This window comes from Thamnophis elegans, chromosome 1, assembly GCF_009769535.1.
Source record: "Thamnophis elegans isolate rThaEle1 chromosome 1, rThaEle1.pri, whole genome shotgun sequence".
Lineage (NCBI taxonomy): Eukaryota > Metazoa > Chordata > Lepidosauria > Squamata > Colubridae > Thamnophis > Thamnophis elegans.
This window is the reverse complement of record NC_045541.1, coordinates 159,319,210-159,463,388: the sequence shown is the minus strand read 5'-3', so window position 1 is coordinate 159,463,388 and position 144,179 is coordinate 159,319,210. Positions and strand designations below refer to the sequence as shown.

The 144,179-nt window shown below is 41.9% G+C and overlaps 3 protein-coding genes across 4 annotated transcripts in view; 1 reads left to right on the top strand and 2 right to left on the bottom strand.

Annotated features, from left to right (window-relative positions):
• Positions 1-13,592, top strand: part of ABHD12B (abhydrolase domain containing 12B) — a 30,991-nt gene extending 17,399 nt beyond the window's left edge. Inside the window, exons 9-13 of the mRNA XM_032236742.1 lie at positions 1,331-1,413; positions 3,278-3,360; positions 7,125-7,203; positions 10,934-11,058; positions 12,789-13,592. Of these exons, the coding sequence (XP_032092633.1) occupies positions 1,331-1,413; positions 3,278-3,360; positions 7,125-7,203; positions 10,934-11,058; positions 12,789-12,837 (419 nt within the window). The 3' untranslated portion in view covers positions 12,838-13,592. The remainder of the gene's footprint in view (positions 1-1,330; positions 1,414-3,277; positions 3,361-7,124; positions 7,204-10,933; positions 11,059-12,788) is intronic.
• Positions 12,900-60,258, bottom strand: PYGL (glycogen phosphorylase L). Its single transcript, XM_032236729.1, has 21 exons — positions 60,113-60,258; positions 55,812-56,072; positions 52,433-52,534; positions 48,855-48,933; positions 47,810-47,913; positions 45,677-45,808; positions 43,995-44,106; positions 41,615-41,697; positions 37,261-37,404; positions 35,501-35,593; positions 32,273-32,419; positions 31,789-31,952; positions 30,677-30,791; positions 28,358-28,459; positions 27,094-27,241; positions 26,268-26,326; positions 24,452-24,593; positions 20,207-20,414; positions 18,397-18,531; positions 17,552-17,618; positions 12,900-14,083 (listed from the first exon to the last, which is right to left on the bottom strand). The coding sequence occupies exons 2-21, from the start codon at positions 56,052-56,054 to the stop codon at positions 13,883-13,885; spliced, it is 2,580 nt and encodes an 859-aa protein (XP_032092620.1). The 5' UTR covers positions 56,055-56,072; positions 60,113-60,258; the 3' UTR covers positions 12,900-13,882.
• A 6,462-nt stretch (positions 60,259-66,720) lies between these two features.
• On the bottom strand, positions 66,721-138,365 carry TRIM9 (tripartite motif containing 9). 2 transcript variants are annotated; one of them, XM_032210248.1, is made up of 10 exons: positions 137,526-138,365; positions 116,026-116,121; positions 108,481-108,603; positions 96,781-96,891; positions 93,065-93,218; positions 90,362-90,519; positions 89,856-89,994; positions 75,195-75,498; positions 73,015-73,177; positions 66,721-70,682 (listed from the first exon to the last, which is right to left on the bottom strand). In XM_032210248.1, exons 1-10 carry the CDS (start codon positions 138,363-138,365, stop codon positions 70,620-70,622), a joined length of 2,151 nt encoding a protein of 716 aa, XP_032066139.1. In that variant the 3' UTR covers positions 66,721-70,619. The 2 variants fall into 2 exon arrangements, with proteins under 2 accessions (XP_032066139.1, XP_032066148.1); XM_032210257.1 differs by having other exon boundaries at positions 90,362-90,507; positions 93,059-93,218; positions 137,526-138,356.
• Positions 138,366-144,179: the final 5,814 nt, after the last annotated feature.

The window sequence follows — 144,179 nt, the reverse complement described above, 5'->3', positions numbered from 1 at the left end:
TGTGTTGCCCTAGCGGCCGATGTACCTTTTTGTTATCTGCATTATAGTTTGGGTCATTCACTTCAGCAATTTGTAAGTGCTTAGGGGGCAAGGTTTTTATTGTGTGATAATGGCTGCCTTCTTGACTTTTTTGACACTCCCAGCAGTCACCTCTGCCTGTGAGGAATGGGGACAACCAGTTCTTACCTGTATCACTTACTTCTGCTTTTTGAGCATATAAACACTGTTGCGATGCATTTTTCTCACTGGCTTTAACAATGTTGAATGGAAAAAAATGGGAAAGGGTACCAGGCATGTTTTCCATCGCCAAATTGTTTGCAAATTGCCCCAATGTTTCAAGCAAAAGTGTACAATATGTTTCTTTTGGGTAAACCCAATCCTCCTCTTGTTCTAGCATCTTGTAGCAATTTGAGTTTTATTCTTGCTTTTTTCCCTTGCCAAATAAACTTCAAAACTATTTTGTTTAGATCTTCAAAAAAGTCCTTGCCCAATCTAATTGGGAGTGTCTGGAACAGGTATAAGAGTCTGGGTAAAATGTTCATTTTAATTGTAGAGATTCTTCCTATCATTGATAGTTGTAGATTTTCCCATTTCATCAAGTCAGTCGCAATTTGTTGTTTTAATCTAGTATAATTGTCCTCCTTAAGAATGCTGCATCTAGCTGATATATCCCCAAGTATTTAACCATGTTTGTGGCTTGAATCTGCAAAGCTTCTGCCAACTCTTCCTTTTGTCTTAATTGTATGTTCTTTGTCAAAATATTTGTTTTGTCTTTGTTTATTTTCAAGCCTGCTACTTTTCCGTACTCCTCTATTCTTTCTAACAATTTGAGTGCTGTCTCTAGTGGATCTTCAAGGATAAAAACCAAATCATCTGTAAATGCTTGTAGCTTGTATTCTTCTTTTTTAATTTTCATTCCTTTTATTTCTTCTACTTCTCTAATCTTTCTGTTTAAAACTTCTAATGTTAAGACAAAAAGTAACGGTGATAGTGGGCAACCTTGTCTCGTACCTCTTTATTTCAATAGAGTCTGTCATGAACTGTCTGATTGACAAGCTCAGTGTCTTAGCCCTGTGAGAATAGCTTGCAATAAAAGTGCCTGATGGATTGTTTTGGATGGCTAATTGAGCCTTCTCCCTGAATCCTGTTAATTTAATCTGATGTTGGGAATTGTGGATTATATATTCAGCCTTGTCTCTGCTAGACCAGTGTATCTTGTTTCTCTGGTTTTTCAGGATGAGGGCCTTAGTCTCAGAAAACAACCTGCCTCTTTTTTGTCCCTTTCCATTGATTTTTGTTTTCATAATATAATCCTCTTTTTTCCCTCTAGAAGGTATCATAGTGGATGCAGTCATCCTGGAGGCTCCTTATACTACCATCCGGGATGCAGCTGCCACCATCCCAATAACACTAGTAAGTCTTGGCACTCTTAGTTTTAGTTCCACATGTACTTTTGCTATTCTTTATGTAGCATCCTGCCAAGCTGTTGTGAAAATATGTGCCTGGCTCATATGAAATCCTAGAACAACTGCAGTTGGATCCACCTAGGGGACAACCTGGACTTACGTGTTTATGTAGAAGAGAAAATAGATAGCAGAACACAACTAGAAGGAAAAAACATCGAGTCCTTCCAGATGTTGCTGAACGAAAACTCTGTCTTGCCATAAACTCATATAGCAGTGAAGAATGCTGGGAATTGTAGTTCAGCTGCAATTAGAAGGTCACATTTATATTCCAAGGATCTTCCATGTTGTATGAAACACAGTTAGCAAAAGAAAAAAAGATTCTGATAGGAAGAATAATGTACATTTCTCCGTTAATATTCTTACCTTTATTATTAAGAACAAAATAAGTACTAGGTTTTCAGCATATGTGATAACAACGTATCTTTGAATGAGGGATTATTGCATCTTGTCCTGAAGAAACCATTGCTCAATTGAGCCATTGCTTAACCAATGGCTCAATCCAGATTATTATCAATTAATATCCTAACTTTTATTGCTTTGGGGAAAATTGTTGAGAAAACACTGGAAGTTGCGACCACAGAGAGCCCTGGAAGAAACAGGTTATACAGACCTATTTCAGTCAGGTTTCAAATCTGGGTATATGGCACGGAGACCACATTGATCACACTTGGTAGTTGATTTCTGGAAAAACTGGCATGGGGGAAATCAGACTATTCCATGTTATTTCAGCTGGGTGAGGTCATCTACTGATATGATATCAACCTTATTTCTTTACTTCTCAAGTTGGCCAAGTGATGCTGTTGATGTGGCAGAGGTTATTAGGGTCTGGTTGAGGAAGAACAGGTGGAGGCTTAAATTTATCAAAATAGAATGATCCTGCATTCATAAACCAGTTCAATCTGTAGAGATTCCATCTTTAGTTGTGAATGAGACTGCGTTCCCTACGTAAACCTGGACCATAATTTGAAGATCCTCTTATACTCACAGCTGCTGATTGAGGAGGTAGCAGCACTGGCCAAGAAGCTGTTTACATAGCTCCACCTTCTGTTCCACTTATAGTGCCCCTTGGAGTGGTAGACTTTACAATATCCCTTGGGAGATTAAAACTTATGTCTTAATAACCTCTTGTTGAAATGCACTTTACATGGTCTTGCAATTGAAGGACATTGGGAAGATATAGCTACTCCAGAACACAGCAATTCAAGTAATTACGTGAATGCTTTGATATGCCCATATATGACAAAGCATCCTAGGGGTGGAAAGGACATCAGAGGTCTTCTAGCCCAACACCCTGCCTAAGGCAGTAAATCTTATACCATCCTGCTCAAAAGGTTGTCCAGTCAGTGGTGGGATTCAGCAGCTTGGTGAACTGGTTGTTGGAAGAAATCAATAGGGCAGAGAACTGGTTGGTAAATTATTTGAATCCTACCAATGGCCCCCATCCGTCCTGATATATATATATATATATAGAAAGTTCATTAAAATAGTCATTAGAGATACTCAGTCATCCACGTCCATTAAAACAAGCTTTTGATGAGGAATGATGGTTTAGTTGCTACTCCATTCAGCATGGTGCTTCCAAGTTTTACATTCCTTTTTTTTTTGTTCAATGATATTATGTTTAATTTTGCTTTTCATTTGAATCTATGAAGATGGGAATTGCATGCTGCTCAGAGTTAGTTTGACTGAAGTAGTACATACAGTAAGTAGCAATAATTGTAAATGAACAACTAAATTAAGATATTTCTTATAGCAGTTGACAAAGGAGTTTTCGGGAATGGAAAATATATTTTCTTTTTTTCTTTAACCAGATCTACCGCAAGTTTCCTGGCTTTGAATCTTTAATTTTGGACACCATGGCCCGAGCTGACATGTTCTTTCTGAATGATGAAAAGTAAGTTCAGAGTTACACAATCCCAAATTATATGGAAGATACCAGGTTCTGGTATAAGTTGTCCTTTACTGTTCTGAGAATTAACTTTATATTGCAATCAAATGATAGGCTTGGTTTACTTCTTTCAAAATGGTAGATTCAATGGCATTTGCATAGAGGGAGAGATTGACAAATGTTATTATGCAGTATGCCAGCCCTGCCCCTTTTCTATTTGTGCAGAGATATTACACACTTGTCAAAAAGAGGAAGACGTTGTGATAGGATGCCATCTCAGTGCTTTCATCAGTGTGACAAAAGCAACAAGGCTCTGCAGACATTCTTGGTTCAATATGGCAGCATCTGAAGCCTTGGATTCCACCATTTGTCTGCTGGCCCTGTTAATTCGATGTACGACATTTGTGATGTTCTGGCGAGGAGGAATAGAAAAGAATCAGATTTTGATGAACTCAGAGGAGAGATAGGTGACTATTGATTTCAAATCCACTGTCTGGAGAAGGAAAAGTATTCAGGAAAGATGGGAAATTCAGGGTAATGGGATACTGAAGGCACAACTGCAAATAAGTTACACTGTTGTTGAAAGAAAAACGAGTGACTTTTTAAACATTTCTGAAGTGTTTTCTTAAGATCTCCTCTTCCAAGGGTGAGCGAGGAATCCTTGGTACTCTCTGAGCTTGTTTTCTTCTTTCTTTATTGTATTTTTTTTCTGAGTAATATTTTTTATTTTTTCATTTTCATTTTCATACACTCACATGTATACTGTGCATATCCAACACCATACAGTATTAAACAATAATTGCATCAATTCCTCTTGTCAACAATACCCCAGAAAATAGAAATCCAATATACTTCTTCCACTCTCCATACACCTCTTTCTTCCACCACCCTCCAACTTTCTATCTCCTTCCATCATCCCCCTCTACCCTACTTCCCCTCCCCCTCTACCACTCCTCTCTCCAAATCCACTCCCCCCTTCCTTCTCCCCTTCCCTCCCACCCTCTCTCCCATCCCTCTCTGCCCATCTTTCTTCTTTCCCACTCCTCCTCCCCTTGGTGTATTTCCACTATATGTTAATGTACTTGGCTTATCCTATTTTTAAAGAGAGATTAAAGAAAAACAGTATACATATGAAGTCACATTACATTGAGATCTAACACATCGTGTCTAACCTAATATATATCCCTCCCCCCCTCCCCCCTGACCCCCACCTCCTCCGCCCGACTTCCCAGAGCCCGTACACGGTATAGATTTTTAACAAACACAGTCTAAAATCTACTGCGAAAAAAAAGAACTAAAAAAAGGGTTATTGACACTGTTCCCTCTAAGGTGCGCGGCCGCGCACGTGGAAAGAAACCCCCGCGCAGCAGTTTCTAACTGCCGCGCAGAGATTTCTGTAAAGTAAATGTGGGGAAGTCCTTTGCAGGCGGCTACAACTGGCTGCCTGCAAAGGACCTCCCCAGACTTGTTTTGAAGAGCACGGCTCTTCAAAGGGGGATTCCTTCCTGCGAGACCCCGTCCAGAAAATGCGGGGAGCGGCAGCAGAGCCCCGGGGCTGCTTCTGCTGCGTCCACTGGACTGTGGGGCTGGGAAGGGGGCGGGAAGAGGGGCGGGGCTGGCGGTGGCCGGTGGTGGCAGGCTGGTTCGCCTCCTCCTCCTCCAACAGCACTGCCGGATTTCCGCCCAGTGCTGCGGGGGCGCCAGCGGGAGCTTTGGCGGCTTCACCTCAGCCGCAGCGCTGGGCAGCAAATGTGTTGGTGCTGTTGGAGGAGGAGGAGGAGGAGGAGGCGGCAGCAATAGCACCATAGGACAAGAAGCAATGGAAACTTGTCAGAAGGAGACTCAAGCTGGAAATAAGGAGAAATCTGACAGTAAGAACAATTAAAATCAATGGAATCTTAATTCATTTGCTACAGGTTTTCAAAAGACTTGACGGCGATTTGTCTCAGATGATATAAAGACTCCTGCCTTGGACAAGGGGCTGGACTAGAAGACCTCCAGTATCCCTTCTGATTCTATGATTTTAAAAACCACAAGCTTTTTACAGCTCGCTTGCAACTTTACCAAATTTAATTCAGCCATTTCCTTTTGTTATTAAATGGGTATTGCTAGTTCAATGCACATGCACTCCACTTTTAAGATGCTGAAAAAATCCCCATGACCTGCAACAAAATTCATTTTTCCACTCTTATCTTGCCCTAACTTCTGATAGGTTCCTGAAATATAAATCTATAAAATTTAGTGAAAATGTTTCTATCTATTTTAATACAGACTCGTAAAACAGATTGGGACAAATGACATTAGTGCTCTGGGATAATAGCAGGTTTACTCTATTTGGATTTTCAGATAAAAGGTATCTTTTGTGCTAAGTTCTAACAATGTAGTTCTCTAATGTAACTATGAAACAGTCCAAATATATAATTCCCCTCAGGGAGGAATTCCACAAGTTGAAGTCCACAAGTCTTAAAGCTCTCACGTTTGAAGACCCCTGGGGTTTTTTCCCCCTAAAGGGTTAGGGGTGCAAGGGTCTTGTAACAACAGCTTTAAGACTTGCGTGCTTCAAATGCCAGACTTTCTGAGCCAACATTTTGGTTGCTAAGCAGGAGCGTTGTTAAGTGATACTGATATTAGATAACACTTTTAATTAAGCGGGTACCTTGAATAAACATAACTTTGAGTTTCAAATAATACTGATTTTGTTGTTGTCTTAGGTGACATCTGTGAAAAAAATTCAGGTGCTCAGGCATGAAAATATGCCGCTCAAACACTATACTTTTCTGCTCACACTGAAAAAAAATTAGAGGGAACATTGGTTATTGATCTTAGCTTCTTCTTGCTAAGCTAACTTTGAACAATTTAAATCATTCCTGATCTTAAGCATAAGAAAACAAGCATGAGCTTGTTTTCTTGAAGATGTTTCATTACGCAAACTAGGTAACTAGTAGCACTGATGATGCTACTTAGTTTGGATGATGAAATGTCAGCAAGAAAACAACCAAACTCAGAGAGCACCAAGGATCCCTCATTTCAACCCCGAGCTACAAATATTCTCCTTTATTGCTCCTAAAAAGGTGGATCTCTCCCCATCTTTGGAGTGGGAGAGCTACATATGTAGGTGTATGACTTATTTATTTATTTATTTTATTTGTACAATTTATTTTATTTTATTTTACATGTACTAGATAACAGGTGTAAGCATAAACATGGACAAGAACAAGAAATGAATGCAAGTAAATGGGGACAGTAGGACAGGGACGGTAGGCACGATGGTGCACTTATGCATGTCCCCTTTTATGGACCTCTTAGGAATGGAGTGATGTCCACAGTAGACAGTTTAAGGTTGAAGCTGTGAGGGTTTGAGGATGTAACAACAGAGTCAGGTAGAGCATCCCAGCCGTTGACCACTCTGTTGCTAAGTCGTATTCTCTGCAATCCAGTTTGGAGCGGTTTGCCTTGAGTTTGTATCTATTGTTTGCCCGTGTATTATTGAGATTGAAGCTCAAGAAGTCATTGACAGGAACGACATTGTAGCAGACAATTTTGTGTACTACACTTAGGTTAGACCGTAGGCGGCGTAGTTCTAGGTTGTCCAAACGTCATGGGATATTTTGTCAGGAATCAAAGGATGACAGCGCACAATGACTTAAGGTTTCATTAATGGTTAGAAATGTTACTCAACTACTTGAAAGACAATTTTTGTTTGAAAAACAGGGGTAAAGATATGAAAAATCAGTTAAATTGAACTAAAACATTGTGCTTCTTGTCCGTAGTGTCAAAGTGTTATCTAGTCCTATTTTGATCTTGCATTCAGAAGATGACGGGATGATACCTGTACAACATGGAAAAACGGTAACTAAACAGTAAATGTAGTCCATTACTCTTTTAAAAGGGTTCTTTGTACATATAAACAGATAATATACAAAAGCACAGAGATCACTCTTTCTATAGATATAAGCTATAGAAGTGGAAAGTCACTGCATATATTAACAGGTTTTGTTTTTCTGCTAATTGTGAATTGTACTTTTTACAACATACATCACCAATATAGTTTTATGTTTCCATAGCAGACCAAAAAACCAAAACAAAAGAAAAAGCAATGCCGCCACACAAAAAGCTGCGCTGCCACCAGCGCAGACGCCGGCCTTTCAATCAATAACCTCATCGCTCCTTGCCTGGGCATGTGATGGATGAGCACTGGGATGGCTTAGTAAGGTCTGGCTGGCGGTCTGGAGGAGGAAGGCGCTGAGCTCAAACTATGAAAGCCCTGCAGCGCAGAAGCTTTCGAACCGGCTTGTGGGTGCCTGAAAGTAGGGGTCATCTTATACGCCCAATCGCCTTATACAGCGGATTATACGGTATATACTGCCCCATAGTGCTTTCCAGCATTCTCTGGGTAGTTTACAGCATCAGCATATTGCCCCCCGCAATTAAGGTCCTCATTTTACTCACTTTGGAAGGATGGAAGGCTGAATCAATCTTGAGCCGGTCAGGATCGAACTCTTGGCTATGGGCAGAGTCAGTCTGCAATACTGTATTCTAACCAAGGTGCCGCCATGGCTTATCAGGGTTTTCTCTTAATATCTCCCTTTAAACCATTTTTCCTAAATCCTTGATAACATAGCCACATCCTGAACAAACAGCAACCCATCTTTTATTTCAAGAGACAATCCAGCTTCCAATGGGAGGGACTCCTGCAAACATTATTTATTTGGTCATTAAACTTATTGGCCATCCATCTCACCACAAGGTTACTCAGGGTGACTTACATTGTTATAATTATAAATTAGCCAGGAATAAGCAGTAGGATTTCAACAGTAGAAATGAGTCTATGGCCTCTGGTTATTTAAGTACTGTTGCCCCATAAGCCTTCAGGGGAATTGCCTAGAGAAAAAGTGCCTTCATTTAGTAATCTGTTCAGATTTGGGCGGCTCTGAGCTGGATAGCAGTTTGAGTTACACCCAGGTGTGAGCTTCAAAAATGTTAGCAAGAGGTTCTCTGCCTGTTGCACCACAGTGAGGGGGCATTTTTGCCTTCCCTGGGGTTTCCTTGAGCCTCCAGGAGGATGAAAACATCCTCCTCATGTTCTGGAGGCCCTCTGGAGGATGGAAATAGGTCCATTTCCAGCCTTCCCAAACAGGTAGGCCTGTTTTTCACCCTCCCTGAGCCTCCATGCATGCCCTGCACTTATCTGCATCCAAAATGGGCCATGTGGGAACCCCTGGGAGGGGTGGGTGGGGCCAGCCAGGAGTGGGATTTGGGGGTTCTCCGAACTGCACAGAATCTTAGCTAGAGGTTCTCCTGAACCCCTGGGAATCCCCAGCAGCCCAGCCCTGGCTTCACCATTGAACTACATCTACAGGTACTCCTTGACCTTCAGTCATGTGTTTAGCGACTGTTCAAAGTTACACGGGCACTGAAAAAAGTGGCAACTGGTCCTCAGACTTAAAACTGTCATAGCATCCTCCGTGTGATCAAAATTTGTCCACTTGGCCATCGGCATGTAGTTACAATAGTTGGAGCATCCTGGGGGATCATGTGATTGCTATTTGTGACTGTCCCAGCTGGCTTTCAACAAGCAAACCTAAGGGGGGGGAGTCAGATTCACTTAATGACTGTGATTCATTTAACAACTGCAGTGATTCACTTAACACCCATGGCAAAAAAAGCCCATAAAAATCAGCCACAATTTAATTACGAAGCGCCTTGTTAGCACTGGAAATTCTGGTCCCAGTTGTCCTTTGAAGACTACTTGTACATAGAGTCTAGATTTCTGAATGATATTGGCAAATCGCTCCCTCAAAGCTACCTCACTAAATAGGAGTAGGTCACAATTTCAGGTAGCAAGACCTCCACCAAGGAGAACTAAGATTTTGTGAGATTTCTGCCATTTATGATTTAAAATAAATATTTTGCTAGCCCATAACAGTAGTGGGTTGCAGGTGATCCGTCCCGGAGCCTGCCCGGAGCACCGGATACCGTTCTGGTACGGTGCTCTGGAAGGCCCACCCGCTTGCCCGAGCTCCTTCCGGTCTTTAAGTCTTTGGCACTTCCCCGCATGGGCACAGCGCGTATAGCGCCTGTGCGATGCTCCACTGAGCAGCTGGAATGTCACGGAGGCTCGCGGAAGAGGTAAGATGAATGCATGCGCTGCGCACGTCCATGTGGACGCCGCCGGGCCCGTTCCAACCTGTTTTGCTCAGGAAGCTTTTTGCAAAGATAAAATTTGAAGCAAGGGTGGGACAATCTTGTGAACCCTTCTCCCAGTTCATGGAACAAAAGTGGATGATGTAGTTTTAAATGTGACCATTTTCTTTGGAGGTAATTTCAGCTGTAATTTCAGCACTCAGGTTTTTTCTCTGAATGATGCTGTGTACTTGCCGTTGATGGTGTGAGATGGTAGAGTTATTATGTTGGGGGCTTATTGAGCCTACTAAACCACCATAATTAGTAGGTCCCAGAAACTTGGCTAAGGGTAAAAAAAGCTCGGAGTTTAGTAAGCAATGGAGCCCAATCATCATACAGGTCGTCTTTCATTTACAACTATTCATTTAGTGACTGTTCAATGTTACAATGCACGGAAAAATTGACTTATGACTGTTTTTTACACTTGTGATTGTTGACCACGATCAAGTGATCAAAATTTGGACGCTTGGCAACTGGCATCCCTTTATGACAGTTGCAATGTCCCAGGTCATGTAATCACATTTTTCAGCCTTCTGACACGCAAAGTAATGGGGATAAGTAAGATTCACTTAAAAATCGTCTTACTAAGTTAACTGCAGTGATTCACTTAACAACTGTGTCAGATAAGGTGGTAAAATGGATCAAAACTCACCAACTGTCTTGCTTAGCAACAGAAATTTCAATCTCAATTGTGGTCATAAATCAAGGATTACCTGTATTTAATTCCCATATTTTTTGGACTATAAGATACATCGGTGTATAAGACGCACCAAGATTTCAAAGAGGTAAGTAACAAAAAAAAAAAGTTTTTGCCTTCCCTCAGTCCCCAGTAGCACTCTGGAGGCTTCAGCAGGGCTGGGGGAAGGCAAAAACGGGGGCACTTTTGCCTTGCCCCAGCCCTGCTGAAGCCTGCAAAGGCCTACTGGGGGCTGAGGGAAGGCAAAAAAGTGTCCATTTTTGTGAAAAACGGGCCGGTTTTGGGGGGCATTTTTGCCCCAGCCCTGCTGAAGCCTGCAGAGGCCTACTGGGGGCTGAGGGAAGGCAAAAAAGTGTCAATTTTTGTGAAAAACTGGCCGTTTTGGGGCATTTTTGCCCCAGCCCTGCTGAAGTCTGCAGAGGGCTGCTGGGGGCTGGGAGAAGGCAAAAAAGTCTCTGTGTGAAAAATGGCCCGTTTTTCACAAAAATGGGATGCGGGGGCAGGGCTTCCGGAGGCCAAAAATGGCTGTATTCGGTGTATAAGATGCACCAACATTTCCACACTCTTTTAGAGGGGGGGGAGAAAGGTGTGTCTTATATGTCGAAAAATATGCTACATTCTTGAGGGGAAAAAAATAAGTTGTGTAGCAATACTTAACAGTCCACTTGGAGATTCACACTCACTCCTCTTTTTCTACAGCTTTTTGAGATCACATACGGTGCCTCTGAGAAGAAAGACAACATCAGGTTTCTTTCCTTCCCCTCTTCCATGGGTTTGGGGCACGATCACATCTCCTCTCATCCTGAGCTCGCTTCCATTGTCAGGTAAGCAGACTGAGCCAAGTTTATGCTACTGCTAAGACTTCTATGAAAATAGTTTTCTCTTTTGATGCTTCAGTGGCTTTAGATCGGGAAGGACACAGAATACAGTCCAATGCAACACACTACAAGTTTGATTGTATTTATATTACGCTATGATTTGCTTTACTGAATAAGCCCAAAGGAGAGAATTCATGGAATACATTAAGTGAAAAATCCAAGCAACCACATTTAGGATTTCATTATATGTTATATTTCAGGTTTATATTATATAAACTAGGCCATAGTACAGAAAATCCATTTTTACTGGCAAAATGTAGATTTCTTCTTACTTAAGAATAGCTTAATCAAGAAGGTGAAATGGTGCTTCTGAGATTTCAAGAAAGAGCTCACTTTGGAAGGCAATTCCAGCAGTAGTGGCTGAATATCTATAATGCAACACTTCTGTTCCATGCATTCTCAAATTGGCTGGTTGTTATTGCTACATATTGTATTGATGTGATGGGGTTGGGGATGAACCTCAATGAATGGGAAACTCCAGATGACCATCACTGAGTGGGCTATTTATTTTTCTAGCTCTCGTTTAAAAAACACGAGTGATAGCACCTATGTACTGCCCCATAATGCTTTACAGCGCTCTCTGTAACGATCTCCCCGTGGAGATTCGGACCCTCGCCACCCTTCAGGCTTTCCGTAAAGCCGTTAAGACCTGGCTGTTCCAGCAGGCCTGGGGCTATTGAGTTCCACCCCTACTCGAATTGGTTGTGCTTGTTGTGACTTTTGTTTTAAATTGTTTTGTATTGTTGTTTGTTTTTGTTTTATTCTTTCTGTATTGTGCCCCTTCCCTCTTGGTTTGTCAGCCGCCCTGAGTCCCTTTTGGAATAGGGCGGCATACAAGTCGAATAAACCACTAAACCACTCTATGCAATGTGGAAGCATTATTGGCTTATTGCCCCCAACAATCTGGGTCATTTTACTGACCTCGGAAGTCAACCTTGAGCCCCCTGTCAGGATCAAACTCCAGGATGTGGTCAGAGTTTGACTGCAGTGCTGCATTTTAACCACTGCTGTCCCAGGGCTTAAAATAGTACATTCAGATATATCAGAGGTAACAAAACTCGTGGCCCTCTGGCCCGATGCATCACACGCTGGCCATGCCCACCCTGTATAGCAAAGGGGTGGGAAAGTCACGATACATCATTTGATGACATGATGTCGTGAGTTTGACACCCCTGAGATCAGTGGTGAAATTCATTTTTTTTTACTACCGGTGCTGTGGGCGAGGCTTGGTGGGCATGGCAGGGGAAAGATACTGCAAAATCCCCATTCCCTCCCCACTTCTGGGGTAAGGACATTGCAAAATCTCCGTTCCCACCCCAATTTGGGACCAGCCAGAGGTGGTATTTGCCGATTCTCCAAACTACTCAAAATTTCCGCTACCGGTTCTCCAGAACCTGGCAGAACCAGCTGAATTTCGCCCATGCCTGAGATATATTGTTGTTTTTAGAGGTTCTAATTACTTAATATTTCATTCTTAACTTTTAGGCAGGATATTATGTTGAAGGATGTGTGTGTAAAGCTTCTTCTGCTACACTTTGTAGATAGTTTCATACTTTTTCTGCATAAAATAGCCTGCACAACCCTGGCCAAATGAATTAGACAATTTGAACAGGAGGTTGATTTTACATGGCACCAAATCCAAGGAACATAATTTTTTTCTGTGTATTCTGTAACAGAGACTTCCTCAAGAGCCTTACATGGGATGAGCAATCAAGTGGACAGTGACTTAACAGGAACCTCAAGGAGACATCGGTTCTTGCCATGGATATTAAAGCAACGAACAGTTGGAAGATAAAAAAGTGGATTTTAGTTTATTTTATCATGTGAATTTGCAGGTGTACATTACAGGACATTACAGGACAACATTACAGGGCAAAAATACAGGAGTTTTTGAGCCTACCAAAGGTTTCTTCTTTTCAATGCACCTCATCTTGGCTACTATAAGCCTTATTTCAGCAAAACATCCTTTCTGTGACAGCATGTCTTCTGGCTCACAGCTGAATCAATTTGATTTATAGTGCACTACAAAGGGCAACTTCCTCAAAGGCTCAGTGCTGTATTTAATACTTGCTGAAAAGTATAAGGTATTTCTTTAGAACACTTCAAACAATTATCATTATTTGAATTATCATTGCGAAGTAGGTGAGCACATGATCACCCCTTGAAGGAAGAACAGATACTCCAGATTCTATATAAAACTACGAATTCTGCGTCGACGCCTTCCTCTCTTTAAAATGTATTCTTTCTGCTAATAGTTCACTTTATGAATACACATCATGGACAAGCCCTTTCATTTTCATTAAAAGACAACAATTGAGTGAACAGATTATTTGGTTTGCTAATGGTATTTTTTATAACACCCACTATAAATTAGTAAAAAATGCGCCCTTTGAACCGTTTGGGTGGCCTTCCTCAAGCTGGTACTCTCTAGTGGTGCTGGGACTGGTACCTAGCATGTCCAGTGAGAATATCAGCTAGCATGAGAAATAAATGGTCTGGCACAACTTAGGATCCATTAGATGAAATAGAATGTACTAGAGCAAAAGCTTTGGGAACAATTCCCAGAGTTCCCTAAGAAGGGAAGGGAGAGAGCAGATAAATGTAGACAATGCCTAAGATTCCCCAACTGCTCCCAGTGCTTGTAAGCAAAAGAGAGAAGAAGAGGCCACTTGATTACCGTTGTTTTCTAAAGAAATCTACGCATGCTTTCCCCAGTGTAGGGTACTGTGCGTTATCCATGCGGAGTTAAGCCTTGCAGGACTTCTCAGATTCACACGCGCAACTTTTCAGCTGAATCATTGGCCAGCATCTCATCAGCAACATCGCGAGGTACATTGGGTGGTGGGATCTTGAGATCAGAAGGTTCCACATTCCAGATATCACGAGCATATTCTTTGATGGTCCTGTCACTGGAAAACTTCCCAGACGCTGCGATGTTCCTGATGACCATTTTGGTCCATTCTTTGGAGTTCTGTAACAAAGAGCTTATGTGAACCTGGCTCTTGATGACAATCAAATTCAGGATTACTACTGAACCTGGTACAGTCCCATATATCACACTATAATTCACCTCAAATTTCTAACAAGCAATACGTGTTACGGTTCACCGACAAATGCACGATAGACATATGTGCGATGACGAAACCATGATGACAAAACCGCGACATCAAAATCGCTAATTGATTTTCGACAATAGTGCGCCGACAAAATCGCGCATACATACGTTATAACCCTAACCCTAAAAATTTTTCGATATTATTGTGCTTGTCATCGTGCTTTTGTCGGCGCGATTTTGACATCGTGAATTTGTGGGCGCGATTTTGATGTCGCGGTTTTGTCAGCGCGCATATGTCTATCACGCAATTGTCGGGTCACACATGTTACATTAGGAGTAGGCAAATAGGCAAGTAACAGCCTGTATGTAGGTAATGCTATCCCATTTTTGCAGTCCTTCAAGAGGGGGCTACGGTGGCTCATGTGGTAAGACCCTGACCCTGTGCTCTGCCGAGGTCGGCAGCTCAGCAGCTCAATTCCCGTGAGCAAATAAACCGCGCATGGACAGGAAAGGAGCCTCCCCCGATTGCCTACTGGCTTTCAGGCATCCTAAGGTAACGCCGCCTGAAAAATTCCTTTCACAGACGCAGCCAGCCACCTTGGTGATGCCTGGCTAACACGTGCCATATGCTTAAAAAAAGAAAGTCCTTCAAGAACGCATTAAAAATATGGCCAGTTATTAGTTTTGGATGGAAAAAGAAGGTAAAATCAGTTTCCCCCAAGGCTCAATGGTGTCTATTCTGCATTACCAAAAATAACAGATAACTTATTTTTAACTTCCTCTGATGACACAGGTCATGATCCCAAGTCCCCTGCATCCTATAGTGGGGACAAGAAAGCAACTGTCCCTTTCTTCTTGCTGGTAAATACATGAATTGCCTTGGGGGGCTTGCAGAGTGCTCCTCGGGGGAGGGGGGGGGAAACGAGCAAAAAACGGCCTGTTTTCGCAAAAATGGTCTCAGTTTTTGCCCAAAAAATTGCATGCATAGCCTTATGGAGACATAGAGTGCTGTGGGGGCTGAGGGGTGGGGGGAAAGGGCCCATTTTTACTCATTTCTGCCCTCTTCAGCCTCCAGAAGCACTCTGGAAGCCTCCATAAGGGTATGCGTGGCCATTTTGGTGAAGGGGGTGGGGCTTCAGGGGGCAAAAATACGCTGTATTTGATGTATAAGACACACCCAGATTTTCAGCCTCTTTTGAGGAAAAAAGGTGCGTTTTATACTCTGAAAAATACGGTACTTGCAGTTAAGCAACTTGCTAGATAGCTACAGGTTTGGAATTCCAGCTGCCCTATTTATATTCCTGAATAGCCATGATCTTTTTGTAGCTTAGCTAGATATTTAAGTCACATAACTTTGAAGAGCCCAATCATTAGCATATTCCAATGTCCGTTCAAAAACTTGGGAGCTAAATACAAACCATCCCAGATCATACTCTCATGGAGAAGAAACTACCAAAACTATCAAATCCATAGCTCACGTCCTGCCAGGCCAAAGGAACCAAGAACAATAGGAGTACTTTATTGTTTGCTTATAGACAGACAACTTGCCAAACAGCGAAACACTTATCTGTATAACTGCTGGTATTCGATATACCCTGTGCACTGCTGGTGAGGGGAGCAGTGTCCACCTTCCTCCCTTTCCTGCAGACTAAAGATTTCAAGCTATGTTGTCTCTTTGCTTCCCAAGAAACAGCCCTTCCCTCCTGCAACTCGAGGCTACATTCCACGTATGTCTTGCTACACTGCACCTTCCTAAAAAGACTTAAAGGCCCATTTTGTAATTCCTATCTAGTGATAAGGAATTATATTAAGGGATGCAGTGGCTCAATGGCTAAGACGCTGAGCTTGTCGATCAGAAAGGTCAGCAGTTCAGTGGTTCGAATCCCTAGTGCCGCATAATGGAGTGAGCTCCCACTGCGTGTCCCAGCTTCTGCCAACCTAGCAGTTCGAAAGCATGTAAAAATGCAAGTAGAAAAATAGGAACCACCTTTGGTGGGAAGGTTAACAGCGTTCTGTGTGCCTTCGGCGATTAGTCATGCTGGCCACATGACCACGGAGACGTCTTCGGACGGTGCTGGCTCTTCGGCTTCAAAATGAAGATGACCAGCACCTCCTAGAGTTGGGAATGACTAGCACATATGTGCGGGGGAACCTTTACCTTTAGTGAGAGGAATTATAAAACGTCTTCAAAGAAAAAACAATGTCTTCAAAGAAAAAGCGAGCAAGTCCTGTTGCCTCCTGAAAAAAAAGCACCTTTGGGACAACCATGACCCGGATGACTGAGAATCTCTACAGACTTTTAACTATACAACTTGGGATGAACACCCTTTGAATGGTGTGGGAGTAGGAATGGATTTCCAGAGAGAAAAAACTGCAGAATACAGAAACCAGGAGCACCACTCAGGTGACCCTGAGGACACAGATAAACCTCCAAGTGCTTCAATGACCCTCTAAAAGGATGCAAATGACCAGATGTATGCAAGGAATACAAATCCTTCCATTCTCCACTATCCTGTCAGAGCTGAAGAAGCTTCTTGGATGAGAAGCGAAACATCTTCAAAGGAAAAAACAAGAAAGTCCTCTTGCCTCCTGAAAAAGCTCCTTTGGGACAACCATGACCTGGATGACTGGGAATCTCTACAGACTCCTATCTAGTGAAGTACCCAAACAATTCATTTATTTTATGCACAGTTGCTTTTATCAGATCAGTAATGCTTTCATTTTCTTGAATATGCTATGCTACTGTCCATAAAATTAGACATACTCTGATCATCTTAATGCCCTAGCTAAAATTCAAAGCTGCCTTATTTTAAGTAAAATAGCATTAGCATTTTAGGCTTATATACTCTTCTATAGCACTTCACAGCACTCTGTGTGCTGTAAAAGCTGCTTAATTATTTTACTTATTTGTTTGCTTGTAGAATCCGGGTCACTAATTATAGAGTAATAGAATTTGAGTTATAGAAAGACTTAAAAGCACACTCATTTAGTCACTGTAATGAATAAAATTGGTCAGCCAACTTCATGGCAACAAAGTGAATTATTTTCAAATCACGGATACTAAGCCAATGCATTGCATAAAGCATTCAAAAAAAATTAAGTTTGAATAGTTTGGCATGATTCATGAATCATTTCTACTCTAGTTTTTGTTAATCCATTAAATTTAGTTAGTGGTTAATCCAGTAAATCATGAAAACTCAAAAAATTTAGTCCAGTAAACATGGGTTAATTTAACTGAGTATATGTGTTGTACAAATTCATTGTAGAACAGATAGTTAATTTGTGTGGTTAGGGATACACAGGACAGAACACATGATGGATTAGCACTTTGACTATTCGTTTGAATACAATAAACATTGTAAATATTCTCCACACCCAGCTTACCATATAGAGTTGACTGACACTGTCTTGGCACTTGACGTAAGCTTCGTAGTCTGCAAAAACTTTAAATCTATCCAAAAGAAAGAAACCAAAAAGTGTGAAATGCTTTGAAGGCAATTTGGGTTTTAGATTGCTAGACCTTGGCCACTGGTTAGTCTTGAAATTCATTATTCCAGAACACTATCTCTTTGGAACACCACAAATTAATTTTTGTTCCGAGGATTGGCTTTTGGGAAACTGCCAGACCACGTAAGATTAGAATGGTTCAGAATAAAAACAAATACTGTGTTCCAGAAGTGTCCAGAACAATAAATTTTAACACCTTGTAAGAAGCATCCATGAAAGCAAGAGAGAATGGTGGGGAACAACCATGCCAGTCTGTTTCTGATAATTGGGCACTCTATGATAACAAATCACTCCCCCATATCATCTAATTTGTGAGTAAAGCAAAAGAATGTCCGCAAAATTTAGAATTAGTCCACTGGCCCATAAGAGCATTTCATTTTAATGCAGTCCAAAACCTTATCTAAGAATAGAGGATACTGCAAAAATCTCTTGACAAGTCACCACTTGGGTGGGGAGTAACACATTTTATTTAACAAGTGGTGATCCTAAGCATTAAAACTATGATTTTGTGCATATACCACTACCCTGCAAGTCTATCCTGAATTTCATTGGCATGACAAAACGAGTTAAGAGAAGAACTTCATACTGGATCTCTGTTTCTTGGTGCTTTTTAATTACATGCACCAAAGAAAACTGACCTTATTTGGACTCAAATGTCTCTCTGACAAATGATAATGACACAAATGGCCATTAAAAAAAATACATAAGGCATCTTTACTTACCGGTCATGGTAGAACAACATGTTGACCAAATCTTTGAACAGGTCAGGTTGTTGTGGTGAAAAGAAACCACTCTTGATCTGATCCATAGCTTGCTTCAATTCAGGAAGCTTGTCATAATATTCCTGAGCATTGTACCTGTGGAAGAAGGCGGAGCCATCAGAATATTCGTCTTGAGAGCAGTGCAGGAAAGGTACATACAGAGAACAGAGGAGAGACCCAGAATGGCATCATAGAAAAGGGTTTATTTTGGAGGCACTGAATCCAAAAGATGCTTTATGTTACAGATCGATCAAATTTGCATGGTTGCCCATCTCACAAAAAAAACAAAAAAACAGGCAACATTGGATGGCATGCAACATTTAATTAAAAATGATACACATATAAAAACATTCATTTCTAAAATATATTAAAAGCACAAGAATAAGAGAAGATAATGTTAACTGCAGTAAGAGAGCCACCACAAGCTCTCACAAGTCCCCTGTGTTAGGGTTCTGAAGGATGCCCTAATTAAATTATGAGCCTCGAGCCAAGCTTCAAAAGAAATCCAGTCATTTATTAAGAGCTTCATGTCGGCACATACCAAAGTGAAGCCACCTCTGACTCCACAAAATTTACGGCCCCAAGCATGACCCTGTTTCCCCCCTCCCCACCAGGGTGTGTCATCAATCACATTTGCCAATGGGGAAACTCTGCGGGTTGTAGAGAGCACTCCCCTCCAGTCACTGTAAGTAACCCTGGGATACAGCCTTGAGAGAGGCAAGTCTGGAATGTACATCTGTCTTGTGCTGCAGTGCGGTTTCATCGGTTTCCCATCCCCCCCTTTCCTATGACAACTCAAGAGCAGGCCAGGAATGCTTTGTGAATTGACACCCTGGCACTCAAGCAGATGACCAGTTCTTGTGGGACTAGTGGGATGTTAACTTCTTGTGGGACTAGTGGGATGCTAACTTCGCTCCCAAGGAGAGAAGATTCCAGAAGTTGGCCACTCAGGCAGAAAAGACCCACCTCTTGAAACCCCGCCAAGTATAGTACCCTAACAGCTGGGATCCACAGCATGAGGTTTTATTATCTGAAATGCTCAAATGTTTTTTTTTCATTCAAAGCAATTAATCCATGAAAACATAACCCAATAACTATTTCAGCATTTTGACTGATTCCACCCATTCCCTCTTTTTAATGTGGCATTGACACCTGAACAAAAAAAAAAACGACTGTAGGAAGACGGAAGTTCAAGAGAACATTCTATCTCCAGGCCTAAGTGTCTTATTAAGGCATAGAATAGAACCCCATGGGACGTGGTGGTTCAGTGGCTAAGATGCTGAGCTTTGTCGATCTCAAGGTTCGAATCCCTAGCGCCGCCTAATGGAGTGAGCGTCCGTTACTTGTCCTAGCTTCTGCCAACCTAGCAATTCGAAAGCATGTAAAAATGCAAGTAGACCACTTTGGTGGGAAGGTAACAGAGTTCCATGCGCCTTGGGTATTTAGTCATGACCTTGGAGATGTTTTCGGACAGCGCTCTTCGGCTTTGAAACGGAGATGACCACTGCCCCCTAGAGTCAGGAAAGACTAGTGCATACATGCGAGGGGAACCTTTACCTTTACCTTAGAACCCCATACATGTTTCATTCCAATAATATAAATTCCTAGTGCTAAATCTTTATGCCATTAAAATATGAGGTCACATAAACACCATTAGTCTACTCTGTGTCTCCCTCCTCCATTCAAGTTTTGGAAGTCCATTTCACTCCAGACAATTGAGAATTTTTCCTACAACCACTTGCGCCCCAGTTGAGCTGTTAACCAGACTTACCCTCTCTGGTCCAACTCTTCCACATCTGGCACTCTCATGCCAAATATGAAGAGATTCTCTTCTCCAGCTTCTTCTGCCATTTCTACATTGGCACCATCCATGGTCCCGATGGTCAGAGCCCCATTGAGCATGAATTTCATGTTGCCAGTGCCTGAGGCTTCGGTACCAGCTGTTGAAATCTGCTCCGATAAATCTGTAGCAGGGATCACTGCCAAGGAAATATTATTTTAGCATCTGGGCATTTCTTTTTCTCTCATTTGCATTTTAATCTTCTTATTTTTTAAAGCATGGAGATAGGCAAGAAACTCACACGCTCCTAAATAGTCCCCAGCAGAATAAATCATGCACCGACAAGAGCAGAATTTGCCCGGGGGGAGGAGCCTGTCGCCGAGGAGGGCTCAACCGAGCTCCTCTCAGAGATCTGGTCTGTATATCTAAATAAGATCATAGATATCACCCCTTTTTGGCATAAAGGGGCAGGGAGTAGCTCTGTGTGCTAGGGTCTATTCGTAATTCACAGCCTTTCTCTTTTTTTTGGCTGTGGACAGAGATTAGATCCAGCGTGAGCGGAGCTTTTATCTCCAGCCAGTTCTTCTCAGCTGCCTTTTTTTTGCAGCCCTAGACAGGCGACCCCCCCCCCCAGGACAAAGCAAAGTTGTTTGAAGCTAAGATCAATACAGGCGGGTCCCACCCCTGTGAGATTTATGCTTTTATTACTATCGTAAATACCAGCACCATTTGTCTTAGAGGCTTCTTTGTTTAAACGGACTTCAAAATGGCGATTTCTCTCCATTGGTGACTGATAGGGGATGTACGTAGCCGGTTTTACCTTCCTGCAGACCGCTCCTTAACAAAATAATTTTTGTTTTTGTTTTTTTGGAAACAGAGGGGAGCGAAAGCGCTGTTTATTTGTTTATTTATAATGGCACCCAGGTCAAAATCGAAGCGTCTCTCTACAAATGTGCCTAAAGAATCCGTGAATGAACTTAAAGAATTTACACTGGCATCGCAGCCCTTGTCTCCTACGCCCTCTACTGGAGAATTCTTAACACAGGAATTTTTTTTTCAAATGTTTAATGATTTTAAACAAGAAATTAAGGAATTTGTATTGGAGCTATATGGTGATTTAAAGTCTAAAATTGACCAAATGAAGGCGAATACGTTTGCAGCCGTGTCTGCCCTGTCAGATTATACCGCTGAAATAGAGAATAAATTAGAAAGTTTGGAAGAGGCTAATTCTAATTTGACTACTAATATTCAAATATTACAACAAAAAATTAGAGACACTCAAGAACAGCTCGTTATGATAAACTTTAATAAGAAGGCATTCGCAATAAGAGTCAGAGGATTCCGCGAAAAGGAGCGAGAGAATCTGAAACAGACCTTTGTTGAAGCCCTCAGCCATGCGGTGGGAAGCCCGGGACTTAACTTTGATTGGCAGATTCGGAAAATTTATCGCCAGAATTCGTTGGTAGCGGAACAGCGACAGCTCCCGAGGGACATAATTATATATTTCTCCACAAAAGAATCCAGAAACGCGATCATGCAAAATTTTTACAATAATACTTTGAGAGTTGATGGCCAGAACTTGATTGTCTTCAAAGAAATACCTTTCCAGATGTTAAAGGCAAGAAGGGACTATACCTTTTTAACTAAAGAGCTTAGAAATCATCAGATTCAATATAAATGGGAGGCCCCAGCCGGCATTACGGTCACATTTGAGAATCAAAGACTTCGTCTCAATTCTGTTTCGGAGGCTCGAGATTTCTATTACAAGACTTTGAAGGCGGGACTTCCTGATTCACTTGGAAAAGAGGAGAGACAAGCCGAAGGAGAAGGCAAGCAACAGACCACATGGCTGCAAGATGGAGGGGGTAGCTCCCCCTCCCTCGGAGAAGCAGAAAAGCGGAGTTTGAGGATTTAGACATTCTAAAATATTCACTAAAGTTGTGGATTGAATGGGGGTTTGCGACCTCTCTCCGGCAGAAAAAGCGGAATTTATTGGTGGGGTGATATTGAATGTATATATGTAAAATGCATGCAGAATGATTTACGCTGTTTAAATCTTGTTAGAAGGGAAAGTTTGAAGAGATTATTTTAAAATAGAAGGTAAACTGATTCTTGCTGAAACTATTATTTGAATATGTGGAATGATCTATGCTATTTAATTTTTATTAGAAGGGAAAGCTTGGTGAAATTATTTTGAGCTAGATTTTAAACTAATGTTTGCATAAATTTGATAGTGGCAAATATTTGAGAAGCAAGGGATGAGGGTAAAATGCATGCGGAATGATTTACGTATATTGGTGGGGTGATACTGAATGTATATACTGAATGATTTACGTTGTTTAAATCCTATTAGAAGGGAAAGCTGGTCCGGATCATTTCAAGATAGAATGTAAACTGATTTTTGTGTAAAGTAATACTTGATCCACGCTGCTTAAATTTTACTAAGAAGGGAAAGTTTGGTCAGATTATTTTGAATTATTGTTTGAAATTAAGGTTAAGAAAGGGAAAGTTTGATTATTCTTCTGTAAAGTAATATTTGAATATGTGGAATGATCCACGCTGCTTAAATTTTACTAGAAGGGATTATGTTTGAGTTAGATTGTATATTGATGTCTATACAAATTTGGATAAATGTTTATCTGAATACAAGGTTAAGGAAGAGGAATGGGAGAGTCTACAGGAGGTCGGGGTAAATAACAAAGAAGCAAGAGACGAGAATAAAATATAGATAGAATGACTTATACTATTTAAGCATAGATAAAGATGGGGGGCTGAGCTTAACACAAAGAGTTTCTTTTTTTTTCTTTTTCTTTTTTCTTTGTTCTTTTTTTTTTCTTTTTCTTTTTGGTTTTTTTTCCCTTTAATATATTACTTTTATTTTTAATCCATACGAACATAAGATACTTTAGATAGAAGGCAGTGCCAGGTGTGGGCCCTGGGAAGTCGGGAGGAGTAGGGATGGGGATTTATGGGGGGTGGTTGGGTGGGTGTTAACATAGTCTCAATAAGAACAAGAATGCACTTATATACGGTTGTTGTTGTTTTTTCCTTTTTTCTCTTTTCTTTCTTTATATTTTTTTTCCCCTTGGTTTATTTTACTTTTTATCAGATTATAATAAACAACACTTGAATAAAGGAATACACCAAGGAGGGAGGTAGAGGGAAAGAGGAGGGAGGAGTAAGGAAGGAGTAAGGGGAATGCAAGGAGGGCGTGTTGGGAGTAAGGGGAGAAGGAAGGTTTGAGGGGAAAGGGAAGTAGGAGGGGAGCGTTAGAGGGAGGAAAGGAAAGTTGGAGGGGGTAGATGGGGTGTATGGAGGATGGAAGTGTCAGGTGGGGTTGTGAATGATGAGTTGTGTTTTCTTTTTTATTTTTTTTTTATTTTTTTTATATATATTTTTTCTTTTATAGCAAATACCCTGTATATAAGTGATTGTAAAATGGAATGTGAAAATGAATAAAATAGATTTAAAAAAAAAAAAAAGAGCAGAATTTGCAACAAAAATGTAACACAGCAGAATACTTGAGATAACCAGCCAGCATTTATTTATTCATTTATTTATAGCAATAGCAATAGCAATAGCAATAGCAGTAGACTTATATACCGCTTCATAGGGCTTTTCAGCCCTCTCTAAGCGGTTTACAGAGAGTCAGCATATTGCCCCCAACAATCTGGGTCCTCATTTTACCCACCTCGGAAGGATGGAAGGCTGAGTCAACCCTGAGCCGGTGAGATTTGAACCGCTGAACTGCTGATCTAGCAGTAGCCTGCAGTGCTGCATTTAACCACTGCGCCACCTTGGCTTTAAAACACTAGTCGGTTGGATACCCGTGCTTCACTACTCAACTATATGATCGGGCTTGATAAATTGAGAGTTAAAGCTTGAACATTAATGAGTAGTTGTGATCAGCCTCTCTTCTCCCCTTCTCTCCATCAGGCTTGCCCCACAGAGGTCTCTCCTATTATCCCCTTCTCTCCCTTTCAGGTGGTGAGGGGGAGTAGAATGTCTAACTCCTTAGCATCAGAGCGTGTTAATAATAATATAAGAAATACTAATGATCATTTCGAAAAATCTTTTCTTAGCAAGCACCTAGAAGCCAAGAGGAACATACATGCCAAATCAAATCTGAAATTCTGGTCAGCCCTATTCATTAGTTTCTTAGGCAAAACATGACTATTGTTCATTAAAGGGCTCTCTTTCCTATATATTCCAATCTGGTACCTCAAGATGTATTACCTTTTTCAGCCAGTGAGACTCTGTAATTCTCCAAAAAAATGACCCTCAGCTTGTTTCCAACCCCAGGATCATTGTTTACCACATGGCCCACAGCAGTGATCAGCTTTATTATCATTTTAGCCATATGATACCCAGGAGCAGCCTAGAAGGAAGGAAGCAATGCGGCAGTTAGGAGTTGAGATTACGATAATAATCATGACTACCAATTCTACTTCCAAGCTGAATAAAACCTGCAGAAGCTGCAGAACACCAACATAATCAAGGAAGCATCTTCTGACTAGCATCGAAGAAATTGTTAGAGCAGCCTTAGGCCAACCTGCTATGCTTTCAAATGAAATGGGATTACAACTCCCAGAACTGTTTAGAATTCAATTGAAGAATTGAAGGTGACTTCTTCAGCTTCAACCTCAATAATACACGGGCAAACAATTGATACAAACTCAAGGTAAACCGCTCCAAACTCGATTGCAGAAAATACACTTCAACAACAGAGTGGTCAATACCTGACTCCATTGTTACATCCTCAACCCCCCACAGCTTTAAATTGTCTACCATGGACCTCACCCCATTCCTAAGAGGTCCGTAAAGGGTGTGTGCATAAGACCACCAGCGTGCCTACCGTCCCTGTCCTACTGTTCCCATTCATTTGTATTCATTTATTTCGTTCATATCCATGTTTATCTTTATACCTGCTTTCTTGTACATGATTTGACAAACTAATAAATACAAACACAAATAGAATTTCCAAAGAGGCCCGAAAGAATTTGGAGAGTTGCATAACTGTATCTAGAAAGCACCATTTGGAAAAAAGTGAGCTAAAATGCATGGGATTTTTCATGGGGGGCGGGGAGTGGTGGCAGGGGAAAATGGGATATAAAAGCTGCATATATTTAAGGAATAACTTTCACTGAATTAAAGACATGGAGAGAAAGAGAGTGTGTGAGCAGACAGATGACAGACAGGTAGACATAGAGATATCTACATAACTGAATATTCTTCACAGCTCTTTAAATATTAAATGGATGTGAATCTAATTAGTAGTTCAATAGGAAAAAAATCAGGAAAATTTCAAGGCTGTAGGCTCAACGGGGATTTTTTTTAAATCCTAGAAGACAATGGCAGACATTTCCATAAGAAGCAAGCTAAAGAAGGAAACAGAAGAGAGCGAAAGAGTAGAAGAGAGAGAAGGAGTGGAAAGAGGAGAGAGGAGAAGGAGAGAGGAAGGGGAAGTAGAGAAGAGAGGGATGATAGAGAGAAGAAAGGATGTAGGGAAGAGGAGAGAGGGAGAGGAGATAGGGCGGAGGTGAAATAGGATATAATATGGTGTATGGAAAGCAGAAGAGCAAACAACAGTTGTGGTTTGATGGTAAGAGGAATTGATATAATATTGGATAATATGAAATAGTGATTGTTAAGATGCAATAGTATACTTGTGGTTACATGTATGAAAATAAAAAAAACCTTTTTTTAAAAAAAGAAGCAAACTAAAAGGGCCATAATTCTGAAGGTGCCTGGATATTCTACTTTTTATGATACATCCATATCTATTCAAGACTATTTATACATACATACATACATACATACATACATACATACATACATACATACACAAATGTGCACACATGTGGGTGCATGCGCACACACAATTTAACCTGGTGAGAAAACAAGAAAGACTCTCCTAATGCTACCTATGTGAGTAATTAGAAATGGATTAGTAATAATAGTTCAGGATAGAAAATGGCATTTCCAGCAATGTTGCAATTTGCTTTGCAGAACACCCAAAAGATGAATCTTGACCCTCAAATCCATCACTCACTTTTCCTCCAATTATCACAGTCCGGGGCACAAATGGCTTTGTTGGATCTCGTTTAATGCCTGCAAAGGAGAAAGACCAGAGATCCTAAGCTTGACTTCTGTCCAGGCATAAAGTAGTCATATTTGCCTCTTCCAGCCCCCATCTCTCTTTTGGAGTTGCTTTCTTTGAGGTCCATCATGTCAGCTCAGCTCTTTCTTGAACAACTGCAGCCAATTTGGCTTCCTTTGCCCTTTCTTGCCATGACGTTCCCAACTTTGAAGGTGCTGATGGATACCTCTGGAATTCTCAGACAATCTTATGAACATTTTCTTCAAGTATCGTGGCTGCCATTCTGCTAACCACGTATCACAAGCTGATAGCCTGACATTACTAATGTGGGAGGGGAGGGAGGAGAGATTGGAATATAGGGAGGAATCAGGGTGGGGGAAATGGGAACCAAGCTGTGCCAGCCCATGGTGTGTCAACCCAAGGTCAACCATCAGAAGACAGAGCTGGAAAACTATAAATGTAGGGTCCATTATCCAAACAATATGAAGTCACCCAACTGGACATTGACTGATGGTGTTTTGTTCAGCAGATGCATTCTCAGTGTGCCCAGAGAGAGAAATACCTGCCTCTACCTAGGATCGAACTCACAGGCTCCTGATTGGGAGACTAGGCCACCACACCACTGTTTTGTTTCAGATTGTAATTCTTTAAACATTATTAGGCATTTTTGTTTACCATTTGATTCTATTTTAAAGCAGTGTTGTTGCATTTATGCAAGCAGAGAAAGCTAAAAAACAGACAACTCTGTTTGCTGTGTGCCAGGCACAACTTTACTCACGGTTGTACATGGTGATCACATGCAGGCAATTCATGAGTTGCCGCTTGTATTCATGAATTCTCTTGACTTGCACGTCAAACATGGAAGCTGGGTTGATCTTCACTTTATATTCCTGCTCCAGTTGCTGGGCAAATTTGACTTTGTTTTCCTGTGAAGAGGAAGGGAGGTATGACCACTTGTTTGGTTTCGTAACCAAGTGAAAAGAAGACAGAACCAGCCAAAAATCTTTTTTGCTCAAGGTGTTACTTTCAATTCTATTTGCAAAGATTGACTAGGTTGGCAATGGAACAAGTTCTTCTAGTCAGCTTTCTTGCATCCCCAATAAAAATTGACTTATTTGCTTTTAGCTAAGGACATGTCTTTGAAACACTACTTCCATTTTGTAGTAGCCCACCATTGAGGGAAGATGAAGTAGTCCAAGGTACTACAGCTTGAGCATAACATTTTCTCCAAGAAAATGGAGGAAAACCTCCTATATGGACATTCTAGGTTGCATGCAGGAAACATTTTTGGAGTTTGAGTTGGCTTTCAATTGGTCTATTGCAGGCTGCTTCCTCCCATCCTGTCACTGGGCTGTGAGCCCCATAGCCACTTGTACTTCACCTATAGAGAATGTAGAAACTTACCCAACAATTATTTCCTTGTTTGCATATATGCATGTTGTTGTAGCCTGCTCACACCAACATACTTTGGTAGAAAGTGTATTGTACTTTGTGAAAGACCAAATTTGAGTCTTCCCTGAGGTTTGTATTCCCTCTGGTAAGCAGAAATATGACAAGATTTGCTCAAAAGTGCCTCTTACGATGGCCCTTATCAGTTCACTCCAAAGCTTTTCTGAAAGTCTTATTGTATTGCAGTCTTCCAAAACCTGGTACTCTCCAGATTGACTGCCAAGGAACTGTCAACGTATTGTATTTTTTGGAGTATAAGATGCGCCTGAGTATAAGACGCACCAAGGCAAATTAAAAAAAAAAGTTTTTGCACTCTGCAGACCTCCCCAAAACAGCCCATTTTCCGCGAAAATGGGCCATTTTTTTTGTCAAAAAAAGGGCATGCATACATCACAAATTATCTGTTTTAGCCTAATGCTAAAACAGCCTCATGCTAAAGCATGATAAAAATGCTGTTCTATATTTGTCACTTGAATGTTCTTGAATTTGCCATATATAAACAAAATGCAATGAAAGATGATCTGTAAAGCACTTTGGAGACAGAAAATTCTTTGAAAAGGGGAAATTCCCACTCTCCCTTTCATTCCCCTTACCTGCTTGACTTTGGCCACCTCTCTGATGAAAACATCATCATTCACAAACCGATGCAGCTTTGTTAGCTGACTCAAATCTTTCACGTATTCCTCCCCTATTTTCTGTAGAAAGAAGAAAGAGATTTCACACATTCATCATCTCAAAAGATGGAACTCTTGAAGAATCCAGAGCCATCCCATTGTCATCGCCCACGGATACTCATTGTGGCACCTACTGCTTCTGAGTCTATTGATCTCTCAAAGATACTTTAGGCTCAATATATGTGGCTCAGGGTTGAACTGGGAAGTCCTTCATTCTCTCTGAGGTTACTTTCATTACCCAACAGCAGAGGTGGGTTCCTACCGGTTCGGACCGGTTTGGCTGAATAGGTAGTAACTCGGCCGAACACAAGACCATACCGGTTCTATCCTGGGTGCCGCCATCTTTATTTTCTGTTCTGCGCATGCACAGGACAATATTCAGTGAAAAAATGTAATTTACCCCCTTTTTAAATGGTGTGTGCATGCCAGTCCCAAAGATGGGCCGTTTTTCATAAAAACGGAGGCGATTTTGCCTTTCTCCAGCCTCCAGAAGCACTCTTAGAGCCAAGGTGGCGCAGTGGTTAAATGCAGCACTGCAGGCTACTTCAGCTGACTGTAGTTCTACAGTTCAGCTGTTCAAATCTCACCGGCTCAGGGTTGACTCAGCCTTCCATCCTTCCGAGGTGGGTAAAATGGGGACCCGGATTGTTGGGGGCGATATGCTGACTCTGTAAACCGCTTAGAGAGGGCTGAAAGCCCTATGAAGCGGTATATAAGTCTAACTGCTATTGCTATTGCTACTCTGCAGGCTTCAGCAATGCTGGGGTAAGGCAAAAATGCCTCCGTTTTTGTGAAAAACTGTCCATTTTCCACCCCTTCCCAACAAGTAACATTATCAATGCCTGGATGATGGAGGATGATGTTACCTAATTGGGTAATGAAATGTCTGCAAAAAAGCAACCAAACTCGGAGAGCGCTAACCATCTTTCCTTTTATTATTCAACAGGTTCTGCAGGTTGCGAAATCGCATCAAGACCTACATAGGCTGTCCCAAAGGTGCTTCTTCGCTCAAAGATAAAAGACAGAGATAATTCTTTCGAAGACAGCAAAGTCCACATTCTGGACAGATAGGACCACTGGTTTGAAAGAGGGATCAAAGAGGCCATCTACATTAAGATTGAACAGCCCTCTCTCAACAGAGGGGGAGGGATAGGACTACCTATCTCCTGCTTATAACCACAGTCCCTTCAGCAGTTCCAAGAAGGTTCCACACCCATTTGCACCATTCAGGGGACCCTGAGGGCACAGATAAACCTCCAAGTGGCTTCAACGGCTCTCAGAGTGCGAACAATCAGATCACTGCAATCCTTCCATCCTCCACCATTGAGTCAAAACTGAAGAAGCTTCTTGGATGAGAAACGAAACTTCTTCAAGGAAAAATAAAGTCCAGTTGCCTTTTGAAAAAGCACCTTTGGGACAACCATGACTTGTATGACTGAGAATCTCCATAGACGCCTGTTGTGGCCCAGCAGGAGCCATTGGAGCTGTCACCAGACTCCGGCAGCGAGGGGCCCTATGAGTCGGCTCTGGAGGATGTGGAGGACCCTGGACAGGGTTCCGACTCCGAGCAGGGCACAGAGAGGCTGGTTGGCCACCAGGAGGCGCCTGAGCCTTGGACCAGTGTGGAGGAGACAAGGGAGTGTGATCCGGACGCCAGTAGTGAGTTGTTCCTGGATGCCCGGCACCGAAGAGCTAATAGGTGTCAGGAACAGTTGTGCAAGTACAGGAGGTAATTGTACTCAGCTGGTGGTCATTAGGCTCCTCTCCAGACTATAAAAAGACTGCTTGTGCACACGCCCCTCTTGCAGAAGTCAACGCAGGAACTAATGTCAGAGAACATTATTGTGAGCTTGGTAGACTGGATTGCTGCCACGGCTTATCTGTATTGGATTGCTGCCAAGGCTTATCTGTACCGGTTTGCTGCCAAGGAGCTGTCTGTCTGTTAATTAAATGCCATAACTTATCTTTGGCTCAGAGTGTGTGTTGGTATGGGACGAGGGGGGTCAGAACAGACGCCTACAAAGACTATTTAACCAGAATGAGAGCAGATGAGTAGAAGAAGCAGAAGCCGATATCCTACTTACAAAGTGTTTTCAGAGCTTTGAAAGGAGATGGAAACTGCCTGATTATACATCAGGAATTTTTTTTTAAAAAAGCCCAATGATTTAAAAAGCACATACAAATTATTACAATAATTATTTTCGCTACACAGAACAACTGAATGTTGTTGTTTTTTACCTCCGCAATTAATTCTGCCAGTCCTGGGTTGCAAAGCAGGAGCCAACGCCGAGGGGTGATCCCATTTGTTTTATTCTGAAATTTTTCTGGCTCCACCTCTGCAAAGTCCTTGAACCTGAAAGAAAAACAAGGAAGTTGTTCATGGAAAACCCTCAAGATAGAGTAGTTAAACAGATTGTTGACAAAAAACATGGGCCATCCAATCTTTTAAATTTTCAATTAATACCAGTTGCATAATTACTCTGCACTTTTATTTATAAACTTATTTTTTGCATAAATAAATTGAAAGGTGACAGCAAGGCTGGAAGCAATAGCATCAGGTTTTTAAAAATGTATTTATGTTATACCTAGTACAAAATTATTTCACAAACCATTACTGTATTGATGAATTATTTGCTCCCATAAGGTTTACATTCATATGATCTGCTTGATTAGGTCATTTAAAACAGTGGTCTCCAACCTTGGCAACTTTAAGACCTGTGGACAAAGCTGGCTGAGGAACTCTGGGAGTTGAAGTCCACAAGTCTTAAAGTTGCCAAGGTTGGAGACCACTGATTTAAAGAACTGGCAAATTTAATGGAAGTACTTGCACAGAGTCTTAGTTTTTAACCTTGAATAGAATACGATTCAGCATGTCGTAGTTACTCTGAAAATGGGTTAATTCAGTAACTATGTAAAATATGTTGAATATCCTGTTCATTACAGAAGAACAAAAGAGGCCCGCATCTGAATCATAATATTTAGCATAAATGCTTAAAATTAAAATTATTCATGCGGGCGTTTAATTGTGGCACTCCCTGCAAGCTTGAAAATGAAGGTGTCAAAACACTAGAGATGAGGTAACTTTGGGAAAATTTGTCCTGCAATCTGTCACCAAAGAATGCATATGGCAACACGAAGTTTGGGAGGGCAGAAAATTATCGAAGCAACAGACAAAATTATATATTAGCACAAACTCAGGGGCACCCAGAGTTCAGCTCTAAACCTCAAAATTGATCCCAAAGTAGAAACATTCAGAAGTCTAAATCAAATCAAAAACTTTTCTGTTGGCAAAAGTAAAAGGAAATTGTCCCAGGTTGCTGTATACAAACAAAATACACACCACTACTCACACTTGAGATTTGACGATATCGGAGTGAATCTTTGCAACTCCATTCACAGCGTGAGAGCCAACAATGCAAAGGTGGGCCATGTTAATACGCTTGACCCCTTCCTCTTCAATCAAGGACATCCGCCTGAGGCGGTCAACATCCGTTGGAAACAGGGCTCTGATTTTCTGAGTATGTGTGAAGGTGAAACGCAACATCAATTAATCCCATTCAAGTGCATTCCCAACTATCCATTTCAGTCTGGATTTTAGCAAGAGAGCATGCTTGGACTAACCGCATTTTAAAAGCAAATGCTGTACAATTGGCATAACTTTTTTTCCCAGTTCAATATGGCTACCTGAACAGAGACTTCTTGACTGAATCAAAAGCTCAACAGCTTTTCCAACTTGAAAAGGATCAGTTTTCACAAAACCGTTCCTTTATATTTTCTTAAATTCATCCAGAAAATTAAGAGCCATCAGAGAAGGTTTAATGAAACCCTACTTACATCCAAATGTCTTTGATTGATTTCATAGATAATCTGCAAGTGTCTTGGAAGCAGCTTCTCCACCAGCTCGACTGGCCAACGTTCAAGAGCTTCAGGGAGAACGGTGTGGTTTGTATAAGCAAAGGTCTTTGTAGTGATATCCCAGGCCTTGTGTTTTTGAAGAGAAAGACAATAAGGCAAACTGAGAAAAACAATTTGTGTGATCATTCTTGTGCATCCTCTCCCAACTCCTCCTCCTAAGCCATGTACTTTGTATCTGAGGATATAGTTTTCTTACCAGAATGCAGAAATCTTACATTACATTTGTTACTATTGAGAACTGTGCATATTATTAGTTATCAAGATTCTTCTCAACCCACAGCCTATTTTCTGGAGTGTCAGCCCCACCCTCCCAGCTTTTTGTTCTTTGCAAATGTGATAAGCATCACTTCTATCTTCTTGTTTAAATCATATTGATAATGTTGAACATAACTAAATCCAGGGCAGAATCTTGGAATACCTTACTACACACTTCCTTGAATATAGACATATAGATCCATATAGTTCGATCAACTAAATCTATATTGGAACAAGACCATCCATTCCACATTATTCCATTTTATCATGAAGGTGGCTATGGTCAACTTTATCAATTGCCTTATTTATTTATTCATTCATTCTATTTCTATAGCCGCCCATCTCAGCCAAGTGACTCTGGATGACTTACAATTCTGAAACTATAAAACAGTCCATACTATTGAAAACAACCACAATGAAAACACCCAAACAGTACATCCACGCATTCCCCATTTCAGGTGAGAGTAATGCTGGAAGCTGGGAGTTAACTAGAACAGGAGGGAGGGGCTACATTCCAGAGGAATAAGAAACAGCAAAGTTTAGATTATCTGGGAGAAAGAGAATCAAGACAGCTTCTCCCGAGGAGCACTCGGAGTATAATTTAGTGATACAAATAGTTTGCTTTAGTTTGGCATCTTTCTTGTTTTTTGGAGCCTGACATCACCTACTTCGTAGAGGTGAAGGAGGCAAAAAGTAGTATTTCTCCTCTACCATTGTGTTTTCTCAGTGTCATACAATGGAGTTCCTCAAATGGTTCAGGCCATTTTGAGATCTGACCTTGGTCAAGATCACATACAATCCCCAGTAGATACTGTGATATATAGGCTATATACACTTTGGAAGACAAAATCAATCAAATTAATCATGACTTTAAAACATATTCAATCTCTTGTTTGGCTAGATTCCTTTGGATGAGTTTCAATTCTTATACTTTGAGAATGCAAACAAATTGATTTGAGTTTGGCTTGCTGCTTGCTCCTCATGGAACATTACATCTAGTAGAAAACGGTTGCTCAGTCACGGCCACAAAGTCATGTATTTCTCCATTTAAGAGTGTTAATCCCAGCCACATTAAACAATCATGCCTTGAAAAGGCAGAGGGAAACCATGTGATCCTAAGAAGGAACCCGTTGGGGGCATGGTTATGCTCATTCCCTTGCACTCTCTGAAGCATTTTTGGAATCAAATCCAAAATAATTATATAAATATGAATACAAATATAAACATATTCTATAAGGTACCAATGGCAAATGACTTCCAAAAAAATTAGCATTCATGTCCATTAAATCATTAGGAGTTAAGCCCAACTCAGAAACTTTACCATACCACCATAACATTTTAACTCAGCCAAAGAGACTTTCCACCATTTTTTGCTTTTTCCCTAGAACCCAAGTAATATGGAGTGGTGGATATGTTCTGTGACACCTGTTTAACTGTAGTTCTAATACATGTAGATATGCAAAGTAGGGAAATGCAATGTAGTACTGTATGTGGCAGCAACTGATGCCTTGCCAACAACACCCAGTAGGTGGAGCTAATGTGAACTTTCATGCCACAGTGGAACCCTTTCTCGCAGAACTAAATATCTTCTAGGCCAGGATTGTCAAACTCCCATTGTCATGGCACTGTCAATATCAGGACTTTTTTCTACTTCACTAAACTGGGCATGGACGTGGCCAGCACATGATGCATCTGGCCCACAAGCCGGGAGTTTGACAGCCCTGTTCTAGGTTGAAGGCCACCCTTAGCCTTAAGTGGTTTTTAGGTTTCGTTGGTTTGGTTTATTGGATTTATATGCCGCCCTTCTCCCAAGGACTCAGGGCGGCGTACAACATTAAAAAACACATATTACAACAGTTAAAAAAAAAGATAGAATATCCAAAAAACAAACCCAATTAAGATTAACAATAACATTTTTTTAAAAAAATAGATTAAAATTAACAATAATCAACAATTTATTTTGTTTTGTTCAGGCCAGGCTGGCTTGCTGGAAAAGCCAATTTTTTAGGGTGCGTCGGAAGGACCGGAGGTCGGGGATTATACGAAGCTCCGGGGGCAGCTCATTCCAGAGGGAAGGCGCTCCCACAGAGAAGGCTCTCCCCCTGGGGGTTGCTAGCAAACACTGTCTGGCCGACGGGTACCACACTCACACCAAGTTGGAGGCTAGGCCAAGGCAAAGATCAAATTTAATTTAGTTTACATCTACATTACATGTAGTCCATTATTGTATATGGACTACAATAATAGTCCATTATTAATGGACTAATTAATTACTGTAGTAGTTAATGGACGAATACTTTGCCTCCTCCCTGTATGCACCTACTCCCTTTTTGTTAATTATTTAAAAAATTCTAGTGCAAATATTTATTTCATCGTGTTGCTTTTATATTTGTAAGAAGTCTGGAGATTTTGATAGCATTTGAAGTTATGTTGGAACTGATTGCAGCCTAAAGGTTATTGCTTTACAATAGCTCTCATCACCATGAAAGTGTTATCATGTGGTAAGATTATAACCTTGAGACAAATCTGAGGGTATTAGTACACCGAATTAGTACCCCTATTCCCCAAATTTTGAGATCTAAGACAATGACTGCATGATTCAGTTTACACAATATGCTAGACTAGGTCAAAATGAGGTTTAACCTGTTGCATGAACCATGCCATCAAATTAAGCATTTTATTTGTTTGGGCATTGCACAGCACCTTATTTTTTTAGATTTAGGGTTCAGCATATTTTGTAAACCAACTTGTGTTTGTCTGAAAACTGGAAATAGGAAGCAAAAGAAGACTTGAAGCCATGGCACAGAAACTACAGAATCAGGGGCCTGGAAAACAGAGCGAAGGTCTTGCAAACCCTAGAAGCACAGCTGACAACAGAAAAGTGGTCCCAACCTTGGACCAGGGCAGCTTCTCTATATCCAAGAAGATGCGCATCAACTCAGGAATAGCCATGGAAGGATGTGTATCATTCAGCTGGATTGCAACCTATTGAAAACCAAGAAATGAAATATGTTTAAAAAACGCAGAGAGAAAAGTTTAAGCAGGAACATGGAATCAAATCTATCAGCTCACTTGACTAAAAGTTAAGTCAAGCTAGAGAAAGCAATGCATTTTACCTGGTTACATGCCATCATTATTACTACCCCACATCTCCCAGAGCAGGGTTATCAAACTCAAGGCCTGGGGGCCAAATCCGGCCCATGAAGTGCTTCGATCTGGCCTGTGGGGATATCTTGGAAACAGCAAAGGATTGACCCGCAGTTCCTGCCAGCAAAACGGGGCTTGGGTGGCTGTGATAGCCTCCTGCAATCCTCTGCCAGCACTTGGGCCACCACAGGCCAATGTTCCCTCTATTTTTTTGTGTGTGTATGTGTGTGTGCGGAAAAGTATAGTGTTTGAGCGGCACATTTTCATGCCTGAGCACCTGAATTTTTTTTAGCCATAATTTCCATCAGAGCCGATGTTGGGGAGGGGGGCAAGGAGAAAAAGGGAGGGGGAGGGAAAGAAAAGGAAATGAGAAAGAAGAAAAGGAAAGGAAAAAGGAAAGGAAATGGGAAAGAAGAAAAGGAAAAAGGAAAGGAGAAATGAAAGGAAAAGAGAAAGGAAAGGAAAAAGGAAAGGAAATGGAAAAGAAGGAAAGGAAAAAGGAAAGGAAATGGGAGAGAAGAAAGGAAAGGATGAAGAAGGGAGGGAAAGGGAAGGGAAAAGAAAAAGGGGAAAAGGAAATAAGCAACGGAAAAGAGAAAGGAAAGGAAAAGAGAAAGGAAAGGAAAGGAAATGGAAAAGAAGGAAAGGAAAAAGGAAAGGAACTTGGAAAGAAGAAAGGAAAGGATGAAGAAGGGAGGGAAAGGGAAGGGAAAAGAAAAAGGGGAAAAGGAAATAAGGAACGGAAAAGAGAAAGGAAAGGAAAAGAGAAAGGAAAGGAGAAAGGAAAGGAAATGGAAAAGAAGGAAAGGAAAAAGGAAAGGAAAAGGAAACGAAGATAGAATAAAGACAGAAAGGGAAAGGAAAGAGTGGAAAGGATTGGTACTGCTCAAAAATCAAGTCTCAACATCCCGTGGACCCCTTTGGCTCAGGCAGTCCAATTCCACGCTGGTTCCCGCTCTGCGCAAAGCGAAGGGATCGCGGAAAGACTGCCCAGTCCAGAACGGGACTTCAGACAACGCAATGCCTGAGAAACTCCAGATGTGCAGAGAAATGGCCTCTATGAAAGCGAGTTTGATACCTCTGTCCCAGAGGAACATCTTAATAAAAAGGTTATTGGGCAAAAGCCCTGATTAAACTTCATAAGTAATCAAACTATTCTCAGTTTACTTTTGTTTTATTTGTTAGATTCAAAATTCCCTTTCCTCTAGGACTTAAGGTGGCCCACTTAACACTCCCATCTCCAATATTATCCCCAGAACAAATCTGTGAGATTGAGTAGTGCGACAGTATCTGGTCAACATCAACCAAAGAGCTTCTAAAGCTGAGTGAGTCTAGATATGATCATGGGTCTTCCTGGTCCTAGCTTAATACTTTCTGACTTCATCCCACTGGTTTTCTATACCCAAGATAGTATCCCACTTCACTACTAAGTTCTGCATGCCAGATCATGACATGCCTCAACCCAATTCCCCCCCCCCCAGATATATCACTCCAAATGCAATGACCTGGTCTGGGAAGGAATCAAAAGCAGTCCGGACACTTTCAGTAGTCCCAAACTTGGAGGCTTTGTACCGTCGGATAATGTCTTGTAAGGTGGCAGCTACCACAAAGTATTCCTGCTTCAGACGCAGCTCCTTGCCTTCAAAAAACTATCAGATGAAGAAACAATATCAGGATGGTAAGAAAAATGCAAAGTGAGTCTGAGGAGGATCAGACCATTAACTGTATTTATGACTATCATGGCAAAGAAATACCTGACTGCATGCTACATTTTCTTAAATTGCCATTGCCCTTCTTGGTTCCTATGACATTTATCAGCAGATAAGAAAAGCAGTTTGAGCATAGTCAAAACCCTCAAATTTAGTTTTAGCTACAAGGAGAAGGAGAGGCTTGAAGAAAAGGTGACATTATCTTTTTGATTTCAGTAATTTCCCTCTCCCTTGCAGTGAGCCAGCATGAGGTTGCCTCCTTCATCCAATGATGAGCCTGTGGGCAGCTATAAGCAAATCAAATCTTTATTACAGTCACAGATCGGCATACAACTGCAGACAAAAACTGGGAGGGGTTGATTCAGAGGTGGGTTCCTACCGGTTCAGCTGAACCAGTAGTGGTTTTGCGGCCTGGATCGCTGGAACCGGCAGCCACCCAGGCCTGCCACCCTCCCGAACCATTTCTCCTACGGGGCCGCCATCTTGATTTTTGGTTCTGCGCATGTGCAGAAAAATTGTAATTGCACAAAATTATTATTATTTTCTTTTTTAAACATTTTCTGCATGTACAGACCTATTTTGGGGCAAATGTGCACAAAATGCGAGCAAAGCGAGCATGTATATATAGTTTTTTTGCACGCACCGAATTGGTAGTAATGCCGGGAGCAACCCACCCCTGGATTGATTGGGGTACTTGTCCCTCTAATGTGTCCTGACCTATGGACCAGACAATAGATGCCAACTCTGATATCTCATCAGTACCATTTCATTTCTCTAAGACTTTCAATTTTCAAAAGGAGGTACAGGTAGTCCTTAACTTACAACTGTTCATTTAACATCAATTCAAAGTTACAACAACCTCAGAAAAAAATATTTGTATTTGTATTTATTTGTCTTGTATGCCGCCCACTCGCGAAGGACTCCGGGTGGCTCACAATAGACAAGGGAAGGGGGAAAGACTAGACAAACACAACACTTTAAAAACAAAACCGCAACATTCACAATTTCTGCGGAGCTGGATGTTTCACAGGCCCCCCGGAAAGGGTTGTAAGGGTCCGGATCTTGACAGGGAGATCATTCCAGAGGGCTAGAGCTGCAACAGAGAAGGCTCTCCCCCGGGGGGTCGCCAGCTGACATTGGCTGGCGGATGGAATCCGGAGGAGACCTAACCTGTGAGATCTGATCGGTCTATTTACAACCTGCCCTCGTCCTTAGGATGTTTGTGCAACCCAATAGTCACATGATGCAGGTGCTCACATTATGACTAGTTGAGGCATCCTACAATCATTTGTAATCTTCCCAGCCAGTTTTCGACGGTCAGTTGGGGAACTGGGATTCACTTAACTGTGTGATTCATTTAATGACTGCAGTAAAAATGATCATGAAATTGGGTCTGGTCACATGATGACTTGCTTAACAATCACATCGCTTAGCAATTGAAAATCTTGTCCCAATTGTCATCAAGGACAAAGTCGAGGATAATAACTTAAGAAGAGAGTTAGATAAATTACGGTGGGAAAGAGGGTCAATCAATGGCTCTTTGTTATAATGGGAACAATAGAAATATTGTAAACCTTTAAATGCCAGGGCTAAAAGGCAACTGCCTGAGTCTGCATCTTCCTGGAGACCTTTGATTAGTCCTTGGGAAGGGATTGGAAGGTTGGCATGGACAGCCCATTGGTTGGATCCATCCATGCCGTTACAGTTGTAATAACTTCATTTAATGTTGTAATGACTTCATTTAATGAAGAGCCATGGTGGCGCAGTGGTTAGAATGCAGTACTGCAGGCTACTTCTGCTGACTGCGGATTGCCAGAAGTTCGGCAGTTCGATTCTTACCGGCTCAAGGTTGACTTGGCCTTCCATCCTTCCGAGGTCGATAAAATGAGGACCCAGATTGTTGGGAGCAATATGCTGACTCTGTAAAACCACTTAAAGAGGGCTGTAAGGCCCCGTAAAGTGGTATATAAGTCTAAGTACATTTGCTATTAACCCTCTCAACCTGAAATACTGCACAGACTGGGAGAATGCAGCAACCCATCATACAGCATCTAGAAACCTTGTTGTTTAACCAGTTGTTTGAGTCTTGATGATTTTATAGGCAACTGTTCTCTGTTCTATCCTGTCAAGCACAGCTTCTTTCAGTTGTTGGATGTTCATCTGTGTATCAGTTTTGATGTTATCTAGCCAGCATGTTCTTCGCTTGCCCCTTCTTGTTGAGTTATTGCTATAAAGCGTTTTGGTGGGATTATTTTTTTACAGGGCAGTTCACCATGGCTTTCTTAACCCTCCCCATATATCCAAGCTTGAAGCCGGCATGTGGTTGATGAAGGGTCGAAACATTACTTTTGGTTACTTTTATCTGATTAGATTATTTTAATTTAAATTCTCAGTGTTGGAAAAAGCCTGGTTAATAATCACAGCATTCAGCATATTTTCTAGTGGTTAGCAGCAGAGTCTGTGTGCAAAATAGGCTAATAAGTGGAAAAATTCACACAGTTAACATATGCCAGAGATTTCAGCTTTGTTTTGCAAGGAATTGTATGCTTTTTTAGTATAAATTGTTGTAGACGCCTTATGAATGTAATTGGTAATTTTGCATAACTCCCGCTGTGTTTCAACTTCCTCTTTATACAGTGAGATAAACTGTGGTTCTGTTGTGGGTTTGTTAGGGGAAGTGTTTCAACACTTCCTCTAACAAGTGTTCAACTTCTACATGAAAACTGTTGATCCCTCAGTTTGGAGTCAGAGATCATCTATAGGCTGATGAATACCCAGTTGTACAATTTGATTCTAGGGTCACCAACGATGCTGTCAAAGTCCAGACCCAATGCCTGGAGCTGGTGGCAGGTCTGGATGGGGAGGGACAGACTCAGGCTTAATCCTAAGAAGACCAGATGTCTTCGTTTGTCCTCTGGATCTTCTATATTTCATTATCAACAGAGTAGCATTACTCCATGTGAGACTGATGCACAATCTGAGGTGTTCCCTTGGATCAAAACACAGATGGCAGCTGTGGCCAGGAGGGTCTTTTGTGTGGCTTTATCAAGTGTTTGATAGGTGACCATTCCTGGACTGGGAGGATCTTCAGACCATCACTCATGCCTTGGCTACCTCTTAATGGGGTTACCTTAAGGGCTGCCCTTGAAGACCACTCAGAAGCTACAGCTGAGCCAAAATGCAGTGGGGTGGGCTCTGATGGGTGTGTCACATGACACCATTGTTTCACAAGTACATGATTTCCTAGTTGGCTTCTGGGGTAATTCAAGGTGTGGAATATCATCTAAAAAACCCCACAAGTGTGCACTTTAACTTAGTTACTTGATGGAGCACTTGTTTCCATATGTTTCTGCTCATCGGGTCAGGGTTGGTAGACCATGTATGCTTCCTGTCCCACCTATCAATCAATGTCATCTGGGAAGCATTTCTTTACAGGGGTGGTTTCTGGTCCCTGAAATGATCTCCCCTTGGATATTCATACCTCTCCCAACCTTCTGACCAGGGGTGAGATTCAGCCAGTTTGGACCAGTTCAGGTGAACTGGATGCTAATTTTGCATTCGGTTTGCCAAATCGGTTGTTGCAAGAACTGGCTGGCCCTGCCCACCCTGCCCTACCCCTCCCAGGAGTCTCCACGCGGCCCATTCATGCCAGTTAAGTACAGTACCCACACAGATGCTCTGGGAGGGTGAAAAATGGGCCTACCAGAAGTAGGAGCCTGGGGGAGCCGTTTTCGTCCTCCTGGAGGCTCAAAGAAAGCCTTTGGAGTTTGGAGATGGTGAAAACTCCCCCCCCCCCCTGTCGTGAGGAGGCCAGGTAGGCCACACACACCCCTGGCCATGCCCCCCCAGCAACCGGGTAGAGAACTGGTTGCTAAAAATTTTCAATCCCGCTTTTCCTAGACTGTTTAAGTCCTGGTTGATCTCCCAGGCCCTGTGTTAGAATGAGGATAGACCGTGTTTAGTTGGTTATGGGCTTGATGACTTAAGACAACCAGCTCTGCAACACATGCAAAAAAGGCACCTTGCTACCATGTTTGGTTCTGAATGATTAGCACGGTGCCCACATAAAAAGTAAACGGGTCACCGCCCCCATTTCTTTCGCTCCCTCCCACCCACCAGCAGATAACACTTCACAGGGCTTGGAACTTACGTTATCATTTGGATAGAGGACGCGGGAAATGTTCTCCGCCAAGTTTCTGTCCAACACCGCTTGAATGTAATCACCAACATTAACTGCACAGGGAAGTTGAAATAAAACATGCATGGCTGTTCAGTATCAGTGGGGGTGGAGAATGGAGAGTTGAAAAAAAAACAATTTTTCCCCTATCTACTTAGCACAGAATTATTTTAGGAATGGTCAGGGCTGCTTCTTCCCAAAATGAGGCGTATGCTTAACTTTTAAAAGTAAACTTGCTATGTGAACTATTAAGCTTCCTTTCAGCTCTTCAAAAGGAGCCCTGTATCGCAGATCTCCTCAACCTGGTGATCTTGACTTATGTGGGGACTATGACTTCCAAAACTTTCAGGCATTAGTCATACAGATTGGAAATTTGAATGTCCAGGCTGGGAAAACCTGCTCTAGTTTCTTTTCAGTCTTCCCTTACCAGAAGTGTTAATCCATCAGAGGAAGGAAATGGAAGGGACTGTCTCTTTCCTCTCTTCCTGAGGCTGAGCTAATAGACTAGTGCAGTGATGGTGAACCTATGGCACATGTGCCACAGGTGGCACACGGAGCCATTTGTCAGGGCACGTGAGGCGCTGCCCTGTCAGCTGGCCAGCGCGCATGTGCGTGCTGGCCAGCTGAGTTCAGCCTTTTTTAAAGCCATTTTTTCGCTCTTCCTAGGCTCCAGAGGCTTTATAGGAGCCTGGGAAGGACGAAAAGAGCCCCCCACCCCCTAGAGGCCCTCTGGAGGCTTCATGAGCTTCCCTGAAGCCTCCGGAGTGCAAAAAAACGGCCCTATGGGTAAACCGGAAGTCAGTGGTTTGCTGGTTTGCTCGAATTTCTGGTTTGCTCGGAGGTTCGTTTTGACTGCGCCGAAGGCTTCAGGGAAGCCTCCTGAAAGTCCCTGAAGCCTCCGGAGGGCTTCCGGGGGGGCAGAGGAGGCTGTTTTTGCCCTCCCCAGGCTCCTATAAAGCCTCTGGAGTCTGGGGAGGGTGAAAAAAAGCATGCAAAAAATGGGGGGGGGGAGTGCCTGTAGTGCGCGCATGCACACTGGGGGTGTGTCGTGCATTGCATTATGAGTGTGGCATGCCCACACATGACCCCCCCCCATGTTCCCCCCACTTATGGCACGCGAGCCAAAAAAAGGTTCGCCATCGCTGGACTAGTGTTTCCCAACTTCAGCCATTTTAAGATGCGTGAACTTGCACTCCCAGAATACCCTAGCCAGCATTCCTGGCTAGGGTATTCTGGGAGTTGAAGTCCACATATCTTAAAATGGCTACGATTGGGAAACACTTTATTAGACCTTCTTTTGTCTCCAGCTTTCTCATGAATCCCTAGGCCTCAAGATAATGCTTTGGAGATGTTTCCTAAGGGCGCTTTGCAAGGAGCAGCTAGTCTACTGCATTTCAGGCAAGGCGGAGAGAGCTTTGGCCCTCCAACTGTTATTAAATACCAATTCCCAGCATCTTTGACACTGTGCAGAGGCTGCTGGGAACTGTAGTTCAGCTGCATGAGGACCACAGGTTTCCTATCCCTGGTTCCAGGGATGTTTTCTTCTCTCCTATGCATCCATGTATCTAATTGTTTCATAATTACTTTCTTAGCAACATTGCTAAAGGCAGAAAATAGCCACATCTTGGGAAAAGAAAAAACACTGACAAGAGGATTAGGAGGGAGAAAAATAAACCTCTTTCCCCATTATTAGTCTGGCATTACACTTGTTTGCAAAAGAGGAACTCAGAATTCTGTTTTTCACAACTATCAGCAGTTTAGAAAAATGTTATATCCTTCCCCAAATCCCTGACACTCTCCAATCTGTATTTGGGTTTGAGAACTGCTGATCACACTAAGATAGGGGTGTCCAAACTTGGGAACTTTAAGACTTGTGGACTTCAACTTCTGGGAGTTGAAGTCCACAAGTCTTAAAGTTCTCAAGTTTGGACACCCCTGTACTAGGAACTGCAGCCACACACTTCAGTGATTAGGTAAAGAAAGCCTTATTTCTTTATGGTAGATTATTATGGGCTATAATAATCTTCAGTTCTGTCAATGCCAAGGTTCAATCTGTAATGAAGGCCACCATGGATGGGCCCATAATGACAGCACAAAGAAAATCTCTTCAAAATATAAAACAATCATCTAAAGTATTTGTTTTTACAAAAATGCTGTAGACATGAGCTCTTCCATTCCTCCATCATTGTTTTCCAGAGGGGAAACTACCTTCAAACTTTGGGAGTATGATCAAAGTGGGCCTTGGTGCCTTGCAAATCTAGGTCTGCCTACACCTGAAGAGAACAATTTTCCTAACAATTCCTCCAAAAGCAAAGAATGAAGAAGAAATAATCCCACCATTGACAACACTTACAGTCACGGAGATTAAAGTCATTGGGCGCTCGAGCAGACCAGAGTCTCATTGTGTTAACCGTGTTGTTCATATAACCAGGAATAGGAGTATCATAGGGCAAAGCCAAAACAACCTAAAGACAGAGATTGCCCCAATTAGGTTAAAAATGGAATGTTATTTTAGAGAAACCCATTATAGTATTTAATGGTTTCTGTCAGGTGCGAAAAATAGGATCACATGTCAGTTCAGAAGATGTATTGCTCAAGCCAATACACAAGAATCTAGTCAACTAATAGTCAACACTAAATTGGAACCAGATAAGTGTTAACAGAATTCAAGGGGTAGAAGGAACTGGACTTAGAATGTTTGCAGACACTTAATGATTCTAGGCTGAGTCCTCTCTTGACTTGTTCTCAGGCTTTGCCTGCTCTTTTCCTACAGTTCCTTCCAGTTATGTGTTGTGGCCCGCCAGCATAGCTGGCAGCAGATTTGGACAGTGAGGATGTTGGGGAGGAACATGGGCCAGTCCTGGAGTCTGGGGAAGGTTCTGATGAGGGCTGTGCGTCGGAGACAGAGATGGGGCCAGGGCCGTCTGACAGTTATCAGCTGCCTTTAGAGTCAGACATCAGTGAGGCAGATGAACAGCTGGATCCTGTTCCCAGTGTGTGGATGCACAGAGTTACCAGACGAAGGGAACAGCTAAGGAACAAGGGTCAATTTAGGAGTAAGGCCACAGGTGGATGGTGAATGGCTCCTCCCATAGGGAATAAAAGAGGAACGAAACAGGAGGGGTGTTTGCAGGAGACAATTAGTTTATTCCTGCATTCTTGCCAAGTATTGCAGTGTCTGAAAGATATTGGCCTGGCCACTCTCCAAGCCTGATAAAGGTCAGTAATTGTGAACTATCTTGAAAGACTGTGAGCTGGGAATTTGCTGGAGAGGAACTCACTGTAAATTAAATAAAAGGGTTTATCAGGACGAGGACTTGCTTTTGTACTGCTGGGGAAGCCTAGGTCAGAACATTATGGTTGCCTTGTGACTTCTGTGGTTGTGAGAATCACTATCTTACAGGATGCTCCTATGCTACAAAATATAATTGTCATTTCAATCTATATTTACCACCACAGCAAAAAAACCAAAACAGGCACAGTTTAATCTAAGCCGGGGATCCCCACGTCCCTATTAGGAACCGGACTGCACAGCTGGAGGTGAGCGGTGGGCGAGCAACAAAGCTTCATCTGTATTCGCAGCCACTCCCCAGTGCTGGCATTACCACCTAAACTCCACCTCAGATCATTAGGCACTAGATTCTCATTGGAGTGCAAACCCTACTGTGTAAATTGGGCACAGGAGGGATCTAGGCTGTGTGCTCTTCCTTCCCCCCACCTGTCCATGGAAAAATTGTCTTCCAAAAAATTGGTCCCCCATGGCAAAAAGAATGGAGACCACTGTTCTAAGATATGGATTTTAAACTGAAACTTAGGTTTTGTGATGCATTTAGATATTAATCTTATTTACACAAATAATTTGGGCCACCAGGCATGATTCTCCTCTATAATCTGGCTGCACAGTAGACTTGCTTGGTAGGAATTATCTGCTTAAGCTCGCACAAGTAATCTTGATGATTGCAGAGAACATTTGAAATTCTCCCATCCCACAATTATCATGACTGCAATGTGCTTCTCTTCTCCAAGAGAAGTTACCTGAGTATCAACCCATCTCACACCCGTCTGTGTATTCTCCACTCTTCCGTAAAAATGAATAGGGAGCATGTACTCTGGACGAGCCTTCTCCCAGGGGTTTCCATGTCTTAGCCAATCATCGGCTTCTTCCACCTGCAATGAAAAAAGGCCAAGCATTAGTAAGATACTTCAAGCTAGGCAGGACAAGAAGAAATGAGCTCATTGGTCTTTATTTGTCTTCTAGATAATTTGCAGCCACATCATTTCATTGACATGATCAGGGATGGAACTTGTATATGGAAAGTACAAATTTCCCAAGTCAATCATTGGCTCTTTTTAACTCTCTTCAACAGCTCGTCATTCTCATTATCATGGCTCATTATCATAATTGGCACTTATGAGTTGAATATCAATGTATAAAGTTTAGAAAACAGAATTCTCCTCTCCTTGCTCAAGAACAGATAATTTCATTTTTTCTTTGCGCTGAGAAACTTATTACTGTACATCAATGAATCAAAACAACTTCCTGTCTGTCACCTGAAGAAAGTTGTCTCATTGAATCAAGAATTGGCCAATGTATGCCATGTTGTAATCCTTTCACTTAAACCCCAGTGATCTACTTGTCAACTTATTGTCTATTTATTTTTTGTTAATCATTATCTTAACCCGCTCCCTCAAAACCTTTGAAAGAAGGACAGAGCACAAATCTAACTGTTTACATTTTCCCCTCTCTTATTTGCACAATTCACAATCCAGACTTTAGTGTAAAAGTTCATTCTTTTCTATATATAGAAATAATTGAATAAATATATTCCTTAAAAGAACAAAAATAGAGCAGGAAATGAATTTGGCTGCAATATTATGGCATCTGGCATTTTTAACCCAAATATATACAACAATTTACCAATCCATTTTACCAGACAAAGCTAAGATAAATTCCACCTTAAAAAGAATCTAAAAAACCCCCACACAACCAAATACAGCACCGGATAATAAAAATATTGTGCCAACAAAGGCCACTTAGATAAAAATTTCAACTTCATCCCATCATGTTGACATTTTATAACTACTTCCAGTGACAAAATGAATGTATGTTTAACATCCCTGAAAGTACTTAGATACTGGACTGGATATTCTAGGATCTTAACTAGTACAATTTATTTGATAGGAGGTTTATTAACCTGCAGTTCTTAATTAGATCTTTGATCTAATTAGAACCCCTAGATCTTAATTAGAACCCCTAGATCAGGGGTTACCGACCTTTCTGATCTCAGGGACCACCAAATTAATAATTTTAAATCTCGCAGACCACTAATATGAATTTTTTAAAAAGATAAATAGTATTTAGTGCAATATAAAAAATGCAATAAACTTTTCTGCCAAAATTTTCTCGTGGCCCACCAGTGGTCTATGGCCCACCAGTTGGTGACCACTGGTCTAGATGGCTGCAACTGTATTCGTTCCCCCTTGTTTCTGTTCATATAGGCATCTTGAATTCTTTGATTTCGGAAACTCCTAAATCTTAAGAATATAACATATAGAATACTTCATGCAACAGAATAAACCGAATGATTTCGCTCACTTATGTGTAAAGCCCTTGCACATATTTTGAAGCTTTAAAGCCCAAATCTTGCCTAAGATTTTACCATTGTTGAGATGGCCATTTTTTATCCTTCCTTCATCTAAGATTTCCATCTTACGTTTTTATGATTAATATGGATTTTTATATTTTATATATGGTTTTACATTTGTTTTTATCTAATAGTTATGTGCCACCCCGAGTCATTTTTGATGAGATTGGCATCTATATACATTTCATTAATAAAAAAATATGTAAAATCATCTTGGAGACCCAGTCTTGAATTAGGCATGAAAGCTGAATGGTGACTTTGGGCCAGTCTTTCTCTCTCTCTCAGCCCCACCCACCTAACAGGGTTGTTGCTATGGGAAAAATAAAAGGAGGAAGGAGTATCAGGTATGTTTGCTGCCTTGAGTTCTTTATAAAAATAATAAAGGTGAGATAAAGTAAATAAACATAAAAGACCCAGGAAAATATGCATTTCTGTAATCTTCATGTGTCATAAGATAGTCTTCTTGTCCACCAATTGGAATGATAATGTTGGATAGGAAGCACCTCCAATTATTCGTACTTACCTGCCATCCTTCTCTGATCTTCTGATTGAAAATTCCATACTCGTAGCGTATTCCGTAACCGTAGGCTGCAAGCCCAAGGGTGGCCATTGAATCAAGGAAGCAAGCTATGGAAGGGAAACAAAATTGGACTCAGCTCCTTGGGCAGCATCCACCACACCTCAACACAGTTTTAGGGGAGAAAATGGTTCTAGGCAGGGGTGGGTTCCTACCAGTTCGGACCGGTTCGGCCAAACCAGTAGTGGTTTGGCAGCCTGGGTCACTGGAACCAGCAGCCACCCAGGCCTGCCACGCCCCCAAACTGGTTTTCCAGGCAGCGCCATCTTGTTTTTCGGTTCTGTGCATGCACAGAACAATTTTAGTTGTACTGCGCATGCGTGCACGGCGCACACAAGGGCAAACCAGCAGTAGTGCCTGCCGGAACCCACCCCTGGTTTTAGGGAGATCTAATTGGAGTGGGGAGAAGTTAAGAAGCTATATAGGGGGATGTAGAAGTTTCAGCACTGAGTTGAACCCCTGGAGAAATGTCTCCAGCATAAGCTGAAGGGCAAGAAGTTCAAATCTTCCACCATTACACACTCTTCACTGCTTTGTTAAAAACTCAAAGCCAGGGCCCAGGGAAGGCATATCTGGAGCGCAACATTTTGCCTAAGTGGCATGCTAGGTGCTACTTGAAAAGTGGGCAAGACTAAAACAAGGAAAATGGGCAGCGCCAAGACAAATCTGAGAGAGAGATAGAAAAAGAGGGGGGAAGGGAAGGAGAGAGAGAGGGAGAGAGAGCGCATTACATATTTTAGCCCTTCTTTCCAAAAGCATTACAGTCACTCAAATGGAATACTATTTCCAAATTTGGATGACAAGTAGAAAAAGCCATCATAAATGCATCATGAGAGTCATGGAACCCACAAATTGTCTTGTCCATCACTTCTGCCATCTTAATTTGACTTTAAAGGAAGAGCAAAAGTAGGAACAGACTTTCAATAGGCCATTGCCACTTCCTAACACTGATGTGTATGCCATGTATGCAATTTATGCAATGACTGCTTACCTGCCAGCCTGCCAAGACCTCCATTGCCCAGACCAGCATCTTCTTCAATCTCTTCTAGCTCTTCTATGTCAAGTCCTAGCTAAAAAAGCCCACAAAGAGACAAATGAATTCCAATCAAAATTATGCTTGGGTGATAAAGTCAGAGAGGGCTGAAAGAGGTACTATTAATATAATATATACTATACACTGTACTCAGGGGTGGGTTCCTGCCAGTTCTAACCTCTTCTACAGAAGAGGTTCCACAAATCTACCATGCCGTTTAGAACCGGTTCCAGCTCCCTCCCCCGCCCATCTGCCCATCATCAAGATGAAGAGCAAGAGGAGGAATTCTGGGAGTTGAAGTCCACAAGTCTTAAAGCTGTCAAATTTGAACACCCCTGGGTTTTTTTTTCTCTAAAGGGTTAGGGGTGCAAGTATCTTGTAATTTGACAGCTTTAAGACTTGCACACTTGAATGCCAGAGTTCCAGAGCCAACATTTTGGTTGCTAAGCAAGAACGTTGTTAAGTGAGTTTCACCACATTTTACAAGTTGGCCACACCCACCAAGTCACATGGCTGGCAAGCCACTCCCACCCGGTTACATGTCCAGCAAGCCACTCCCACCCGGTTACATGGCCGGCAAGCCACTCCCACAAAGCAGGTCACACCTACAGAAGTGGTTCTAAAAATTTTGAAACCCACCACTGACTGTACTACTATAAATACAGTTTCAAAATTTGATAAATAAAAATAAAAAAATATGAGAAAGGCTTTTGCCATTAAGGTTGTCTAAGCTGGCTCAATTTTTCAGAGCATCAGATTCAGAAATCTGCACAGTGGTTCTGAAGGAATTCACCACAGTTGGCTAGGATTAAAATGGGAAAATGCTAAGAGAAGTCCAATTGTATTGTGGGTTAGTCAAATTTCTGCAAGACAATATCTCTTAAGTGCATGTGTCACTTGCATATTTCCAAAGTTTCCTTTTGAACATTGCTTCACATAGTGGGTTCTTTACAAATAACGGAATCATTCCAGTGTGCATTCAAACAGAAAAAGAAAAAGAAAAAGGAAATGTAGACTGGATTTAATTCTTCAACAGAACTACAACTTGGTACACAGATGATTTACTCTCTGGAAAAAATACTGTGGAGGTAAGACACCCCTAATACCCTTTGGGGTGTGTGTTCTGTTAAGATAAAGCCTGTTGTGCCTTAAAATGGCTTCCACCATACCGCCGTAAAATAGCTTCTACTGTACAGCACAGCGGAGTTGCCATGATAATGGCTTCACAGTACTCCAAAAGGGGGGTCACTCTGGTAAGGGGGAAAATCCAACATCAGAAATTACATTTGGTCCGGGATTATTTCTGAGACAAATGTATGGATTAGAATAAATAAATACCGGGGCAAGGCCGGGTTATCATCTGGTACTCTATAAACCACAGTATCATCTTTGGCTATTTGGTAACCAAGAGAAGTTCTCATAACTGACTTGCTGTGAATATGGGGGCATATCTTTTTCTTCTGGCTACCCTGAAAGTGGGAAGAAAAAGCCTGCAAGCCTGCATAGATTTATTTCGCATGGAATGTTAGATTCTATACAGCAAGCATTCAAACAACGTTGTTATTAAAAAACACTCACACACATAAGTTCACAGAAGGCATTATACCTTTTAGGGCAGAGGTGGATCATATTCTGATGGCCACGTTTACAACTAACATTTTGGGGAGGTGGAGGAATATTTTTTGAAGAGTATTTTTTTTTTAGAACTGAAAAGGAGCATTGCTTTTGTTTCAACAGTTTGGTATGCCCATTCTAGAATTGACATTGGATTTCTCATTTGTTTACCAAGTGAAAATGACAGGAAATTTTGCTAGCAGTTTTCAATAATCATGGCTGGTGGTGTCTGAGGGCCCCCCAAAAAGGATCTAAAAGCCACATGCTGAGGAAATAGGATGCCCAACCCTGCCTTGGAGTTGTTAAGAGAGGCACCAAGGTATGTAAAGTGATACAAATGGAAAATAACATCTCCAAAATCAGAGCAACATTTGCTCTGATATAAACTTCAATGTCCACACATGATTGCATTCCTGCAACTAGCAGAATCCAGCTTTGGTAGAAATTTTTGAAGAGGATACAGTTCCAGCATAGGAAAGATTAGATCTTAAATGGGGAAACTATGGAGAAGACATTATTGAATCTCAACCGAAATCAGTCCTAGCTAGCAAGCTCACTAGCAAGAGATGATGGCAGATCCATCATCAACTGAAAATGTCACATCTGAGTTGGCAAGAATCTCATAGACACTCATCACGGGTTCTTTTTTAAATCATAGCCAATTATATTAACTCAGAATCAAGAGATACATAAAAGCACTGGATCGGTGGTTTCTTTATATGTCCTCAGACTTGGTGGCTTCTTTATATCTCCTGTAAGGGCTAGGAAGATTTATTTTGCTTTAGAAATATATAAAAGTGAGATGTGAAACCTAACTAATCTATATGTGAGTACATCCTATTACTTTTATCCTATATTCTTTTCTTTGCTATCATTTATATACTATTACTGTCTGAGCTGTGATGGCGAAGTGGTTAGAATGCAATACTGCAGGCTAATCCTGCTGTCTGCCAACTGCTGACTGCTGGCAGTTCGAATCTCACCGGCTCAAGGATGACTCAGCCTTCCATCCTTCCCAGGTGAGTAAAATGAGGACCCACATTGTTGAGGACAATATGCTGACTCTGTACACCACTTAGAGAGGACTGTAAACTAGAGGTGGTATTCAGCCAGTTTCGACAGGTTCTGGAGAACCAGTAGCGGAAATTTGGAGTAGTTCGAAGAACCGGCAGAACCGGTTTCCCTGAACAGGAGAACAGAGCTGGAAAACAGTTTAGTGGGGTGGGGAGGGAATGGGGATTTTGCAGTATCCTTCCCTTGCCACACCCACAAAGCCATGGTCACAAAGCCAAGCCATACCCACAAAGCCAAGCCATGCCCACAAAGCCATGCCCACAGAACCGGTAGTAAAAATGTTTGAATCCCACCACTGCTGTAAACACTATGAAGTTGTATATAAGTCTAAGTGCTACTGCCATTGCTATTACTATAACAATTTCCATACTCTGTATTCTATTCCTGCCTGGAATTAAGGGAGATTGAAATCAAATACATCTGGAGAGTGTTGATCAACAGTGCTCAAGAAAACTTTATTTCACCAAGTCCTCCAGCTACACTGTAGTCTAGTGTAACTGTAAGAGCCATGGTGGCGCAGTGGTTAGAATGCACTCTTGCAGGTTAACTCACTGCTCACTCCAGGAGTTAGATTCGGAGCGGCTCAAGGTTGACTCAGCCTTCCATCCTTCCAAGGTTGGTAAAATGAAGACCCAGATTATTGTGGGTATTATACTGACTCTGTAAAACTGCTTAAAGAAGGCTGTAAAGCACTGTGAAGCGGTATATAAGTCTAAGTGCTGTTGCTATTGCAAACTGGAACAACCATATCACCATTTCAACTAGACAGGTGTCAGAATAGACAGTTTATCAGAGAGAATGTAACTTGCACCTTCAGGAGGACACGACTGGCAGCTTTCTTTCTTTACCTGATAAATTGCCTCATCACAGGCATTCTGTAGTCCTAGGTTGATCATGGTATTTTGCAAAGTCCGGCCCATGTAAAATTCCAAGGAAAGGTAGTAGATTCTCTGGAACAAAAAAAGCAGAGTATGTAATAAAATCTCACTCAGCCTGGGACTCCTGACTCTGTGACTGCAACCCATCCACATTTGGAGGAACCGAAAGAGAAGCTCCTCCAACAAGCAAAACAAACAAGCAAACAAACCCACCAATGGAACAATGCCTTGGAATGGTCTCAATCAATGGAATCCCAAAGAGTTTAAGTCAAAGGAATGCAGAGCATCTCTGGGCCCATATTAGGGTGCAAAACTTCTTCAGAGACAAGATTCTAAGGTTCATTTCGCTAATGAGGGGCAAGCTGGTGGTCTTCTCTAAAAACAATAGTCTATATGGCTGAGACAATACAAGTGTTTCCCCGAAAATAAGACCGGGCCTTATTTTCTTTTGATACCCCCCCAAATGGTTAGGGCTTCTTTTCGTTGGGTGTAATTGTTGACTTACCTCGCGGCAGTGGTACCAACTGCCCCGCCCATTGGGAGCCCGTTGCTGGCCCACTTCTTCTGTGGCTGCTGGCCGCTGCTTCCACGCCTCAATTTTGCCTTCTGGAAAGCTCTCTGCAGCTGAAAAATGGGCTCCAGATTGATACGCGGGGTGCCCCATGGCTTCAGTTTTGCCTTCAGATGCCTTCCGGAAAGCCCTCTGCAGTCAATAACAGAGCTGCAAAGCTCTGCAGAGGGCTTTCCAGAAGGCAACTGAAGGCAAAACTGAAGCCAGGGGGCATCCTACGTATCAATCCGGAGCCCGTTTCTCAGCTGCAGAGGGATTTACGGAAGGCTCTAATGGTGGCAACGCATGTGAGTGGCAGCAAGCAGCCGCAGAAGAAGTGGGCCGTAGAAGCAGTAGCTGCAGAAGAAGTGGGTTGCAGAAGCCGAAGCAGGTGTCGGGGTGTGCGAGACCTGGTAAGTAGGGCAGTTCCACCCCCCCATCCCCACCCTAGCTTAATTTTTACCTTGCCCCACTCTCTATACCCCGGGGTGGATGGGGTCTTAATTAGGGCTAATTTTGGGGTAAGGCTTAATTTGTGTGCATACATTCAAAAACATGATAGGGCTTGTTTTCAGGGTGGGTCTTATTTTAGGGAAGACACGATATTTGAATTGTAATTTAATGTAATCAATATGCAATCTAGTTAATATGATTACAGCTATGATTTCCTCCTTTGTTGTATTAACTATCACATGCAATGTAATACATGTATTACATGCAATTATCTAATAAGCTCTGGAGTCTCTGAGGGTTGCAGCTTTCAAGGTCTGTAAAAAATCTGGAAAGGTTCTGGTAGCAGATTATGGGGAATAGTCTTCTCATCCAAAAGCTCTGCAGAACCATTGATATTGGAGCACAGTAGCTAGTCCAGTAGCTAGCTAGCAGTAGTTAAATTAGTAAGATAGTACAGGATGGCTTTTTATGCTCCCGGATGTATTTCAGAATTTTTATGGTCCACTTGTGGACTTGCTTTTTCTTTTTCTTTCTAGGATGGGTACAAAGAATGCTGAACTCGGTGGACCTTATCTAGAAAGGACACAGATTCACTTGATGGACTATTACCAATTGTGAAATCAGATCAAACTCACTTTTGGCCCAGATGATTCGACTCACTTTCAAGGATTAGTTTAGCAAAACCGAATGCAATTCATTCATTGCCAGCCCTGTGCGTAGCACTCCAAAAGTATTTCCCCTGTTAGCTTTGCTTTTTCATTGTTTAGTAAGCAAACACTTTTAAAAAAATCATCTCAGGAGCCAAACACCTAATAGTAATCTTGCTGTTATAGATTTGGCAGGCCTAACTGAAGTAAATAAAGGAGTCAGGCCAGGCCAGGCCCTTTAACAAACACAGGGTTTGATTAAACTTAATTTACTCAAATGTGTGCTTTTTTTCTTGATGTCCTGAAGATTCAGTTCAAAGATGACCAATGAAGGACAAGGATGAGCATCCCCCTGCATCCCTCAATATAGATTTGGAATTAAAATAAGGAAGTTTTCCCCAGAAAACAAAAGTTGAACTCTACTCCCAAAAATCTTACCGCAGTTCCACACAGTATGTGACATAATCTCACCCTTTATTGTCTTAACAATTTTTAACTTCAGTCCTCCCAGAACGTATTGATTGACTCCATCAGTATATTGTTCGTCTCTACATTAGGAACTAGGAGAGTACAGAATCAATTCAAAATCTGCATTTTAATTTGGAGGATGTTGGCTAAAGCTAATTTTAAATACAGACTTTATCTGATTCACTGGGTTTGTTATTTATGCATACCTGCTATATTGTACCATTTGTACATTGGCTCTCCTTGAATTCACTTATAGAAAAAGTGACATTGACACTTAAATCTGATGCCAAAGGAGCAGCTCTGCTGCTTGATACAAAACTATTTTCTTTTCTGGCATATTTATAAATAAATTATGGAAGGATACATTTCTGTCTTTTTTTTGTAATCCTTCCAGGTATGCCAGGGTTTATTGTTTGATGAAATTGCATTTTTTTAAAAAAATACAAGTAATAACATATTATTTGTTTAGACTAATGAATTCCTTTCATTATTTAGGTAAGGAAGGGAAAAACAATGTTAATTATTGTGTTCTCTATATAGCAGTTGAACAGAGAAGGAATTTCTATCTACATGGGGATTTCATTTAATCAGATTGAGTTCATCTAATATAATTAAACAAACAAACAAACAATAAAACAGGCATTTGCACAGCCAGTATTTTTAAAAAATTTACAAGACATGGCTTGTTATTAAAAAAAAATGCCAAACATATACTGTCTCTGAACGTGAGTCTTTTTCTAGTTACCATCCTCTGCAGTCATCCCAGTCTCATCTCAACAATTGAGATGAGACAGCAACTCCTAGAATTCCTGGACAATAAAGCCAAAGCTGCAAGTTATTTTCAGTTGAAAACCCACTATACTGAGATCAGAGGCTAATATCTTTTTAAAAATCTTCTAATCTGGTGGATGTTTGAAACATGGCTGATATATTGATTCTGTCTTGTATGAAGAACTCTCTTTTTTTCTTTCCCAAAGCTTGGAAAGGATAATATTTACTCGCTTTCGCCAACTCTCTTTTAACCATCTCATTTTATTGATTTGGGTCAAGGTTCTTCTTTGTTCTAAATGTCAACTGAGAGAACTCATTCACGAAACATGGTTGAGTGTGCCACCTCAGAGTCCCATAGAACCTATTCCATACTGAATGAAGACTTAGATAAAATGCTTGACCATTTAAGCTAACCAATGAATTTTTAGCTTCCCAATTTCTTCCACTTTATTTGTCTCACCTTGGGGTCCTTTTCGTAGTAGTATTGCTGAGTGCGGATCCACCTGCCCACCAGGTGATCCCGTACAGTGTGAGCCAGGGCAAAGTAGTAGTCCCGAGGAGTGGCCACATTGCGGTCCTTAACAAGGGTGAAATGTAGATGTCGATTAAAGCCCTTTTTCAGCTCAGCCACATTCTCCACTCCAACAATGCCACGAATGCTGATCTGTTTACGCTTCTCCTGGTCGGTAAGGGGCCGAGACATGGCTGCTGAGGCTGTGATCTGGAGAAACAGAGCAGAAAGATTTCAATCTGATCGGCTTTCAGCACCGACAGAGCACTGACCTCTGGGTCCCGCGGCCAGCTTCTCTCCTCCTCTCTTTGGGACCAGGTTATGCTCGAAGGGAGGAGTTTAATGCCAACAGTGTCCAGCTTTAAGCAGGGCCTCCAAAGCTGAATCAGTGTCTCTCTCCAAAGAGGGTTGTGTGTATGTGTGTCAGAGATCCACGAGCCAAACTCAAATGCATCAAGCTGGGTCAAAGTCCAACGCTATGTAATTCCTTGTATTATATTAGAAATGCAAATAAAACCATGTTTAAAGCAATGTCCCCATAGAAACTTGCCACATCTGAATGCTGACCCTCTTCCAAAAGAGGCAAAAGGGAGAACACATCCACCCAAAAGGTCTTTCCTCCAAAACTGAGAGAATCCTGAATTCTGGCTACAACACTAGAGATTGTAGGACAGGATGTACACTATATCAGGGGTGAAATCCAGCAGGTTCTGACAAGTTCTGGAGAACCGGTAGTGGAAATTTTGAATAGTTCAGAGAACCGGCAAATGCTACCTCTGGCTGGCCCCGGAGTGGGGAGGGAATGGAGAATTTTGCAGTATCCTTTCCTTGCCACGCCCACCAAGCCACGGCCACAGAACCGGTAGTAAAAAAAAAAAAGAATTTCACCACTGCACTATATACATACAAAAGATGAACAAAAGATGGGAAAAGAATATCAGGGTCTCTTCTTTCTTATGAGGAACAATGTTGTAGGACAGGGATGGCAAACCTATGGCACATGTGCTACAAGTGGCACACAGAGCTCTCTCTGCAGGCATGCGAGTTGTCACAACAGCTCAGTTCTACCGCGCATGCGTACACACCTCCTGCCGGCCAGCTGATTTTCAGATCTCTGCCGCGCATGCGTGGGAAAGTGGGGCACATGCGGGAGACCCACACACATGCGTGGGGGGGAGGAGGGAGCACGGGGTGTGTGGCACCTCCCCTGCGACCTGTTTTTGGTCCCTGGAGGCTGCAGGGAGGCCTACTAGGCCCCAAAATGGGGGCACGGGGGGCAGGAGGGGTAATGCCACCCCACTCCAGGGGAAGGTTACTGCAAAATCCACATTTCCTCCCAATCAGCTGGGACATGGGAGGCAGAGGATAGATGGGGACGGGGCCAGTCAGAGGTGGTATTTACTGATTCTCTGAACTACTCAAATTTCAGCTACTAGTTCTTCAGAACTGGTCAGAAGCTGCTGAATACCACTTCTGCACAAGAGGCACAATTCAATTATTGAAAGGGCATCCCAGTCAAGAGAAGTATGTTATTTAATTGTAGATTTTCCGTTTTCAATGTAATGCCCTCCAAATACGTAGTACTACAACACTCTTCATCCCCAATTACCATGAACAGTAATGATAAAAGTTGCTAAAAAAGTAAAAACTGGGGGGAAAAGAACAACCCAACAATTTCAAAGCTGATTTGCAGAAACATGTCACACAGAGATCAAAAACCAGCAGAAGTTTTAGATTTGAAAAATTCAGATTACAACTAGTTTGACCAGTTTATGGATCAGGGCTCCCTCTGACATAAGGAACACAATAGAAACACAGTACAGGTAGTCCTTGAATTACGACCACAACTGAGCCCCAAATTTCTGCTGTTAAGTAAGACATTTGTTAAGTGAGTTTTGCTCCATTTAACAATCTTCTTTGCCACAGTTGTTAAGTGAACCACTACAATTCATAAGTTAGTAAACCAGTTTTTAAGCGAATCTGGCTTCCCCATTGACTTTGCTTATCAGAAGGTCGGATAAGGTGATCACATGATCTTGGGACACAACAAAGGTCATAAATATGAACCAATTGCCAAGCATCTGAATTTTGATCACATGATCACTGAGATGCTGCAAAGGTCATAACTATGAAAAACGGTCATAAGTCACATTTAACAGTGCTGTTGTAACTTTAAACGGTCACTAAATGAACTGCTGTAAGTCAAGGACTACCTGTATGTTCTTTCCGAGCCTTGGTGGCACAGTGGTTAGAGTGCAGTACTGCAGGATACTTCTGCTGATTGCAATTTGGCAGTTCAAATAGCACTAGGCTCCAGGTTGACTCAACCGTTCATCCTTCCGAGATGGGTAAAATGAGGACCCAGATTGTTGGGGGCAATAAGCTAACTCTGTAAACTGCTTAGAGAAGGCTATAAAGCACTGTAAAATGGGGAGAAAGTATCTGACGTCGCGATGGTACGACCTGCAACCTCGGAGCTCCGAGATCACAGTCGACACTTTTGCCGCTGGATGGTCCATTTGGACCTAAACCGTCCCGAAGAGAGGGGGAAGAGTACGTCTTGCTGATCTCAGGGAAGTAAAATACAGTATATAACTTGATATGAAGCATAGGTGATGACTGTGGAAGGGATGCACGAAAGTTCTTTGTAACCAATTGACACACTTTCTACAATTTGTAATGGAAGATGATTTTAAGGTGTTTGTGTTTATTCAAAAAATAAAAATTTTATTTAAAAAAAAGCAGTGTAAAATGGTATATAAGTCTAAGTGCTATTGCTATATATTCAAAAAGAACTTTTTTTTTGCCCAATTCAATTGGGAATGCAGCCATATAGCCCATTGTTGTTGTTAGTTGTGAAGTCATGTTTAACCCATCGCGACCCCATGGACAACATTCCTCCAGGCCTTCCTATCCTCTACCATCCTCTTGAGTCCATTTAAGCTCAGGTCTACTGTTTCAGTGACTCCATCCAGCCACCTCAGTCTCTGTTGTCTCCTTCTTCTTTTGCCCTCAATCTTTCCCAGCATTAGGTTATTCTCCAGTGAGTCCTTCCTTCTCATTAGGTGGCCAAAGTATTTGAATGTAGCCCGTATCACCAGTTATAGCTACACAAGAAGATTAAGTTGAGTACTTCAAAGTCTAGAACAGTTTTTCTCAACTTTGGTCACCTTAAGATATTAGCCTTTTAACTCCCAGAATTCAGCCTAGTGTTAACATTCACACTTGTTAAAGTGAGTAGGGTTGAGAAACACTGTGGTAGAACATTCACACAACATACCAAGCCTGCTTAGTTTTAATTTTATTTTTATTCTTCCTAACTCTGTGGGCTGGTCATCTTAACTGATGAATTGGGGCACTTGTTCACCCAGAAAATGGGTTAGAAAAGTCACTTCCACTGGGTTCAATGAGATTTATTTCTCAGCAAGGATGTTTGTCATGACAACACCACTTTGGATTCAATCCCAGACAAAAGCTATTTGTACTTTATGTGTCTCTCTTCCAGAAGCTAAAAGGGGTGCACATAATTTCTTCCTTTATATTTTATACTGCACACTTATAACCTTGGGCGCACCAAGGAACTGCCCCATAAACAGCTGGGAACTTGATCTCAGTTCTTCCCAATCCAAGAGCAATAGTATAACAGACGTCTCAAATGCCACTAAGCCATCATTTATTTCACCACTTTGTTCTACATTAGGGCAGAAACTTGGTGGATATGCTCAAACTAAACCACCAAACCTGGCTAGAAAAGCACAACTTGCAATCAGTTCACACCTTTTGATCCAAGACAAAGGCAAACACATTAGGCACTAGTTCCTGTCGCCAAAGAGCGTTTTCACTTTCTTCCTGCAGAGGTGTGGGAGTTGCCCGGTCGTTATTTTACCTGTCACTTTTGCGCAGCGACTTTCCTACTCGCTTCCACCTGGAAGAGGAGGAGGCAGTGTAGAAAGGGGTCAAGGAGCCTCCCTTCCTCTTCCATCTACGGGACGAGATCGTGGATAGGGTGGGGGCGAGGGCCCCCTTCTTCCCTGGCTCCCCCCCCCTTCGCAAAGAGAGATCGAGAGCGCTTTCCCCGGGGGCTCCGATGCTAGGTAACTACTCCGAAGCCCTTCCGCGTTCCTGGAGCCCCAGGGCGTGTCCCCAGATCCACCCTGCCTGCGCCTTGTCCGCGCAAGACAAAAGTCCATGCAGGGCAGACCCAGAGGCCGATCGGTGTTAACGAGCAAAGGACAAGACAGCCAATCTACCTGCTCTCGATCCTAGGACGAGAGATCTTCCTGCGTCTCCTCTCTCCGAGCTCGAGTTAGCCGAAGTGGTTTTCCTGCAGGAAAGGGGCAGACCCAAGCCCTCTTTTTTATAGATTGCCATTCGTCGGGTTCCACGCCTGTCCGGAGTCTGGCACCGCCTCCTCATCGTTGGATGGGGAAGTTTTTTCTTGCCCGCGGGGTGGGGTGAGGAAGGGAACTGGACTGGAGCGGCGAGCTGGGCTGCTGGTAAGGAAAGCGAGGGGGGGTTGATTCGGTTCCTTGAAGGGCGTGATCTGGCCTGCCCGATGCCCGCCCAGCCGTCTGTGTTTCTCCTGGCTCCAGAGCTGGCCTGCTCCTAGATCCGTTTGCAAGCCTTGCGTTGGCCTGAACTGGGAAAGCTGGCAGGATCTTGCCATGTTCTCAGAGAAGAGCACCGGGAGAAAGACGTGACAGCGGAAATCAGAAGGGCTGAAGCAGAAGAAGCATTTGGAAAGGAAAAGGCGGCCGAGGGAGCAAATGTAGCCTTGGGTGATAAAAGGACGAGGAGCGAGCCCTGCTGGGCAGGTGTAGTTCAGAACGTTTTTCCCCCCCAAGGGCAAAGGAAGGTCGTGAGAAAAGGGAGGAACCATCGAGGTAGACATCCATGGAGATTCTCAGTCATCCAGGTCGTGGTTGTCCCAAAGGTGCTTTTTTTGTCCCCCAAGAGGCAATGGGACTTTCTGGTTTTTCTTTGAAGGCGTTTCGCTTCTCATCCAAGATGCTTCTTCAAGCTCTGGCTGGATCCAGTCAAAGCTGAAGAAGCTTCTTGGGCGAGAAGCGAAAAGTCAGTGAGGAAACCAGATTCCCTTAACAACCTTGTTTACTAATTTAACAACTGCAGCGGCTTCCTTAACAAACGAAGCAAGAAAAGTCGTAAAATGAGGCGAAACTCAACTCCATGTCTCACTTAGCAACATAAATGTTGAGCTCGATTGTTAAGTTGAGGGCTACCTGTATACTCTACAGTAATTCACCTCCATAGGAATCCTTTAGGCAGGGGTTTTCAACATCTGTTGATTAGAGCAGTGGTCTCCAACCTTGGCAACTTTAAGACCTGTGGACTTCAACTTCCAGAGTTGAAGTTGCTGGCTGAGGAACTCTGGGAGTTGAAGTCCACAAGTCTTAAAGTTGCCAAGGTTGGAGACAACTGGACTAGAGGACTGCATTAATATCTGCCTGGCATGTCCAGTAAGCCTACTGCAAAATTTGCTAGGGTTAGGGTCTTTGGGGATCCTTCGTCGTCGTCGTCCCCCCCCACACAAAGTAAACATACATTCTCTGGGGACACTAAAGCAATGCAAGAAAGCATACGTGGCTTGTGGCTTATGCTTTTTGTGCCCTATCTTTTAAAGAAAGACTGTGGGACTGCCACAAAAGTGGAATCCTAGATTCCTGCCTATCAGGCATCCTGACCCAAAGACCTTAAAATAAATAATTAAAACTTAACTAAACTAAAAAAAAAAAAAGTGGGGGAATTGGAAAGTTGCAAAACTTTTATTTATTTACAAGATTGCCTATAGGCTTTACTAGGATGACAGCATCTCTCGGCTAACTTTTTAAAAACTATAAATGTCCGGCATGAGAGTCACTCTCGTCATAAAATTCATGATATGCCCCCATCCTTTTTTTGTCCTTTCTCTCCGACATCAAAATGCAGAAAATGTAGAAACTGGAAAGCAAAGATTTAGGACCGTTTCATTTCATGCATTATTTCTGGGAATAAAAGCATAGCTGAGCATAGAATTGATTTGTGGGGTTTAATGAAGGGATAATGTGTATCTGTATAGGAGCCAGGAGAAGCAGAAGTAAGGGACAATGAGAATTTAGTTGCAGTTAATGGCTGATAAAATAGGTAACGAAGTTTGAAGAGTCATTAAACTGAGGACAAAAGATTTTGTAGCCACATCTGATTTTTTTTTTCTGTTCTTTAAAGTACTACAAGATACTTTTGTTTATCCGTTGGAAATGTTAATAATTGTTGGTTATAAACGATCCGTTTCCGGCTTCGGGGGGCCTGGGGGAGGCCGTTTTTGCCCTCCCAAGGCTTCAGGGAAGCTTCAGGAGCCTGGCGGGCTGCATGCTAATGTGCAGGGGAGGCGGGAAGATTGAGTGGGCATGTGTGCGTGTGCAATAACACGCACACAATTTTGGCACGCCGTAAGAAAAAGGTTCCCAGTCACTGCCATAAACCAAAGCTAAGCAAACCATGATTTTGAGTGATAGTCTGAATCCAGGCTCTATTTAGAATGCAGTAAAAAGGGTAAAAAGCTTCGGAAGAAAGCAACATTTTCTTTGCAGAATACCACCCATATAAATAATTAATAAATAAGGCATGGTTACACTGCCATCATGTGGAAAGTAACATGACGAGGGGCCAGGGTGAAATGAACAGGCCTATAGATTTCCCCTGAGCCTGCATTTATTTCCTTGTCTGGGAGAACACTGAGTTCATGTTGACCATTGAAATGTGACTGAATATTGCCAATTAATGCCTCCAAATGTTATTTCCTATTCATTTTGATGTTTACCAAAAGTTCTGTTATGACGTTTTGACGCTGGCTGTTCTCACAGGTAAAACTTAAATACATATCAGCTAAAGCATTCATGTGAAAAAACAGTTTTGCATAGTGGTTAAGGCTTCAGGCTAGAAACAGAAAAGTCATAAGTTCTAGTCCCGCCTTAGGCACAAAGCCAGCTGAGTGGCCTTGGGCTGATCAGTTTCTCTCAGCCCTAGGAAACAGGTATGGACAAACCATTTCTGAAATCTTACGAAGAAAACTGCAGGGACTTGTCCACTGTCCAGGCAATCACCAGAGGTCAATACTAACTGGACACCACATATCTGCAGAAAAGTATAAGTCTAGAATTTGCAGAAGTTGTTTTCTTTTCTTAGACCAGTGATGGCTCACCTTTTGGTTGTCATGTGCCAAAAGTGTGCCGCACCCATAATGCAATATGAATGAGACACCCCTTTGCGCCCTGCGCATGCACACACAACCCCTGCACTCCCCCTACCTCCCCCCGCCCCATTTTGGGCCTAGTAGGCCTCCCTGCAGCCTCCTGGGAACAAAAATGGGCCACGGGGGGAATGCTGCACTCCCACCCTCCCTCCTGCCCCCCACATTCGTACATGACCCCCCTACCCCTCCCTGCATGTGCATCTCCTGCATGTACCCCAAAATAAGCCCAAAAATTAGCTGGCCAGTGGGAGGTGAGCTGAGCTGCGGTGATGGTTCACGTGCCCACAGAGAGGGCTCTGAGTGCCATCTGTGGCACATGTGCCATAGGTTTTCCATCACAGTCTTAAACCTTGAAAATATGCCCAATACAGTATAAGCAGGTGGGATTCAAATAATTTAACAACCAGTTCTCTGCCCTAATGACTAGCTGGATGGGCAAGGCTCGTTGGTCATGTGACCGGGTGGGCGTGGCCAACTCAACATCACTCAGGTCGATGGGCGCTTCGCCGTAGCTGTGACAATGTAATAAGGGTTAACCGGAGAGGCAGTTTCTGTAAGCAGGGCAATAAAGATTAGGCTAGAAACAGCACCAGAATGTTTCCTTCCTGCCTTCCTTACAGGATTAATCCTGTAAAGTGGAAAAAAATAAAATGAGATTTCTTCCAACAACCAGTTCTCCCAACTGCTTAGAAAGTTAACAACCGGTTCTTCCGAATAGGTGCGAACTGGCTGAATCTCACCACTGAAGCAGAGATATGTTATGCAAGAGATATCCAATTTGCTCTTTGTAATATTTTTTCTGGTTGTTTAAAATGTGTAACTACATTAGCTATTGGATTTATAAAATGATGACCTCTTCTTTCAGACCCTATTGCAGGCAATTTAGACTATTTTTTGAGATGTTATTCCCGAGCGGAGAGATTCTGAGGAAGGGAAGCCATTGGCAGCTTGGTATTTCTGCTATTTTCCCCAAGATAAAGAGGATTTCTCAGTTTTGTGGGAAAGTCCCTGGGATTGTGAAGATTTGTGCCAAATATGTACATCCACAAATACACACTCAAGCTCATATTTTGTCCCAATATTCATACACTGAGAATGACCAGGAAACTGAAGTCATCACAGCAGGTCCTGACAAAATGACAAAATGATGTGTGAGGGAAACAAGGATATAATGGTGTGGGTAGATATGGTGGGAGTTTAATAATTTCTCTATTCTAACACATTAACAGAGGTGGTATTTAGCTGGTTCAGAACAGTTCACCCAAACCGGTAGCGGAAATCACGGGTGAGGATGGGCCCGCCCCCACCCACCCTGCTCCAGCTCTATGCCATCCTATTTAGACACATATTTAGGTTTTTGAGACTGGGCACATATGTGGAACATGCGCGTGCAAGCAAAGCGAATGCACGGAAGACCGTGCACATATGCAGACGTGCGGGGCGCATGTGTGCAGCGAACTGGTGGTAACAAAATGTGAAACCCACCACTGCACATTAACATGACCATTTTGTGGCAAATTTGGAGCAGATGAGGGGGTCCACCAAGGGAACAGGCTTGGGGATGGTTATAGAGCCCTAGAGATGCAGGGCTCCTCTTGTATCCATCTGTTAATTCTGGCAAACAGTTAGACATCCTATTTTTCTTTAACCTGTTTAGAAAGTAGTATTAGCATTGATGCTATTCCAGCTAGGAACCTCAGAAATATTCAAGAAACATCTTAAGATTCAACATGTGCCCAGCAAGGTAGATTATTGTAACTATAACCAAAATAATGAGTTCTCATAAAATATATATTTAATTTATTTGTTGCTGTGTGTAATGTCCCAAAGCTATAGGATGTGGCTTCAAGACCTTTACATGATTTACTCCTTTTAAATCTTTAGCTCTCCATACTTAAACTTATTTTTCCCCCATTTCTTTTTATTTGCGTTCCTGGCATGGGAGGATAGGCTCCATTTAGATTCATCCGTGGATATGCCTGGGCTTCCAATTCCATGTGCCAGCATGGGTGTCCATAGAGGAGATTTAAAAAAGGCAAGATGATGGCTGTAACTGCACATTCTATTCTCCACCTCTTTCTGCTGTGTGCAAAAAAAGGGGAGGGTTTGCACAGTTGTGGCCACCATCTAGACCCGTGATGGCGAACCTATGACACAGGTGCCACAGGTGCTATGCAGACCCATATTTGGTGGGATGCCAGCCGTCAGCTCCGGTGCGCATGCGTGTGCCAGCCAGCTGATTTTTCGCCTTCCCCAGGCTTCAGGAAAGCCTCCAGAGGCTGGGGAGGGCAAAAAATGGCCCCAATAGGCCAACCGGAATTCTGGTTGGCTCGTTGGGGTCGTTTTTTGCCCCCCCCAGCCTCCGCAGGCTTTCCTGAAGCCTGGGGAGGGCAAAAACGGCCTCCACCCCCCCCCCGGACGGATTGTTTCTGAACTTCCGGTTGGGAAGGGAGGCTTTTCTGAAGCCTGGGAAAAGTGAAAAATCAGCTGGCTGGCATACACATGCGCAGGCCAACCAGAAGGGCCAACCGGAAGTTCAGAAATGATCCATTTCCAGCTTCTGGAGGGCCTCGTGGGGAGGCCGTTTTTGCCCTTCCCAGACTTTAGAAAAGCCTCTGGAGCCTGGGGGGTCATGCTCACATGTGCAGCGGGCCTGGGAGGTTGAGTGGGCATGCATGCGTTCCAGCGTGCGAGCGTGCAATGTTGGCACGCCGTAAGACAAAGGTTCATCATCACTGGTGAGACTTTTTAACTGCTGTGAATATTGCTGGTATTATAGCTTTCCTGTTCAAATCTGAACACACACACATACAAACACCCTCCACCACACCACACACCACAGACACATACACACACACACACATACTTCCTCAAATATACATCCAAAAGGCAGCAGAAATTTGTAGTTCTCCACCTATTCTTTTTATTAGAACACTACATATGACCCCGGTGGGCCTGGAGGGCAGCTGTTTAGAGCTAACAATTGCCAATGACATGTTATGCATCACTAGGGATCTATTCTAAGCATCAGGAACATTGTAAGGAAGCAGAACAGATGTCTGTGGAAAACAGGGCTGTAATGGCCCAGCCACCAAGCCTCTTTAGAAACGTAAAACCGTGAGGAGATATGTGTCATCTTGGAACCCGACTCCTTTGCAGCAAAGAAAATCAACAATATGAATGCAAAATAGCACCCATTGAATAAATTAGGTAAACATAAACAAGGCAAACAAATCAAGAACACCGTCACCACAGAGAAAGATGAATTCAACAGGGAAGGAATCCTTGGTGAGAACCAGCAACCTATTTACAGACATGTCTTTTCTTGTTTTGTTTCAGAGTGTGGTTTTATTTTCGTGGCCATGTTGTTTCACATGATCTTTTTCTTCGGCTCCTCCTTGGCTTATCTCCGCTCCTCATTAAAATAATGGGAAAAATCATTAATAATTTAATGATATGATACATTGGTAAAGGAAAAAAAACCCTATTTCCGTTGTCACAAACACAATGGTGGGTTGTTGGTTTTTTTGCTTTGGTGTGTGTGTGTGAGAGAGAGGAGGAGGGAGGGAGGGAGGGAGAGAGAGGGGGGAGGGAGAGAAAATATGAACTAAATTGAAAGCAATCACTATGGAGACCAGCATGCTATCTCTGGTTGGAGAAAAAAATACAATGACAGCAACCATAATGAACAAATGTGGAAAATGTATTATGTACATAATTAGCCTAAATAATCAGTCACCTTCAAGTGGGGGAGCAAGATCCATTGGCAGAGAGTGATAAGCATAACTTTCAGAGGTGACTTCCTCTAAAATAGCACCAATCTGAACACCACCACCCCCCTCAAGTGCTCCACATGCATTGATTTAGAAGCAGTGGAAGTCCCAACCTGTGAAGGACCATCACCCACAATCTCCATGAAAGTGATGTCAAACTCTTAAACCCACAGCCTGCATGGGCAGCACAATCTCTTTTTGAGCCATACAATTTAACTACTTCTAACTGCCATGAAACTACTAAGTTTCAAGAAGTCCCTCTCTTTTCAGGTCCTCCTCTCCAAGTTGAGGGACTTCCGGAGAACTTGGTTCTGCACCATCAAAAACTCCAGGGCTCATTTATACTTTATCTCCTGCTGGAACAGCATCTTAGATGTTTCCAAGCTCTCCCAATTTTTACTATCTGATATTCACTTACTGCTTTGCTACTTTGTTCATTGCTGGATGTAAACTTATAACAAACTATTATCTTATGGCTTTGCTAAGCAAGACTCTGGATCTTCCAAAGAAAGTAGCAAAGTTCCATGGAATGCATACAACTGCACGAATACCTAGGCCATAACTCATTTTTCATGCTAATGATTTAAATGTGCCTCAGTCTCCGCTTGTATTAGGCACCACTCCTTCTCTCCTTTTGCACTACAGCCGAACATAATGTAGGTCTTCTGGAATGATAGGCCACTGCAAAACCGTTCATTCTAACGCAGCAGAAATGTAGGATGGTAGCATTACAATTGCAAAATGTTGACAATGCCAGGATACGGAAATAAAGCAATGATCGAGATAAAGGAGAATATTAAAAAAAACTCATGGAGCATCTTTTGATGACCCAACTTGAATTGGCCTGGTTTCACAGCTAGGAATCGTGAAATGTTACCATGGCAGAGTTCATTACTTGAAAAGAAGAACATACCGAGGAAGCATCTTTGCTTGTCCATACATTAGCCACAAATATGTGCTCGGTCTGATACAGCATGCCCTCTTTTTTTTTTTAATAGATGCAACACTTTCACTATAGCTATGAAAAATGCTGTTGCCTAAAATGGCTGACAAACTGCTCGCATTTATGTGTGGGAGAAAAGACGTGTGATAAGCGCCAGTGTACAATCAAGAGAAAGTCATACCCATATAATAGTTTGCTTACAGAAACAGGAAAAAAAAAAACCTCAAGAGATACTTCCCCCGTCCCTGTAGTTTATTTAGAAATATTGTCAAGGAATAGTGCTCTGTGTTTATGTGATCAGGGAAATTCCCTTTAAGAACAATGACAATAGCAAAATGGTTGCCTTGTATCTTCCCAAAGTGGTAAGTGACATCTGTAGGAAGCCATAAGTCAAGTTGGTTGCTTTGCAAACCATCCGGGAATCCAAAGCACGGTTCAGCATCCGGGAATCCCAGCTGCCTCTGTAGGAGCCTGAGTCTTGGTCAGGGTTCTCCAAAATGGTACTTTCCGCACGTGACCAGCATTTTTCCCAACTACCAATGGAGCCCAGCAGATTGGCAGCATTTGATCTTGGTTAGCTTGATGGCTCAATAGGGCTCTTCATATACAATCATATGCTGAACTTATCTGAATCATCTGTTTTCCCTGTTAGCTTGCCACGGAGAGGTAGAACTATCTTGGATGGTTTGGCAGAAGATAATTGCTATCTCTGAATGACACTTGTTTTCTCTAGCAGGATGTTGATTCTGCAACATAGCTAGGGTTTATTGCATTTGGCTCCATTATTTTGTGATGATGATGATGATGATGATGATGATGATGATTTAGGAAAGTCTGGCTTTGGACTTGTTTCACATGACAAAACTAATACAAACTAAGAATCCTAGATTGTTAAGATCTCCCTTGCATTCAACACACTCTCAAGACTGGAAGGAAAAATTTTAAAAGCTGCACTAGATTTTTTGAACAAAAGAGAATCAAACATATCTGATGGAGTTGCCATCTCAGAAGATTGACTGGGTAAACCAATCATGGTTTCAATTTACAGCCAACTTTGCATTTATCTTCCACTTGCCCAGCTCAACCTGTCTTCTACGATTAACTAATTCATTAATTAGGAATCCAATGGCAGAATCCAATGGTGGAATGCAGTAGTGCAGGCTAACTCTGACCACAGCCTGGAGTTCGATCTTGACCAGCTCAAGCTTGTCTCAGACCTCCATCCTTTCGAGGTAGGTAAAATGAGGACCCAGATTGTTGGGGGCAATATGCTTTGTAAACCGCTTAAAGAGGGCTGTAAAAGCATTGTAAAGCTGTATACAAGTCTAAGTGCTATAGCTATTTGTGGGAAATAAAGTAAGGGAAGAATTCCTATGTAAGCTACTTTGAGATCCAAGAGGAAAATGTGATGTAACTCTAATGTTGCTATTATAAGAAACCACATGTAACCTAGAGATTCCTGCTGTTGTTTAAAAAAACACCTGTTAGTTTCCTGTTTTCTGCATTGGTGATGATCTGCAGTGGCTATTGTTCTGATTGAAAAAGTGGTCTATGAATTAAAAATGAGGAATGGTATCTTTTAGTAAGTGTGTGGATGTTGTGAGTTCTCTCTGTTCCAACAAAAGTGCTTGCCTACCATTTCGATGGAAATAATATGATCATCTTTCTGTTTGCTTTCACTGGAAAAATAAAACACTGGATTTTTAAAATTATTAATTCTGCATGGCTTTGTATATAGATTCTCAATCTTTAATCTCAGGGTAGTCCATAAGAAGACACAAGATACCTCTGTCACAGGTACCAATATGAACTTATTTTTAAAGGAGCCAATAAAAATGTAAAAGATTTGGCATTCCTGCTCCTAATTAGTCTCATGGGATTTGGCAATCGTGTGAGATTTGGGCCATTTTTAAAAATCATTTTTTATTTAATTCTGGGATTCTGTGGCCACTATGTTTGATGGCATCTGCTTATGTAATGGTCTCCAAAGGATTTTGTGATATTTGGAGACACATGTAGCCAGGATGATGCCAAAACAAGATATGTGCTGTGGTGTCACAACATAAACTCCACCCTTTCATATCTACATTGCAACAGTGCATGCAAATATGGCAAGGGTAGAGCTTCCATTGTGGTATTTATTATTATTACCATTTGTCCCTACAAACACCAACTGCATGGCAACCCAAGTCCAATACTTTTTGACGATATTCTTCATGGAGAAAGACTGCAAAGAAAGAGGAGAAGGTGGAGATGAAGTTAGATGGACTCAGAGAAAGCAATTCTTGCAAGCCATCGGCGTAGAAATGTTTGGCGTGCCATTTTTGAACTTAATCCACAGCAATATGACTATAAACCATCTCTTCTCTGGGAGTCAACCACATCTGCTATGTCATGACTTCTGGTTTGCACTCAAGGAAAAGGAAAAACCCTTTAGCAAGGAATAAAACCAAAACTGGAAACAAGAGTTACACCTCGGTTTGTCCAGGAATTCTGTGATCAACCAAAAAGCAAAAATAGCAAAGCTAACTCACGCACAGCATGTGGGGTTAGAGAAACTAGGGGGGGGGGGTCAATTGCTGCAGCTTGTAGAGGTGTCAAGTCTGTTTTGTCCTTGTTTTTCTTTAGTTTCTGCCACTCTGCTTTTTTTTATTATTTAAAAAAAAGATTTTTGCTGCTTTGGAGTTGCCAGATGACCAGATATTCTCCTTCTTGCTCCTGTGAGGTCAATTCTTGAAGAAGGTCAGTGCAGCTCTCTTGATGTGTCCTGAGAAAAAGGCATGAGGGAGTCTCTACTGCAGGGATCCCCGTGCATTGTAGAAGTCCGGGACCGGCAGGCCAGTGTGAAGTGTTACCTGAAACCAAGGACAGATTGGATGGTGTGCAACGTGGAGAGCATTTTAAATCAAATTTTAATCAGCTAGATTTTGCTTTTCCATGATCACAGAACCAACTCTCAGTGAACAAATCCATAAAAACACACCTGTACTCCCAAATATACAACAAATTGATAATGATTTGGTACAAGAATAATAGTTAAATGGGAAGATATTCAATGGTACACTAAAATGTAAACAACTGAAACACTTTAACTCCCCTAGGCTTTTGAAGAAGCCAGCTAAACAAGTGCTTATATTTTTCTTACTCTGCCCAACTTTGGCTAGACCAAGATCATATTTTTAATGCATAGTTACAACTGTAAAGAGGTGTTTTTTTTAATCCTACAGAAAAGCAAAAAGTAGGCTTGAGACGAATGGTGCCCTAGGGAATAAAATGGAGAAAGAGATGGCATTTGTAGGAGTGGAGACTATTTGGGTCCAGAGTAAATTTATCCTTTGTGGCATGGAGCTCCTTGCTTTCCTACACCTCACTCCTCCAAGCTTCCTGACCTACATTATCATGGAACACTGTTTTGAGTTGAATTTGGGTGGGAGAGTTGCAAAAGCTCTGTTCTGAGAAGAATTTATAACAATATTAATAAATGATCATAACTTAATCTATTGGGAGATTCATTTCCTCATTCTTCCTTCCCATCCCCAGAATGATTCATTGAAGTTTCATAATCTACAAGATTTAATGGCTACCAAGAGCAGTGTGGGATAAATCAATGGCTTCCTGTTCATTAAGGAAGTGTTTTGGTGTAATGGTATGTGGGAATGACCTTGGGAGACAGAAAGAACAGCTGCAGGCAAGACAATAGTTTGATCAAATTTAGTCCAGAGGAGGAGAAGTGGTGAAAGTGTCTCAGAAGGGACCCTCTCTGGCTTTCAGAAGAGTAAAAGTGAGGGACGACAGAGGGATTTTTGGCCTTGCAAGATTAATGTTATTCTTATGAAGTAGTCAAGAAAAGAAACACAACCGAGAGTACTAGCTCTAACGTTATTGTAAGGTTACATTAACAGAACCTTGCAAGCCTGAACATATATCTCTGCACACTTCACATTTACTTCCATGAGAATGAGGAAGGATCCTTTCTGAGTCTCTTTCGCCACCCATCCTTCTTTGGACTCAGATTTCATTTATGAGACTCCTTGTCTAGGCCTATGGCTCTTCTTCCTGTCTCTTGAGGACATTCCCACATACAATTACCCTTTGCTGCAAAACAAATGATGACTGTCAAACAGCAAACTTAAGGTGATTCCACCTCCTCTTTACTAATGTTAGTTTTGTAACGTACAACGTTTTTGCCACAACCTAAAAATACAGAGAAATTGATTCTGAGTATCAGGTTGCACAGACAGAGAGTTCAGCTTTGCTTCAGTAAGTCCCACAATTGAAATTTGTCTTCAAATTTCCAATATTTAGATTTCTTGGTGTTTTCTGAACTTGGTTATTTTCTTGACAACATTTCACCTAGTTGGGTAATGAAATGTTGACAAACAAATGTCAGCAAGCTCAAGGAGCACCAAGAACCCAAGATTCAACCCTGAGCTACCCATGCTCATTTCTAGTTTCCAATATTTAACTTTTTCAGTTTAACTCTTTGGCCACAAGGCAGACAAATGTTATGTCCATTTAGTTTTCTAAATTACTCCTGACATGGTGCCTCTCAGATAATTATTTATTTAAATGCTCAATCAATGTACATAGCCTCCCACCTCACTTTTACATGATATTAGGTGGCTTGTAATAAATAGATATTGTGGGAGAGTATTGGCTAGATGCAGCTTTGTAGCACTGTTCATAATCAACTCAACCCTACTCATTCTTGCTTGACACCCATGGAAGAGGGAACCAGGGAATACAGTCTCCTTTAAATCTGGAGCTGTCTTGGCATATCATAGGCTGGGATGGAAGACTGATTGTTGAGCTCTACTTCCCTCACTCTCAGCCAGTGTGGCCAAAAGGAAGTGGCAATGATAAACAACACTGTTGGACCTATGGTCTAGGCCAGCCTTCCCCCCACCCACCAAACTGTGTGTTCTAGTAATATGGAGTTACTCTCGAAAATTTCAGCTAACGTAGCTCTTGCTAATTTCTGGGAATCAAAGTTTACACCTGTTGAAGTGGTCACTTCGAGGAAGATTATTCCAAGTCTTTTGTTTCACTCCAGTTTTTGCCACCTTAGCCCTGAATTTTATTCCTGCCGTCCTTATAGCTGCTGTACACCTCCATGGCCACGGCACATACCAAGAAACAACTTCCAACTGGCATTTCTCAACCAGCCAGGTCTCAGCCCATCCTTACTTGCACATTCCGATTGAGACTGACAGCAGGAAAGAATATTCCCTCCATATTCTCAAAGGCCACTGGTCCTTGCTGGTCTTCATTGATGGAGAAAGTCAAGGTCCTCCTGGTCAAATCAAGCAAGATGCCTACAGTGGCACCTTTGGTGATACCTCCTTCAGTCCTGTTGAAAAGAAATGCCACTTAGCACCTATTTAATTTACACTTCTCCTCTTCCAACTTAAAGGGGGGAATAGATGGGTACCCATACATTTAGTTTTCACAACAGTTCTGAGAGGAAACGCCAACTTAGAGATAATTATTGCCTATAGTTTTTCAATGAGATTTATGGTTCAATTAAGATTTAAAACCTACTTTCCACATCCTAGTTCAATGTTCTTGATCACTGCTGCATGTTGACATTTGAGGAATGATCCTGCAAGCATATCCAAGTTGATATTTTAGATGGCATGGCTCTTTGTGGAGAATGTATGCTGTCCACTAACAGAGGAACACATACATTCTCCAACAAAAGCCATACCAACTACTTACCGTATTTTTGGTGTATAAGACACACCCTTTTCCCTCAAAAAAGAGGCTGAAAATCTGGGTGTATCTTATTCACTGAATACAGCATTTTTGGCCTCCCGAACCCCCACTCCCTTTGCAAAAAATGGCTGTGCATGGCCTATAGAAGGCTTCCAGAGTGCTCCTGGCGGTGGCGGGGGGAATGAGCAAAAAACTGTTTTCACTCATTTTTGCCATCCCCAGCCCCCAGGAGCACTCTGGAGCACTCCTCAAGGTTATGCATGCCCTTTTTTTGACAAAAAAGGGCCTGTTTTCACGAAAAAGGGGCCGTTTTTGAGAGGTCTGCAGAGTGTAAAAACTATTTTTTTAAAATTTGCCTCTTCAAAATCTTGGTGCGTCTTATACTCCAGTGCGTCTTATACTCCGAAAAATAGGGTAGATGCTGAATAGACAACCCAATGTTTCTGGTCTAGTGATTGCACTGTAGGTAGGCTGAAGAATCGGGGATAGGATTCAGCACTGACTTCTAAACAGTGGCTACTTGAGCAAGTTAGCATTCATTGTGGTAATATATGCCTTAATTACTTCAAAATTGCATCTCTACAATGGCCTCCACTTTAGCTTGTTTTTGAAGAGTCTTTAGGTTCCTTTTTGATCCAGATTCTTGGTCCAGAATATAAAATGTTAGTTGAGATTTATTATATATTGCTTTGGGCTGAATTCAGAATTTTACTGATTATATTTAAAGCTCTAAATCAGCTGAAGATCATTCTGGCTGGAAATTATATTTAAGATCTATATACCCACTTACAAAATCACCTGGCACAATCACCAAGGCAGAAATATGGACGAGGATGGGGGTGGGGGGAGATAAAACATTCTTAGTTGTTGAAGAATATTTATGTCATAGAGTTTAGATCAGTGTTTCTCAACCTTGTCAACTTGAAGATGTCTGGACTTCAACTCCCAGAATTCCCCAGCCAGCGAATGCTGGGTGGGGAATTCTGGGAGTTGAAGTCCAGACATCTTCAAGTTGACAAGGTTGAGAAACACTGGTTTAGATTGTCCCCAGTCTAGCTATCTTTCATCAGAGGAGAAAAGACAATTTTATTCCAGCAAATGTCTGTTCCGCTAAGTGCCTAAATTTTTATTTAAAGATTACCTGATGGTTCTGCTTTGTTGCATTTTTATTGCAAGTGGAGTTTGGGCTCAAGAAAATAAAAACAGGCTGAGCATATTTTCACTGCCAAGGTGGAAGGCAGATTAAGGTACTTTCACATGGGATGGATTCTAGTTCTACCAGACTGACTACCTTTTAAAAAGCCTTGAACTGGAAATTATTTCCCTTTCTGTCTTCTACCTCAGGAAGGGAAACTTCTGGCATGCTCCGATGCCAGAAGGAAATGCCGATGTTATAAATGCCAATTTGACTGTCCCAATTCAGGAGGGAACAAGCGGATTGGAGAACAGAGTTCCTTCTGATTTACTAAAGCTGTTGACTTTCAGTCCAGTTAGAACAATTTTGTCTAGCATAGGATGGACTTTCCTTTTCAATAATACAATACTGCATGCTTTTTATGAAGACAATTTAGTCCCTCGTCCCCAGATATTTTAATTAAAAAGATTCCAAGTTCACGAAGCAAAAACAACAGAACCAATTTGGAGACAGGTACCTGTTGGTATGTGAGTTGTTATGCATGAACCAGCTTCGGTTATTATCCACGTACATGGCCCAAGCCTTGTCATCTTTTCCTAGCATGACATCCTTGAGAACATCCATTCGGGCAACCCCAAAAGCTGGATCAGGATGGTTGTCATAGCGATCGATGGATAACTCCCAGTAGTGGAGCCCTTTGGAGAAGCCAGTTTTGCCCAATACAACCCGGTCGTCATAGCTGTTGCAGGTAACCGTCAGGTTGTCATTCGAGAAGATGATGTCGGAGTGAGCAGTGCTGGGGTCAAACGAAAACCAAGCCACTGCAAATGCACACAAGAGTGGAAGAGTTATCAGTGTGACCATGGTGATAGACAGAGACACACAGTTGCTGCAGAAAGCCTTGCATGCTGCCATGCAGGGGAAGAATTTGGGTCTGCATTCAGTAAAGACCCTCAAAAGGTTTTTGTTGAGTGTTTCTGCAGCAAATCCAAAATGTGGGACAAGAGAGGCAAACTGGGTTGGCTTAAAAAGCAAGAGGGTTAGAAAATGTCTATTCTGGTGTTCTTCAACCATCAAAACTTTTAAGATGTGCAGACTTCAACTCCCAGAATTCCCCAGCCAGCTCCTTTGCTACGCTGGCTGGGGAATTCTGGGAGTTGAAGTCCGCACATCTTAAAATGATCGAGGTTGAGAAACTGTGGTCTGTTCAGAGAAAGCTCTGCTAAAAAGCCTAAAGGGCTTAGTGAATGGGAGTGCTGAAATGAAATGAAAGACCAAGAATGTGGCCACATATTGTACGACATCCACCATGTAAACGATATCACATAGCATCAGAAAGCTAGCATGCCTGGAGCTAACATGTGAAATAATCAACCTGGATTATTCTACCTGTGGATTTTAGAGTTGGAAGGGGGCATTCAGGCCACTGAGTTCAACTGCTTGCTCAGTGCAGGAATCTGGATTAAAATACACCCCAAATACTTCTTCTCTAACATGGGTCCCACTGTTAAATTGGGACACATCCGCCTAATATTCAGCTAATGGTTTTAGAAGGGGTCACAAACATATGGGTAGACGGTGTTACAGATATCCATGTTAAGTCAGCTTTGTAAATTCATAAATCAGCCTTTCATGCACTTTGTGAGAAAATGAACAAAAGCACAGAAACAATACCATTTCACTCAGGGTCGAGACTTTGCAAAAGTATTGACTGTTATTCTATTCTGGTATTTTAAATGCCTTTTTTAAAGTGGTGCCAGGAAAGACAATAAATATTTTAGATACCTGGCAAGACTTCAGATGGTGATGAACCAAGCAAATGTCAGAAATGAAAAAGCCATGTCCTAAGGCAATTTCTATATCACCTCAAACAATGTAGAAACATCCCATCAAACCTCCTTATTTGCAGCTACTGTATTTACTTCATGGATGTCAGCCAGTAGACCAGAACTTGGTACTGCAAACAATTGTAATGCTGCGGCTACATTAAATAGCAATAGCATTTAGACTTGTATACCGCTTCACAGTTCTTTTACAGCCCTCTCTCTTCGGAAGGATGGAAGGCTGAGTCAACCTTGAGCCTTGTGGGATTCAAACTGCCAAACTGCTAGCAATCGGCAGTCAGCAGAAGTAGCCTGCAGTACTGCATTCCAACCACTTGTGCCACTGCGGCTCTTGTTTAGTTTCAGAGCTGGAATGGAGTTATATGTTGCAAAATGAGAGGGCAGAGAAAGGCAGTCTGCAGTGTGAAATACAAAGGAGAAATGGTAGCTCTTAAGAGAGGTTTTAACACACCTTCCTTCTTTAATTTCCTTCCTTCCTTATGTAGCTACCTAGCACATTCCACCTGCTTAGTTGAAAAGACACCACAACACAAGAGGAACATAATTCTTGGTGTCATGCCACAAAGATGTAAAATAAACACACATATCCAGTCAATGCCAATCAGTGCAGTTTGCCTATGGACACATGTACACACACATGTTCCTCATGCAAGAGAGCTCATACCTGCTACCATTTTTTTAATATCAACTGTTGTCATTCCAAGTGGAATGCATGAAGGAAAATCAACAAGTAAAATTGGCAATTATACACAAAGCAAAACTTCAAATTATGATCTTTGTAATATTCACACATGAAGGTTAACTGCATCATTTCTCTCTTACTTAGCTCTGCTTCCAGAGCTATTCCATCAGTTGGATGATAACAAAAACCCAATGTAATTATACAAAAGGAACAATGAAGACCACATAGCTGTACAGATGGGAAGGGAAAGGTATGAGCAAATCAACTTAAACCAGGATGGAAATATATTTTTTTTGGATCACCTGTCTTTCCAAAAACTCTTTCATAACCAAGTGAAAATTGAATGTTTCTCAGTTTCCATATGATTTCATACAAAAGAATATCCAGGCCTCAATTTCTGTATTGCAATAGCGGAATCCACGTTCATTGAATTTGGTTTAATAACTCAGTCACTCCTTCTGGACTGCTTCTGAATCAGTGGTGGGATTCAAATTTTTTTTACTACTGGTTCTGTGAACGTGGCTTGGTGGGTATGGCAGGGGAAGGTTACTGCAAATTCCCCATTTCCTCCCAATCAGCTGGGACTCGAGAGGCAGAGAATAGATGGGGGCGGGGCCAGTCAGAGGTGGTATTTACCGGTTCTCCGAACTACTCCTTCTGCTACCGGTTCTCCAGAACTGGTCAGAACCTGCTGAATACCACCTCTGTTCTGAGTCAATAGTGGGTGAAAGCCCACCATTTGTAGCCATGTTCATTGGCTAAAAATGGAGCCAGGTGTTGAAAAGGAACCTTGAGTTATTGAATGTTCACAAGCCACTGATTTCTTGAGGCTTGAGATTTGATTTTTTTTCTTGACTTGTTACAGCTGATCACAACTTTTCCCCAGCCCTATATGAACTTCCAGTCTGCAAACTAAATACGAAATAGATGCATTTCACAAGATGCATCTCATAGACTTAGAATACCTTTGCCTATGCTTGCTTTGGAAGCCCGTTTTGCTTCCTAGTGGTGTAGGATTTTCACTGTAGAATTTCCACAGCCCTTGTATCATACCTTTCCCTCTACCTGTGTGCTTGGATTGGTGCTTTCCACTCTTGGCTACTATTTTGAAAATCCCAGTTAGATGACCTAATGAGTAGAAAAGCCTTGAATCTGGGAGGCCCTTACACCAAAAGATAATTCAGGAACCTCTTAGTATATATATTATAGGAGAGTGTTTGGGAATAAATGTAAAATGTATGTAGAAAGCATGCATGATGTTTTGACCACTGAAATGAATGAGGGAGAGTATTGATTAAGTTGTGTATCCATTGGAGCCTGTTGCCTGTTCTCTCTTCAACGAACTAACCCGTGTGATCTTCCAAGTCTCTCTCACTTTGAAATCCCCTCCCTGGAATATTCTGCAGTATCACCCTTGTCTCAGAATGGCCACACACCATAGCAGAACAGACATTGTCTTAGACTGAATGTAGATATTTGCACAAACAAGAAAGTTGGAGAAACAAGAGACCAGAATAAAGGGCACAGCACTGAAGTGGAACAGATATACTTGCCTAATTGGGAGAAAGGTCCTGACTGAGCCTCAAAACCTATAAAGAGATACTACATTTCACACACTGACACCAAGAAATTGCAACCAGACGCAAGCAACAGTGGGTTAAACTTGCGTTTATCAGGTATACAGGTAGCCCCAGTTTAAGAACAGGTTCTATTCCCAAGGCCTGTCCTTATGTCAAATATGTATATAAGCCAGGACAGTATTATGTTTTAATAGTGTGTAAATAATATTGTGTAATGAACTTCAACCACTGTGTATTTAACTTGAATCACTGTGTATTTAACTCTAATTTTGCTACAATGGGCTCCATTCTTAACTATGGGTCATCCTTAACATGGGGCATTCTTAACCCTGGGACTTGTTGTACAAGCAAACTGCCAGGTTTACTCCAAAGCCTGAAAACCTGATGTAAAAACAGTGCTGTCTCTGTTTTCCATAGGAATTGGCCTCTAGATGATCCACATGAACCAGGACATCCAGAATTCCCACTTGGCCTTTGGAGCTAAGTGGCAGCAGAATCACAGCAAATTGAAACAATTGTTCTTCACATTGTGCTTCATTAGTTCAATGAAGATGGAGTGGATCAGTGTAAAGTCTCAGCCATGTAAAATGAAATTTCCACATTCAATGGCAGTGTACCCCAAAGTATCAATTGCTGGAGAATGAGAAGGACAAATGGCTGAAGCTTTGCTTGTAAGGCTTGACCAAAGCATCTGGCATGTCCCTAGGATGGAATGAGGTGCTGAATTGATGGAATGAGCTGCAGAGGTAGATGTTCTTAATACATTGTGGAGTTTAATATACCTGTATTGGAAAGTTCTGCTTTTATTTCCTCCTTTTCCTCCCCTTCCCCCATTAATTTTCTTTTCCAATGAAAGCAGAATTAGAAAGAGTTCCACCCTTTTTCTCTATCATCCTTATGTACTTTTCCCCTCTGAGCATTTAGACTTGAAAACAATAATGTACTCAGAAGTAAGCAATTGTATGCATAATTTAGTTTGCATAAATGTGTGCTCAGAAATGTGGCGGTAGAATTTTGCACATGAATATGGAAAATGCAACACAGCCCTGTTTATAAGGATCCCATAAGGCCTTTTAAACGATTATGAATCTTTACCAGCTTGGAAAATTGTGAACTCATATATTATACAGTACATTTTCTCCATAAATAGCACAAAGAGAAGCACACATTTTCAATTTGGGAATGAGGCCCTCCAACCACCATTCCCTTCCAAACATTCTGCCCACGTTAATATTAGACTCCTGCAAAATAAATAAATTCCACATACAGGAAAACAGAAAGCATCATTAACACTTAGTAGACCAGACGAGAGATCGAAACATTCAAGTATGAAAATGTTGAAAGCCAAGGCAATGGGATGCAGAACCCATAAAAGCACAATGGGGAAACAGTATAACAAAGATAACAAAGGCCAGGGGGTTGGCCCCTGGGTAGCTGCATTGCTCCTCCTTTGAAAGCACAGAGGTGTCAGAACTAAGTTCCTTCATTTATGACAATATCTGGATGGAGCCAATAGTGGGGTAAGCTAGTAATCCAAAATGGAAAGGAAAAGCAAAGACACTGGCTGTTGTGTAGAGCTAATCATAACTGCAGAGGGTCCTCAACTTTGCTGAAGTCTCAGGGCATACATTAAGGGCTGATGGCTTCATATACACTTGGGAACCTCGATAGTCTGACTCTGGATCTAATTTGTCCTCACACTCCTCGCTTAGGGCCCATCAGATTTCCAGTCCTACCTGCCTTTCTTGTTTTATGACTGATCCCACTCACTGTGGCAGTCATTTAATGTTGAAAGCACCCTCCCCCACCTCCCCAGAGCATCTGTAGTCCCTACCATATATTCTGGACACTCCAAATGTACCTGCTGGCTTAAAAGGTTAAAGACCTCTAGGAAAATCCAATAACTCTGCATATCTCGGAAAGAAGCAGGAGGTTATGACTTCAGACAAAAGCAGAGAGCCAATATCCAGAATTGCTTTCCTTCTCTGGGGCATCCACTTGCTAAAGATTGAAAAACGACAGGATTTGGCATTACAGAATGATTTCTATTATATTTTTAAAGAACATATTCTGATTAGGCTGCCTTCATCTCATTTCCAGTTTAAAATCATGTTTTCCCTCTTTTCCAGACACATTTTTTTTTTGCTGTGGACATGATACATGCAGCAATTCCTCAAGAAAATTGTTGATAACCCAGACATAGAGTGAGATGTGCCCAGTTCTCATTGGCCATTTTAGGTTTCTCTAGATGCTGGGCATTGCCTTTCATGGCCAACTTTGATTTGGACTGGAGAGGGTCCTGGACATCTGGCTTCCACAGAGGTGTCTTTCTAAAACAGGGGTGTCAAACTCAAGGCCCGGGGGCCAGCTCCACCTGGAAACAGTGAAGTACTGGCCCGCGGTGCCTCGGCCAGTGAAAACGGAGCTCAGGAGTGATGCATCCATTTTCATTGGCAGAAGGTTGCAGGGCGCCATTGCAGCAAAAAGTGGAGCCCACGAGGGCCGTATGTGGCCCTCCCGAGCTCTGTTTTCACTGGCAGAGGGCTGCAATAGTCACAGCCAAAAGAGGAGCTCGGGAGCCTGTTTTCACCGGCAGAGCCCTCAAGCCGTCACAGTGTCCACTGATACAAGTGACATCAAGCTGGCTACACTCACCCTGGCCCCCTGAAGTCAAACACAACCCTTATGCAGCTCTCAGTGAAATTGAGTTTGACACCCCTGTTCTAACAAATGTCCAACCAAAACTTCAGAATACATGGGTTTGTGCTCTTTTCAAAGAGCAATAAGTCTGTATTTAAACACAGGTTATTTTGAAAGAGTGCTAGATCTGCATTTTTTTAAACAGGTTGTTAGTACTGTATGGCATAGTATGTCTGGAGGCTTCTGCTGGTTTGGGCCCAATGAGTGCATTGTAGGTTTTCTTCTAGCTCTGCTGAGAAGTTTTTGCATCACTATACTTTTATCTCTTTTTATTACAGTCCTTTGCCTAGTTCTATGACAAATTGCTTACTCTTTCCCAGTTCAGCCAACAATGACCATTCACTGTCAGCCTTTATATCTCTTGAAGTATTTACCAATTTGGGATAAGTATATGACAACAAGCTCAGCTTTATCAATATCTTGCAATTGATATCTGGTATGTAGTTTAATGTAAAGGAGGACTAGGAATGACATGATAGCAATGTTCCGATATCTCAGGGATTGCCACAAAGAAGAGGGAGTCAAGCTATTCTCAAAACCACCTGAAGGTAGAATAAGAAGCAATGTGAAGAAACTAATCAAAGAGAGAAGCAACTTAGAACTAAGGAGAAATTTCCTGACAGTTAGAACAATTAATCAATAAACAGTAACAGAGTTGGAAGGGACCTTGGAGGTCATCTCGTCCAACCCCCTGCTCATGCAGGAGAGCTGTACTAGGGATTCCAACCGCTGAACTCCCGACCTTTCCGATCAACTAGCTCAGTGAAACAACTTGTCTCCAGAAGTTGTGGATGCTCCAACATTAGAAGTTTTTAAGAAGAGATTGGAGAACCATTTGTCTGAAATGGTATAGGGTTTCCTGCCTAAGCAGAGGGTTGGACTTGAAGACCTCCAAGGTCACTTCCAATTCTGTTATTCTATATTCTATACAAAGGGGCCCAGAACTGGGGTGAACTTGACAAGAACAATATGGCAGAGAGTAATTGGATGAAGTGGAAGAAGTTGTCTCAAATGTTCTTCATACTTTCTGACCAGCCAATTAATTTATTTCACAACCGAAATCTAATGGTCTTCCTAAAGGACACTAAAATCATGTTCAAAAATAGCCTGACTGAAAGTTCACTCTCTGTTCCTCCAGTTTATCACATGGAACATTTAAAAGGTTTTCCCAGTTGCAATATATGGCTGTGAAAGTTGGACCATAAGAAAGGCTGAGCGCCAAAGAATTGAGGCCTTTGAACTATGATGCTGGAGAAGACTCCTGTGAGTCCCTTGGGCTGCAAGGTGATCAAACCGGTCAGTCCTAGAGGAGATCAAACCTGACTATTCTTTAAATGTCCAGATCCTGCAGATGAAACTCAAATACTTTGGCCACCTAATGAGAAGGAAGGACTCACTGGAGAAGAGCCTAATTCTGGGAAAGATTGAGGGCAAAAGAAGAAGGGAATGGCAGGGAATGAGGTGGCTGGATGGAGTCACCAAAGCAGTAAGCATGAGCTTAAATGGACTCCAGAGGATGGTAGAGGACAGGAAAGCCTGGTGAAATGTTGTCCATGGGGTCGCAATGGGTCGGACACGACTTCGCAAGTAACAACAACCAAGCTCTCCATCCCGGACAATCACCTATATTTATCATACCTTAATCAGAGCATTTACGACTTGTTTTCCTGAATGTTCTCCAAGGCCAGTGGAGCATTTCTTGGAGAAACTTCTGCTCCAGCATTTTGTGGTTGTTTTTGCCATGAATTGCAAAATCGTAAGTAATTGGAAAAAATCACAATGGACTAATTTCATACATACATTAAATGTAAACCATAATTTACTAGTACTATACTATTGCTTAGCATAGTTATTATTACATGTTTATTACTACACCTGTGAGTCACTTAGGTGAGATGGGTGATGTAGAAATGTGATAAATAAATAAAAATAAAGTAAATAAATGTTTCTGTAATAATAATCCATCATTGCCTTGTGACATGGCACTAAATCAGAGTCTGGCTTATTCCTGAACATGGTGGGTGTCTTGATCAATGTAAATCATTGTAAAATGATCATATGTAAAATGGGGATATGGATGAGCAAATCACTGTATTTTGGGAGTATAAGACACACCTTTCCCCCCCAAAAAGAGGGTGAAAATCTGGGTATGTCTTATACACTGAATAGAGCCATTTTGGCCTTTCCAAACCCCACTCCACACATCCCGTTTTTTGCAAAAATAGACGCGCAGATAGTTTGGGAGGCCTTCAACGTGCTCCTGAGGCCTGGGGAGGGCAAAAACGAGCAAAAATTGGCTTGTTTTTTGCAAAAACTGGCTTGTTTTTTGCAAAAAACAAGGCATGCATAGGGTTTGGGAGGTCTGCAGATTGCTCCCGGGGGCCTGTGGAGGGCAAAAACTTTCTTTAAAAAAATTACCTCTTCAAAATCTTGGTGCGTCTTATACTCCGGTGCATCTTATAGTCTGAAAAATATGGTGTGCTTTCAATTTAATTCATGTTTATATTTAACATGCATCTTTTAAAAAGTGCTAGTAATATCCTTCAGGGAAGTACTTATGGGGAACCATTGCAATAGAGAAAGCAAGTTTTTCCCTGTTAAGAACATAATGTGATTTTTTTCCTTCCAAGCTTACATTGTGTTCGGCTCTAAGATCCTTTTATAGATTTAAAGTAGGTTTGAATGAATTTCAGAATAACTGAACACTTAATAATTGTATGAGTAATAAACACATCCCTCCAAAAGTACTGTATTAGCAACCCCAACAATTTATAGAAGAGAGAAAAAGCATTCTCCAAGCATTTAGCAAAATAGTTCTTTAAAAAAAATGTACATGTAGTTTGGGAAATGTATCAAGATAGGTTATCTGGACACTCAGCAGATGCAGTTCTACAAAAAACTATTCTCCAATGAAACCTTCCACTCCTAAAAATAATTGAGAATCAGGCCTGTGCAGATAAATAATCTAATCCCACCACTACACTGCACATCAGCTGTAACAACAAATGGTTCTCACTGACCTCTTTAAAGGGTGTGTGTGTGTTTGTGGGGAAACTGTGGAGACATAGAAATCACATCTTTCTTCTATTCCAGATTCTTATGGTGGTTGAAGCAGCAAGGCTAAATTAACAAGTCTTACCCTTCTTCTAAAGTTTTCCCTAAGGCAGCCTTCTCAAACACGTTTTGTAGATAGGGCAGGGATGAAATGCTACCAGTTTGGACCAGTTTGCTTGAACTAGTAGTAAAAATGCTACTGGTTCGCCCGAACCGGTAGTAAAAAAAATGCTATTGGTTCGCCCGAATTGGTATTTCCAATGATCAGCTGTGACACATGATTTATATTAGCTAGAATCATCAAATTTCCTGCTTTCTACCTAATTTAAATTGCGCATCACAGCTGATTGTCAGAAATTGAACATCTTGCGCATGCACAGAGGTGGCGTGTGCACTCACATCGCCCAAACCGGTAGAAAGGTAAGTTGATTTCACCCCTGAGATAGGGTCTATCAGTATCTACAGAAAGAAGGAGAATGGAACAAATCGGTCTCTATGTCCATGTGCCTTGCAATAAATGTCTTAATAATGAATAATCATTGTATCAATAATGATAAATCTGGTAACATCTTATCTCGAATGCTATCTTAAAATCCATTAGTATATCTAAGCCACACACTAAGAAAATGGAAGGTTATAGCAATAGCAATAGCAGTTAGACTTATATACCGCTTCATAGGGCTTTCAGCCCTCTCTAAGCGGTTTACAGAGTCAGCATATTGCCCCCACAATCCGGGTCCTCATTTTATCCACCTCGGAAGGATGGAAGGCTCAGTCAACCCTGAGCCGGGGAGATTTGAACTGCCAAGCTGCAGAACTAGCAGTCAGCTGAAGTGACTGCAGTATTGCACCCTAACCACTGCGCCACCTCGGCTCTTATCTGTATCTGTAATAGGAAAAATACCAAAATTCCTAATTAGCTTAAAATATTTATTAAGCTAACTCTGGGGTGGCAAACTAAAACATGGAACATTTCTGGTAACCTTCAAAGTTGCCTAATACAGTCACCTAATTTACATTTTGAAATCAATATGTATATATTCTAAATGTAATTTGCACCTGGCCAATTTGCATATCTATGTGTGTGTGTATGGATATGCTAAAGGGGGTGGCAAAATGGAGCTTCTTTATTCTACGGAAGGCAAATGGTGAATTAGGATCTATGCCTATTGCAGCCAGCCTGACAGAAGCAGATACTTCACTAGTTCTGCGAGGTTTTCTTGCTTGCTCACTAGTGCATTTCAATGTACCACACAACCTTGTCACAGAGAGACAAACATGTCACACATCTACACCATCAGTCTTCTCCACAGGTGGAAAAAAACAGCAGGCCACCGACAACATAGAACACTTGGTCCCATTTCATATGGATGTCATGGGCAGGATGGGGGCAGGAAGAGGGGACCCCCTCCAAAAAAAAATCCAAAAAGGAAGCGAAAGCAAACAGCAACAAAACAAGAACCACACCCTGAAACAAAAACAAAAAAATATATGCCCAGAAGCGCAGCTCAAGAGGCAATGCTAAGCGTGCTCGGTTCACCCACCGGCCGAATTCAGAGATTGTAAAGAGGAGTGCAAACTCATTTGGTGGGACGAGGATCTTAGCTCAAAGTAGGATCTCCCCGGAAAGCTGTTTTGCAGGTTAAGGGTGGAAGAGAAAGGACTTGATCTACGCAGCGGCAGCCTTTCCAAAGGCACTGGGAATGTCAGGGCCTGCTCCTCAGGTTCGGAGTCTAAATGTAAGATCAAGGCAAACTCAAGGTCAGAACTCTGTTGAAAAACTGTATGCCATTACAAAGACATACTTCCAACAAGGTACCACAACCACCATTGGCTTCAATGCAGTGGGAGAGAAGGGATTGCTGTTCGAAATAATAAGATTACAATTCTAGGACCAAAAAAAAAATGAAATATCAACTCCCCAGTGGGTACTTACAGAGCGACTACAGAGAGGAGGAGGAGGAGGAGGAGAACTCTCCCCCCGCCCATTAACCTGAATGTACAGGTCGTCCACGACTTATGATTGCAATTGGAACAAGAACTTCCATTGGTTAAGTGAATCATGACTGATTTTATGGCCTGTTTTGCCCTTCTTGAGCGTGTCCCTGCAGTTGTTAAGTAAATCATGTAGGCATTAAGCAGATCCAGCTTTCTCTGTTGATTTGTCGGAAGCTGCCTGGGAAGGTCAGGAATGGTGATCACATGACCAGGGGCGCTACTACCATCATCAATAAATGCCAATTGCCAAGCGCCCAAAATTTGATCACATGACCATGGGGATGCTGTGATGGTCCTAAGTGCCCTGTGGCCATAAGTCACTTTTTCCAGTGTTGGTGAATTTCAAAACTAATCGGATAGTTGTAAATCCAGGACTGTCAATATTAAAATGTTGCAGAAGAGATAGCAAAGTTAACTAGCAGTGAGAGTTTTCCCAACTACTTTGCACACAAATCTCTAGTGTGTTTTACAGTCCCTGTTATTTCTATGGGTTTTTTTAAAGCCTAGTTGGGGAATTTCCATTTCTTTTCTCCAAAAGTTGTTCAACATTCATTTTCCACTTTTCTTCTGAAAGGACTATAAGAAGCTTTTGTTACTGCAACTAACATATTAAAGATAGGGAAGATTTCTGCACAATTACTGAATGTCTGTATTCACAGGAAGCCATGGTTTGCTTTAAGCATAGTATATTCAATAAACTAAAATGGTTGGATTCACATAACACACCATACCAAAAAAATCAAGGCTTGGTGCTATGTCCTAATTAAGCCAATACATCTCATAATAGCAGCTGTAGCTGTATGAAGAATGATTCTTTAGATGTACAGGGTGGGATCAGGTCAGTCCAACAAAGCAGATCAATTTTCTGTGCATAATTTCTGTGCGGCATAGATATATCTGAAATAGGTATCTCAGAATCCTTTACACAAGGGCTGAGGATGGTAGAGTGAAGGCCTGTAATACAGGCACCAATCACTTAATATGCAATGCCCAGTCAGTGCCCACAACATGCATTTTAAACATGAGTTTACATTGTGAGTACAACAGCAATGGATTTGTTATTCAGGAGGAGAACATTGTATTTATGTGGACTGATGGGCAAACCTAGATGTTTAAAGATCTAAATTTCAACTAGATGAAATTTTAGTTTGAATTTCACTCTACCGGGTCTTTGCTCCATGACAATTTCATTACAATTCAGGAAAAGATGCTCTTTACTTGATTGGCCTTCTCTAGTTACATCCAAATGACCTCCCTAAGCTCTGATGGTAGATGTTGCTTGAATGCTTGAATGTCTTGTCCAGTTAGCCCATTTTCCTTGATCAAAATGAGCACATTTCTTAGAATCCACATAAAGTTTCCCAGAGTTACAATTTCCAGGAGAAACCAGTTTGGTGTAATGGTTAAGGCATCAGGCTAGAACCTGGAAGACGGTAAGCTCATCTCACAATGAGCATCCATCCAGCTGGGTGATCTTGGACTAGTCACTTTCTCTCAGCCCTAGGAAGGAAACAGTGAGAATTGTCCAAGAACTTGGCACAATTGAATAGAAAAAAAAATTCAGATTTGTGATAGATACTCCCTATTCTTATGCTCAGCTTTCATTATCAGGAATTTCCACATGTTCAGTTTATTCATAGCTGCAAGTTAACATTTCTAGTCTGATACCCTTCTCAATCTCCCAGGTCAGATAGGGGGGAAAATCAAGTTATCAGGAAGTCACAAACGTTTCTGTAAGAAGGTTGAATAACTACAAAAGCCGAGACCTAAAGACAAGTGGCCACATTGGGAATCATTTATTGTTCATGCCTACATGTCATAACCCTCCCCCGTGTGAATTAGTCACCACTTTACTTGAAGAATTGTAGAAGTTATAGTATTGGTTCACAAACAGCACCACTGGAGCAATGTCTGCAATCCATGGAGCTGTCTGAGGTCCTGAAATAGCTGATATTACCAGGTTCATCTTACCTCTTTTTAAACCACTAACTATGTTTATTTCAAAATAGATTTCCCCACCTATCAATTTATAATCAAGCTAGAACAGCGTAGGGGAGCAAAAGCCACAGATCAGTGCTATCAACAACTAGGGAAATGGGGCAATAATGGAGCATATGATAAACATATTACTGAGATATAATTGATGCATCATGTCCTCCATCTTTAGAAAAGCAACTACCACAATGCATGAGAAATGAATCTTATAATGTGGAAAGGCTGTACATGGTTTACAGAATAAGGCTTAATCCTATTCTGGAAGATAATGGGAAAATACCATTTCAAAGTTGTAAAAATTATTTAGAACAGTTTTAATAAAGAGTAACCCTTAAATTATTTTATGTCTTAACAATTCACATTTGGGAATGTCTCCTTAGTAATTAAATAGGAAAGATTGTATGGCTAAACAATAGAAGGCAAAGATTATAATTTGCTTCACACAATACTGAAATACTTCAGCTGATGCATTCTTAAAATAGAGTATATTTAACATATTTAATTTATTACATTTGTTATAGTCACTGAAGAGAACTCTGGGTAGCTTACACAATACATTTTCTCTTTTCTTTTAAATTGGCAATAAGAAACTCATATTGCTTTTTTTATAAAAGCTCTAGGTTTGACACACTTGATCACATTTTGAAATACGTATAAACCTTTTTGTAACAGGTTTTTCTACAAATATTATCCTAATTTGACACATATGGAGGACACCAGTTTAGGAAACACTGCTCTGAATTTTCTTTTGTACATTCCGATGTGGTTTTATGATTCAAATACCAAGCAATTAACTGAATTATTATTATGTTAGTGAAAGCTAAGGCACATGAGATTGCTAAGGGAGAAGTTAAAGAAGTCCAAGAATTAAAACAAGCTCACATAACAGGCACAAACCCTCTATGAATTTCTGCATATCCAATTCACGCATTCCCTTCCCCAAGTGCTTTTGCAATTTAAGATTGAACAAAAAAGTATCCCTTGATCAACTTTCAGTTTTTTCTCTGTTACTTTTGGGGTTGGATGAAATAGGATTCCAACTTGGCAAATAGAATTAAAAAAAACATGGTTCAAACAAGCAGTGCTGAGATGGGCACCATCTTGTTTCCTCATGTGCAGATAGAGAAAAGTGATGTTCCATGAGATTTTTTTTCAAACACCCCCCCCCCCCCACACACACATTTGCAGTGATGATACCTAATTGGGTAAAGAAATGTCTGCAAGCAAACAACCAAGCTCAGAGAGCACCAAAGATTCAATCATTCAACCCTGAGCTACATACAGTATATTCTCTTTTGTTGAAAAGCCTTCCAATCAGAACTCACCCTCTGAAGTCTGCAGGACCAATGTCTTGCTGTAGGGGCTGACTCCTGTCTTGTTGAAGGCCTTTACCCGAGCACTGTAAGTGCTGTTGAAGTGCAGACCATCCACAGTGCACATTGTCTCCTTCCCAACGTAAACCTCCTAAACACAAAACACACAAATTTGCCTTGTAGTGGGTCAGATTACTTCTCTTCCAATTTGTCAAGTTCTGATTACTCTGTCTGGTAGTAATTCTCCCAAATAGCAGCAGACGTCATGTTTCCCAACACAGCATTCTTAAATTTGGAAATATAAGGGGCAAAACTAGCCTTCCATAACTTGCTGTCTCTCTGGAGTACAATTGCGAGCAGAAGGCTGGATTAGATTTTTGCATTAGAGGTAAGCTAATTTTTCCAGGTCAAGGGTGACACTTGGAGCTCCAACTCAAACATAGTTTAACTGGGTTTTGTTCATCAGGTAGCCAAATTATTTTCCAGATTCACGTCACGTTTCTTTATGAATTGCTTACCCTGAACTGGCCACCATTCCCATCATCCAGTTCCAAGATGTATCCTTCCACCTGCACTGTGGACAGAGGTGGCTGCTTCCACGACAATGTGGCACTGTTGTTATGGGTACAACATTCTTCCAGTTGAAGGATTGGTGGTGCTGGCACTGGGGAGGAAGCTAAACAGAAATTAGTGTAACCCCGACTTCTACCTCCAGCCAAGATGCAAATTGCGGCTTCTGGATTCTGCAAGAGTGAGCTTGGTCTTGGAGGAGAGATCCAAGAATATTTCACTTAATAGCAAAGATATGCAAGGAGAATATTTCATCTGGAATATTTCATCTGGAGAACATCAACAAATGCTCTGTGTTGCTGCAAAACTCTGTCTATATATCATATTTTGATATGCCTTTATTGAACAAGGCTATATCATATTTTGATATGCCTTTATTGAACAAGGCTACATCATTCTGAAGCCTCTCTTGGAAGTTTAGAAAGAGGCTAACTTCCATGAGCCAGCAAGTTGTGAGCAAAAGAATTTGGGCACATACACCAACTCAGCTAAAAATGTTTTAATCTGAGAGCAAGTCTAGAAATTAACAGCTTCAGAAAGTTCATGAAACATGTTTGTTAATTCTGAGAAAACAAGCTAAAGCCTACTTTCATTTTCTAATTTTTAGAGTGTTAGATTGTTGATTCAAACCATGTTTGAAGATAGTTTTCAATTTTTTCTTTACTTGGCAGCCCCGCCTGTTGTGGTTCATTGTGTGCTGGTACAAAGGCAGCACAAGATCAAAGAAAGAATGTGATTGAAGATATGGATGCAGAAACATAAAAGGGCAAATAAAGAAGTCCCAGTGATATATTTCCTTTCTCCCCATCAGAGAAAAAAACAATGGAATTCAGAGTGGTAAAATCTTTGTATGCCCAACGCTATAGCAAAAAAGCTTGGAAGAAAAATATACACATTTAGTATTCTGAGAAACTGATTTTTTTTTAATGAATGTGACACTTCCTAGGTTGCTGAGCTGTTGACTACAATTAAGCCATCCAACAATATAAGATTTATAGTAGCAAGCTCATCCTGTTAAAATCTCCAAACTCGGAGCTTTCAGAATTGTTCTTAACTGTTTCTTAATAGATGAAAAAGCTCGGGGCAGTCCTGGCTAATATTTGGGAAGAAGGCTGCCAGGGGAAACCTGAGGTTAGGTGAGACTGGGATGGCTTTCTTTTAATGATGTTGCCACCCCCTTGCAATCTTATTTGGAGATCAATTACAAAAGGGAAATAAGTTTCAGAAGTAATCAATTTTACTTCCAATGAAAGTTCCCAACCTCTCCAAAGATTCTACCATTGAAATTCAGTAGCAAATCCCAAATTATTTACATATATTTTTTTATTAATTATCTGTGGAAACAAGAGAGCAAATCCCAAATAATGATGAAATTTCTTATTGGTTTCCAAAATAAGATGTGTAAGCCACTAGTTTGATTTAACTCATCTCAAGTGAGTAAAAACCAAAATCCCACACAGGATGGACTTTGTCCCTTTACACAATAGGATATCTCAGCTCTGGATGGTTAGATTCAGTTATGTTATTCTGACCATCCACAGCTGAGACATCCTAGAAGGAGAAACATCCAGCTGTTGATACATATATCTATTACATAAATCCTGTTAATATATTACAAGATTTGTTTGGTCCAGCGGTTAAGCCATTGGATTAGAATTAAGAAGACCTGAGTTCTAGTCCAGCCTCAAGCATGGAAGCTAACTAGGAGAACTTCAGGCAGTCATTTTCACCTTAAGGAAAATGCAGTGGTAAATAATTTCCAAAACTTCTTTCTAGGTAGTCTTGTCCATGTAATTGCCAGGAATTAAGACTGATGCAATATATATATAGTGTTTCACCAAAAATAACACAGGGTCTTTTGACCCCTGAAATAAGTGCTTGGCCTTATTTTCGGGGAGGTCTTATTATTTTTGAGGCGCAGGAGGGGCAAGCCTGGTCACATCATGGTTGCTGCTTTGTTGCACTGCTGCAACAGCCAGGTAGGTCACTGGGCCTGCCATTCTTTTTGAGCTGGCCATTAACATGACAGAAAGGGCATGGTGGCTAGGGTTGCGGAAATGGCTGTTAAGTAAGGGCATGTGAGGTGCGTGGGGTGTTCCCCCTCCCTTTCCCCCCCTCCAGCCTCACCTTGTGTTGTTGTTTGCGCAGCAAGCAACCAGATGAAATGGGGACCGGTTGCGCATGCGCTTAAATATTTTTGAGGAGGGCTTATTTTGGGGGGAGGGCTAATTTTAGTGCATGCGCTCAAAAGCCCGATTGGTCTTATTATCCGGAGAGGTCTTATTTTCAGGGAAACAGGGTAGTTTATGTAATTATAATTAAGTGAGGCAGAAAAAAAAATCACATCTATTGGCCATATGTCCTCCATTGTGTTCCTGGTGGCCCAAGACCAGCCTAATTTCTTTCTGAGAACGGAATGAAGGCTATTGATAGGCAAACATTGGATTTGGAATCCAGATTAGACAGAGGGGATGAGGCCAAGAATGTGTGAGAGTAGGACACACATAATTCTTTCTCCCTTTCACTCTATTTAAATCTGTAGAACCTTTATTATTTTAATATACATTTAATTATATGGATATTTAGGATAGCTTTGGGTAGTACTTTAAGTCAATTGCCACTTTGAAAGCACAGAGATAAAATACATTTACATTTCATTTGCATGAAGTCGAGTTGGTGGATGGACTGCAACAAAGGGGCACTATCCAGGTTGAGGTCGAAGTCTGTGGTCATCCTTGGGGAGAGTGTCCCTTTCCCCCACTGATCCTCAGTCAGGTGCACCCTTCGTATCAGTGCATCAGAAATCTATTGAGAAGGAAAAGCCAAGAATCAATGTGCACCATAGTCAGATTTATGCATAGATCTCTGTGAGAATCCTCTGGGAAGATAATAGCAATAGCACTTAGACTTATATACCGCTTCATAGGGCTTTACAGCCCTCTCTAAGCAGTTTACAGAGCCAGCACATTGCCCCCAACAATCTGGGTTGTCATTTTATTCACCTCGGAAGCATGGAAGGCTGAGTCAACCTTGAGCCATTCAGAATCGAACTCCTGGCAGTGAGCAATGAGTTAGTCTGCAATACTGCATTCTAACCACTGTGCCACCATGGCTTATAAACCTCAATTGATAATGCAAAATTCATGTTCAATCTCAGTATGTTCCTGGTTGCACCTAAGCCTACATGAGAACTTGAGAATTTGCCCCTATTAATCAGAGGTGGGTTCCTACCAGTTCGCACCTATTCGGTAGAACCGGTTCGTCAAATCTACTGAACCGGTTAGAAGAGGTTCCACCAGTGGACCCGGAAAGCAGGCCACACCTACAGAAGAGGTTCCAAAAATTTTTGAAACCCACCACTGGTCCTTGGATATGATTATTCTACACTATCATGCTCATATTTATAAAACTCAGTGCCTCTGTGAAAGGTAAGGATGACTACTGCGTTTGTGGTGCAATCAGAACATTGCGTGTGTTGAAGTTGTTTTAACGCAAACCAAAGATGCCTTTTAAAAAACAAGTTTACATCATATTCTTATGCATGCCAGTGCTGTGTGTGAGGTAATTTAAGGTGGTTCTGACAAGTGTCGTCGCCATCTTCATATCCGGTCACATGAGCGGCAAGCCACTCCCATCTGGTCACATGGGCAGCAAGCCACTCCCACAAAGGAGGCCACAACCACAGAGTAGGTTCGAACAATTTTTGAAACCCACCACTGCTATTAATGGAATAAATAAATATGAGTGTTGCTTATCTCCCAAAGGGGAAACAATGCATTACAATTCCCATTATCCCCTGACAACCGACCTATGGTAGGTCAGACGTTATTGAAGCTGATGACATTCCACATCATGTGTGGTTTTATGCATTGGAGAGAAACAATGATGAAAAAGGCATACACTATAAGTGGTGTTGTCCATATATGAGATTAATGTAAAGCTTAACAATTCCAACATGTTTTGATCTCATGTTAACTCACTAGGGGAAATGTTAATTTCACCAAAAGGGATCAAACTTTAAGAATCTGTTGCTTCAAAAAAGCTCATGAAGGACGTAGCTTGAAATCAGTCAGTCAATCAGTACAGTAGCTACCACATATAGATGTGCAAGGTAATGATGCAGTGAGATCTTCATTTAATTAATTAAACTTGAGTATCTTGGGGATACTCTATGGAGATTTTCAATCATCATAGACTTTGGTCATGGTTGTCCCGAAGATGCTTTTCAAAAGGCAAGTGGACTTGCTGTCATGCCTTTTCTTTTGGACTTTAGGCTTTCTACTGTTTATTTTCTATTATGGGAAAATGGGAGGGGAATTATATGGAGTTGGGGATGATATGTAGACATAATAACATTCTTCTTAGAAAGCCAAGGCCATCCTTGTCTCTGCACCTGGCCGGAACTGGATGGGTGGAAGCTGCCAGAGTGGCAGTGGAAGATTGGACCATTTGATGGACTTGTGGGTGTGGGGGCAGGATCTTGAAGTTTCAACTGGGTGGGAAAACCTGGAAGTTAAATATGATTTAATTTGGGATGTTATTTTGAACCCTGACAATTGCCTTTTCAAAAGCACCTTTGGGACGACTTGAGGATTTTTGTTTAGCCATATATAGAACCAGACTTTTGAGGGGAGAAGGGAAGGCAGGGGTGGGCTTCAATAATTTTAGCATGGGATTCTCTGCCTGATTGCTGGGTGGGTGTGGTTATGGTGGGCATGGCCTAGTCGGCCTCCTGCACCACGGCAGGGAGGAGGGTGCTTTTGACCTCCCTGGGTTCCAGGGGCTTTCCAGTCCATTTCCAGCCTTCCGAAACTTCTGGTAGGCCCATTTTTTGCCCTCCCTGAGCCTCCACGCATGCCCTGCACTTACCTGCATCCAAAATGGGCCACGTGGGGATTCCTGGGATGAGATGGGAGGAGTGGGCTGAGCCAGCCAGGAGTGGGATTTGCGGGTTTTCCGAACTGCACAGAATCTTAGCTAGAGGTTCTCCCGAACCCCTGTGAATCTCCATCAGCCCACCCCTGAGGGGAGGTACAAATGAACTCCCTATAGCCAACCACTTTTTCCTATGTAGTTCATTCTGTCCATATTTGAGATTAAGATCTATATGGCCATTTTGTTTTTCACCCTTACCACCAGTCACATTGAGGGGAGGGAGAACCTAAAAATGATTGATGTAGACCCTCATGATGTCATCATGGCTTTAATTTGTGGGGCTTTTATTCTCATGAATGGGGCTGGAAATATCAGCCTCTCAGTATCTTTTGTGGTTTCTAGGAGGTCAGAAAAATTGATTAGGGGTTTACTGATCAAATCATCCAAAGATTATCTACTGATCTGCCACACTTCCCAAGAAGATGAAGAACCTTCTTGGATGAGAAGTGAAATGTCTTCAAAGGAAAAGCAGAATGTCCAGTTGCTTTTTTGGAGAAAAAAGCACCTTTCGGACAATCATGACCTGGATGACTGAGAATCTCCATAGCAACCTTCCATAAAATACTCACAGAGAGGGATTTTATTCATTTTCCTAAACTGCAAGGAGGAAAGAACAGGGTGATCCCCCCCCCAAAAAGGAGTCAAAATGGTGATCCTAATTATGCAATTGAAGCTCTGCTCCTTTTCTATCATGACCCAGTTAGCAATAGCACTTAGACTTATATACCACTTCATAGTGCTTTACAGCCCTCTCTAAGCGATTTACAGAGTCAGCGTATTGCCCCCAACAATCTGGGTCCTCATTTTACCAACCTTGGAAGGATGGAAGGCTGAGCCAACTTTGAGCCTGGTGAGATTCGAACTGCCAAATTGCAGGCAACTGGCAGGCACCAGAAGTAGCCTGCAATACTGGACTCTAACCATTTTGCCACTGTGGCTCAGGTAAAAAGGGACATGGTTTTAATTCTAATTCTTGACAGAATGTCTTAAATACTTAAAAAGACTAAGTAGTTTATTTTCTCAAGCCAACTCCATTGTTATTTCTCTTCTCAAGGTATTATCCCTTTAAATAATTTCTCTTCCTGAGTGCAACTTCTTGTAAGATAGAAAATTAATCCAAGCAGGGTGCAAATAAGGAGCGAATTGTAATGACTTCCAACTGAATTCAATGGGAAATAGATTTAGGTGTTTGGGGAGATGCATTAAAGCTATCTTGTCAAAGTACCCTGAGTAGCATAGCCTTCCCCCCATTTTCATATATTCCTGCCTCAACAAATGGGCCGATAAGTTTCCATTCTATTCCATAGGAAATTGTTGCGTCATCGTGGAATGGGCCCTTTTGAAACCGTTACTCAGCTCACAGTGGGCGCGAAGCCATGAGAAGAGCCAATCCATACTTCCCTAACTGGAAAGAAAAAGAAAAACCAGTCACCTGCAAGAATCCACTGGGGTCATTCTCTTTGATGACCTCCAGACAGTATTCCATCAGCCCCGTTGTCTGGCGCAGCTTCACTGTGCAGTGAGAGATCTGATCACGTACCACCTGCAATAAAATACAGAAATGATAAAGACCTGCTTAGACCAGGTAGAGATGCTTTTGCAGATAAGAACCATGCCTGGAGAATTTGGGGAAGTATTCTGGCCAGAAACGCAATGGATCACTTATTCCTCACTGCTCCTCAGCTGATTTTGCTGGGTGCCTCAAAGTCTAAGAAACCTTAAGGGCTTGGAATAGTAATTCTGCCAAACACCACACAGTCTGCTTAATTCTAGACCTACACAAAACCACAACCTCTTCCTCGAGCCACAGTATTTGTTAATGTGCTTGGAGGCAACAATGTGCAACCCTGATGGAATTTGACAGCAGCCCTGATAGGCATTCGGAGTATATGGGGGTTAACCATCCTGTTGCCAGTGATTCTGTTTTAACAATTGTTTCTCCCATAAACAGAGGAACAAATAAATTGGCTGCATTCTTATTAAGGCATCAAAGGATTTTTATGGCTTTGGTTCAGCATGTGGGGTGATTCTAGCCAATGATAATTTCATCAAAAATGATTAAATAAATCATAGCTTGGCAGTGTGTAAATCACTCTTAGGAGTGGAAAAGGGTGCTGGCATTTCTTCAACCACACTTTCTAGTTTTAGCATTGTCAAAACAAATTTCCAAAGTTGAGATCATCCAGAGGCCTAGTCAAGAGCTCAGCCCTTCCTCTATTCCACTGGGCACCACTAACAGAACTGGCATCAGTTATATTTCCTCGTAGGCAAGAATATTCAGGGACCTGTGCATTGGAGCAAAAGAAAGAGAGAGACCATCCCAACGCCATCTCTCAAACTATCAGAATCTTGCGTTCCAAACCTTCTGAGCTGACTCTTCATTTCCAGTTTCTACCTTCAGGGGCTGGAGAACTGTGGTGCATCTTTGCTCTTGAAGGGCAAATCTATCAACAGTAGCATCAAAAGCTTCTGGTTCATTATGCACAATGGAAACTTGGAGCAGGATTTAAATAAGCATTTTCAGGCTCTGACACTATAGAGCATTCGTGGTTGGAAGAAAAAGAGAGGTGTTGAAATCGGACCCTGAATCCGCTCCAGTTCTTCCACCTTCAATATTATATCCTAGTGTGGTTTTCTCCAAACATTCCAGAGGGCAAGAAACAGCTGATGATTCAGGATTAGGTTTGCAGTTCTCATTATATATGGGTGTGGCTAGCTCAATGTAACTTGTATTGGGGGGGGGGGCTGTGGTGGTCTGAGCGTTCTGCCAGCAAAAATGGGCTTGCAAGCTCTGTTTTCGGCTGTGATGGCCTCCTGCAACCCTCTGCCAGCAAAAACGGAGCTCGGGAGGGCTGCCTGCAGCCCTCAAGAGCTCCGTTTTCACTGGCAGAGGCACTGTGGGCCGGTCCTTTCCAGGGTGACCCGGAGCCAGATCTAAGCAGCCCATGGGCCGGATTCAGCCCCCAGGCCTTGAGTGTCACAACCCTGCTCTAGAATTTTACCAGATTCTCTCCTAAGATGTTTACCAAGCAAATGCTTTTACCAGATTAAATGAAAATAGGTAGAGAAGATGCAGGAGAAGTTCTCTCCCCAACATTAGATGTGCTGTTGAACAGCTAAATAAATAATGCCAATAGGAAGCCATAGGAACTACTCCAAATATTACATGGGTCCAGTCAGGGATGGGTTCAAGCAGGATATTACTGCCGATTCACTCATGGACGTGCTTTGCATGTGCATGCGCAGTGCAATAAAAATTGTTCTGCGCATGTGCAGAAGCAAAAAACAAGATGGCGGTGCCTATGGCACCACACGGAGAACCGGTTCGGGGGCGTGGCAGGCCTGGGTCGCTGCCGGTTCCAGTGATCCAGGCTGCCAAACCACTATTGGTTCGGCCGAACTGGTCAGAACCGGTAGGAACCCACTACTGGGCCCAGTGGCTTAGTGGAAGAGAAGGTTGGACTAGAAGACCTCCAAGGTCCCTCCAACTCTATTATTCTGGAAGGGTACTGGCCAAACCCAACTTAAGAAAGGAAGCCAGCCACCCCATCAATTCCTTCCCCTTTCCTGTACTGCTGAGCGGGAGTTTGCTGGGAGTATTGTTCCTAGCCTTGAAACCAGAAAAGGGAAGGGAGCTATATCTCACACTGGCTTCTCTTAAGGGATTTCACAGGAAAGTAGAAATGCTTCAGCTAGGGATGGCACTCTGCATTGTAATTTAATTCCACAGTTGGCCACTAGAGGGACTCATGCGACATCTTCAATTCTGACCCTCAGGAACATGTGGAAGCCACATGTTTAAGTCTTTCAGGATTAGGGACAGCTTTTCCCTGACCTCATTCTCACAAGGTGAATAACCCACTTGGCTGCTAGCCCAATCAAATCTCCCAATTGGCTATTGTAATAGCATGCAACCATTTTAATGAGTAAAAAAAATATAAGCCAGTGATGAATCTTACAAGGTTCTCATTGAATATTTCAACTGGGGGGAAAAAAGGAAAATACAGTGACTTTTTGGCTTAGTCTCCATTCTATTTCATATCTGATCTGAAAAGCATGCTGTTGGGTAAGTTCTGTCTTGATCAAGTTTTGATCCTGATTGCCATACTGGTTGCCGAAGCGAAATAGAAAATACAAGGTTTTCACTGCATTTTCCTTTTACTCTGATCTCTTAGAAACAGACAAGAAAGAAATGTTCTTTTTTTTTAACCATCACACTACTTAGAATGCTGCTCTAGAAAGAAAAGGCAGCCTGCAGTGTAAGATCATAGCTATGTTTTAGGAAAGAAATATTCTATTATCTCCTTATGTTCTTAAAGCTTTAAGCTGAGCTTCCTTGTTCTCCCCAGATAATGTCATCATTATTCCCTTGTTTACTCACAGTTCACATTTTCAGAATGCCACTGGAGGAATCACCATCTGCTATACATTGCCCAAATGTATGCATCTCAGGGAGATCGTTAACTAATTAAAGGTGCATCTCTATGCTTTTTAAATTGTATCTCATGATGATAAAGATAAAGGTTCCCCTTGCACATATGTGCTAGTCGTTCCCAACTCTAAGGGGCAGTGCTCATCTCCATTTCAAAGCCGAAGAACCAGTACTGTCGGAAGAAGTTTCCGCGGTCATGTGGCCAGCATACTAACTGCCGAAGATGCACGGAACGCTGTTACTTTCTCACCAAAGGTGGTCCCTATTTTTCTACTTGCATTTTTTACATGATTTCGAACTGCTAGGTTGGCAGAAGCTGGGACAAGTAACAGGAGCTGACTCCGTTATGTGGCATTGGGATTCAAACCGCTGAACTGCTGACCTTCTGATCGACAAGCTCAGCATCTTAGCCACTGAGCCACTGGGCCCCTTTATCTCATGATGATAGAAACCCCAAATTCAGTATATCATGTGAAGACATCCAGGCAACATAGTGAGGGAAGCCACCCCTCCTGGAAGAATGAAATATTTTGAGAAATATTTAAAAAGGCAGAATCTTATATTTCCCTAAAGGAGAAACATATTTTTAAAGACAGAAAGCAGCCCCCAAGTCTTTCTTAATAGCTCCAGCAGGACTGGGCCAATCTTATCTACAAGACAAAAGACCTTCAGCTCCAGGATGATGGGATTAAGACATGACCCTCCAGGACATAATAGGATTAACCCACTGCTATCCAGCAACAGAGCTCACTGCATTGTACAAACTCCTAAGGACATTGCCTCCAAACTTAATTCAGACGACCAATACAACTGGCTATGACCCCTACAACAGCCAATCGAATAACATGTTCTTGCACAGGAACAGGAAGCTCAAGTGCAAGCCCAAGAGAAGGTATAAAAACCCCTCACTCTCAACTCCATGGGGTCAGCTGCACCAGAGAACCATGTGCTTGGTGATTCTGCTTCATCACTAACCATTTTTCCAATCAGCCTCCATGTTTCCAATGTCTTTCTCCCAGCTTGGAACTGAACCGGATGGCTATTTCTTCCAACAAGAGCATGTTAAGCAACCCCTGCCTTAGCATGATGGCTGAACCAATTTTCAAAGTCATTTGCTATTAGTCTAGCTGGGCCAGATGAGCCAGCATTAGGGAATTCTTCCATTAGTAACAGGCACTTAACAATCATTGGAGAAATGCCAAATATGGAAAACCTAGCTTTTCAAAACATCTCTCGTCATCCTTTTTTTAAATGTTTATTGATGCAAGCAGTATTCTATGAGCAAAGCAAATGCCAAAGCTGTGGCTATCATCCATCTTCATTTTTCCAGTATGACTCCTAAATCAAAGCCCAGAGGCATTCTGGGAGCAATAAGGAATTAGACAATCATAGCCTTGGGTTACGAGTGACACTCTGCTGACTTTCTGAATAAGAAAGAAACAAAGCTACCCATCTACCAGAGGTGGCATTCAGCAGGTTCTGACCAGTTCTGGAGAACCGGTAGCAGAAATTTTGAACAAGCAGAAGTTTGGAGAACTGGTAAATACCACCTCTGGCTGGCCCCGCCCCCATCTATTCTGTCTCCCAAGTCCCAGCTGATCAGGAGAGAATGGGGATTTTGTAGTATCCTTCCCCTGCCACGCCCACCAAGCCACGCCCGTAGAACTGTTAGTAAAAAAAATTAATCCCTCCACTGAACCAATTCCTAGTAATAATAATGGACACTTTATCACTGCATTGGGCCAGGCTAAACATAGCAAGTTGACCTTTGGTTGGTTTTCCTGTTACCAAAGTGTTAATCTGCATGGAAATTGTTCAGCTGGATTAAGTGCACCCAATCAAGGGTAACGTGAGAAGCACCACCACATTTTTAAACTCTTTGACCAAGTCACATAACCCACTCAATTAGCGCATCCTCAAGTACACACATTGTGCAAACATCATCACTGAATCAGCGGCAGCGCAGGACAGGTTAGCCTTCTCCCCAAACCGTCCTGAATTCATTTTGGATTAAACTCCTCCCCTTGTCAACTGTGTCATTCGAACACCGTGACTCACTAAATAAAAGTGGCCTAATTTCCAACCTCCACTCTAACCACTTTTCCAAGAAAAGGCAGGAAAAAATAAACACACCAAGGCTTGAGGTACAATACCACTGGCATCCCAGAACCCACCTCTCATAAATATTAATTAGCTGCAGCAATCTGGCCATGCCCACTGCTGCCTGTCCAGTCAATGCAGAAGGAAGGAACTGGTTGGGAATCTCTTGACAGGTAGATTTTGGAAGTGCTCTGGGTTTGGAACCAGGTGACTTTAGTTTTTGATATGTACTGGCAGAACTACCAATAAGGAAAACTGGCCAAGTTAATGGCAACAAGGTTAAGTCTAGTTTAATGAAAAGAAGGGCTAGGGGAGATATAGCAGTGTTCCAATATCTCAGGGGCTGCCACAAAGAAGAGGGCGTCAAGCTATTCTCCAAAGCACCTGATAGTAGAACAAGAATGGGTGGAAACTAATCAAGGAGAGAAGCAACTTAGAACTAAGGAGAAATCTCCTGACAATTAGAAACATTAATCAGTGGAACAACTTGCCTCCAGAAGTTGTGAATTCTCCAACACTGGGAGTTTTTAAAGAAGATGTTGGATAACCATTTGTCTGAAGTGGTGTAGGGTTTCCTGCCTAAGAAGGGGTTGGACTAGAGACCTTCACGGTCCCTTCCAACTCTGTTATTCTATTCTATTCTATTCTATTCTATTCTATTCTATTCTATTCTATTCTATTCTATGTCTGCCGTCTGATATGGCCTTCCTGTATGTGAAGTTCTTTGGAAGCTTTGTCCAGATGCCATCTGAATGGAAGTGAGCGACCACCACCGGCAAGAAGAGATTCTCAGTGATGGCACCTGACTTTGAAATTTTTCCCCCCAGAGAAGAGGTTTGCCCTTGTTTTGCACTATTACAGAAAATACCCCCTTTTTTCCATATCTATTAAATAATGTTACTTTCTGTAAATTGGTTTTTATGCCGCTTTTCTGTCTTTTTATTTGATACTGGCTTGCATTTTGCCAAGTTTTTATTGATTGGCTTTTGTTTTTAAAATTATAAAACTACTCAGGAAGCAAGTGATAAATCTTGTAATAATAATAAATGCCAAACATGTTATCCACAGCCAAAACATTTGAATACATCAACAGAAGGATACCAGCAATTTATTTCACCAACCACAGGGCTAATCAACATGTCTGTATGTACTCTTGAGTTGAATTTAAGTCCTGGGAACCACAGGGACATAACTATGCAATTTTCTTGGCAACAATATTGAAGTAATTGATTAATTAGTCTACAGCCCTCCAGTTCCTTTTAGCCCTCACTCCTACCACACTCCAATCACTAACCAAGTCAAGTCCTGTTTAACATGGGAACTCAAACAAGGTTAGTTACATGTTACCACTTCCTGAGACCAATAAATCTGCATATGAAAGCAATTTACTGTTGTGTACATTTTTGCAAAATCTCCAGATTACTTCAGAGAAATAATCTCTTAGCTCTAAATGTCTTGATGACATTCTAAGTTGCTTAAAGAGTTGTACTTATGCTATCTGGCATCTCATTACTTTAATAGTGTCTCTGACAATAGAGAATCAATAATTTGGGTATATTGTGCACAGATCCTCTATTCTAGAGGAACCAAAAAAAAAACACGCAAGTCCCAAGCCATCCAAAACTGTACTCTAACTAAATGATGCTTATAAACCCAGCACATATGTTTGCATAATTGTGCCAAACTATGCATGATGCTTTTTATTGTTCTAGTTTATTATGCAAGGCACTGAATGGTTGTTTGGCAAAGCTCAGTGGTTGAGATGCTGAGCTTGTCAATCAGAAAGGTCAGCAGTTTGGCGGTTCGAATCCCTAGTACCATGTAATGGAGTGAGCTCCCGTTACTTCTCTCAGCTTCTGCCACCTAGCAGTTCGAAAGCACATAAAAAAATGCAAGTAGAAAAATAGGGACACCTTTGGTGGGAAGGTAACAGCTTTCCATGCACCTTCGGTGTTTAGTCATGCCGGCCACATGGCCACAGAGACGTCTTCGGACAGCACTGGCTCTTCGCCTTGAAATGGAGATGAGCACCGCCCCCTAGAGTTGGGAACAACTAGCACATATGTGCGAGGGGAACTTTATCTTTAATACCAGATTCTCTGAACTGAGAATTCTGAGAACATGGGAATGGGGAGAGAGATGATGAAACACCCATGGCGGCAACATCATGCCAATGCAACAAATTATGTACTTGTGCAGGAGAAAAGGAAATACTGTATTGCCACATTTATACAAGATTCCACTGCATGCATATTATTTTGGCCTCATTGCAGTTTGCTATGGATGCCATTGTATAGGAGTTGCAGTCTTAACATATTGGGACACACACACAACATGGTTTAATGTAGTTCATTTATTGTATCTTAGTATACTGGTGAACCCAGGCATCATGATTTGTAAATATGTTATGATTGCCTGTTGAGTAAATCCATCCAAATGTCCTTTATTTATTAAAGAAACCCCATAATTTGTCATTATGGGAGAACAAAGATATCAGTGACACAGACAAATGTCCTTCTGCACAGCAGCCAAACTCAGATTGCTAAGTTTTAAATGCCCCCTCTCTCTTTCTCTCCCTCCCTCCCTCCCCCGACAATCTCCCTCAATTCCGCCCCTTCTACTTCATTTCTCTCCACTCCCTTGCAATTCATCTCAGCACTTAACAAGCAAGTGGACCTAAGGTGATCTTCAAAATGTCCATCTGGGCATGAAGTTGCAAGGGAGATGATTAATGACTGAATCCCCTGCTAGCTAATTTTACTGAACAAGAGTCTGCCTGACAGCGGAAGGAGGAAGCTGTGGCATAAAGCCCAGCTCCCCACAGAAGAACCAAAAAACAGCTCTGTATGCAAGCAAGAAAAATGAGTTGATAAATGATCGGAGTTTGTCTTGTTCCTTTTAATTTCTACCCAGAGTCATTTTCTTTCCGTCTGAAAGGATAGCTACACCTGGATATCAAGTCAGTGCTTGATGCAAGAGCAGGAAAATTAAGACAATATATAATGGTATGATGTGGTGGCCTAGAGATGAAGACACTTGCCTCCCACTTGGAAGGTTGAGAGTTCAATCCTAGGCAGCGGCAGTTTTGTATCAGGGCGCAAAGAAAAAAATGTCTGCTGTGAACTCCACATAGGCATCAGGAAGGGGCATCTGGCCAGCAAACATTCAGCTCCATTCAGTCCATCCACCCCGAATAAGGGATAAAAGGGCCATAAAATAAAATAAATAAATAAATGGTAAAGACCTACCTGCATGTAAAAGAAGCCGAAATATAGAGAATGTTGTTTAGAGGCTGAGAACCGATAAGGGTTCCCAAAGAGCTTGGAAAGAAAAAACCTTGATCTGGTACTGAAGCTGTGTCATGTCCTTAGTAATATTATGGGAACATCACTGACCTCTTGAGTTTTAAAGATTTAATTGCCCAAATAAGGCTTTGTTTTCAAGTTGGAAATGATCAAGATCGATTCTCAAAAGGGCTAAAATATGTGTGTCAGTCTTGTCTTGTCTAACTGGGACCGCTTCAGGTGGGTTGGGCTGCAGCACCTTCATCCATAGTGAGATGTTTCTGCAAGATGTTATATGTGGAAGATTGGTCCATAGGGTTGAATGTTTTCTTTACACAACTGAATTCTTTCCAGCAGTAAAATATCTGAATTTTATTTTATAGCTAATAAGTAACAAACAAAGGGGATTTTAATAAACCAAAGAGGGAGACTTGATGTTTGTTGACTATGTGTGATTGTTGAGTTAATAATGCTGAAGGAAAGCCATTATTTCCAAGCATTTAAGAGACTACAAAGCTTATTAGCGGCTTTGCAGAATTAACTGTTTCTTTCTCCTATTCTCCTGTTGCAGTAGAATCAGGAAATACTCCACACCATCTATTTCCCTGATCTGACTAAGATGTACTAAACCATAGAATATCATAATTTATGCACTGGCAATATTCACACAAGACATTTTCCAATAATTAATTAACTTATTTAATTAATAAGTTTTAATTTAAATATAATTTACTTGACCTAATTTTCTGAATTCACACAAAAGACCTGAACCACAATTAACCACATAGTGTTTGCCAAACACACTGAATTACTGTTGTGGTTGGCTAATAGGTGAAGAGAAGAGCCTAAAGGCAGCAAAAATGGTCTGCCTTCACATGTTGTGATGATAACACTGATTATTGAATAAACCACAATTGGTTGGGTTTGTACAACATGTAAACGATATTAAAATTATAAAACACTAGCTGGATTCCTACATTAAACCACAAATTAAACAGTTCATATCAGTGGTGGGTTTCAAAAATTGTTCGAACCTACCCTGTGGGTGTGGCCTCCTTTGTGGGAGTGGCTTGCCACCCATGTGACCGAATGGGAGTGGCTTGCCGCCCATGTGACCAGATATGAAGATGCCGACGACACTTGTCAGAACCACCTTAAATTACCTCAGACACAGCACTGGCATGCATAAGAATATGAATGTAAACTTGTTTTTTAAAAGGCATCTTTGATTTGCGTTAAACAACTTCAACACCCACACTGTTCTGATTGCACCACAAATGCAGTAGTCATCCTTACCTTTCACAGAGGCACTGAGTTTTAATAAATATGAGCATGATAGTGTAGAATAATCATATCCAAGCCATGTTGGCTTAGCATGTTGTGGGAACTCAGAATCTATAGCCTATAAACCATGATTTAATGCTTTCTATGAATCCAGACAACCCTAACCTTAACCCTTCCCATAATACTAATTAAGAACATGGGCAACTCATTTGGACAGTCATTTGTCTGAAATGGTATAGGATCTCCTCCTTGATCAGGGAGTTGGACTAGAAGAATTCCAAAGTCCCTTCCAACTCTATTATTCTGTACTTCTGCTCTATAAAAGTATTTATACACTAAAATAGTGTTCAAATAACTAAAATTACTGGAATCCAGTTTAAGGAATCCTAAATACTGTGAGTGAAATGTCTCTGCATGCAAAGCAAGGAGACCTAGAACTCTTGGGTTAATTTTTTCCCCTGTCAACAAAAGACATCTGGGCCAACTGGCTGGAAAAGACCCCATGCTTTTTTGAATGCCAGGGTGAAAACCTATAATACCACTGACTCAATGCAGAGAAACTCTCTAGGATTGTCCTATTTGTCTTCCAATCTGCCATTAAACATCTCACAAATCCTTGTTTCTCCACAAGCAATCCTCTTCCATCAGTTCCCTCAGTCAGCCACAAACCTTTCCTCAAAGAGGGTCATCATAACGTTTTCACAGCAAATGTACATTGTGGCCAACCTGTTGCCTTTCCCTTTCAGATTTTCTCCTCTGGGTTTATCTGTTGCTGGTCCTTAGTGGCTACAGTGTCATCCCTCCCTCCCTTCATCCAAGGAGGTCTCTATGGCAACAGCTGCCATGGCAAATATTCAGGCCCTCCCTCACACGGACTCCTGCTAATTCATTTCGGCTCCTGCATTAGTCTGAGTGCTGCATAGCTATAAGGATCCTGATTTTTTTTCCCTGGTGGATTCAGAGGTACTTGGGAGGCAGAAGGAGCTGGACCAAAGCACTCTACTAAAGCATTAAACCAAGGAATAAGAGGAAATCAATACAGCCTTGCACGCTTCAGAGAGGATTTGGAAAAAGCCTTTGGACTGCACAAGATGAATGCAGCATCTTCTGCTGTTCATTAAACAAGCCTCAAAAAAGGTGCATTTCTTTAAACAAATGTAGTAACATTACATAGATTCCTGATGCAGAAGGCACTTTCTTTAATGGATTTGGAGTTGTTCCAAATATATACACTACATATGAATTTAGGAAAGTCCTAGGTGTTCAAATTGGAATGATGAAGAATACTGCAAGTGTACATAACACACACACAGAGACACACACACGGAGTATTCTTCATCTAACAGCAAATATTCCTATTTGAACACTTAGGATACAATGTGCTTGCTACTAATTAATTGAACAACATTTGTTCAATAACACAATGTTCTGGCTATGGAAGATAACCACAAATCAGCCCATGACCTATGATTGACTAGTTTGAACTACAGTGAACTCTGAACTTAGTCTGTGGCTGCTCTAAGACATCACAGATATTTATTTGGCTTTGATTTAGTGTATTGTGCAAACCATCTAATTGGGTTTGTTACCAATAAATATAGCATGGCTTAGCATAATGTATGAGTTCCAAAATGCTGTCTGAATGATTGATTGATCGATTGATTTTGTGCCTTCAAGTCAGTGTAGACTCTTAGCAATCAGCGGATAGATTTTTCTTCATGAGGATAAAATGTCTGCAGAAAAGGAAATGTTTATGCAAGGAACAGGAAATGAGAAAGCAATCCTATTGGAAAAGAGGGGTTTTTTTTGTCAGGTTTCCTACTGAGCCAGTAACATATAGCAGCATAGTTTTGGCCATTTTCAATAGGGCTGGCTGATTTATTCACCCATAAACTGCAACAGTATCTCACGGTGCCTGGCTTGACATACCTGGCACCTTACATGGACACAGAGGCATTTTTCTAGCCATGTTCACCAACCTCTTCCACCCGAGAACAGTTCGTTGCTTAAATTTCATTACCGCCAGACTTACCTTCAGTTTGTGCTCATGTTCTTTGTTGACCCGTGACAACAGCTGGGCTTTCCGTCTGTTGAGAGCATCAATAAGGGCATCACACTGGGCGACCAGGCAAGCTTCAAACTCCACGCTGTTCTCCTGCAATCAAAATAAAACACTCATCAGTCAAAGCAACAGGGAGGACTAAAAGCAGCTGACTTGTTGGGTTTGCCATCACAAGCGACTGATTTCACTCTTCCTACAACAACTTGAGATCTTCAGCCTCCTCTGGATTTTTTGAACTCTGGTCTCTTTGTTCTCTTCAGACTGCTTCTAGGAGCCATTCCTGCTGGGTTCACATATTGTGTCAGGCTAAGATAGATAGTTTCTGGCTCAAGGTGTTGCATGGAACCAGACAGTAGATTGAATTCATGATGATTCTGTGTGTTGTGTAAATACACTACACAGCAAGCTCCGTCTAGCTCAATCTACAGGTAATTAATTGGTGCTGGACAGTCCTGGAGTAAGATGGCTGCCCTGATCATATTACAAACAGCCATGTTTGTTGTGATGGAACCATTGTCATTTCCTTCATGCATGCATGCTTGTATATGTTGGTATGCAATCACCATGGGCTGATGGTATATGGAGTCAGTCTTATCTCTTTTCTATCTTCTGTTCATTCCAATAGATGTTTTGGGAGTTAGTGGTAAGGGAGTTGTGGGAAGGAAAAAGAAATGCTCATAGCAAGTTATGTTCTTATCTCTTCTCTCCACCTGCCTATCTTCAAAAATGCAGTGAAGAAGTTGGATCTTAATGGACATTGAATTATTGACTCCTCAATAATGGAGTAAAACAACAGGATGGAATATAAATAACCCTACAACGAATCCTGCTCACGTGGGAGAGACATAGAACTTAGTCCTTGGCTCAGAAAGGACCGCGTTTTTCAATTCATCATCTTTTAAATTATGAATTTAAATATATCATGCAAATGGTACCAGCCAGTGGCTGCCTAGACACATCCTAATCACGAAGACAGTTTCCATTATCTTTGCAGGCACTAATTATTCAAAGTATGCGCGCTTAACACAACCCCTCCATTTTTTTAACTTGGAAAGTAATTTCCAGATCAAAATATTTTGAGTAAATATTAAATAAATAAACATTCACATAAGGTTTTAAAGATATTGAAAGCTTGTTTGAAGCATGAGACAAGATAGGGAAGACGGATAAACTGATATTGAATCGCACATGCGGTATTCCTTGACTTATGACCACAATTGAGCCCCAAATTTCTATTCCTACGTGAGACACTTGTTAAGTGAATTTTGCCTCATCTAATGACTTTTTAACAGTTGTTAAGTGAATCACGGCAGTTGTCACATTAGCGACACAGTTGTTAAATGAATCGGGCTTCCTCATTGACTTTGCTTGTCAGAAGGTTGCAAAAGGTGATCACATGACTCCAGGACACTGTAATCATCATAAATATGTGTCGGTTGCCAAGGGTCTGAATTTTGATCACATGAGCAAGGGGATGCTGTATGCAGCCATAAGTGAAAAATGGTCATAAGTCACTTTATTCAGTGCAATTGTAACTTTGAATGGTCACAAAACAAACTGTCATAGATCGAGGACTACCTGAACATATTTATCATTTCTATTTTACAGTGTTTTAAAAGCTGCTATTCCAAACAGGTGTTTCCCCCCACACTTTAAAAATATCCTTTTTCAAAGCACCTTGCACAATCAGTTGTGAGCAGGGGTGGGCTGGGGGTTCGCATGGGTTTAGGCGATCGTCTAGCTAGGATTCTGCCCAGTTTGGCGAACCCTCAAATGCCACCCCTGGCTGGCAACACCCACCCACCCCTCCCACCCTGCCCCTCCCCTCCCAGGAGTCCCCATGGCCTGTTCATCATGCCAGATAAGTGCAAGGCCCACGCGGAGGCTCGGGGGTGGGTGGGTGGGGGAAACGGATCTACTGGAAGTTCTGGAAGTCCAGAAACAGGCCTGTTTCCAGCCTCTGGAGGGCCTCCAAAGCCCGGGGGATGTAGTTTTCGCCCTCCCAGAGGCTCAAAGAAAGCCTCCAGAGCAGTGGTGGGTTTCCAAAATTGTTCGAACCTACTCTGTGGGTGTGGCCTCCTTTGTGGGAGTGGCTTGCTGCCCATGTGACCGGATATGAAGATGCCGACGACACTTGTCAGAACCACCTTAAATTACCTCACACACAGCACTGGCATGCATAAGAATATGATGTAAACTTGTTTTTTAAAAGGCATCTTTGGTTTGCGTTAAAACAACTTCAACACACGCAATGTTCTGATTGCACCACAAACGCAGTAGTCATCCTTACCTTTCACAGAGGCACTGAGTTTTATAAATATGAGCATGATAGTGTAGAATAATCATATCCAAGGACCAGTGGTGGGTTTCAAAAATTTTGGAACCTCTTGTATAGGTGTGGCCTGCTTTCTGGGTCCACTGGTGGAACCTCTTCTAACCGATTCGGTAGATTTGACGAACCGGTTCTACCGAATAGGTGTGAACTGGTAGGAACCCACCTCTGCTCCAGAGCCTGGGGAAGGGGAAACGCCCCCCTACCATGGTGAAGGATGCCGAGTAGGTCACGCCCATCATGGTCATGCCCACCCAGGATGGGGCAGTGAACCCGTTGCTGCAAATTTTGAAGCCCCTGATTGTAAGGTTACAAGTTGCCCAAAGAGCCTCTGAGAACGTTTGCAAGGAAATTTAGAATATTGCTCTCCTGAGTCCAAATGCGTATTCATATTCTCAGACTGAAACTTCTGATTTGGGCAGAATTTGGTTCTTCCGAGCCTGCAGTCGTCCTATCATTCTAATTTGGCTTCAATAGAATTTTTTTCTGAAACCGGAGACATTCCTGGATATTGAAAGCCCTGATTGAACCTTTCCGGTCTCTCTCTAGCATGATTACTCTCTGAGGGGAAAACCACAGTCCAGAATGGATGAGTCGCATGGCACATGGACGAAGGGGGAGAAAGAGGGAGGATCTGTACGACGAAGGTGGAGGCGGAGAAGCCGCTCACGGAGGGAATGGTCTCCCCGAACTGAATAAAGAAGCAGTGTGCTCCTGGGGGAGGCAGCCGCAAGGAAAGGGAATGATTTGGCCACAGAGTTGACAGGGCTTGATGGATGAGACTCCTGCTCACTCAAAATGATGGAGGGCAGAGGCAGCATTCAAGAGAACCAACAATCCCTAAAGAGCCAAGACAAATGATCTGTGCCACCAAAATTTAAATTGATTCTTACTGAAGCCTGGTTCCACCTGAGAGAATGCAAAGCATTAATGCAACAAGCTTATTTCTTTGGGGTTTATCAGGTTGGGTGGCAGAGAGGCAATGAGGGAAGTTATATTGTGCTGGATCTTACTGTCCCTCCTTTCCAGCATTCCTCTCTCCCTGAACCTTTTGTTCTAGCAAGCAACTTCATCCCACTCTCTCCATGTTGCCCACTGCCACTGGTTATTCCCAACCAGCATCTGCTAATGGCAGGGATAGTCCAATACTTTGGAAGATGTCAAGTTGGAGAAGATTGCAAGTTATTATCCCAACTTTAGTCCACAATTAGAATTCTCTGAAGAAGTAGAGCAGGGGTGTCACACTCAAGGCACTGGGACTGGATCCGGCCCGCGAGGTGCTTAGATCTGGCCCACAGGGGCCACCCTGGAAACAGCAAAGGACTGGCCTGCAATGCCTCTGCCAGCAGAAATGGACCTTCCAATGAAACCCAAGCTTCGTTTTCACTGGCAGAGAGTTGCAGGAGGCCATCGCAGCCAAAAATAGAGCTCAGGAGCTGGTTTTCTCTGGCAGAGCACTCAGGCCACCACAGGTGCCCCCAATACAAGTGACATCAAGCTGGCCACGCTCACCCTGACCATGTGCACTCTAGCCCCCCTCCAGAGGTGGGTTCCTACCAGTTCGCACCTATTTGGTAGAACTGGTTCATCAAATCTACTGAACCGGTTAGAAGAGGTTCCACCAGTGGACCCGGAAAGCAGGCCACACCTACACAAGAGGTTCCAAAATTTTTTGAAACCCACCACTGGTCCTTGGATATGATTATTCTACACTATCATGCTCATATTTATAAAACTCAGTGCCTCTGTGAAAGGTAAGGATGACTACTGCGTTTGTGGTGCAATCAGAACATTGCGTGTGTTGAAGTTGTTTTAACGCAAACCAAAGATGCCTTTTAAAAAACAAGTTTACATCATTCTTATGCATGCCAGTGTTGTGTGTGAGGTAATTTAAGGTGGTTCTGACAAGTGTCGTCGGCATCTTCATATCCTGTCACATGGGCGGCAAGCCACCCATCTGGTCACATGGGCGGCAAGCCACTCCCACAAAGGAGGCCACACCCAGAGAGTAGGTTCGAACAATTTTTGAAACCCACCACTGCCCCCTTCCCCCCCGATCAAACACAACCCTGATGTGGCTCTCAATGAAATTGAGTTAGACACCCGTGAAGTAGGGAATGGGAAGGGAGTATATAAGGTCACAGGGAAGGGGGGGTGTGTATCAATAATTTCAAAATTCTCGGCACCACTAGGCACTTGAAGCCCCACCCTTTTTGCTATGTGTTAGATACATCCCACACTTCTAAAAGGGGTTCTACTTACCATTTGGAGATCATTGACCCCTCTGGAGATACCCCTGGGAATCCCAAAGGTGCTTTTCCAAAACGCAACTAGATTTTCTTGGGGTTTTTTTTCCCCTTGAAAGCATTTCGCTTCTCATCCAAGAAGCTTCTTCAGTTCTGACTCTGAAGCTTCTTGGATGAGAAGTGAAATGTTTTGGATTAAAAAAAAGTAAGTCCAGTTGCCTTTTGGAAAAGTATCCTTGGGCAACCGTGACCTGGATGATTGAGAATCTCTATAGACACACACTTGGGAAAACATACAAGTAGTCCTCAATTTACAACCATTCATTCAGTCACCATTTGAAATTACGACTGCACTGAAAAAAATGACTTACAATTGATCACTTACAACTATTGCAGCAGCCTTAACCAAATCAATTATTACAGGAAGAAATTTTCCAGAAGCAAAAAAAAAAAAAATTCCTCTGCTACCTCTTGCAATTAGCATGGTAAAATCACATTGCACATTGGCATTTCCTTGTGGCCAGACATGTTTTCCAATACCTTCATCTTGGTTATTTGCTGCTATGACAGCCAGAGTGGGTGGAAGGTGGGAAAGAAGCTATGTTTAGAATGCTTTACCAATGGGCACTAGAAGATTTGCTAAGGGGATAAGACACAGGGAGGGAGATAATGGTTGCAACAGGGCAGGACCCTAAAGGAAATGGTCCACTCATACTCTGTGTCTGTGGTGGGTTGCAATTTATTTTACTACTGGTTTGTTAATGCGGGCATGCACACTTGCATAACACTTCTGCGCATGCACAAAATGGAAATGATCACTTTTAGTGTGATTTCTGATACTGTGCATGTAAGCTGGGGGGGGAGATCAGCTGACAAACACAGACTTTTATCAGATTGTTGAGATATGGAAGTACTTTTGGAGAGAATGAGAATTCTCAGTATACTGAGAATTCAGTATACTGAGAATTCAGTATACTGAGTTTATATCAGTGATTTCAGTGTGTTAAATATGACTCCATTTTGTAGATGGTCGTCAGTTATTCCAATAGAGCAGTCTTTCTCAACCTGGGCATAGTGGCTGAGGAATTCTTGGAATTGAAGTCCACATGTCTTAAAACTGCAGAAGTTGACTAACACTGCAGTAGAGTATTATTCCAAGGAGCAAAATTGACTTCGGAGCCTGACAAATATGTTCCTTAAAATTCCCAGCCACTTTAAGATGTCTGAACTTCAACACAATACCGTGGTGGCACAGTGGTTAGAATGCAGTACAGGAGGCTAATTCTGCCAACTGCCAAGAGTTCGATTCTGACCAGTTCAAGGTTGACTCAGTCTTCCATCCTTCTGAGGTGGGTAAAATAAGGATCCAGATTGTTGGGGACAATAGGCTAACTCTGTAAACTGCTTAGAGAGGGCTGTAAAGCACTGGGAAACAATATGTAAGTCTAAATGCTATTTGCTATTGCTAACTCCCAGAATACTGCAGTCAGTAATGCTGGTTAGGTATTCTGGGACTTGAAGTTCACACATCCTAAAGTTAAGTAGGATAGAGCCGAGGTGGTGCAGTGGTTAAATGCAGCATTGCATGCTACTTCAGCTGACTGCAGTTCTGCAGTTCGGCTGTTCAAATCTCACCGGCTCAGGGTTGACTCAGCCTTCCATCTTTCTGAGGTGGGTAAAATGAGGACCCGGATTGTTGTTGGGGGCAATATGCTGACTCTTTAAACTGCTTAGAGAGGGCTGAAAGCCCTATGAAGCGGTATATAAGTCTAACTGCTATTGCTATTGCTATTGCTATTGCTATTATTGAGGTTGGGAAACATTATTCTAAAGGGAGAACACATCCATGCACAATCACATACAATCAATAAATGATGGTTTGTTCATACGTAGTAACATCACCATCACCCTTATTCTCATTATTACTAATATTATGGAATGGACAATTTAATATAAAAGACCTTGATCTTTATTACTGACTAGGCAGTGAAAACTGTTCATGTTTGCATCCCACATTATGTAATATTGTAATTTGCCTTATCCTGTAATCCAAATTTAGAATGGGATCTGTCAAGATGATTACAATAGAATGCCTTGATCACAATCTGTAATTACAGCCTGGCTGTTATTAGCTTATTTTATCCACAGTCTAGTGTTATCACCCAAATAGAGATTTAACCAAGAGTCAGCTTTAGTCTCCATAGTCTGGATTTAGAACAAAGTCAGTGCTGCAAGAGACTGTCCACTTCTCCATCTTTGTTTAGACTCTCCACCATGGTTGCATGGAAAATAAAGCTATTTTTATTTGTGCAATTTACCGATCAAGTGGATGGAGAGGTGGATGAGAGGTGGATAAGAACAGCCCATTTCCACTCTAAATGCAATGAGTCATCTCTCAAATACACCCCAACCCATTTTTGGTGTTTTGTTAAAGAATTGGCCATCCTAAGGTGATTGGGACATTGCTGGGAAAAAAGGAGGCCTGGCAATCTGTTGTCAATTGTGGTTTGCTCTGCTGTTTGATTGTGTGTATTCTAAGTTCATGGAATTGAATGTCACATAGTGGCTCTGCTCACATTCTACTTCTGTTCAGGATTATTATGAACCTAATTTTGTGGGGCTGCCGCAAAGAAGAGGGAGTCAAACTATTCTCCAAAGCACCCGAAGGTAGGACAGGAAGCAATGGGGAAACTAATCAAGGAGAGAAGCAACTTAGAACTAAGGAGAAATTTCCTGACATCTAGAACAATGAACCAGTGGAACAACTTGGCTCCAGAAGTTGTGAATGCTCCAACACTGGAAGTTTTTAAGAAGATGTTGGCTAACCATTTGTCTGAAGTGGTGTAGGGATTCCTGCCTAAGCAGGAGGTTGAATTAGAAGACCTCCAAGGTCCCTTCCAACTCTGTTATTCTATTTCTATTAGAATCACACAATACCTGGATTTGTTGAACCATGTTTCGTAGCTGTACCAAGAATTCTTTGGCTTCTTTGGCTCTGTCTGAAAGTCCATTCAGGGCCTGGGACAGCTGGCTCTGCAGAAAATATGGAAGGAAGAGGAAATGGGAATCAAAATAGCATTTATTTTCATCTACACTTCCTAGATGTACTGATTTATATCCCAGCACATGATCAGAATTCCTTCTTTCCCATCCCAGTCCCAAACATAGGCTTGGGAATCAAGCCATCAATTGAAGCCCAGAGCAGGAAATTAATCAGAATTGATTTCCACCAACATGTTAAATGATTCAGTTTATTATATTCCATTGCACTCCTTCCCTAAAAACAGTTGCTTCCTACCCAGCTGGAAATGTTATTCTTGTTCTATTAGCTACTTTTTACAGACTAGCAAGGCGGAACGCCCAAAATAAATTGAGTGATCCCATGACTACAAGGAGGAAAGAAAGTGCAGGAAGCATAAATAATTACTTCTGCATGCACTCAGTCCAAAGTCCTAACAGTGGAGGGAATTAATCAATTGAGTTCTCAATATAATTCAGTCCATTGAAGTAAATGAAGACAGGATGAAATAAATAATGAATAAAACAAAAGAAAGCAGAATTTGGGGATCATCATCATTTAACAGCCCCATAATCCCTCTCTAAGCAGTTTACAGAGTCAGCCTATTGCCCCCAACAATCTGGGTCCTCATTTTACCAACCTCGGAAGAATGGAAGGCTGAGTCAACCTTGAGCCAGTGAAAATCAAACTGCTGACAATCACAGTCAGCAGAATTAGCCTGCAATCCTGCATTCTAACCACTGCGCCACCACGGCTCTTATATACAGTCCCCAATAAATGGCCATCCAGACTGCTGAATATCTCTGGCGAAGGTAAGTCCACCTCCTCTTGAGATAGCTGTTTTGTTAGTGAATAGCTCTGTGATGGCGAACCTATGGCACACGTGCCAGAGGTGGCACACAGCGCCCTCTCTGTGGGCATGTGAGCCGTCATCCTACTTCAGTTCCCCCGCACATGTGCGCACGCCTCCCACTGGCCAGCTGGTCTTTGGGTCTCTGCTGCACATGTGCAGGAGGCGGGGCACATGCAGGGGTAGGGCTGCATACACATGTGTAGGGGTGGGGCCTGTGGGCAAAGCTGCATGCGCATGGGGATGTGCATATGCATGGGGCATGCGCAGGGCATGCACACATTGCATTTCGCGTTTTGAGTGTGCACACACACAGGCTTTGGGGACTTGGTCCGGAAAAGGTTAGTTTCACTGGAATAGCTCTTATTGTTGGAGCATTTCGCCTGATGTCCAAGCAAAAATACTTCTTTGTTATTTAAACCAGGGTGGGTTTCTCACCCCATTCCAACCAGTTCCGTTGGAACGGGGCCGGCGGCGTCCTCATGCACGCGCGCAGTGCACGCATGTGTACTAGCGTCTGTGCGATGCTCCAGCTGCTCCTGGAGGATCGCGCAGGCGCTGTATGCGTCCTGCGCACGCGTGGAAGCGCAGAACTCGTCAAAACCGGGTAAGGAGCGCGAGCGGGCGGGTGGGCCCTTCGTCGTTCCCGGAAGTTACTTACTTCCGGGTTCGCCGACCAACCGGTTCGCAGGGACCGCCGCGAACCGGTTGAAACCCACCCCTGATTTAAACCCATTGCCTCTTGTTCTGATTTCTGGAATAACAAATAATATGTCTGCTCCACCTTCTGCAACACAGCTTCCTGTATGTCAGCCCAGCTATCATGTCTCCCTACAGTCTTGTCTTCTCCAGGCTAAACATACGCAGCTCATCCAACTGTTCCTCAACTGTTTCTCATAATTTTTTCATAATTATCAAGCTGCAAAGCAAAGGCTTAACCGCAAATGTAATATGCATTTCCAGTCATGCCTCTACATTTCAATGAAACCTAGAGGTGTGTTTAGGAAGCTAAAATGATGAGTGGCTTCAGCATAATGTTTCCTTTGGAATAAAATACATAATAGATTACTGGAATGTTAGTGCAGTGCATTTTGCACTTTTAAAAAAAATAAAAGACGCAGTTTGATGGGGTGATTAAGGCACTAGGTTAGATATCGGGGGCTGTGAGTTTGAGTCCTGCTTGACGCATGAAATGTGTGGGAGACTCTCTCCCAGGGGCCAGTCCAGAGGTGGTATTCAGCAGGTTCTGACCAGTTCTGAAGAACCAGTAACGGAAATTTGGAATAGTTTGGAAAACTGGTAAATATCATCTCTGATTGGCCCCGCCCCCATCTATTCTCTGCCTCCTGAGTCCCAGCTGATCGGGAGGGAATGGGAATTTTACAGTCTCCTTCCCCTGCCACGCCCACCAAGCCACACCCACAGAACCACAGAACGTAAAAATATTGAATCCCACCACTGAGCCAGTCATTTTCTCTCAACCCATCTCACCTCACAGGATTGCTGTTGTGGGAAAAACAGGAGGAGGAAGGAGTATTAGGTATGTTTGCCACCTTGAGTTATTTATAAAACAATAAAAGCAGTTTTTTTTTAAAAAGTTTCAAAAAATCACCAGTTTGCCTACTGGTGATTGTTTTATGTGGACTCTTCCACACAAGGTTAACCATTAAAAGGCCACATGCAGTGGAAATGCCATGTCTCAAAGCTAACATGGCACATCTAACTTGACATTTAACCCACATTAGGAAGGCAGCCCCAATACAGCTAGATTAACTACTTCACTGCAGGCAACAATGAACACACTCAGGTGCTGCTTTCTGAAGCACTTAGAAATCATAGCCTGTGTTTATGTCTCTCCCCCAGGGTTTAAATTCTAGGTCTTTTCGTCCCACTTTCAAATCAATAATAAGAGAGGTTGTGGAATGGGAAGATTGAGATAGTAATGTAGACTTACATAACCAAGGGACAGAAGGGATGTATGTTGGTAAGGTAAATGTAAAGGTTCCCCTGCAAATGCGTGCTAGTTGTTCCGGACTCTAGGGGGCAGTCCTAATCTTCATTTCAAAACTAAAGAGCCAGCGCTGTCCGAAGCTGTCTCTGTGGTCATGTGGCCGACATGGCTAAATGCCGAAGACGCATGGAACGCTGTTACCTTCCCATCAAAGTGGTCCCTATTTTTCTACTTGCATTTTTTACATGCTTTTGAACTGCTAGACTGGCAGAAGCTGGGACAAGTAATGGGAGCTCACCCCGTTACACGGCGCTAGGGATTTGAACTGCCAAACTGCTGACTTTTTTGATTGACAAGCTCAGCATCTTAGCCACTCAGCCACCACATCCCTTTTATTAAAGGCATAATTTTATTTTAACCCCATACCAAATGGGGTAAAGGGGAAGGAGTGTTTTTGCCTGCGGGTCTCTCTTGAATGGTTCCTGGAGCAATTCTGAGAAGAGAGCAGTTGCTTCAGAACTGACATTTCTTTATTTCTTTATTTATTTTTATAATCTATACACTTTTAGCAGTCAAGCTCTTTCAGTCAAGATGGTGCCTTGATTGCTAGAGGGGAAAATGACAAGAAACCACTAAATGGAGCTGAGGGTGGCAAATTACCTTCACTTCAGTTATCTGCTCCTTGCAATCAATTGCTTCCACATTATGTAAATTGGGCATTAAGAAGGTGATTCAATGTAACCTTTCCCAACCTGGTGCCCTCTTCACACATTGGACTTAGCTCCCAGAATCCTCAGCTAGCATGGCCTGAAGAGATATAGTGCAATCTATCTGGATGACTTGAGTCCAAAATGTGCATCAAAAAACAGCTGAGCTTGTCGATCAGAAAGGTCAGCAGTTCAGCAGTTTGAATCCCTAGCGTGCGTAACGGTGTGAGCTCCCGTTACTTATCCCGGCTTCTACCAGTCTAGCAGTTTGAAAGCACGTAAACAATGCAACTAGATAAATAGGGACCACCTTTGGTGGGAAGGTAACAGCGTTCCGTGCGCCTTCGGCATTTAGTCATGCCGGCCACATGACCACAAAGACGTCTTCGGACAGCGCTGGCTCTTCAGCTTTGAAATGGAGATGAGCACTGCCCCCTAGAGTCGGGAATGACTAGCACATATGTGTGAGGGGAAACTTTACCTTTAAGATTAATCAGCAGGACTCAAAGGCAAACAAGTATCAGGAACCATTAAACTGGCAATCTCCATGTTTACCAAGAAGTACAGTTGCTATTTCCTTTCTGAGTTGGCCAACCCTTTGCTTAGCTTTCCTCAGCCTGCTGCCTTCTGGATATTTTGATATTGCAACTCCCAGAATTTCAAGATATCAACCACACTGTCTGGGAATGCTGGGAGCTGCAATCCCTCTGGAAGGTCTCATGTTCAGGAAGTTTTCTGGTTCCCAGGGTTTAGTTCCTGGGCCCAAAATGGTTTGGAAAGGAAATAAATAAAATAAAATAAAACAATCCCTCCAAAATTTCCATAATACATCTTCTGGGAAGTTGCCTTAGGAATATTTTTCTAAGTATAAATATATAGAGGGAGACTCAAGAGAGGAAAGGGGGAGACAGGTAAAAAAAAAAAGCATAGCAACTGAGGCTTTGAAGCGGACAAGAGATGATGGGTAGTTGAACTCTTTTTTCCTTTCCTTATTGTTGTTTTGACTTGTTTTTCCTTTTTCCCCTCTTTCTTTTAAAGCATAGCAATTGAAGTATAAATCAGGCAAGTGATGATGGAAGGTTGATTCCTTTTCTTGGGTTGCTGTTTTGAATTGTTTTTCCCCCTCTCTCCCTCTCTATGCTTTTTTCTTTCTCTTCTTGTAAGCAGGTGACATGATTAAAAGTTAGACAGGAAAGAAGAGGAAATCTTTTTATAGGGTGATATGATTAAAAGCTAGACTAAATGATAGAAATAAATGGAATATTAATGTACTATATTTTTATTTGATAAAATGAAAGTAATAATGAGAAATAGGTGGAATAACTGAATAATGAAAGATTGTAACCTAATACAAATGTATATTGTTATGGAAATTATATAAGTTGATTGAATGAAATAATAATATCTAATCTGATCAGTTTTTTTGTATTGGAATGTATGCTGCCCATGTGCCACACTATAGACGCATTGATTTAACATTTTTATAACAAATAAATAAAATATTTTTTTTAAAAAAGGAATATTTTTTACAACTTGACTGTCCTCTTTTGGAAAATGCTCAGAAGGCTCCATTCTCTTCAGTGCAACATAAAGGTAACAATCATGGGAACTTTTGTATTGCAAGGAAAAGACAATTGAAAGTTAAACTTTGGAAAAGATGTTTGTATATAAATGGAGATACTTTTTTTTAATCCTCTCCCATTTTCCTATTTTAAGATTGTGATTCCTGCCCTAAAGAACGTGATCTGGTACAAAAATAGTGTTTGCTTAGGTTTAAGTTTTGATTTGAAGAAAAGATTTCAAATATTGATGCAGGGCAATATCGGGTAGCTCCCTTATAGTTAAATAGGGTTCAATGGGAAGAAGCTGGGAATGCTAAACACTAAATGCTGAGAATGAGTCAAGGGTGGGAAAAGCCCATCATCTTCATGTTTCTCTTGTTTGTGGGCTCTCAGAAGGAATAGGTATACTGTACTTCTGATTTACTATGTTCATGTGGCATGTAGGGTCAGCTAGTGATCTTTGTTGCATTATTTAGTCCGCATGGGAATCATTGGGAAGGTTACTAAATTCTGGGATGATTGAAAGGTGCAAACAATGAATAGCCATCTTAGAACTAACAGGTCTGGGATGAGTAATCATCAATAGAATAGAACCTTTATGGCGAACCTATGGCACACATGCCCAAAGTGGTACATGGAGCCATGTCGCCTGGGCAATGCAATGTCACCTGTTCCTCTTCCAGGTTTCTGGCATGCATGCGCATGCGACGATCAGCTGGCCTTCATGCATGTGGCAATGCCGGAAACTGGAAGAGTTGGTCTTCTGGTTTCTGGTGCACACATGCACACCGGCCAACTGATCATTGCATGCGCACCAGAAACCAGAAGATCAGCTGGCTGGTGTGCATGCGCACACCAGAAACCAGAGGTTCATTTCCCGGCAACTCCTCTTTCCGGTGCCAAAAAGGTTCACCATCACTGGAATAGAACATTTATAGCTCAGCTCAGTGCCTGATCATGCTACCTAAGTGGGTAATGAAACAACTGCAAGAAAACAACCAAGCTTTGAGTGCATCAAGGACCCCACATTGAGTAATCAAATTTTGAAAACAGTAATTGTAAGAGAAAGATGATGTTGGTCACATAGACTTTATATTTTTAGCCTATAAAATGCTACTTAAATGTCTGGGGCATTAAGACTCATACTGGGCACCAAAATTAAGCACCAAATAGCCAAGTAATTTTGGGCAAGTAAATGAGTCTGCCTTGCTGGACAAAAAAGCAGGGATTTTAATGTGTTGCAAAATATAAATCTTCTCTTCTTCTTTAGGCATGTTAATAGTCTTGGAATCATCCAGACTAGCTAGGAAAAAAAATCCTCTCTCTGGCTTGTTACAGCCAGAGATAGCATATTAATTCTTTTAATAATGAGAAACAAAAGCAAAGAGAAAAAGTTTCAGAATGAGGGTGTAGGTGAAGATAAGAGATTGGCAATATTGATATGTTCAGCTTGGAATCACGGAGTCTAGGGGTGAAAAGACTTTTTCTCCAGAGGGTAGTAAGTCTATTCATAGGGAACATGCTGGTAGTGGGCATGGTTAAAGTCACTGTTGGGATGTCCTTTGACTTTCTTTCAGAAGGTTTTTGAAATTAGGCCATGATCAATCTCAAGTTCAGGTCCAATGGGAAGGTCAATGGAAAAGTGTGGCGGTATTTCTCCAACCTGATGTTTGAAACATTCACTGAGCTGAGGGAAGATCCACCACATTTTTAGAAAATCTTGTCTGAGTATATTCATAGGCTGGAATAGGCAACAAGGTCAGCCAATGAATAGACATGGCAACTGGGTCAGGCAATGAGGGCTGTTTGGAAACTTCAACAGTATTTGCTAGGAGTCTGGACATGTCTTAGGTTAACTTCAGTGGTGGGATTCAAATATTTTATTACCGGTTCTGTGGGCATGGGATGGCTTGGTGGACATGGCAGGGGAAGGATACTGTAAAATCTCCATTCCCTGCCCACTCCAGGGGAAGGTTACTGCACAATCCGCATTTCCTCCTGATCAGCTGGGACTCGGGAGGCAGAGTAGATGGGGGTGGGGTCAGTCAAATACGGTATTTACTGGTTCTCCGAACTACTCAAAATTTCCACTACTGGTTCTACAGAACTGGTCAGAACCTGCTGAATACCACCTCTGGTTAACTTCTGTGCTAAAGCAAAACACTAGTTTGTTGTTGGAACTGAAACCAATAGCTCCTCTCTACCACGTTGGAAGAACCACTCTTGATATTGTATGTATGTCTCATGTGTTATATTATACATAGAGAAGTTCATGAATCCTGCTGAATCAGTTACCTGTGTGTGCTTTCTGGATTTGATTTCTGCAACAAGAACCTTATTCCCTCTTGTAAAATTTATCCTCGTTTTAGCGTTTCATTTTTTCCATTTCATTCTCTTTTTAATTTGTGCAAACAGAAAAAAAATATGAGTCAGGAATGGCCGTTGGAATTGGAAAGATCATCTTGTGTTCAGTGACTGGAAACATTACTAGGTTAAAACCCCGTTCTTGCTTCCTCCCATTCCATTATCCCCTTCCCACCTGCTCAGGAAAAGAAAAAGAGTTTCGAGATGAGAAGGCAAATGGATGAAGCAGAAAATTAATGACCATGGAATGACAGGAAAATGACCATGACCTTAGCTTGGCAGGAACATTCAATGCAATGCTTCTTTTGTGGACAATTTACAGCAATGTCATCATTAAGAACAAGCTTGCCAGTGGCTGGGTTTTTTAATTATAATGACACCATTCATCAGCCTTGCCCCATTTAACTCCCCACAAAGAAATGTTAAAAAAAAAAAACACCTCTGGGGGGAGGAAGCTTTCTAGGGGCTAAGCAATTCCAAGGAGTGAGGGAATTAGATCTATAATCACTCATAAACTAAAGGATAAGGGAGGTGGGTGAGTGGGTACATAGTCCCTTTGTTTTCAGGAGAGGAGGAATTCTTGGAAATGTACAGTCATTTTTTCACAATGTTTAGAACTGGAGCTGCAATCCTATATGCGTTTATTTGGCAGTCACTTCTATTTCATTTAATAATACTTACTTCCAAGTAGTCAGGCATAGGCTATGCACACTATCTGGTCACGAATGCTTCTGACCACGATCAAATCGGATTCCGATCAAAAAATTCACATTTTTTTTCGCCACCAATTTCCCCTTCTGCATCATTTTTTTGTAAGCGTCAAATTTCCAAAATTAGGTTCAGGTCATGACCAAATCGGTTTGCGACCAAAGTTATGGAACAAATTATGTTCATAACCAGAGGTTCTACTGTAACTATAATTTTGAAATTTCTAAATGAGGTTTAGATCTGACTATCTGTCAGGTTTCCCAAAGATACCCTAATTCATTCATAAGCCTCGAGCCAAGTTTCAAAAGAAATCCAGTCATTTATTAGGAGCATCATTTCGGCAATACTGCTTTGCAGTCAGATCTAAACCTCATTTGAATTATGGCTGAACTTTACTCCTGTTCCTTCCCTTCCCTCAGTCTGTGTCAAAAATCACATTCACTAACGAGGTGCACACATCATAAGCTTGCTGTGGTAATCTGAGATCCGACTCTAGCCGAAGGTATGCGTGGAATGCGCTCTCCCCCACCACCTTTCCTCACCATGGCAACTTTATGAGTTGACATTAAACCCAAGGTTTTGCACCCCCTGAAATATCATCTCGCACCCCCAGGGGGTGCAAGCAACCCTGGTTGGGAACCCCTGATTTATGCACTATAGGGCTTTATAGTAACAAACAACTTCTTGAATCATATCTGGAAGCAAACTGGCAACTAGTACAGGTCATGAAGCCAGAGGTGTTTACATGGACATATTGAAGAATGCCCATCATTGCCCATGGAAGCTTCTGGGCAACCTCCTGTATAGTGTATTGTAGTGCTCGATATATGATTGAGCACTACAATTGAGCTCAAAATTGCTGTTGCTAAGTGAGACATTTGTTATGTGGTCTTTGCTCCATTTTATGACCTTTCCTGCTACAGTTGTTATGTGAACCACTGCAGTTGTTAAGTTAGTAACACTGCTAAGAGCTGAGGTGGCGCTGTGGTTAGGGTGCAGTACTGCAGGCCACTTCAGCTGACTGTTATCTGCAGTTCGGCGGTTCTAATCTCACCGGCTCAAGGTTGACTCAGCCTTCCATCCTTCCGAGGTGGGTGAAATGAGGACCCGGATTGTTGGGGGCAATATGCTGACTCTGTAAACTGCTTAGAGAGGGCTGAAAGCCCTATGAAGCAGTATATAAGTCTGCTATTGCTATTGCTATTAAGTGAATCTGGCTTCCCCATTGAGTCTCTGTGCCAGAAGGTCCCAGAAGGTGACCATATGGAGACAATGCAACTTTCATAAATTCATGCCAGGTGTCAAATGTCCAAATTTGGATCACATGACCATGGGGATGCTGCAATGATCCTAAATGGGAAAAATGGTCATAATAAGTCACTTTTTCCAATCCCATTGTAAGTCACTTTTTTCAATCCCATTGTAACTTCGAATGGTCGGTCGGGGACTCTCTGTGATGAAGTCACAAGGTGACCAGGTGTGTGTGAATAGTTATTTTTATAATTGCTGCTGTTGATGAAACTTTTTAGATTATGGCTTCCTAACTTTTTCCCACAGATATTCCTTATTCTCAGTTCTTGGATTTCCTAGGTAGCTTCTTCAGGTGATTCTGGTCTACTGCGAAGACTCACCCAAAGCTGCTTCAGAACTGGCATCACAAGATTTCTGATGGAAAAGGATCAAGGAGCCAGGATGGCTTAGTGGTTAAGGCACCAGGCTAGAAATCAGGAGACTGTGAGTTCTAATCCTGCCTTAGTCATGAAAGCCAGCTGAGTTGACTTTGGGCCAGTCACTCTCTCTCTCAATCCAACTACCTTACAGGGTTGCTGTTGTGGGGAAAATAGGAGATGGAAGAAATATTAAGTATGCTCATTACCTTATTGATAAAAGTAATAAAGTGGGTTATAAACAAATAAATAATACATTTAAGTAATTACAGTAAGTGTGTACAACAATGGCCTGTTTATCAATTTTGAGCCGCAGTGGTACAGTGGTTAGAGTGCAGTATTGCTGGCTACTTCTGCTGACTGCCGCAGCCTGAAATTTGGCAGTTCAAATCTCACCAGTTCAAGGTTGATCAGCCTTCCATCCTTCCGAGGTGGGTAAAATGAGGATCCGGATTGTTGGGGGAAATATGCTGACTCTATAAACCACTTAGAGTGGGCTGTAAAGCACTGTAAAGCATACATAAGTCTAAATGCTGTTGCTGTTTGAAATCATTGACACAATCGCATCTAAGCTCTGGCAACTGCAGCTTTCAATTCCAAGATTTAATAAAAGGCATGAAACTTAGCATTACAAAAGCCCAGTGTTTTTTTAAAGCACTTTGATTGGCCTGTTTACATAGAATTGTGTGCAAGCAAAGCACTTTAAAATTTTAGATGTCAGAGAAATTAATTTGTTTAATTATTTGTATCACTCTTGTGGGCTAACAGCAGTACTAATACAATAAATCAGTGATAACCCCCAAATTAAACTTAATTAAACTAAAATTAAAATCAAAACATCCATGGCAAGTGAAAATTAAAGCCCACTGAAACTGGAGCATCATTTCGACAAGCAATAGAACTAACGATGCCAATGAGTATACTGTATGCATATTTGTTTTATAGGTAATTTAAGATGGTTATAAAATCTGACCTCCCTTAGCAGGCGCCTGGGATTTTACTAGGCCAAAATATATCCAGGGTATAGCTAAGGATGCTAACCTTTTAAGTGGTATATAGAAAGCCACGGTACTCATGAAAGAAAGTGTTATCTTTATAAAATGTAGAAGGAAGTGTACATGATTGTTTCTGGCCAGTGTTACTGAAGTTGGTTCTTATTATGCCCAGTTTCTGAATAATGGCATGGGACCATTTGCATAACTTCCAGGAAAAAAAGCCATTCACTGAATGAAGTTCTGAACATAGCTTTGAAACCACATATTGCATATCACCATGCTCTTCCCTTTCAGGGTAACTGAGGGAATAAGACTGGTAAACCAAATCAAACAAAGGCCTGATGTAAGAGAAAGAACATCAATCAAAAAATGTGAAAGCAATTTCCTGCTAAGGCTCCTGGATTGGGGCTGAAAGGCAAAAGGGAAGCAGTATGCTCCGTCCCATATTTGTGTAGACCAGGCTGCCCTGGTCTATACAAATTAATCTCTCCTCTGGTACAGCTGACAAAGCAAAGAGAACCTGTGGCTTAGAGGTCAATAGATCTACCTAATATGCAAGCAGCCCAGGTTCAAATCCCAGAAAGGTATGGCTAGCTGATGAGAGCTAAATAGCTTGAAATAGATCTATACTGGTCTCCCTTTATTTCTTTGTCAGTAAATATAAATTTAACTCAATATTAGTTCATAGTCTTACCACTCACTACATCCCTCCATATATTTCTACCCTTGTAAACCATCCTCATTTCATCTCTGTAAATATCCACATGGTATGGACAGATTTGAACCCAGCAGGTTAGAAACCAGGAGATTGCGAGTTCTAATCCTGTCTTAGGTGCAAAGCCACCTGAGTGATCATGAGCCTGTCGTTCTCTCTCAGCCCTAGGAAGCAAGCTTGAAAAACCTTGCCAAAAAACCTGGAGGGGCTAGTCCAGGCAGGCACCTGAAGCCAAAAAATCGATCTGAAGGCACGCTCACCCCACACCCACAAGGCTTTTAAAATAGAGGTAGTCCTTTATTTACAACAGCTGATTTAGTGACAGTTCAAAATTACAATGGCACTGAAAAAGCGGTTGCAGTGTCCCAGGGACCTGTGATCTCCATTTGCGACCTTCTGATAAGCAAAGTCAATCAGGAAACCCGATTGACTTAACCACCGTGTTACTAATTTAAGAGCTACAGTGATTCCCTTAACAAATGTGGCCAGAAAAATCGTAAAATAGGGCAAAAGCAGGGGTGAAATTCAGCCGGTTCTGACAGGTTCTGGAGAACTGGTAGCATAAATTTTGAGTAGTTCCGAGAACCAGCAAATACAACCTCTGGCTGGCCCCAGGAGTGGGGAGGGAATGGAGATTTTGCAATATCCTTCCCCTGCCACACCCACCAAGCCACACACACAGAACCAGTAGTAAAAAAAAAAATTGAATTTCACCACTGGGCAAAAGACATTTAACAATTTTTCACTTAACACATAAATTTTGAGCTCAAATGTGGTCATAAATTGAGGACTACATGTAATCAGAAGCTATTTTTGTTAGGTATAATTACTGATTGTACAGCTGTAGAGATTAATTTGATTTTGCACTTAATACTGCAGCTAGATTGTTGGTGGCGCAATACTGGAAGAAGGAAGATTTGCCTACAATTCAAGAATGGACATTGAAAGTCACAAATTTAGCCGAGGTGGCTAAAATATCTGCATATCTTAAGGACCACTCAAACGAGAGATATAAACGAGACTGGAAAAATGGATTGATTATATACAAAATAATATGGGACTAAGAAATTCCAGATAGCTTATGATTAAGATCAGGAATGATATAAATTGTTTAAAGTTAGCCTAGCAAGGAGGAGCTAAGTTCAATGTAAAGATGTTATCAATTTTCTATTCTTTTTTCCAATATATTTTAGACTGTTTTTGTTAAAGATTTATACCGTGTATGGGTTCTGGGAAGTCGGGGGAGGGAAGGCTGGTGGGGGTTGGGGGGGAGGGGGGAGGGAGGGATGTATATTAGGCTTGACGGGGGGGGGTGTTAGATTTTAATGTAATATGATTGCACAGTATACTGTCTTCTCTTATTTATTTATTTTAAACTAAGATATATTAAGTATATTGATAAGGAGCATAAATACCTCAACATAGAATGGGATTTGCTCAGAAGCGGAATACCCAATGAGAGGAAGAGTGGGAAACAGAGAGAGAAGAAAGATGGGAAGCAAGGGATAGAGAGAGGGTAAGGGGGGAAGATGAGGAGGATAAGGAGGAGTTGTAATGTAGAGAGAGGAGAAGGAGAAAGGAAGGGGAAGTAGAGTAGGAAAGGATGTTGAGGAAGAAAGGAGGTAGGAGAGAGGTAGAAGAAAGAGGTGTATGGAGAGCAGAAGAGCCAATAATGGGTTTTTATCTTTCTGGGCGTTGATGACAAGAGTAACTGATGTAATTACTATGTAATACAATAGGATATTGGCTATGTAATAGTATACATGTGATTGTATGTTATGAAAATGGAAAATAAAAAAGTATATTAAAAAAAAGAAGAAGCTAAGAGACCATTCATAGGATTTAAACGGGAAGAATGAGGGCCAGTCTGGCCTTACAATCCAGGCAGAAACAAATAAGTTCATTATTTTTCCTCACGAATGCCTGTTAGGTATGAGGCAATTTAGTAATATTCTCCCCCACCCCCTTCTCATTCATTCCTGGCATCTTTCATTCAACGGTTCTGAGAGATTATTTTTAGAAGGATGGCTTATTTTTTTCAGCTTTTGAGAGAGATGAAATTGTTTGCCTTTCCGTTTCTTCTTGAAAAATATTCCAACACAATCTGACTAAATCATCTGCAGCTCCTTTTGGCATTTCCCACCATCGGATTCCTGTACTGTCCACTTCGCCTCTCACATCCAAGGGATTCCTGAGCTCAGATGACCTTGAAGAAATCCCGCCACCCCCAGATTGTAATTAGCGAGCCTCTTTTGTGCCTCAATGCCCACTGTTGCTTCAGGAGAAATGAGATTACTGGAGCAGAGTGGAAAAAGCCTCCAGGAAGGAGAGAAGCTAAAAGGAAAGCAGGAGGAGCTGGATGGAGGAAGGGAAAGGGCAAGAGAACAGAGAGAGGATTAGTTAAAAGCACCAGCCATTCAGCCAAGGGCTCCCAGCTTCAATGTAAAGGAAAATAGAATGCAGAATGAAGTACTATAGCTAGATGTGTGTCCAGAAAGGAATGTATTACCTTTTCTTCGGCATAGAATGTTTTCTGGCATTTAGTTTGCCCGAGGAGGTTAAGTGTGCATATCTCTTTTACAGGCGCATTTGGCTGGTACTGGAGCATGGAGAAGAGAAGTATGCCCAATTGTACCAGTGGTGGGATTCAGTCAGTTCGCACCTATTCTGGAGAACCAGATGTTAACTTTCTAAGCAGTTCGAAGAACCAGTTGTTGGAAGAAATCTCATTTTGTTTTTTCCACTTTACAGGGCTAATCCTCCGGTTAACCCTTATTACATTGTAACAGCTAAGGCGAAGCGCCCATCAACGTGAGTGACATCGAGTTGGCCACGGCCCACCCAGTCACGTGACCACCGAGCCCTGCCTACCCAGCTGGTCATTCGGGCAGAGAACTGGTTGTTAAATTTGAATCCCACCACTGATTGTACCTTATATTTTCCTTCTTGCACGTATAAATATGTGCCCCTCACATGTGCTGTTCAGTTATGGATCACAGAGTATGTTAAGCTGTAGCATGGATGAAGGGTCTGTGGGGGTGTGATTATATTCCTGTGCACTAACCTCCACAACATTTGCACAGTGTTGTGCCTAATGCTAATTGGTTTGGCATCCAGGGCATCCTCACTCCCCCAACCAAACTGATTCCACATTTAGCTTTAATTATACTTTGCTTGATGAGCAATTGTACTCTCTTGGTCCCACTGGGTCTGTGACTGGCTGAGGGTGGGCTCTTAGAAAAGCAAGTTGGAAGGAAATGCAGCCATGTGTTTGCATATGTGGGAGAGAAAGAGAGTGCATGTAACAATAATTAGGAAGCATTGCTGTCTTTATACACCGAGCAGAAAACCAAGCAAGATTGGAAGCCTGTTGAAATCTTAGCTGCTGTGTATTGTCACCAAACCCTTGATATCTCTTAAGTTCTTGATAGAGTTGAATCATTCAGGGAAACAGAAATAGTATGACTTTAATTCACTTTAAAGGGATGGCTATGATACCAGCTGTGCTGGTATGGGTTAAATATGAGCAATTATACCTTGGTTGCATTTCATTCAATCAATCAGAATAGAGCTGGAAGGGACTTTGGAGGTCTCCCAGTTCCAACCCTCTGCTCAAGCATTATACCATTTCAGAGAAATGGCTGTCCAGTCTCTTCTTAATGACCTCTAGTGATGAAGCACCCACAATTCCTGAAGGCAGCTGTTCCACTGGTTGATTGTTTTCACCATTAGGAAGTTTCCCTTAATCCCAAATTTCTTCTCTCCTTGGTCAGTTTCAATCCATTGTTTCATGTCTTGCCCTCTGGAGTTTTAGAAAATAAATTGACCCACTCTTGTTTGTGGCAGCCTTTCAAATATTGGAACACTGCTGTCATGTCATCCCTAGTGTTTCTTTTCTCTAGACTAGCCATATATACAGTGTATAGTATAGTGTATAGTATGTATATAATTTAGTATACAATACGTCTGTGTGGGACAGGGACCTTGCTAAGGGCTGCAAAGAGCAGAACAATCATGCCAATGGATAGAACTACATCAAGATTTCACCAAAACGAGACACTTTTTGTGGGTTTTGAGAAGGTACTTGAGAAGAACAATAAATAAGAAGAGTGGCCTGCATATTAGTTTTCAAAGCAGGCAATTACCATCACCATCTCTTGCATATCCATAATGCAGGGTTTAACCACCTTTATATTTACCCAAAATATCAGGTGCCAGTGTAGAGGGTTAGTCCTCATGTCCCACTAAGCACAGAATAGCAGACTTCGCTAACCATTTTTAAAGAACATGATTATGAATATATGAATAGGTTTTGCAAAAGGATAGCACTGATGGTTGCAATCAACAGCCCTGCCACTAAACCTGGAGTACTCAAAATTGCAAACTAATATCTCCCAAACAGAAAGTATGGCTACCCAAAACCCTTTATTGGCAGAAACAGTCATCTGGGACAGAATGAGCAAGCAATGGTGGACAGAACCTGGCTCTTGTTCCTGGCTTAAATTGACCAGAGTGCCAGTGGGCTGTTGTTTTTTGTTTTTAATTAAAGTGTTTGTTATAATGTTCAGTCTGGCATTAGCAGCCAGAGGCACCTATAGGAGCCAAGTGCTCAGATTTTCCAGAAACCTCGGCCAAAATGGCCTTGGAAGGCATTCCACAGTGAGGGGGGGGGGGAGAGAATGTGTACAGAGGCATACAGCAACTCCTGACCATGTTTCATCAACAACATTGATGAAGTATTATTCATGAAGTGTCACAACTTGTAATGGATTGTGAGGAGGAGGAGGGGGGGGGAGGAGGTAGGAGGAGGAGGAGGAGTAGGAGGAGGAGGAGAAGGAGGGAGGGATGGAGGAAGATTTCTCCTAGCTGGTCAAGGCAATGGTCAGATAAATCTGAGGCCAAGGCTAGAATGAGGATGGAGAAAGCATTTCAGATTTGATCCTCCCTAGTACTCTAGTAGAGTAGCAAAAGTCTGATATGGCAGTCTTACAGTAAATGTAGTTTTACTATTCATGGTTTGATGTTCAAGCCCAGCCTAACTCAAAGGGTTGACATAATTCCATAGACACTCCCATGTAGGGTTGTTGTTCAAGTAGCTTGTACTGCCTTCATTTGAGAAGGCTTCATTTGAAACCTCCAGCCTTGAGTTCTCCACCTTCAAATCTACTAATTGTTTTCCTAGGATCAGCCAAGGAGTAGATTTTGCCAGCTATTAATATTGAAACCAGTCTGCATTATGGACTAATATTTGTGTGTGTGTGATAAAGTGCAGCTTCATTTTTTGTGTGACTAATATTTATTACCTGACTTTACAATTAAGCTATGAGAATAAAAAAAATGGGAAGGAATAATTAATTTTGACCTCATGTAACAGACATTTGTGGGTGAGGGTGCTTCATTCAGATATGGTGGTGTACCAATTATAGCATTATCTGGATCAGGATGCTTTGGTATCCATAATCCATGCCTTTATTTATGGACTTGCTGATCTACTGCAATGCAGTCTTTGTGGGGCTCCCTTTGTAGATAACCCAAAACTATAGCTGGGACAAAGCACAATAACCAGAATCCTGGTCAGACAATTTCACCAGAGCAGAATAACATCTATTTTATACTCATAACACTGACTTGCAGTAGACTTTGAACCCAATTTGAAGTTCTGGTCATTAAAGCACCAAGATATAACAAGTAGCACCTTGCCAGAATAGAATCTGTAGGCCCAATTTAGTCATCACAAGAGAGACTGTTTAAAGTCTTCTCCACTTCCAGGTTTTATGGGGAGTGGGAGGTTAACCAAATGGCAGATCTTGTCATAGTAGCCCACACATTTTCATAAGCAGGCTAAAACCTATTTCATTGTGTTGTAACTCCAATTGATTGGGGCACCACAATGGATTTTTTTTAATATGAATGAAAAGTCTATGGTATCAGCTGATATCTGTTAAAAATGTGTGTGTTTTTATTCCATTGTTTACTGCCCAGAAGCCTTTGGAGGTGAGATGGCTTAGAAATATGAAATAAAATTAGTACATGAATAAAATAAAAGGCTATTGAATTTGCACTGATGCTCAAGGTATAGTTTAACCTCTTGCTCCTTGTGTAAGCCATTGACAGATATAAATTATGAGGAATTCCTTCCTTCTGCTTGCCTGAGCAGTAAACATTGTCCTTTGCCAAGACAAACAGAGCTTTGTTCCTGTGCTGGTTGTGAAGCAATTTCCCATGGTTAAAGTATGTTAACAGGGCCCCGACACTATAGCCAGCTCTGAAACGATGTCAATATATCTACAAAGGTCAGTCCTAGGCTGCTATTTTGACAGGAAAAGATTATTGGCCAGAGGCCACAAGGGCTTCTTGCATTATAGATCCTAATGGGCAGAACCAAGTGGAAGCAAAGAAAAGGAGTTAAAAAGTTCATTTTTGCTCTCTGGTAGCAATTTCCAATTTTGTAGGGCCCCAGTGAGATGCTCTCAGACCCTGCTTCTGCATATGCTTTTTCTTTTTTCTTTTTTTCTCCTCTCTGTCTCTACCCACATATTTACCCCTTCCTTTCAGCCTTAATTTAAAGCAACATTTCTCAACCTCAGCAACTTTAAAATCTGTGAACTTCAACTCCCAGAAGTCCTCAGTCAGCAACAATAGCTGGGGAATTCTGGGAGTTGAAGTCCACACATCTTAAAGTTGTTGAGTCTGAGAAATACTAGTCTAAATTGCTTACTGGGAAACAGAGTATGAGACCATTGGAAGACTCTTCACAGTATTTGCCTACAGAGTAAAAAAATGGGACCAGTAGCTGAACTAGGAGACCAAAATTCAGTAGGTGATACTTTGGCAAGTGACAAGTTAATCCATAGTTTCAATCCTGCAACCTTGGCTATACCCAGGGCCAAGGGTACTTAAACAAGTTATCCTAACTATGTAACACTCCAAATACCAATCCTATCTCTGTACCCAGATAGCACAGCAAGGAGTAGTAAAAACTCCTGTATGTTCCATAGGTATATATGGGATGAGGTGGGATTCAAATAATGTAACAGCTGGTTCTCTGCCCTAATGATGTCTTTCAACAACCAGTTCACCAAACTGCTCAGAAAGTTAACAACAGAAGTTATTCGGAACTCCCGAAGTGGTGCAAACTGGCTGAATCCCACCACTGGATGAGAGGATATTCATCCTCTTGTAATCAAATATCTCTGCCTAGTTACTTCAGAAATGAGGTTGCTACCATGTAGCCAGATCCTATGTGAAAAATAAGTCATGGGTGACAAGCATGTGGAAAGGTGGCACAGTGGTTAGAGTGGCCGAGTGGTTAGAGTGCAGTACTGCAGGCCACTTCAGCTGACTGTTAGCTGCAGTTCGGCGGTTCAAATCTCACTGGCTCAAGGTTGACTCAGCCTTCCATCCTTCCGAGGTGGGTGAAATGAGGACCCGGATTGTTGGGGGCAATATGCTGACTCTGTAAACCGCTTAGAGAGGGCTGAAAGCCCTATGAAGCGGTATATAAGTCTAACTGCTATTGCTATAGAAAGGAGAAATGGACATTTAAATGGGAGATAAAAATTACATTCTTTTCACTCTCTTCACTTATTTTTTGAAGGATAACTCAATTCAAAACAAACCAACACCCTCTACAAAAGCTCGGGTTGGAGGAATTGAGAAAAAAGTAAAATACAATATGTGGGGTAGCATCCTTTAGAATTCTACCTGGTGTAGTCATAAGAATTATACAGTGTCCCAACAGTCTTAGTTTTTAAAGCTTAAAACTGCACTGACTTTGGGGATATCTTGTACTGTAGTGTTATCCATAACACATTATCAACGCTAATGTGTTGCTACCCTATGAACTGAAAATCTCCACTTCAGCTTTGCACATATTGGTCCTGCTCCTAATACGTCATGAATATGTAGCCCACTTTGTGAAGAAAATGCATTACCAAGTAGCAGGGTAGCGATAGGGAGAAACCAGAGGCAAACAGGTCTAATTCCACATTTTCAAAGCAACACGCAAACTGGAATTTAGTTGTCATTCAAAATTCAAAATTATGCATGCAACACCCCCATAATAAAAAGAAAAATCTGCACAAAACCCCATATACTGTATATTTGTGAGAATTATGTACAAATTTCTATTAGGGAAATTGTAAAAAGTAGATTCACTAGGACAATAGACATACGTCAGTAGAACAGTGCACCTAAAGTAGTTTTTTTCCCCCTGTGTAAATGTTCTTTTGGAAGATGAGGAATCTTTAAATTCAACACATCAGACTTGACATACAGTACATGAAAAAATTAAAAATGGAGAAACTGAAATAGGCAAATACACCTTCCTCACGGCAGAGGAAGCAATTCACATTCAGAAAAGAAATCTATTCTTATACAGCTTCTTTCTGCTTCTTCTTATACAGCTTCTTTCTTCCACATCGCATCCACACATTCTGCTACCTTTAAAGTCTCCCCCAACAGGTTTCATTTTAGTTGTATGCCTCTTTCGCCAAGGACCTTTCCTTATCAGCTAGCCAACTAAGGTATTAATTTGAGACAGACTAAACCCTGGGATCTATGTCAGTGCTCAGTGTAATACTGGTGAAGGGACTTTTTTGAACACAACCTTCCTTTAATTGTGTCCAAAAATATCTTCTCCATTTATAGAATAAACAACACACTTCATTGCGTATTTGGAATTAGGAAGAGCCATTTTCTATATTCAGACCATTTTTTTCACTAGTGACTTACAGTGTTTTACAATGTTTTCTAACATCATCCAGCCATCATTGAAGCAATAAAAAGTCTGTCTTCATTACCATTATATTAGCACAAAGAGAGTTAGATGATGGTAGAAGCCCTGCTCTTCTCATTTCAGGGATTAGAATCTGCCTGGCAACCTCTAGCTGCACAAAGATTCTGTAGGGAAGTCCATGATAATGTTGCCTAAATGAGGACAAAGGGACATTTAAAAGGAAATAGAAGGCCAGGAGTAATATGAGCATAGGATACTGGGGAAAATGCAGCAATCTCATCCCTGATTTTTTTTCCCCTCTTCCTCCCCCCCCCCCACTGCATTCATCTGTCAATGTAAAACTCACCCCACCAAGCCCCCCAGTATTTTGTTGCTTGCTACTGCAGGCATCTTGGTGCAAACACTTGAATGGCAGCCAACAAAGAAGATGAGCAGGCCGGGCAAAATATGTGACACCAGCGCAGGTGTTTCTTGGATACAAAATCTAGATGCATTCTCAGAACACATACATCAGTTGACAGGATAGCTAGCTAGCAGTCCAGCAAAGAGAAGCAAAGACTGGGAAGTGAAATCTGTTTACAGATAGGGAGACTGACTCATTAGAGGTAGGAGGAAGAATAAGATGGAGGAAATCAAGGGAGGAAAAAATGATGAAAAGGTAGGGAAGGAGCTCTTTGATGAGAATAAAAACTGCACATTGCATAAATGCTTAAAATACAGAAGTGGGGGGAGAGAGGTGGAAAAAAAATATAGGCTAATAGATTGATGAATGAATCATCTAGCCATGAAGGATTATGATGTTAGTATTGGTGAAGAAAACAGGAGCTGAGGGAAAACCAAAATTGTTGCTATGTTTCACAGCATGCCTTCAGGCATTGTTGGGCTACAGCTCCATCACTGGCTGAGTATGATGGGAGTTGTACTCCAGTAAACATTTATGGAGAACCAATACAAAAAAAGGCACACAAGGACAGGAGGATTGGAACAAAATAGTTTTAGAGAAAAAGTAAGAGAATGAAACACATCTGTAACAAAAATTAGGAAGTAGGAGAAAGACCACAGGGACCCAGTGCAAAGGCAGAAATGACGATTTTCATCCTTTGCCAGGGTATTTTATCATACTTGCTCTGTTCATTACTCGGTGCCCCAACCCAGAACTGACCTTATGTAGTTTCCACATGGCACCCAGCGCCTTCACCTCATGACTGGAATGCTTGCCTTCCTCCAGACACTGGTAACAGACAGGCATCTTGCACTGCACGCAGTACATGCTGTGATTCTCTAGCTCATGGTCAGTGCAAGTGGAGATCTTGCGTGGACTGAGCCTCCGGCTGACCCGGCCCTGAGCTGGAGGCACCAAACGGTGCTTAGCCAGGGGGCCCCGTGGTGGATGGCAGCGCAGCCGGCATGGGTCACAATAGAAGACGTCGCACTGTTCACACATGACTGTGGCCTCCTTGGGTATCTTTTCACACAGTTGACAGCGCAGAGCAGCTGCTTTGCTTTGCTGGTAACGGTCAATGACACCTTCCAAGACACGATTCTTGGGGAAACCACGAAGGCCCCGCTCATCCAGAATCAGGCTGCGATGGCACTGCGGGCAGGTGAGGCAGGAATTGCGTGGCACTGGTGCCAGTGAGGCAGTGGCTGAAGCCGGTGGGAGATGTGCAGCTGGTGGGACAGTTGGAGGGAAGACACGCACACCATTGGGTGACTTCTGACATGGTGTAGTGGGTGCACTGGCAAAGCCCCCATATGAGCCATAGCCGCTGTCTGCCTCACTGTACAGGCTCATCTTGTCCAGGTCCAGGTAGTCATAGTCGGATGAGGAGCCAGCTGACCCCGAGGCACGTCGGCTCTGAGGCGACTCCGTCTCTGGCGTCTGCACCAGGATGTTCCGGGCACATGCCTGGCACAAGTTATGTGAACAGGGTAGGATTAGAGGTTCCCGGTAGAAGGAGCCGCATACCGGACACTTGAGCTCCTCTTCCATCTCTTCCATGGGGGTCTGTCGACCCTTCGAGCCGCGGGTTCAGCGGCCGCCAGTAGGACAGGAGCTCGGACAGTGGGCGCGCTTTCAGTACCACGGACAGCGAACCCGCCAAGCGAGCCGCGCGTGTCTCCAGCTTGGCTCACCTCGAGCCAAGCTAGATAAGCAATGCCAGCTCCGAACTCCTGCAGCCTTCCCACCACTTCGTGAGCTCCGCCTTCTTGGCTCATCATTGGCCGTTTGCGCCGAGTGCTGAAACGCCATTGGACCAAGGCAGTCTCCTAGACCCCCGCCTGCCTGGGGATACTTCGCTTCGCCGCCTTGCTTTTCACCCCCGCCTGCTCCTCTGCATGAATAAGAGACAGGCGGAGGTAACTGCTGGGGAAGGCGGAGATCGCCTCTGAGCCTGATAGACATCCTCGGACTTGCAATTGATGGTCATGGGAGCGGGGGGGGGGGGAGGGAATGTATGTGTGTGAGAGACAGTGTTTGGGGTGCGCAACACAGAGACATTCCTTGCAAATGCCCCGTTCCATTAAAGAGTTAGTTATTAATCTCGTTAATAAACGCCTCCCTTTTTCTCCTGCCGGAAATAGAGGATTTAATGGCAACAGCCGTCCTTTTCTGTTTTCTTTCCTCGCACCAGTTGGCATTCAGAAGTACCTCGCCTCTCAAGTAGTTTATCAGAATTCTCGAATTGATAGGCTGGGTTGGTCAGAAACTTGCAATTCCCAGGCAGAGATTGCTAGCAGCGAATTTTGAGGTATTTATTCTAACGTATTTGAAGAGCATCCGATTGGGGAGATCATATTTCATTTAGAGTTATATTGGATGCTCTTTCTTGCTGCCCTTTCCGTTGACATTGTCTAATTTTAAGTATTCAAAATATCCATTACACATCATAGCATTCTAACAAATTATGCCACTGGGTGATGATTTGATCTATTTGCTGGAAGTCCAATTGGGATTAAAAGAAGGAAACAAAGACAATGCTTGGGTCTTATTTATTCTGCCATTTATTATAAACCTCTTATCATGTTCTCCCCATACATTTGTCTAAGAGGGCACTCATAGTTCAATAGCAGAGGGTACATTCTGTACGTTCAGTCATCCATTCATTTTTCTTTCTCTTGATTGTAATGAACAGAACTGTGCTGAATGCTAAAATACGGAATTTAAATACAGCGCATATGCTCAATACATCATTCCTTATTTCGTGTTCACATGTCTGCTTGATCATTGCTTCCATTTTTTTTCCAAAGGGAGGGATAAGGATGTGACATTATTCAGAAAAATGCACTTTTCTGTTTACCATGCTTCCAATCCAGTGATGGGTTGCAAATATTTTACTACCAGTTTAGGCATGCTCCCTCGCACGTGCAATGCTTCTGCGCATGTGCAGAAGCATCCAGGCGGGTGGGCTGGGCCTCCCACCACTGCTACTACCAGTTCAGCCAAACCGGGCCAAACCAGGAGCAACCCACCACTGTTCCAATCCCTATATCCTAGAAAGGAGTTTGAAACCAACCTGCAATTATCTTCTGTGGGAAGTTATCATCCAGCCCTCTCCCAGAAAAATGAAATATCCTAGGAAATATTGAAAAGGCAGAATATTTCTCTGGATGTGAAAAGAAAGAAACATGTTTTAAAAGACAGAATAGTTGCCTGTAGCTTTCTGCCCACCCCCACTTTGTCAATGGGCCATTAAGATGGCCAGGCTAGCCCACTTTACATAATAAAGACTTCACCAGAAGCTACAGAAAGGCATGATAATATACTCAACTGACCACAAGGCATCTGAGAACTCATCACAGCCTAGAGAGTAGCCCCCTGCATGGCACCATGGGAGTCTGACAACCAATCAGAATACATTTCTTACACAGGAACAGGAAACAGAGAGGTGGGACTAAACAGGGTATAAAAAGCCTAGCAAGCCCCTTCCTCACCCCTTCTCTCTTCTTCTCCCCTACATCAAAGCATGTGATCACCTTTTCTGGTCAGGGCTCAAGCCATGTGGCCCTGTCCAACAATAAACCATCTTTTCAAGCAGCCTCCATGTCTCCAGTGTCTTCTTCCCCACTTGGAGCTGAACCCAGAAGGACATTTCTTTCAACACTTCATAAACTCAAAATGCAGAGAAACACACTAAAGCTCAAAAGCAATATGACTAGTAAGGATAATATATTCCATTACCAGCACAAACCTCAGTTTTTCCCCAGCATATATTTCCAACATAACTATGCTAGAGGAAATAGCATAATTTCAGCGAATGTAATTCTAACCCACTAGTAAGAAATGTAAGTTATACCATGTATGGGCTCTGGGAAGTCGGGGGGAGGGAAGGGAGGCGGGGATCTAGGGGGAGGGGGGGGAGGGGGAAATATAATATGTGTTAAATTTTAAAGCATGATTGCACTTGTATACTGTGGTTTTTATTAATGTTAGTGTCAAAACAGAACAAACTGAATATATCGGAAAGTAAGAGATACCGAAGGGAGGAGCTGAATGAAAGAAGAAGGAGAGTAGAGAGAGTGAGAGAGAGGAGGAGGAGAAGGAAGGGAGGGAATGGATTAAGAGAGGGAGTGATAGGGTTAGGATTAGATAGAGGGGGAGGGGAAGTAGGTGTAGAGGGGTATGAGAGAAGGAAGAATGAAAGTTGGAGGGGGATGAAAGAGGGTGTATGGTGGGCTAAGGCGGTATATTGGGTTTGTATTGTAGGGGGCATTCTCTATAAAAGCGAGGGCTGTGTTTATTACTCAATGTTATATGCCTCGGTTGCACAGTAAACATGTGATTGTATAGAATGAGAAATGTAATATAGGAATGATGCAAAGATTTCTAAAAAGTATTTGACGATGTTACTTGTTAGAGGCTCTCAATGCAGCATTGGGAATAACAATAAGAAAAATATTCTCATGAACTAGTAGGTGATTTGAGAATAAAAGAGAAAGTAAAAGGCAGTTTTCATTATGGAAGCATATGTAAAGTGAAAAAGACATCATTCTAGGCAGCAATAGGTGTTGTTTCTTTAAAAAAAAAAGAATATGAGTTTAGGCTGGTAGATTAGAAAAATTCCAATATGATGGCATTTGGGTATCTGAAACTAAAATCCCCAGTAAAATCCACTGCAGCAGCTGTAACCAAACAATGACTATATCATTGGCAATTTGGACTCTTACATTCAGATCCCAGATCCCATGATTCATACCTCAGTTGTAAAGGACAGCTTTAATTAGTCAAATTGTTGCTTTCCTGCTAGCAGGAAATTCCAATTTCTTCACTCTGTCCTTTCATTTTATTTATTATTACCCCACCATTATTATTTTTATAAATAACTTTAAGCAGTGAGCTGTGTTGATGCTTTAATGAAGGGAGAAACACATGGTCATTTTGGGCTGGAATCAGCTACAAGATCCTGTGTATGTATTATTGAAATCTCTTGAAAACAGTTTCCAGATGCTCATTTTTAATCAGGATTGTTTTGTTTTATTACACACACACACACACACACACACACACAACCATGAAATTTGCTCCAAGACACAGCATCTCAGCAACTTTATTACTTCGCTAAAATAAGGCTTTGGGTCATACAAAATGTTGATTGTTCTTGTTTTGACTATGAAAGCAACAACATTTTTAAATGTGACTGTAATCATCTCTTTGTTGGTGGCTAACTTTTTGGAGAGATTCAGGAATGAATGGAAGCTGGAAAGATTTCCTGATTCCTTATGTGTGCAGTTTCTGTTTTGTTTTTTGTTTTCTCATATGTCTTGGTCTAGAAGCAAGATCTTGCTGTTGTGACAGGGCTACTGTATGTTTCCTTTGGTTTTTTTGAAGACTTAAAGGCACAGCTTAACATCCTGAGACTCTTTCCATTTTCAAAAGCAACTTTTTAAGCTTTGTGATTAAAAAAAGAATGAAAATTGGTAAATGCTGTCTGTGGGCATCTCAACCTTAAGTTGACAAAGAAGATAATTTATAGAAATCAGAATTGAGGTATCTCTTTGCTTTTGCTCAGAAGCCTGCACAATTACTGAAGTACAGTGGTTTAATTTATCTGGGCAATACCCAGTTGGAAAACATTTGAATTGAAGTATCTGGAAGAAAATTTGGGAACACTCATGTAGGTTTGCTGCACAAAGGATAACAGGACTCTTCTCATTAATCAAACGTGGCAGTAAAAAGGATTAAAAAATACCAACTCAAGGGAACAACCAGTTGTCATTCAGCATTTTCTAAGGAAATTATGGATCATACAAATGTTCTGAGAGCAGTTTGAGGAGGAAGTGGGTTGAGAACACTTTTGTTGGCAATGAAACGCCAGAAGCAAAAACTCTTTGCACTTTTCATCCTGTTGGTCTCTAGAAAAAAAGTGCAAAGATAAGTGACTCCTTTGTTTTTGCTCTGCTTCCCTCTGATTAGAAGTCTGAGACTCTGGGGTTCTTCCCCCATCCTTCTTTCTTCTTCTATCCTCTGCCACAAAGAGAACATATTGAAGAGTCTGTCTGTCTGTCTGTCTGTCTGCCTGCCTGCCTGCCTGCCTGCCTGCCTGCCTGCCTGCCTGCCTGCCTGCCTGCCTGCCTGCCTGCCTGCCTGCCTGCCTATCTATCTATCTATCTATCTATCTATCTATCTATCTATCTATCTATCTATCTATCTATCTATCTATCCCTCCATCCATCATCTATCTATCTGTCTGTTTAGCTAGCTTTCTGCAGTTTCTGTGCTTTCTAGTTTCTGCAGTTTTCTAGCTTTGTGCCCAAGGCAGGACTAGAAATCACTGTCTCCTGGTTTCTAGCCAGGTGCCTTAACCATTATATCAAAGTGGCTCAGATTTCTATTACAAAACATATTTTTCTAAATTAATTTTTCTTACTCTTTGGGTCTTTAAATAGTTTTCTCTAGATACTCTTAAGGGTTGGTATTTCTCAAATATTTATGCTCTGTAAAAACAAACCTTAGTGAATTAATAGAGGGTTCCAATCAAGGTTTCTTCAAAAGTAATTTCTCTACAATGTTAAATGCATGGAAATTGTTTATATAGTAATATGTCACTAGGCTTTGTTGCTTGAGTTGGTCTTTCTTTTGGTTCAGAATAGGATTTTCAGTCTATTTTTCCTGTACTGCTTTTGTACCACTGCCCTGTCTTGAATTCTGAAATTGGACCACTAAAGGCATTTTTATATATGCTAAAATGAAAATCCACAATAATTATATAAAGAGAGTGTGGTGTATCATAATCAGTAAGCTGATGCAGAAGTCAAATTAGCCGTTGTCCCAATTAGGGTTACAGAAGATGAAAACAAGTGAGCAAAGGTTAGATTCCAGAAAATAAACAGCCAAGACTCTAGAGAGGTCCTTAAAACAGACATGAATCAAGATAAAAGAATAGCACAGAATTACAGGTTTTAGATACTGCTTCAAGCAGAGGCTTTATACAAGAAGCTATAGCCATCCTATCATTATCCTACTCTTAACTAGTACTCTTGAAACGATAGCAAAGCTACCAAGATATACTGTGTTCCTTGCAAGTATATCTTTCTACCCAAGATGCTCCTCTCTTTCATATTCAATCTTTGGGTACTCAATCTGATGATGGTACCATTTATATTGATTGGGTATTGATGAGGTTAGATTAAAACTGGAGCAGAGGGCTTTGATCTAGAGCCTATGCTGGGATTAAATTGGATCAACTGATCCATCTTCAAAGCAATCTTCTTCATGTGGGGCCATGACAACCATCATCTCTTCCTTCCTCCTCTTACTCCAATTTTAATAATAAAATAGTGGACTGGTCATAATACTGGCTATGGAAATAAGCAG

Coding starts and splice junctions, on each gene's coding strand:
- PYGL (XM_032236729.1), bottom strand. CDS start 56,054: ATGTCTCGGCCCCTTACCGACCAGGAGAAGCGTAAACAGATCAGCATT. Junction 44,107..45,676: donor TGAGATGGGTTGATACTCAG/GTAACTTCTCTT, acceptor CTCTGTCTTTAG/GTTGTTTTGGCTTTGCCCTA. Junction 35,594..37,260: donor TTGATTCCTTCCCAGACCAG/GTCATTGCATTT, acceptor GGTTTTCAATAG/GTTGCAATCCAGCTGAATGA.
- TRIM9 (XM_032210248.1), bottom strand. CDS start 138,365: ATGGAAGAGATGGAAGAGGAGCTCAAGTGTCCGGTATGCGGCTCCTTC. Junction 93,219..96,780: donor ACCCCAGTGGATTCTTGCAG/GTGACTGGTTTT, acceptor CCTTCTCAATAG/ATTTCTGATGCACTGATACG. Junction 70,683..73,014: donor GTCTCAATCGGAATGTGCAA/GTAAGGATGGGC, acceptor CCTTGGTTTCAG/GTAACACTTCACACTGGCCT.